The sequence below is a fragment of the Opisthocomus hoazin genome, chromosome 8 (assembly GCF_030867145.1).
Source record: "Opisthocomus hoazin isolate bOpiHoa1 chromosome 8, bOpiHoa1.hap1, whole genome shotgun sequence".
In the NCBI taxonomy this organism is placed as follows: Eukaryota; Metazoa; Chordata; class Aves; order Opisthocomiformes; family Opisthocomidae; genus Opisthocomus; species Opisthocomus hoazin.
In genome coordinates this window covers 10,992,207-11,136,385 of record NC_134421.1, presented here as the reverse complement: position 1 = coordinate 11,136,385, position 144,179 = coordinate 10,992,207, and the positions used below count along the sequence as shown (strand labels likewise).

General features: G+C 38.0%; 4 protein-coding genes across 11 annotated transcripts; 3 read left to right on the top strand and 1 right to left on the bottom strand.

Annotated features, from left to right (window-relative positions):
* The first annotated feature begins 24,451 nt into the window (after window positions 1–24,451).
* PMCH (pro-melanin concentrating hormone) lies at window positions 24,452–26,034 on the top strand. The gene is made up of 3 exons (XM_075429227.1): window positions 24,452–24,700; window positions 25,219–25,420; window positions 25,681–26,034. Exons 1-3 carry the CDS (start codon window positions 24,452–24,454, stop codon window positions 25,728–25,730), a joined length of 501 nt encoding a protein of 166 aa, XP_075285342.1. The 3' UTR covers window positions 25,731–26,034.
* A 50-nt stretch (window positions 26,035–26,084) lies between these two features.
* PARPBP (PARP1 binding protein) lies at window positions 26,085–88,112 on the bottom strand. Its single transcript, XM_075428298.1, has 11 exons — window positions 88,058–88,112; window positions 86,663–86,815; window positions 74,320–74,550; window positions 72,508–72,618; window positions 70,834–71,004; window positions 68,333–68,487; window positions 50,611–50,794; window positions 45,142–45,320; window positions 39,057–39,138; window positions 27,072–27,222; window positions 26,085–26,419 (listed from the first exon to the last, which is right to left on the bottom strand). The coding sequence occupies exons 2-11, from the start codon at window positions 86,810–86,812 to the stop codon at window positions 26,085–26,087; spliced, it is 1,749 nt and encodes a 582-aa protein (XP_075284413.1). The 5' UTR covers window positions 86,813–86,815; window positions 88,058–88,112.
* A 94-nt stretch (window positions 88,113–88,206) lies between these two features.
* On the top strand, window positions 88,207–115,255 carry NUP37 (nucleoporin 37). 4 transcript variants are annotated; one of them, XM_075428386.1, is made up of 10 exons: window positions 88,207–88,248; window positions 89,928–90,147; window positions 92,365–92,489; window positions 93,497–93,569; window positions 99,639–99,733; window positions 110,292–110,382; window positions 112,891–113,072; window positions 113,580–113,630; window positions 114,005–114,098; window positions 114,903–115,255. In XM_075428386.1, exons 2-10 carry the CDS (start codon window positions 89,992–89,994, stop codon window positions 115,014–115,016), a joined length of 981 nt encoding a protein of 326 aa, XP_075284501.1. In that variant the 5' UTR covers window positions 88,207–88,248; window positions 89,928–89,991; the 3' UTR covers window positions 115,017–115,255. The 4 variants fall into 4 exon arrangements, with proteins under 4 accessions (XP_075284501.1, XP_075284504.1, XP_075284502.1 ...); XM_075428389.1 differs by having other exon boundaries at window positions 88,223–88,271; XM_075428387.1 differs by having other exon boundaries at window positions 88,247–88,282.
* Window positions 115,256–122,359: 7,104 nt separating this feature from the next.
* On the top strand, window positions 122,360–138,765 carry WASHC3 (WASH complex subunit 3). 5 transcript variants are annotated; one of them, XR_012764814.1, is made up of 8 exons: window positions 122,360–122,497; window positions 123,977–124,075; window positions 126,411–126,476; window positions 127,915–128,043; window positions 129,555–129,665; window positions 133,680–133,744; window positions 135,763–135,847; window positions 137,107–137,195. XR_012764814.1 is itself a non-coding variant. In XM_075428662.1 (7 exons), the coding sequence occupies exons 1-7, from the start codon at window positions 122,447–122,449 to the stop codon at window positions 137,189–137,191; spliced, it is 603 nt and encodes a 200-aa protein (XP_075284777.1). In that variant the 5' UTR covers window positions 122,360–122,446; the 3' UTR covers window positions 137,192–138,765. The 5 variants fall into 5 exon arrangements, 4 of the variants coding, with proteins under 4 accessions (XP_075284777.1, XP_075284776.1, XP_075284779.1 ...); XM_075428662.1 differs by lacking the exon at window positions 135,763–135,847 and having other exon boundaries at window positions 129,558–129,665; window positions 137,107–138,765; XM_075428661.1 differs by lacking the exon at window positions 135,763–135,847 and having other exon boundaries at window positions 137,107–138,765.
* Window positions 138,766–144,179: the final 5,414 nt, after the last annotated feature.

The window sequence follows — 144,179 nt, the reverse complement described above, 5'->3', positions numbered from 1 at the left end:
AAAAGGAAAAAAAATTCCAGGTAAAAGCAAAGTATCACCAGCTAATAATTAGTCAACACCTCATTTTTCCACCAGAGAAGAAAAAGTATTCTTACACAAGGGATCGTTGGCCTGGATTAGAAACATAATTTGACATGGTGCAGAATGAACTCCTACTAACCTTTTAGGAGATACAGGATGCTGAGCCATCTTAGGAAAAGTAATTGGATCTTGTGGACAAATTTTATGCATATGGAAATACTGACAATTATAGCAACACTTAACTTTTTTTTTTTTGTAAAGGATTAGTTACACTGAACTAAACTCCTTTGTAGAGTCTCTCAAAATTCATCACATTCATACAATGAAGATAAACATGCAGACAGTGATTACTATTGCTGCTTTATGTGACAGTTCTCTGAAAAAAATCTATAACTTATAAACTGGGAATGATGAAATGTTTCCAAACATAGATCTTAGATCCTGTACAAAGAAAAATGAAGTTTCAGAAGCGAATCAGTGAGTAGATAAACATTTTTATCGAAAAGAAGTTCACATTCCTTGGCGAGAGCATTACACAGTTTGGATCTCCTCTGTTTGAATAGTCAAGGGCTATTAACTACACTAGAGAACAACGCACTTTATCACAAAAAGGGAGGGTAAAAAGTAGGGAAAAATGAACGCTTATTTAAGACAAACTCAAATCACCAAGAACAAAATCATGTCACAAAAAAACATGTAAAGAATCCATCACCTAGCCTCTTAGAACTCTTACATAAACTACAATTACAATTCTTAATTTCTGAACATGTATTTAACCCATTTGATACTATTTGAAACTGATGGGATGAGCTGCACGAACGAGCAATATCATCACTAAGTCCAACCTTTTTAAGGAGAATCAAGCAGATAAAAAGGGAAGAGCAACAATTTCTGTCAAAAAAAGCAGTTTTGAGATTACTGACAAACCTGAAAACAGAGTCTTTAAAGCTTATTAAATCCAAGGTGCAATTCTTCTTAGTAGTTGAGTGCCAAACCAATAAAAGAAGCATTTAACCTTATTCTCACTGAACTATCTCACTGCTGGGGCAGTTTCAGTCCCTTAACACTTCATTCATTGACTCTGACAATGGGTAAAGATGTCAGAGCCCCTTTGGGCTGAGAGAGAGGCACGAACTGTACTATCTAACTCTGAGACAAATATCACCTCTCTGTGCTGTCTGTGCCTGGGTTTGGATAGGTGATATTATATGAGCCTCTCCTAGTTTTGGTGGGTCTGCAGGTATCTTTCCACTATCACCAAGGCCAAAGCTGCTGCCAGGCTTTGTACAAATCTTGACAGAGGCAAGTAGAAGCTGAAACTTGATCTAAGGTCTTACAACTTCCACCTCTTAGTTATAAGGACTGTCTTTGGCCATCATATTGCACTACAGACTCTTTGATAGGGCTCACTTGACCTTATGTTTCTCTTTTCCTGACAAACCTTTTTCCATCTGCTGATGGTGTAAGAGACACAATAAAATTTAAGTGAAAATAAGTAATTTTGCTTCACTCAGCAAAACTCCATTTTGGTATCTACACATACCACCAGCTAAAGAATTTCAAAGCACAAGCTTCATCTTGTTCACTTCCCTCTTCACAGGTTGGCTACTTCCTAAACTATATGAGTAAAATAGCTGATTAAAAAATGAACCCTGATTTTTGAACCCTTTACCTGTTTTCTGTTATTTAACTAACTTTTCCATGAGATTCTTTCTCAAATGTAGTCTGAATGCAGAGTCTGCCCTCCACCTGGGGACCTAAGTCCCCATCCTGTCAGCCAAAACCAGACCATGCAGCAAAGCTAAGTGACTCTCAACAGCAATAAAGAAAAGAACTACCTAGGATACTGACAAAGTTCTACACAGTAACTCTAGAAGAAAAACTGTCAAAGATAGCTTTTCCCTTATGACGATCTACTTTAAATTGCTTTAAAATATTTCCTCAAAGCAGAAGTTTCTTACTACATTTTCACAGAAGTTGAGATTTCCATCAAACAATAACAAATCTTCTTATATATACATATAATTCACTCTCATCATGTCTAGAATTCTTTACTACTTTAGCTGATTCTCACACTTTCAGTGATTAGGAAATTTGCTTAGTAAAACTTATTATGGGCAAACAAGAGAGACAGACCTCTAATGTATGTAATCTAAAATTAAAGAAAGAAGAACATAATGAGTCAGAATGTTGAAATAATGCAAGAAACTAAATCTAGTAGTTGGATACACATTCTAACAAGAGTTACTTTATTTTTGGCACAAAATATAACTAAATATATAATCTATTAATGAATTGTCATAACAATGCATTCATCAAAACAAGAGACAGCAATGTCTCTGGCACAAAAAAATTTAAAATCTAAGACAATCCTGGGATTAGAAATTTACTTCATTAAAGAAAAGACAACCAAAAATAAAAGGCACTGATGAAAGTAGCCATGACTGGCTTAGAGACGAAATTGGAGAGACATGGATTTGATGGATGGACCACTCAGTGGATATGGAATTGGCTGGATGGTCACACGTGACGACCATTGAGCAGTCGTTGCATGTCAACAGCTCAACGTCCAAGTGGAGGCCGGTGACAAGTGGTACTCCTTAGGGGCCAGTACTGGGACCGGTGCTGTTTAATATCTTTGTCAGTGACATGGACAGTGGGATTGAGTGCACCCTCAGCAAGTTTGTTGACAACAACAAGCTGTGTGGTGCGGTCAATACAATGGAGGTAAGTGATGCCATCCAGATGGACCTGGACAAGCTCGAGAGGTGGGCCCATGCAAATCTTGTGAAATTTGCAACAAGGGCTAGTATAGGGTCCTGCACATGGGTCAGGGTAATCCCAAGCACAAATATGGGCTGGATGGAGAACAGATTGAGAGCAGCCCTGCCAAGGAGGACTTGGCGGTGCTGGTTGATGAGAAGCTCAGTATGACTCGCCAATGTGCGCTTGCAGACCAGAAAGCAAACTGTACCCTGGGCTGCATAAAAAGAAATGTGGCCAGCAGATCGAGGGGATTCTGCCCCTCTTCTTCGCTCTGGTGAGACCACATCTGAAGTCCTGCATCCAGCTCTGGAGCCCTCAGAACAGGAAAGACATGGATCTGTTGGAGCGGGTCCAGAGGAGGCCACAGAAATGATCAGAGGGCTTGAACATCTCTCCTGTGAGGAAAGGCTGAGAGAGTTGGGGTTGTTCACCCAGAGTAGAGAAGGCTGCAGGGAGATCTTATAGCAGCCTCCCAGTACCTGAAGGTGGCCTACAGAAAAGCTGGAGAGGGACTTTTTACAAGGGCATGTAGTGATAGGACATGGGGGAACAGCTTTACACTAAAAGAGGGCAGATTTAGATTAGATATCAGAAAGAAATTCTTTACTATGAAGGTGGTGAGGCACTGGAACAGGTTGCCCAGATGCAACCCAGTCGCGGATGCCCTTGCCCTGGAAGCTTTCAAGGCCAGGTTGGATGGGGGTCTGAGCAACCTGGTCTAGTGGAAGGTATCCTTACCCATGGAAGGGTTTTGGAACCAGATGATCTTTCAGGTCCCTTCCAACCCAAACCATTCTGTCATTGCTAGTGATAGTGATTCTACAACCTTCCCCTGCAATCTTTTTCAGTATCTTTGCATCACACTGGAATCCACAAAATTCCAAGAAAACAAATAGGTTATTCTGCCAATTACAACACAGGCAGACACAGTGAACATGGTTTTCTGATTATCTGTTTGGTGTTAAGCAGAAACAAATTAAGATCCCACAAAAAACTTGGGGGAGGGGGAAAGAAATCTCTCTTAATTACCAGATTAAAAAAAAAGCTCATTTTTGTTGCTATCCGAATGTTATCGCCACATAAAGCAAACTTAAATGACAAGAAAAAAAAAATCCACGAAGATTAGTTCCAACACTTGGATCATATAGACTCACAGTCACGCAAGCCTTACACAGAACTTTCAAAGAAAAGCTGGTGGGGATTTTCCATTTAGGCATCTGAAACTACAGCTGAGTTGTTCTGGGTAATATAAGTACCCATTTTCCCTGCTTAGACTTCTAGTAGCTTTCTAGATTGGTTACAGTCATCCAGATTTATTAGTAAATAGCAGCAAGCTGCTACAGAGAAGTAAATATCCTTTCTTGTGAAAGCAATGTATTTAAAAGTCATAGTAACTTCGGTAGCAGTAAGTATTTGTGCTTCCAAGTGCTATGAATTTAAGCAAGTTCCAAAGACATATTTTTGGACTATAATTATGCACTTTTAAAAAAGAGATTTGGAGCCCAATTTAGATCCAGTTTAAATTTATATTTAAACAGCTCTGGCCTTCCCAGTGTACACTGATCCAGACTGATTTAGTAAAGGTTGGATTGGTGGGGAGGTTACAGTTCTGTTTAGTTTTGGTGTTTTAACCAATTAGAAAATATTTTTCAAATAAACCAGTATAAGAACATGTTGTAGGAGATGTTAGAATAGTATAAATTCTTTTAAGTGTTTTAAGTGTTTATGCTAAGAATAGTTTTTCCAGGTGTTAGGACCTTGCACAAGTATACAAAGCTATCTTGTGTCCTTTAGGCAGCTAGATCAGCTAGTCCTACGAGTTCTCTGTCAGACTGAAGAATCCCACAAGAATAACTGTGGAAATACCTATGCTAAGGAACAAGCTTGTGCCAAGCTTTATGCTCTACTACAATTTGCCTTGACCGAAAAAGAAGTTGCTCTGTGGTGTGTTAATTACAAATAAGAAAAACATCCCAGTCTGCAAAAAGCATGTTAACATCTTGTATTGCATTTTAAAAATCCTTTAATAGAATCTAATTCAGAACTCTTCTAACATTTTTTGGTAAAAGGATACACAAAAGACTCCAATAATAAGCATGAAATTTAGTTTGTGATAATTTTTATAAAACACAAAGGAACAAATCCTATAAAAGACTGGTTTCCTCATTAACATACTTCTATGCTGGTTTCATAGAAAAATAAATCTTGTGTGACCACAATACATGTAGCAGTGCATCTATCTCTTTTAACAACTGTGAACTGTCTGCACATTTCAAGAAATTTGGTAAGGTGTAGAGGTGTCTAAGACAGTAACTTTCTAAAAGTTTTATGTAATAATAATTGGTAGAAGAATGGAATCCTCTTAATGCTCCCACAGAAAGAAGGGCTATCGTCTGAACCATAAAGAGGAAAATTTTTATAGAGCAATTTTTGGTTTTCTTTTTTTCCTGTGTAGTCTACAGCATTGATGAGTCATCATGATAATGCTGTTAAAATACAAAGTAAGCATCAGTATCTTATTCTGTTCCAAACTGCTCAATTTAAGTTTTAAAAGTTCTCTCTTTTAATAGCTACATGCTTTCCCAGCATTACAGCATTTTTCTTTAAAATAATTTAAGATCGGGTTTTAAGCTGGAGGTACTGCTACTATTCTATATCCGAATGTTACAAGTTTCCGTGTATTCTCCAGACGTGCATTTTCTGGAAAAAAAAAAATAAAGCTATCCAATGAACATTCTCCCTCCATTAAATGCTTATGAAAGTGCGTATGCTTATGAAAACTTAGTCATGAAACATTACTTGGGAATTGTTGTAAAATATGAAGTAACATTATTAGAAGCAGTATCACCCTTTCCCAGCATTACAGCATTTTTCTTTAAAATAATTTAAGATCAGGTTTTAAGCTGGAAGTACTGCTACTATTCTATATCTGAATGTTACAAGTTTCTGTGTGTTCTCCACACGTAATTTTGTCTAGATTGAAGATCCCATACTGTTTGCTGCTAAAACAGGTTCACATCTATTTATACTGAAAATTCCCCATGTAGATGAAACTTCCACTGCTCGGAACTGTTGTCTCACTTTTAGTGTTGGATAATCACTCAGCCAGAAGAATTTCTTTTATTGGTATTTGGCCAAAATACTGTAATTCAGTCAATTAACTGGAACTGTATTTACTTGGGATAGACCCTAAATTAATTACTTGCCCCCCACAAATGAAATCATAGTCTCTTCCACTTCCTCAGTTCCAAATTAGCACTTACTCTGTTCCTTTCAAATATTCTTCCATGGAAAACTACATACCTAATGAATTCTGAAGAAAGATCTCTGTATACCAGCAAGCATTAGAGGTTACAGTTGTTCTATTCCCTGTTAAGGCTGCCTAATAAGCAAGAAGCAGGTCAGAAACTGAGCTATGCCCAGTCTCCTTAAAGTGTTATCTTGCCTCTTAAAGGAACTAAGAGTTAAACGATGACTACTTTTTTCATCACTTGCTTATATTGCTATTGTCATCGCACCAGTGCATTTGACATAGTCAGTAGCCCCTAACAGACACGAGAAAAGTGACCTCTGGCACAGCAGTAGTAAAGGCACCAAACATCAACTTTGTGTGTTCTGTTGACACTGGGAACACGTCACAATTTTGACACGCAACCCAGCAGCTTTCCATCACTGCTCTAAAGTCATATTTAAGGTACACAGCTGAATCATGTGGAGAAGATCACAATTCTGCTATCTGCGCTACATCTGTCCACAGACACAAATTGCTGGTGCCTGTGCTGTGTCTGTTCAAGGACACAGAGGAATCTTTTCAAAACTCAGAGTCAGTAGCTTTTACCAGCACTAAATTCATATTTTGAAAAACAAGATACAAAAAGGCAATTCAAATCTGTGATCATACTGTACTAAATCAGATGCTGCACTCTGGGAAAACTATATTTTTTCTCCTTCAGGCTGTAATTCTTTATGTCACTAAGCTTTTAGTGACTCACACCACCATATTGTACCAACAATGCTTGCAAAATGCAGATTGCTAATGACTTCTTTTAGCCCAATATAAATCTGGGAAATAAGTGCAATTTGATGCAGCATTTCCAGGGGTACCATAAACATCTTTCCACGTAAGTCTAAAATAAAGACAAAGTTTTATTTCCTGCCTACAGCTTTTGTCATATTGAAAAGATATGATGTAATATTCAGAGAACAGCGGCATTCTTGCATACGGTACACTACACAGAGTTAACATACCTTTTAAGTATTTGAATGGATACCAACAGAACATAAAAAATGCTTTCTTATTTTGTAATACATTATCTATTATTTTTATTACTGTACTGTTTTATAGTATTTGCCTTATTGTGAGCAACAGCAAAAATCATATTTGAATTTTCAGCTTCAAAGTTTCAGGTATATTAAACCTATGCATGCTATTAAACCAAAATAACAAGATAGCAATGAATTATGCAATGTTTATGAATTCTTGAAATTCATAACCTTAATACATATTTCAGTGCAAGGTTTTGAAGTTTAAGCTTCACTGCTTAGAGCAAAGAAAGTTCAATTGCCCTTTTGCAGGCTATATTATGACAATAAGCTATGTAATTTATGCACTTAATATTTTACATTAGACACTGAACTGCAGATACCCAACCTATGTAGGCTAACAAAGGTTAATAGCTGACTTCAGTGTTTTCCAGTATAGGAAGATTAAGGTTTCATTAACAAATATTTTTTTTCCTGACTAGCTAGCCAGCTGTCATGGGTTGACCCTGGCTCAAGGTCAGGTGCCCACCAAAGCTGCTCTATCACTCCCCTCCTCAGCTGGACAGCAGAGAGAAAATACAATGAAAGGCTCACGGGTCGAGATAAGGACAGCGAGAGATCACTCAGCAATTACCGTCACAGGCAAAACAGACCCGACTTTGGGAAAGTTAATTTAATCTATTACTAGTCAAATCAGAGTAGGATAATGAGAAAATAAAAACTAAATCTTAACACACCTTATTCCCACCCCTCCCTTCTTCCCAGGCTTAACTTTACTCACTATTTTCTCTATCTCCTCCCCCCAAGTGGTGCAGAGGAACAGGGAATGGGGGCTGTGGTCAGTTCATCTCACATTCTCTCTGTCGCTCCTTCCTCCTCAGGGGGAGGACTCCTCACACTCTTCCCCTGCTCCAGCGTGGGGTCCTTCCCACGGGAGACAGTCCTCCATGAACTTCTCCTATGTAAGCCTATGTATGTACTTGCCACGAGGTGCAGTCCTTCAGAAACAGACTGCTCCAGCGTGGGTCCCCCATGAGGTCACAAGTCCTGCTAGCAAACCTGCTCCATCAGGGGCTCCTCTCTTCACGGGCCCACTGGTCCCTGCCAGGATCCTGCTCCAGTGTGGGCTCCCCACAGCGTCACAGCTTCCTTTGGGCATCTACCTGTTTGGGCATGGGGTCCTCCATGGGCTGCAGGTCGTTATCTGCTCCACCATGGACCTCGTGGGCAGCAGGGGGACAGCCTGCCTCACCATGGTCTTCATTACGGGCTGCAGGGGAATCTCCACTCTGATGCCTGGAGCACCTCCTTCTTCACTGACCTTGGCTGCTGCAGAGTTGTTTCTCTCACATGTTCTCACTCCTCTCTCCCACTGCAGTTGCCACTGTGTAGTTTTCTCCCCTTAAACTATGTTACCACAGAGGTGCTACCACTGTCTCTAATGGGCTTGGTCTTGGCCAGCGGTGGGTCCATCTTGAAGCCAGCTGACATTGGCTCTGCCAGACATAGGGGAAGCTTCTAGGAGCTTCCCACAGATGACATCCCTGCAGCCCCCCCACTGTCAAAACCTTGCCACGCAAACCAAATACATCAACAAAGAAATTGAAACTAATGATCCTTAATTTGCTAACTATGGGCTGCTGTTGAATGGGGCAGAGGCCCTGGTGACACAGGACATGGAAAAGGCAGAGGTACCAAATGCCTTCTTTCCCTCAGTCCTTACTAGCAAGATTAGCCTTCCAGAATCCCAGGCTGTGGAGACCAGGGCCAAAGTCTGGAGCAAGAAAAATTTATGCTTGGTAGAAGAGGATCAGGTTAGGGAATACTTATGCAAGCAGGACATACATAAGTCCTTGGGCCCTCATGGGATGTACCCCAGTGTTGAGGGAGCTGGCTGATGTCATTTTGAGGCCACTCAACAATCTCTGAATGATCACGGTAATTGGGAGAAGTGGCTAAGACTGTAGGATATCAAATGTCATTCCTGTTTTAAAAAAGGGCAGGAAGCAGGACCCAGGGAGCTACAGGCTGGTCAACCTTACCTCCAACCCTGGGAAGGTGATGAAATAACTAATGCTGGAAAGCATTTCCTGGCACATGAAGGACAAATCATCAGGAACACTAAGCATGGATTCACGAAAGAGAAAGCATGCTTGACCAACCTGATAACATTGTATGATGAAATGACTGGCTTGGTAGATGAGGGGAGAGCTTTGGATATTGTCTGCCTAGACTTCACTAAGGCTTTCATCACTGTCTCCTATAAGATCCTCATAGAGGAGCCGATGAAATATGGGCCGTATGAACAGACAGTAAGGTGGATTGAAAGCTGGATGAATGGCCACACCCAGAGGGTAGTGATCAGTGGTACAAAGTCCAGTCCACCCATGAACCCCAGGGTGTCAACCAGGTTCAGTACTAGCTGCAATCCTGTTCAATGTCTTCATTAATGATCTGGATGATGGGGAAGAGCATATCCTCAGCAAGTTTGCTCATGATACAAAATTGGGAGGAGTGACTTCATACACCAGAGGGTTGTGCTACCATTGAAAGGGACCATGGATAGGCTGGAGAAATGGGCCGACCAGAACCTAATGGAGTTCAACAAAGGAAAGTATAAAGTCCTGCACCCAAGGAAGAATACACCTCATGCTGGGGGTAAACTGTCTGCAAAGCAGCTTGACAGAAAAGAACCTAGGGGTCCTGGTGGACACCAAGCTCAACATGAGCCAGCAATGTGCGCTTGCTGCACAAGGAGGCTAACAGTCTTCTGGGCTGCAGCATACTTAAAAGGAAGAAAAATTAACAAACAAAAAAGGGTCAGGAAAAGTAACTGTCCAGTGTTGTAGAATAAATCATTGGGACAGCTTGGATTAAATTTCTGCCTCATGCTCATTTTTCTAAATGGTGCTGCATCAACTGGTACTCAATTTCAACCTAAACACACACCTCCATGAGTATTGGAACTAATGAAGTTTAATTGGCTTCAAACTTCTGTCATTATTATGAGCTCCAGTTGAAGCCTTTCCTGTAGTTGGAACTCTCATCTACATTCATTCCCTAGAGGCTAAGAGAGCATGAACTGAGGCACAAGCTCGTCTTTCAGTTGGGAAACTTACTGGGTCTCTCTTCTAGCCACTCACCTGAATGAAACAAAAAGTTATTTATGTGCCAGATCCCTACTTCTCCTCCACCTCTCCAAATTTATTTGAAATGGGCAGAGAATTAGAAGCTGACGCTCTTACAAAATCTACACTTAGTATGACTGCATAAGTCTTATTTCCTTAAGCAGTCAGGCTAAAAATCATCACATATGTCAAATTTCAACATTCCTTTTCAGGTTACAGAACATCAAATTGCTTGTGGAACATCCTTCTCACACTCAATCAGCCCCAAGTTTGTTGTGGTTTGTTTGTTCATCTCACTATTATATACAGTGATCTTAAACGGAGAATAGGAAAGAATGTTCCCAGGAGCCACGATCTGCTGTACTATTTTCACTCAGTGAGAAATAAAAGATATTCCATCAAACACAAACAGTATATAAATTGCCTGACCATTGGGCCATGGGGTAGAAGAAGAGCATTTTGTGAATTTTGTCCCCTATTTACAGATAAGAAAATGCTAGGTAACAAATTCAGCTTCTATTTAGATGCAATGTTAAACCACAAGTAGATTTCTCAGTGAATAATCTACAGGTGAATAAATTACCTAGGTTTAGTGAGGCACATGTAAAATATGCAGTGCAAATGCTCTTACTTTCCATCAGTTTCTGAAGCCAGCCAGACATAAAACTAAGAACTGAATGAGGAGGTGTATGTCAGAGAGAAGTACTTGTTCCCCAGCATTCTGCTAAAGAATAGGGTTTTTTTTTTCCAGCTCATTGTAGGGTTGAATTACAGTTCAACTACACTAATGTACTGTTCTCATTTGAGGGTAAAATTAAATGCCAGTGATGAGAACTAATATTCCCCATTATCGTACTAAATTTCCCTGATTACACATGAAATCACTAAACTGGAACTCGGAAATAGCTGTTACGTTACTGGCAATCCTACTGTAGTACAGTACCTGCTCCAGTTATGCAGCAGAAGTTGATCAACAGATATACAGTGATGTTAAAAACCATTTCAGGAACCTCGATGGCAATAGAACAGTGTAATCACTGTAACACAGGACAGTAGCACAGACACAGCTCTGCAAAATGCAAAAGTTACGTGAGTTAATCACTGGCTATACTGTCAACATTAAGTTAGAAATTGGGTTAAGTGCTTTGTTGATACAAATCCACTTTACTTTTTATTCTCTAAACAGTATGAAGCAAATGTGATTATTTATCAAGTCCCATTTGCAGCAGTTCTTTGTCACCCCTTCCATGAATAGTATTTCTGCTACCAGTAGTCTCTCACTTTCAGAAGCACTTAGCACAAATATACTTCCACATAATAAATTCTTAATGAAAAGTACTTTTACAGCTGTATATATATGTATTTTGCAGGAAAGGTCACACTTTAACAAATGTTCTAGTTAAAGTGTGATAATTGTGTACCTGTGAATGCTTCAGATGGGCCTTATTTTGACTCTATTATTAACTGCTTAACTAACACATTTCACTTCTGGAAGGGACAAATGAACTGCATGAACAAATTATACAAAATCTAGTTATGTCATTTACCTCACCCAGATCCCAAATCACCATACACATCAGGAAAGTTATGATTAAAAGGATGAAGTTATAGGATTTAGCTCAAAGCTTGTCTTGTTAGCTAACTACAGCTCCAGCTCCTCTTTTAAACTTTTCCATTTATATATTAAATTCCTACAGCTGGATTACTACTCACTGCCTTATTATTTTAGAAGGCCAAATTCTCCATAGTCTTGTAAACTAAGAATATTTTCAAGAACTGCAAATACATTATGTGGTAAGCAAATGAATTAACAAAGAATAAATGTGTTCTATAATTTCATAACATTTTGTTGTCAAAATTATCTTCCTGAATCTCTTTATCTTAATTTATCCTTTTAAAATTGTTATTGTTTGCAGTGTCTGTGTTTCTCTACTAGCCTACAGCTAAAACAATCTAACCTATATTTTGAGATTTTTGAAAGTGAATTTGACAAATCCTAGCTAAATGGTAAGTTACTAGAGCAGATACAGAAATTACTTACAGGATTCTACAAGCTTTATTACACACAAAAAACCCCACAAGAAATTATTAAGAAATCTTAAAACTACAATGCTTCTTATGAAAAATGCAAAGATAATTGGAGAGAGCACCCCAATATTGTGCATAATTATACAGAAACAGCGGAGCATGTTACACTACGGAGGAATGACAATAAATAAAAAGAAAGATTAAGCTGCAGAAGTTAATGAATGACTCATAATGCTCTAAAGCATACTTATGCACATTGTATGTCAGAAAAATATACGCAAAATCAAATACAATACCTCTTGCATACCTACCTCTGGCAGATGGACAACATTAAAAGTAGAGTTCTGGTTGTTACTGTTATAGTTCAAAAACATAGCTTCTATTCTTTTCACTCCAAAGATTTTTGCTTATGTAAAAGATCAAATACTGGGCTCCAGCCACACTCTCAATATGTGTGCATAAACCTAATCACCTATGCAGGTATTTCTTTTGTTATAAGGATACATTTTTCAATGGTTGAATATACAATCAATCATGCTTAAACTTGATTGTTCGGCAACTAATGTGCAGTTGCAGTTTCTTGCTCTTAGCATAGCCTTTCAGACAGCTCACATAGGACTCCAAAGACTGAAGAGGGACCATCTCTCATTAGTTTTGTGACTATCAAGCACCATATGAAAAACTGTATATAGCATACTTTAGGCTGATCCAAACTTTATATTGCAAAGCAGAGAAAAAAAAAATTCTGCCTGTACTTTTATTTTAGGCATTATAGTTGATTCATTATTTACCATTTAAATCTCCTTCCTAATTTGAAAACTTCAAGGAACAGAAAGTTCATAGTTTACCATAGGTGCTTACGTGAACCTCTGATAAAACTGAGACATATCTATCTAAGAAAGAACTGATAACTTACATATTCCCAAAAACACAGAGCCATCTTCCATGAACTTTCAGAGTTATTTTGCATTTTCAACTCCATGCCAATTCAAAAAGTGCATTCCTTTCATAGGTTCTGCAAACAGAATATCATTAAACAAGATACAGTTCCATTGATACTGGAGCTAACAAACGTGCTTGATTTTAATTTACAGACTAACCATGCATCTTAGGAAAGAACACACAATTTAAAAACAAGCTATGTTTATAAGAAAAGATTTCTGGAAAATGAATTAAGATGATAATTTCTGTGAAGGTGGAGAAAAGAGGAGTCATGGTCCTCTTTTTAGCCGCAAAAAGGATGTTAGATATGCAGGTAAAAGGTACTATCGGTAAGTAGAGAGAACTTCTGTTTGTTCAGCATGCAGAGGTCACATCAAGAAAGGACTTATAGACACAAATTAACACAAAAATTTAGCAGTAATGAAAGGAACCACTCTTACTCAAATAAGCAAAAACATATAAGCACTCTTCTCCAAATAGAGCACAGCATATGATCACCTTGAAAGGGAAAAAGCTACATTTATTTTACAGCATAACCTTTCCTCATCATCAAGACCCACAAACATCCCTAAATCACAAACCAGTTTTACAGCCTATTGACTTGATGCTTTCCATCTTCACCAACTGGCAGTAATGATCTTCTAGGCTTTCCATTTAAGTCCCCAAAGATGTATGTTCTTCTGCCCAGAGTAGCAGAAGTATCCCTTTCCTCTTTCGCAAACTAGAGTGCTCACAGTTAGAATTAATATTTAATTATTATTTAATATATGACACTCTTACCCTTCTTTTACAAAAGTAGCCAGCTGTCCCCAAGATCCAGTATTGACAGACGTAATATTAAAGGTGACGTAATATTACAAAATTTATTACTGACCTTTGACTCCATTACCAGCCTTCTGTCACCTTTTGCCAAGACCAAGATGCCTAGCATTTGGGGATTCCAATGAGCCAATAACTGATACTATTAACTGCTGTTACAAATATAAATAACGACAGAGAAACATTTACACTTCAAGTAAATTTCACCCCCAAATAACAAATACTCTAACTCCAGGCTAAGTTCTATTCAGTCCTATGCCAACAACGTTTTTTTAAAGCTTGTGACATTTTAACATGTAAGATCAGATACTTCATTGTCTGGCTAAACTAGAAATGTGAAGTCAATGCAAATATCTCAGTGAGACACACTTCCTAGTGCCAGAATACTCAAAGATAACTAACTTTACTATGCTTTTGTTTATGTATACATTTACACAGACACTTTTACTTTAATAAAACGGTATTGTTGGTTAATACCAGAAGTGTTTTGCATTTATATTCATTCTGCTCTACCTATGAGCTCTTTTGGACTAACAGGAACTAAGTATTCTGGTTGGTTTTGACCAAGGAATGCAAGAAAGTGACATTCAGACTTCTTAATTCTTAAAACACTTGTTTCCATAGCAGATGGTTTTTACAGAATGTATTCAATGACACTACTTACATACGTCATGGATTTGACGTTTGTGAGAGTGTAAGACCTCAACCTTCCACACACGAAATTTCTGTGTGACAGAGACTCACTATGTTTTCAAACTATAGTAAATTTAGGCATATACATACAGGTGGCAAAACACTGCCTTTTCATTTGCAGGCCTAATTCAACATATTTCATACTTATCAAAATAAAAAATGCAATACATCATCAACATAAATTTATTATCTTTAAATATAAAGCTATTATTAACAATTATATTTGATATAAAATCAACCTGATTTCTATTTCACAGCATTTTCACTATTCTAGCTCATTATCTGATGGCCAAATTCTTCTGTTTTCTAAAACAGGTATATGTCTAAGACTAATTATAAGTTTAACTTCAGTGACTCTTTTTGGTTGATAAAATGCTTACTGATTTACAAAGCTTCAGCTCTAAACTATTACAAGAAGCAACAATTAGTGTTTAAAATAGTAAGAAAATGTTATATAAGCTTCTTTTGATAATTAAAACAAAGTTCTCATTAAGCACTACCGCTCTCAAAAATATGTAAAGCTAATGACAACACCTAGCAAAATGTAGAACTTGCTTATTTCTAATGAAAAAAATATTTAAAGGACTGCAATCAAATACATCATAGAAAGCATGATTTTGCACAATCATCATATGGCAAATACTGCAGGGACAATCTTGTTCACTATAATCAATGACATGTGTAACAGTTTAGCTTTTGTACCCATTTTAGTATGCTGACAATAAACAATTTCCTGACCATTCTAGAAATGTTTGCTTGTTTATGAAAGAACATTCAGCAACAGGAAAAAATCCAGATGATTGCAATTGATACATTTCTCTAACATCAAAACACTGTTGGTTTTTAAGATTATTTACAACAATCTACAAAAATATTCAAAAGATTATGTAATCAGAAATGATGGTGCAAGGAGAGTGTCAAATAAGGACCAATACGTAAGTGCTCTTAAGCACCCATTTACTATAAAAATACCACAATAATAGCAAGAAGCATTTTTTTTTTTCTCTTTCAGCCTATGTATGTGAGGAGGAGGCAAATGGGCCACCTTGGCATCTATCCTGGACATCTTCATATCTTACCACTAAGCTCTTCATGTATTACTCCATCATTTTGATAACATATATATTCAGTTTAGAGTCAATATTACACTTTATGCATAAATCAGAAATTAAGTCAGATTCAGAAGTCAACTAGGTCATATTCTTTGTACAAAACTATCAAGAAGTGTGGAACTATACCACATGAGTTGACTTTGTATTTTCTCTGACTTCTTCTATTCATGCTTAACAACTTCAGGAATAGAACTATGGAATAGTTCTAATAACTAATAACAACTATGGAATAGAATAAATATGCACTTGTTGCCCATTCAATAAATCTCAAAAAAAAAAATGGCTCTCCACCACTTTCCACCAATGACTATATGGCTATATATGTAGGTCTCCATCATTTGCTACCAATAAATATACCGTTTCCATATTCAAAAGTCTTGTGTTACATTTTCTGGAATGTCCTATGTCTTTATTAAACATATTAACGTAAAATACGTTAATCACATTTTAAAATTAAAAGTCATGATAAACATGTTTGAAGTAGAAGTCACAAATAGAAATGATGAGAAAAGTTGTTAATGATTAAAATTGTTCTTGCAAAAAGCAGTGATACTGCAAGACAGACGCTTTTGACTTGCAAGACAGAAGTAACAAGTTCATAACTTCAGGTTAAAAATACTTTTGCTAAACGTTACTCAGACATTTATTCATTAAGTAAACGAACAAGAATAATTTTCACTACAAAAGATCAGAAAGAAAACCAGTTCACTCTGACCACTTACACATCATGTTATTATTAAACTTGTTTCCACTCCCTTTTACACCCTGAACAAAGCATTTTTGTTGAATATTCCAGATTCTAATAAATAAGGTAGACAATGTAGGTTATATATACATCTGCTGAAGCAGGAGATATAAATTAAAAGAATGCTAAGCTAATGATGTACTAAGGTTTAGGAAAATGTAAATTTAGCAAATGAGATTCCACTGACATGTAAAAGTGAATTCAGAACTACAAATCACAGAATGGTTGAGGTTGGAATGGACCTCATGATTTTCTAGTCCTACCCGCTGCTCAAAGCAGGGACATCCCCCTTCTGTACGTCCATTGTGTTTAAGTGTCCCATAACCTGATCCTCCTTTACCAAGGGAAAGTCCTTGTTACTCCATATGCTCCCTCTGGACTCAGGGATGTGGGATTCTTGAAGGCAGATTCTATCAGTAGAGACTGAAGCAAAACCAGCATTGAGTACCCTAGCCTTTTTATGTCCTTTAGTGCCCAGTCCCCGGCTCCATTCAGCAGCAGACCTGCATTTTCTAGATTATTCTTTTGTCTGCTGATAAAGCTGCAGAACTCCTTTTTGCCCTTTGCACCCCTCACCAGATTCAACTCCATCTGGTCTTTGGTTTTTCTAAGCCAGTCCCCACACACTCGGACAGTGTCACCCTACAACCTCCAAGGTTACCTGTCCCGACTTGTACATCTCTTATGATTATGCTTTTGTCAGAAGCTTTTTGTTGATCAATGGAGGCCTCCTGCCACCTTCCCGTGACTTTCAGATGGACAAATCTTGAGTTTAGAGGAGGTGACCCAGCAATCTCAGACCCCTCTTCTCTCCACGATTTCATCCCACGGGTTTTGCCCAAGCTGAATGCTAAACAGAGCAAAGTTTGTTATTCTGAAATTCAAAGCTGTGATCCTATTTGCCTTATTCCTATGTAATATCAATTAAGACACTGCTGGGGATTTTTTTTTTTTTTTTCAATAGGCCCATTATTTTGAAGGGCAAGCTGGTTTGAAGTGTGATACAGTAAACAAGGGTTCAGTAGATGGTGAGGAACAAAATCTACTGCTGATTTCAGATCCTAAGTAGAACACTGGCAAATCACTACATATCCAAAAAGAATCACTATCCACGCACAATAGCAATGAGCCATCCAGTGGCAGCCGTAAACTATATTGGTTTTATTCTTTGTGTATATGTACCACTTCCATTCAAAAAAATGAACATTTAATATATAAATATCATGTGTACTCAGTTGCCGCGTACCCACATGTATAGCATAAAGGGCAGGGAACCCTTGCTCCCTTAAAAGTCACTTACAACTCAATGTCCACCGCAGGCAGAGCCAGCAAAAATGAAAACAGAGTATGTTATGAGACGCATGCTGATAAGATCTCAGAAAATCAGACACACTGTCAACAAGTAATTATTCTTTGAATGTGAATCAATGTGGATATAAATATGAATTCCAGACAGCATCCCCCAAAATGGTGGGACAGAGTAATTTCAGATGCAAACAGTACTTTTATCCAAAACTTGGCATTTAAATGAATGACCAAGCTGAAGTCATAATGTTTGGCAGAAGTCATTGCAGTAGAACATTTCCCAAAGAAGTTAGCTGATGTTGCTTGCCTTTGGGCAAAATGACCCTTAATATTCAAAATATGAGGTATGCCAAACAAGTGCTAAACACAGGGATATTCTAGGCTAAGCATTTTAATTTTTTGTTGGGAAAGTAACTGAGTCTTACAAGATACAACTCTGGAAAAGGCAAGTCTTTCATGATTCTATATTGATGCAAATAATTATTGAAATTTCACTGACAACAATGCTATCTTCCATGAAAGACACCCCTGATTAAAGCACCATTAGTTCGTACCTAGAATGAGATCATTTACAAACAGGCTAGTTTTGCTTCTAACTACAATTTGGTGCAATTCTTTATCTTGTGGCATTAATCTTTGTAGATCTTGATGCTTATCTGTCCAGTGGACTGCTGCCACAGTTAACAACCACAGCACCAGTGTTTATAGACTTGCTCAAAGCTTGCTGTAAGCACTGGATAACAACAATCCAACCATCTGCATTGTCAACACTGAAGAGGCAGACATCTGTCAGAGTAATTTGGCTGACTCCAACAGGCCCTCATTTATGGGAATTACAAGGCATGCCAGCATAGAGGTACATAATATGGCCAGAAACTTGTGCGATTTCTCCTGGACAGCTTCCATTGGTATCTCCACTGTGACTGCCATTCTGTGCAGTAATTCTTGAAAACTTCTGTAAGGATCCGGCTGTACTTTCGAGAATCAGTGGTAGCACAGTCTCATCTGCAGACAAAGGTAATACAGTGTAGAAATCGACAGCCTGCAACTCCTCTTCCTCAGAGTGTGAGACAGAGGTTTCAATGATACACAAAGTTCAGGTGCTTGGGATGAATAAGACCTGACTGTAATTAATATAACAGAAGCAGGTACAATTTGGCTAGATTGCTGGCATAGATAATAGTCAAAAAAAATTATTGCAAGGATACATGCATAATCTCACTCCTAGATCTTGGATAACAATCATAAGCATTGCAACAATGACCTACTGCTGTAATTAAGAGATCACAAATACTGTAAGGTTGTGTACACCACAGTGCTAATACCATATGAATGTGAGGGGTAAAGAGTAGAATAGTCAGTATCAAGGACTGGTGAGGCAAACAAAAGAATACCAGGTGGGTCCTTTGTAGGTTTTGAATTTCACTTCACAATAGCAGAATGAAAAGACATCTGGTTTCTCATACTAGGACCCAGGTGAAGAAACACAAGCCCACACCTTATGTATGAAACTCAGGTTATCATGTAAAAAGTATACTAAAGCATTTCTGTTGTCTCTTTAGGCATCATAGCTTCTTGTAAACACCTCTGGTCTTTGTGTTCATTTCAAGAATTACTTCCAAAATAGCATATCTCAAGAACACACCTCACATCCAAAGCAGTGTAAAAACACTTTGTGGACTCATAATGCATTGTTGTTGCTTCACAAGAAACAATACTTTCAAAACTCTGAGGCTTATACTCTGTCATAAGAACAAAACATTAGTAGAAACAACTCAGATGAAAATGCCATTCTTTTAAAACTGGAATGCAACATAAAAAAGAACTAAATAAAGATGAACGTTATTGATAAAAAAAATCAGGTAACAAACAACCAAGTGTTTGGGTTTTTACAAACTGCTGATTTCTGGTATGCCTGGTCTGTGAAAAGGAATTGTTGTAGAGTTGGATTCATTCATCTTATAGCCCCATGTGAGCAGCATGTCAACTCTCATCATGCAAACAGACTCATAGGAGTCAGCTCACTAAAAGAATCTGTACTGACATGCGTGGAACACAAATACACCTTTGGTAAAATTTATGGATAGGACCTGCGACCATATTGGTAATAACATTCCTTCACCTTACCCAGACTTCTGTCATATCAAGTTGCAAATAGCAGAACTGCTGCTCCTCTCAAATGCAAGACATGGTCAGTCCTATAGTTGCTCTGTATCAGCAATAGTATTCACTGCCCTTTAAACAGAAGACAACTTTAAGTTCTCCAAATATTTAGAGCTGTGCTCCTGCACAAGTCCAGAGCTGGCCCCATTATAAGCAGCACAGTGCCTACTTCATGCTAAGCCAACTTGTTGATTCTAGGTGACCACCAGTTCAGTGTGGTCACAATGAATTGGTGCTAGGCAAGAGTCTTAATTTCCTCTAGTCCATAATGAAGTGCACTAATTACCTCTGTTATGTCCCGTGAACTGCTGATTAGAAGTTCTTTCCATTAATAGCACAGGGAATCTCCATTTTAAAACTTGCTTGTTGGATTAAGGATGGGAGGTGTTTGGAACTAAAACACTTAGGCATTTAAGATAGAAAATCTATATAATGAGGTGCTAAGGTCACAAAGAAAGAGCATGAACCTACAAGAGAAAGTTCCACATCCTGAGTCCAAAATGAGCAAATATACAGGCAAATGTGATACAGCTAATATCCCAGAAGGGGTCAGGGTTTCAGATAGAACTCATAACCTCATTACTTCCTACTGACTGGCCATAGCCAGCTTCTTGTCAAATGTTCTTGCTAAATTCTATTTTCATTCTGGCTTGAAGCAAAACAACTGGCTAGCCCAAAACCAGTACAGAAAATCTAGGATTCCTCTTCAAGCCATAAGAAGAAACTGCAGCTCCCAAGTAAATAAATCTTTTCTGGAAATTTTTTACCTCCATTTGTATCAGTGTTAAACAAAATGCACAAATCAGCAATTAATACCGTCAGTCTATTCTTTTTACTCTGTCCAAGATCACAAGAAAAAGGATCAGGAAAAAAAAAATCCATGCCTGAGAAATTAAAACAGATTCACCTAAATCTTTGACACAATGTACAATGTATATTGTTAATTCTATTGCCAAAATTATCTCTTACTAAATGCCACAAATTTCTTTATCCTAATATAAAAAAACTAATATATTCAGTTATTTATCAAGGTAAGAAAATGCTTTGTTGTTACTCAAAATCACTCAAATGTCTTAAGTGCCCTGGAAATACATCTCATGCACATAACTTCATGCTTTTACTTTCTGTAGGGAGAAGAAAGACAGTCTGCATTGCGTTCTTTGCTATTAGAGTATCAAACAAATGAACAAGTACATTATGAAGAGTTTGGGTTTGGTTTTAAATCAGTCTTCCAAAGTCTCGGTATGTGTGGCTCTTCACTCAAATGACAAATCTCTTCTAACTGCACTCAAAAAGGACTGAAATACAGCAGTTTATATAAAAACTACAAAATCTAACACTAAAAAACAAACAACCACCACCTTTTAAAAATCAGAAGTAGTATGCTACCGGGCAAATTAGCATTGACCAAGTATTTTTGTGCTATTTGAGGATTCAGTAAAATGATTTGCTACGTCTCCTTAAATACTCTCTCTTGCATTGCAAAGGTTTTCAATTCTGATGAGTAAAAAAACATATTTGTCATTATAAGATAGACCCGTTTTATTTATTGTTTGGTCAATACTAGGCTCAAACACTTGTACATGGCATTTACAGTAGTTACAAGACCAAATAAAACTATTACAATTGTTTTGTAAGCCATTCCTAGAAGAATTCAAAATGAGCATGAGACGAATTTCAGGCACATTATGACCTAGATTTTATTTCCTCACATATACCACATCAGATTTCAGATGTTAAGAGTTCATCTTCATTGTAACAAGTTGCAATGTAGAAGGTAAGAAGAATTTCTCAAAATAATTGTTACTGCTCTGTAAGCAACACTGAGTTATTTACTACAAAAATGAAAAGTCAGATTGGTAAACAATGATAAAAAGCTGTTACATTATTTTCCATTTTTACTAAAATTTGTAGTTTCAAGATTAAAAGAAAAAATGCAAATATCAGTGCTAGGATTCCCAAAGGCATTACGAAGAGATGTACACAGTGCATTGCAAATCTGCAGGTGTACAAATGTTATCTACTGCTCTGAACAGGCAGAGAAGTCACTAAATTTGCGGACATATGCCTTTGATTTCTTCTCAGTCTAATTAGGAGGTTCTTCTAATTATCATCTTCAATAATCCTTAAAAATTGGTAAAGAGTTTAAGAAGCACTAGAGGATACTGGGAGGTGGGAGCAGTACCATAAGTTTGTCTTGATCTTATATTCTTCTATAGTCATCAGCTTAAAGACATAGTACACAAATAGACACTGTAGATGGACTTTCCAATTGGTCCAGGTCAATTACTATTTTAACTGTGCTTTGTATTAAATGAAAAAGAAGTATTTGAAAGTAAGCCATGTGTGATATATGCTACACACCTATGGGTACTATAGCTTCAGATAAGCAGAAGGTCTAGCCACATACACAATTATTTCATGTATAGCTTGTTCCCCAACTCTTAATTCATATACCAACATATAAAGAGAAAGGTTTGCTGCCAATGGAGGCTCCAAAGCACTCCTCCTATTCTACCTGGGCTGAACTAAATAAAAAGTACCATTACAGAGCATACGCGGCTTTTGCTTTGTTAATTGAACAAAACTGTACAAATACTGAATGTGAGGGAAGAATACAAATTAGCAAAGGTAAGTGGGATGAGAAGTATAAAAACATATACAGTTGACTTTCAAATATGTCTCCTCTGTAGCCAGGCAATTAAAGTCAAAGAAAAGAAACCACTTCAGATACCCAGAGGCAAGTACAGGCTTTACAGCAAGGAAATGAAAAGAATGAGAAGCACTAATTCTATTCGTCAGAGCTGCTCTGCCCAGAGAGCACTAAATGCACTTTCCTCATTTGGGGAAAAGTGGGTATACCCAAAACATCTCTTAGTGACAATCTGCTTAGTCCAGCAGGAAATATTTTCCCATTAAACTTTTTACCAAGAAGTTACTTTGGCAAGGCAGACTACTTTTCCAGGAAGTTTAGCAGTGAACAGTGATTAAAAATACCACTGTTCTAACAACGCTGGTCAGTTGTTCTACATAACATCCTCAGGCTGTGGATTAGCGTTCTATTATTGCCTGTTTTCAGCAGGAATCTTTATTATTCTTTCCATACTTCCCTAAGACTAGGCAACATCTCTCAGCAGCACTCGTATTTCCTCCTTGGACTCCCTGTAACAAGTATAAAGACAAATTCTATACTTGCTATCTGTGACTACCACTGATGTGTTGTAGACTTGTCTACGCTATTAAATATCAACCTTACTTTCTCCTTCACACCACATCAGTGGTGAGTACTAGGCAAAGCCCACCAGAAATCCGTACCAAAAAAAAAAAAAGGAGAAAAAAGAACCACCATTAGAAATCACTAATAAAATTATACACTTTGTTCCTAGTGTGTGACAGTGCAGAGAAAAAGCAGAAAAAGCAAAATGGAGAGCGAGAGAGGAAAACAAGGGGGAAGCAGTACTCTTTCTGCTTAGTCCATTTCTTGCTCAATTTCCTAGTGGTTTGCCTTGCCTAGCAGGATGTTTGGTCCCCTGCACTCCCCTAAAGGTTAAACATGAATTTAAGAGATAGGAACCAGCTATGAGGCACACAGTCACTGAATTAGGTGGTTCATATCACTGACATTAAAAGATTAGCTAAATTTGAGCAGGTCCCATATGCTTTCCATATAAGCTGAAAAAAAAAAAATGCAATGCAGAAACTCTTAGCTACATTTCCTTCCACAGGGTAACAGATAGACTTCAAAGACTTTTTAAATGAAAAACTGAAGTTTACTTTTCTTTCTACATTCTTAGCAAGCATATCTGACTATATTATAATTGTATCTGGAAAAGGTCCATTTTCAGATAGAGAATGCAGACAAATATAATTACTTAGGTATTAATAAAGATTTCTAGACATAAGGTCTGAATAATTTAACATGACATAATGGACAAAGTATAATGATTTCAGCTCTAACACAGCAGCAGTATAAACTCTTGTTAAATTTCAAGCTTAACTCTTTACTGAATCAGTTTTAATCAAAAACTGGTAGATCACACGATTACAACAGTCCTGTGCTTACTTATGTAGATTAGTTCCTTTTCTTAAGTCACCTTCACTGGAGGTAAGGCTTTATAAACAACACAAATAGACATCACTTTTTCTGTGAACTTTGATATACTGATCCATCAAAAGGAACTAATCTGTTCTGTTCTAAAAACACACAAAGAAACAAACTACCCACGCTAAAGAAAGGTTTAAGTAGTTCTAAACAACAGATGGGATTAGAAGGATTATAGAAAAGATTAGTCCTTAATATGAGTCATTTTAGAAGACTGAACTCATCAGCTATTGAAGTAGCTTCCATTCAATCTGTAAAATATATAAAGTGGACACAGATGAAGAACATATCAATTTACAACTGGAAAAGCTTTCTTAAAATTTGAAAACTGCTTAACTTCTATGCAGGCATTAAGTAACTAAGAATGTGTATGTCATCATACATGTTAATTCTCTCTCTCTCTCTTTTTTCTCAAGGTTTTCTACTCTCCATTTCAAAATCTCTGCAAAAGGTAGAAGATGAAGATATGCTGCTAACCACATTAAAGCTAGGAAAAAATCTTCGAAATGGAGATAGAACTGCAAACAGAAGAGCTATACCTTTGCTGAAGCATTATAAGACTGAAGACAGCAGTATTTTGGATGAAGAGGATGACAGAAAAATGAATTTTTGGGTGAGTTTTCAGTTCCACATTTTCACTTAATTGTAAAATACAAGTTCTCTGTATAGCCGTTTAGAAAACAAGTACAATAATTTAAAGCAATAACCTGGTGAATGTACAAAAATACCATATATCATATATCATTTAGCATATTACAGTCAAGAATAAATTTTCAACTTATCTAATTCCAAGATTTTAAATGCGTAACTTGGAAAGCTGAATAAAAGAAACCTGATTTTTACAGGACTATATGTAGCCAAAACTTCTGGGGGAAAAAAGCCTATATTTATGTTTGATTAAGCATGTCCCTATGCGCAGCAACAGGTTTTTAACTTCACCAAATAAGATTCCTTGTTTTACCATGTTCTCTACCAGAAAACCATTTCAACCAAAGATATTATGCAGGTCACTACTTTCAAAATATCATCTTGAAAGATAACATACTTGCACTGCTAAGTATAAAGTATAAAAAGTGAACACAATTGACTTTAAATGAAGATGAACTCTACTCTTGTTTTCCCTTAAAACAGGACACAGGTTCCAGACATGATTTCTTAAATCATGTTATGCCAATCAACTTAGGTAGAAAGCAACTACCTTATCTTGCACTGAAGGAAGCCATGGCTTTTCCAGTTGACGCTGAAATTCAAAATACTGAATCAATACAGGAAAGAGAGACTGCAGATGAAGAAAATTCAGCTAAATTCCCTATAGGAAGAAGGGATTTTGACAGTAAGTATATTTCATTTTTACACAAAAATTCTTTCATTCTGGTAAAGTATAAGGCAATATCTACATAGCAATTTGATACAGGTTCATTTAGAAAATCCACATCACGTTTGGGATTTCCTAGGGCTGATGAAATCTTGCATTTCCAGTTCGCATCTATTTTGATTTGGTGCACAGGGGAGGAAGCATTTGTTAATGTCCAGAGGCCATAAAGAATTCTAGTGCTTTGATGATTTAAACTTTCAGATTTCTTTTTCCTGTAGTGCTCAGGTGTATGCTGGGAAGAGTCTACCGACCTTGTTGGCAAGTCTGAAAACTAATGATCTACACCACCTTCTTTGAAGATTAAATATTTTATTATGCATTTAATGTAATTTGAAGTTACTGTGTTTTAGTGTGGCTATACACGTGTCCAAAAATACTTTCCCATTGCATTGTAAGGGGAAACATAATTCATTACCAAACAAAGAACACAGCTGTAATTAGGAATGATGCATTGTTATGAAAAAATAAAAGACCTCTGCATAATCCAGACTTGAGATTTTGTCTAATATTACATACAAACTACTTCCACTACTTTGAGTATGAAAGGAAGGAATTTATGAATTTCAACCTTTCTCACAAATTTTACAACTGCTGAACATACTATGTATGTCAAAACAAAAACTTATAGTTTAAAAAAGTGAGTTAATTTTGCCTGACCAGCAATCAACTTTTTCTTGCTTGCAGTTTTGCTGTGTTTTCTTTTTCCATCGATTTTGCTGTCCAATTCCTTCTGAGGGTTGTTTGAAGTCTTAGGTCTTTTGGCATTTTTTTGCAAAGATGGTTCACTTTCCTTATCACAGATTACTTTGTCATTATTCAAATCCATCTGTTCATTCTCGGAGTTCTTGTTTCTTGGCTGACAACTCAGCTCTCCCATTTCTGTATAACTTCTAGTGTGGTGAACATTTTCAGAAATAGTTCCAAGCACTGGTACATCAAGACATGAATTCATGCCTTCTGTCATGTAAGAATATCAAAAAAACATATGTGAAGCAATAAAAAGTTACCTGGGATTATTCATCCTTTTTCTATCAGAGGACTGTCATGTGAATTTTTTAATCAAAATTAGTGCTTTATCAGTAAAACAAAACTATGCTGGTCATTGCAGTTACATTTGCTATGTGTTTATAAGTGTACTGCCAATTTAAAATGACATGGCTCAAAACCATGTAATAGCAACTAACTCAGGAAAGTGGTTTTATAACTTTAAGATACTGGAAAAGGTGCTTAAATAGCCTAGAAATTACATATATGATATGGTTCATAGTAGAGTAAAATAAATTTTTCTTTTTTTTGAATGGCAAAAATACAAAGTTCACTTAGCTTGCCTTTGTAAAATAAGAAGAATCATTACATAATGTATGTAAAATGCATTAATTTATTTTACCTCAAGATAGCATCAATACATATTTTTCAAACAGATTGATATTTTCAAAGTATTAGCATTACAATTCTAATGCAAATTTAACTGATCATAGCATGCACAGCACAACGAGGCAGCCTTTTTTTCTTGAAAGCAAATTTATGCTTGAGTTTTACTAAAGCCTTGTTTGGTAACATTTGAAATATCAGTTATCACATTTACTTACTCAATCCTACTACAGCTTACCTGTGAGATATCTATCTTTTAGACATTGCTTTGGTGCAGGATGTAGGCAGGTTGGAATTTGGTTACTGCTGAGGAAATGCTGACTTTTTATTTCACTCAAATCATTTTTATATGTACACGCAAACTGAGATTTGATTGAAGATTGCTTCACCTGCAAACAGCAATCTGGCATTAGCTTTAATTATTTACAAAAGTAAAAGACAACACCTGCAAGACTACTAAAATAATAAGTTCCCCCATTCTTCTGTCTTGAAAGCCTTTAGAGCACATAAAATACAAAAAAAATGAGTACACTCCCATAAAAAATATTTATGAAGTATTCATTTACAAAGTGTAAAGGTGTTCAAGAATACTAATAAATTATTCTATTAAAGTCCTAAAAAAATATAAAAAAATCTTTTTTTATCTCATTCGGGAAGTTACACATTAACTTATAAGGCTCCAGCCTAAGATTTTCTGTCAAAGTTAGCCCCCTCTTTTGATAGAGTGCAGACTCTACCATTTTGAGTAGTTGTCATGGCTACTATAGTCAATCACCATACTTCTACAGGTCCTCATCTCCGAGACATCAGTTCATAAATGCCAAGTATAGGATGAGTCTCCCCACTTCACCAATTTATAGATAGAGGAAACCATAATAGTAACACCGAAAAGGAGTGATAGATAATATAAAATAAGCTTCAATATACTCACACCTAAATCTGGAATAGAAAGCATTTCAGATCTTTCTTTGGCAAATGTCAGATTTCCATTTACTCACAAAATAAAGCCATTTCCTTGTTGCACCAATGTCCAACTCCACATTTGTCAACACATACCCATACAGCATAAGTTGCCAGAAATCTACAGTACTGAAGAACACTACTGCACTTGATTCTGCATGTTCAACTCCACCTCCTAGTCTTGGAAGCATGGAACCTAGTCTCATAGCAAAGGTATATCGAAATTGAGTGCTCCCTCAACAAGTCTGCAGATGACAGCAAGTTGGGTGGGAATGTTTATCTGCTTGAGGGTAGGAGGGCTCTGCAGAGAGATCTGGACAAACTGGATTGATGGGCCGAGGCCGACTGTATGTGGCTCAACAAGGCCAAATGCCGGGTCGCGCACTTGGGTCACAACCACCCCATGCAGCGCTACAGGCTTGGGGAGGAGTGGCAGGAAAGCTGCCTGACAGAAGAGGACCTTGGGGTGCTGGCTGACAGCCGGCTGAACATGAGCCAGCAGTGTGCCCAAGTGGCCAAGAAGGCCAACGGCATCCTGGCTTGTATCAGGCACAGTGTGGCCAGCAGGAGTAGGGAGGTAATCGTCCTCCTGTACTTGGCACTGGTGAGGTTGCACCTGGAGTGCTGTGTTCAGTTTTGGGCCCCTCACTATAAGACAGACATTGAGTTGCTGGAGCTTGTCCAGAGAAGGGCAATGAAGCTGGTGAAGGGTCTGGAGAACAAGTCTTACGAGGAGCAGCTGAGGGAACTGTGGCTGTTTAGTCTGGAGGAGGCTGAGGGGCAACCTTACTGCTCTCTACCACTATCTGAAAGGAGGTTGTAGTGAGGCAGGTGTCAATCTCTTCTCCCAAGTAACTAGCAATAGGGTGAGAGGAAATGGCCTCAAGTTGCATCAGGGGAGGTTTAGACTGGATATCAGGACAAATTTTTTTTACCGAAAGGGTTGTTGGGTATTGGAATAGGCTGCCCAGGGGAGTGGTGGAGTCATCCCTGGAGGTGTTCAAAAAACATGCAGATATGGCACTTCAGGACATGGTTTAGCAGGCATGGTGGCGTTGGGTTGACAGTTAAACCTTATGATCTTAGAGGTTTATTCCAACCTTAATGATTCTATGACATCCACATTCAATGGAATCACTGGTTACAGGTCAAATTTCAGTTCTTTCCTCAGTTCCATTGGAAAGTCTACCAGATTATATCAAAGATGTTGAAAAGTATTGCACAGAGCAGATAATTACAATATATTAGGATTTTTACAACAGTACAGTTGAATTCAAATAAATTTGAGCTCAACAGGCACTACAGCACAAAAATCAGGAGAAAAAAAAGCAAGAAACATCACAAAATAAATGTTGCTATATATATAGATAAGAGGAACGATTTGTCGAATAAGAGGTTTACAGCCACTTTGTTCATTAAGTTTGCATTGTGCATCTTAACACAAGCCTGTTTAAATCTTACAGTTCAGGTTTGACCCGGATAGTTGTATTTTTCTTCCAACTAAAAATCTCAGATTTAGACAGAGAGAAAGAATACGTTCCCAGAAACCTCCTTTCACATGGCCCTTCATCCACAAAATTCAGTCACAATTTATGCCACTTTCATCAGATACCGTTTTCATCCATACAAGCTAAGAGACTCTAGCTTTTTATTGTTGAGATGCAACTTAAGTACCTCTTCATGATATTGCAGTTGGCCAGGTGAACACACCTACAGTCTTTTTGGAAAAAAATACTCTATTTACAGAAATATAGTTTTTCTTGCTGACTTAATATGTATGTACATATATAGTTTTACTTTAAATTCAGTATTCCCTTCCAGAGTGACAAATACCCAATTTTCCCAGTTGTCCCTCACTCCCAAACTGCAATTTCTCTGTGCCAGGTAACAGCCTGAAAAAGAAAGGCAGATAAAGATTGAGGCCAGGTTGAATGGGGCTTTGAGCAACCTCGTCTACTGGAAGGTGTCCCTGCCCATGGCAGGGGTGTTGGAACTAGATGGTCTATAAGGTCCATTCCAACTCAAACCATTCTATGCTTACACAATTTAACAGCAAGAACTAGCCAGCCTGACTGTCAAGAATTGTAATCTTTAAGTGTTAATCTGCTCTGTACTTGAAACATTTACTGCAAGGTAAGACTATATACATAGACATTTACAAGGCTTTGTGTGCTTCAGGATTATGCCTTAGGTCACCGAGCCATTAAGTGTATGTCATTAACTTTACATTGTTTAAAGAAAATGTTTTGAAGGATAGAGAAGCTATACTCAAAACAAGATTAAGAATTTGAAATAATTAAAAATGCAACTCTAATCTAGTTTAAACTTACTCAACATCCTACTGTGCAATTACAATATTTAGAATATAAGGGGCTTACATTTTCTTTAAGCATAAGGTTACTATAATATAAATGAAAAATACTTTCCTTTATTTGCTATGTTTCTTAAACACTTGATCTTAATCCTTTAAAATTCTGTCAATTCTTAATTATTGTTTAGAAAATGACACACATCAAAAATTATGCAACAATAACTTGCAGAGAGTTCTATCACATATTCATATTGTAAGAGGCAAACACACTAGAATTTGTGCTGAGTTGATGAAGATACAATAAGCACAGCATGAACAACAAACTTGAGCACGAAAGCCTGATAGTTACCATTCTATAACGAACAATAAATCCAGTTATTTTTTGGGACATCAGGGTTTCTTTTTACCCCCCCCCATTCAACACTTCACTAATTCCATTTGCAGGGATTAGAATATGTAGAGTCAAAGGACAGAAGTCAAGCTCAAATACTGAAAAACTTACAGCACAAACCCATCCATCTGTTTCAACTTCACTGAAGCTTGAAATATGCCTCACTTTCACTCTGTGTTGCATCACATACCATTTAGTCATTTGCAAACAATATACAAAGCTCTATAACTTTTGTCTTTTTCAGCTGATGCTAGTACTAATCTAGAGGATATATATAAATCAAGAGTGCAAGACTAAATTTGTTGAAGCAGTCAAACTTCCCAACTAGCCTAGGAATGTATATTCACTAGTAAAAACAATTGTATTACACTGAGTGAGGTAGCAACAAGTAAATTTTAATAGCCTGAAGGTGGAACAAAAGAGCACAAGTCTAGTGCCGAATAAAAAAGTAGAGCTTTACTGGAATCTTTTTTTTTTTTAAAGAGAGCAACTTATAACTTGATTGAAGCCCACATAGTGCAGCCTGTCAACAGCTTAAAATAGCTCCTAGAAATTAGAGTTCTTTTACATTAAATTCCCTGAAATCCACTGCTTTGAGGGCACCATTCTAATGACCCACAGCTCTGGGAGAGCAAAAAAGATGTTGGGAGCTCAATTTGCCAATCGAGTAGTTGCACACAAATGGTATGCAATGAACTCAGACTTACTGTCCTCTCTGCTCTTCACAGGCAAGTGGAACCTTGCTGTTATCCCTATACAAAGGAAGAAATTCTACTGCGTTTCACAAAAAGGGGTTCACTGTTACCTCTGTGCAGCTCGAAGAAAGAACGCTAGAATTTAAGAGAGTGTTTCAGCATCCGTAGGTCAATTAGTACTCCTAATGAGTAGATAAAGCAAGACATTCTCCCACCTTGACTTCTAATCTGGAGAAGTTTTTCAGTTGTTCGAGATGCCAATATAAAATGTTCACTTTTACATGAAATATTGATGGTGCATGCTCTATTTATTTCTAAAAGTTAGCTGATAATCTGTTCCAGATCTCCCTCCAGCATCTGCATACAGACAGTACTGCCAATATTTAGTCAGTAAGAATGTTGAGATTTGGTCTTTATACACTGGAATGGCATAATAGAATTTGAAAACCTACATCAGTAACAACAAACACATGTTTTTATTTTCTAGCCAAACAATTAGAGTACCATTTGAAAGAAAAAAAGAGATAAAAAGAAAATGTCTTTACTCCACCCTTTCCCTTGTCCTTTTAGGAAAAAAAAAAAATGTTAAAGGTAAGTTGAAAGAGAAAGTTGAAAAAGGAAAGGGAGAGCAAAGGAAAGAGTAACAAAACAATAAATGGTAAGTATCACTGCCAAACCAAGGCATCATGTTCTTCAAACATGAAAAATGTCCTGAATAGCTCAGGTAATAGCAAGCTTTTTTGTACTGAAACTATAAAATTTTTTTAGCATGAATCTTGTACCAGATTTTTGCATTCCCAAATTAACCCACTACTGTTTTGAGAACATTTATTCTCAAATCACCTTATTATTGGGTTTCAAAAGGACTCAAAGCTCACAGCTACGGATCCTAGGAAAGTAGTTTAGGGGTCTTGTAGAAACAAAAATGGTCTTTTCTACATGTAGTTTATCAACTGAAACTAATAATAAAGTCTTTCTTGAGATTTTGTGGTGAACATAACCTTTTTCTCCCCTCCCCCTCTCTTCCAGATACTAATTTTTAACATAGTCCATACACTACTAATCAGTTTGGTGTTCTCCATAATCATATCCCACTTACAAATAAATATTTTTTTCTACAATAGATGAGACTACTACCAGAGGAAGATTGTTTTCTCTGTTACTATGAATTTCTTGCTCACAATTATAGTAGACATACAGAAAACTCTTGATAACTTCCTGTCAATAGTCTTCCAAGTCACAGTTTATTTGTACTGGAATCGCAAATAGGCAAAACAATTCTCTCAAGTAACAGCATTTAGAGTACTAAGCAATGAAAAATAACAGCAGTGCATGAAGCTAGATATTAAGTCATTTTATATAGGCTTGAACTAGTCATATGAGAAAGGCAGACTGTGATTTTTTGCTTTGTGGAGCTTTTTCCTTGGAAGGATTTCTATACACAGTAAAATTACAATGAACTTCAAGCATGCCAAGATTTGTTAGAGTTCTTAAGCCACAAATTCTTCTTAAAACTAAAACTACAGTTATTTTCCCAACTGGAGAGAAATAATGCCTCATATAGGAAAGGTTGTCTCCGGTTACATTAAGAAAAAAACATGCCAAACTACTGAAATTCCTTGCAGCTGTTTCAGGGTATGTGTGTTAAAAATGCATCAGGATTTCTAAAACAATGTATCAAAAGGCCAAAACAATCCTAATTTTACAAAAAAAGATCTGTCACTCTCTCATATGTTGCATGCTCACAGACCAGTAGCTTTTGTTCCTTTTTAACTCCTAAAGTTCTCAGTTTCACCCAGTTGCATTCATTCAGAAACAGTATTTTGCCTACAACTTGAAAGTTTCATTAATCTTTTCTGGTGCAGAACAATGATGAAAATCTTATTATGCAACAATTTTGTTGCCTTAAGATGGTCTTTAACCTAAACAAAGCAGGTGATTGGAATAGTTCTTCCATTCCCCTCTCACCAATAAGCAGGGCTTATAACCCCATTGAAATCAACAAAATAAGTAGTCAGACAACAGGGTATCTACTCATTTCACATAAATGTAAGTATGACTTAAAGAAGCAAAGAAGGCTGGATGAACCCTTTTTACATAAAATACCTCTCTCTGTCCAATTAAACTTTCTACATATTTTTACAAAGCAGAAAGGAGCGATAAGGACAACTGACAACATGAGACATAACACAATAGATGTTCTGCAGACTTCTCTGAATTAAAGACTGCTTGCACAAAATACCCTTCACTAGAAGACATTTCACTTAAACAATAGACAAACAACATAAAACTCTAATTTGTCTCTCAAAGGAAGATGGAATTTCTTATTACTCTTACCTGCTTCTGCTGGAGGGAATGAAAAAATGCAACACGCTAGTTCCCCAGACTCTTTCTCCTCAAGGGATAAGAGCAACAGCTTTGCCTCCTAACAAATGCCATTATAGTTAGGTGATCTTTCTGCATCTCCTCCAGTACTTAATGAGGATTGAAAGACAAAAATATTTCTTCGTCTTTCACTGTTGCCAGGAATTTCTTTTGGCACAACAGAAATACCCGCAGATTTATTTTATTTTTAAACACCAATTCCAGTTCATAGCCAGCCATTTACTTTATCCACCCTCCATATTTTCAGATACTAAACACATATACATGGTGTTGTGCCCTAGGTCTAAATGTTATCAGTCTGCACTCCTCCGCATAACTCTGCGGAAATTGAGATCAGCTCCTCTGAAGGAAGGAGAGAACAATGATTTTTTTCTTCTTTTTTATTTTTTCTTTTTAATTTAGAGAATTGTTCTCCTTCCACTTCCTACATTTTCCTTCACTTCTTTATTCAACACACATCTTGATGGGACTCCAGCACACAATCAAAGTAATCATCACTACTGTGTTTTCCTTCCCCTCTCAAATATCATGGAAAAAGACTTTTATGGGATAAGTTCTAATGAGAGATCATGCATTTGTACTATAGAGTAACCATCTAACCACCTGTCAGAGGCAGCACAGTAAAATGTCCTTCAGACAATTTTATGACACTAATGCTACCATCACACCTACTGCATAAGAAACTTCTCAGAAGAATCACTGAGATTGACATTGAAAAGAAACATGATGTTGCTATTGTCTTATTCAAAAAAACATATGTATGCTATCTCTTCTGAGTAGACTGCTAAAACAAGTGCATTATGCATAACAATGTACAGCTGTGAATTTTATAAGCAACCTGTACACATTTCACAATGGTTGTATGAAATAATAGTGAAGACTGATATTCAGTGTAAGAAGGTGATAAAAGTTTCTACAGCAGTTGAGATCTATGGTCACAGACAAGGAATTCATTGTGCTATGTGCTGCACAGAAAAGAGAACAAAATTTATTTCTACCAAGAGACATTACAATCCAAGACAAGTAATATATGGATTCATACAGAAAGGAACTGAAATTAGTCATTGTAACGGGCATCCATCTCAACATAAAGCACTGCTAAGTTTTGGGGAGAGGTTGATATAAAGGTACTGAAAAAGGTTTTAAAGAAGGATAATGAGTTCTGCAGACACCTATGGGAAACCTCTTCAGCCATAAGAAACAGTATAAAACAGACAGGTAATAGAGTTAGTCTGAAAATTAACACACAAACAATGAAGACTGGTATTGCAGGTTGAATGTAAGCAAGAATAGACATCTCCAAGCAGCAAACCAGGAATAATCAATGGGCTGGGATAGGTTAAAACAAGCAGGTTATAGCTACTACAGTTTAAAGGAGTAGACTGAGACACAAACAGAAGAAAGGCATCTAGCATCTAACCACTTTAATAACAACTTTTTGTACAGCAATCTCAGTTAATAGGTCAAAGCTGCAACTATCAAGTCCTAGCAAAATACATGGCAGCACATGAAAAAGCAAAATGAATCTTTAAAAAATTTATAGTTTATTGGACATACAGAGAGAGAAGAATATATTCCAGAAGTGCTATGGACTTAAAAAGTAACACGTAGTATACTGTCCTCAATGTTAAATATACCAGGAAAGACAGACATACACCCCAAGATCAACAGTGGGTGTTCACAGGATGGTGTAGAGGTAATGAAAGATGTCAGTTTTGACATAAGGGACATTTATGTCAGATATAGCTCTGTGAACTGTTCATATAAAGATGACAGCCGAACTTCTTTTGTAAATTTATTCATCTACAAAGAAGTTACAGAAAGAAGAGAAAGACAGGGCCCTATAAAGTCTTCATAGGAGGAAGAAAAGGGAGGAGTAGAAATATGCAAAAGAAACTATGTAGAAATTGTTAGAAAGGTAGAAAGAAAACCAGAAAAAGACAAAATGAAAGAGGAATGTTTCAAGAAAGAAAGCGGGATATTATGTGAGAGGATGGAGATCAAAGATGAATGGCAGAGAACTATCTGAGTTCTAGTTACAAAAGCCATTAGCTGTTTGTCAACAGCAATTTTGTTGACTGGAAGAAGCAAGGCTGAAGCGAACACAAGAATGCTACAAGAATAATTCCAGACTTCATAGGAATATAGTGTAGTTTATATAGCAATGTTTGGCTGACACACAGAAAACAGAATTGCAGACAATGTGAAACACTCAGATGTCTTATCTTGAGTAAGAAGACTATGCTGACACATAATTGAAGAACATTTATGCTCTGAACAGCATGATTTCTATTTTCAATTTTTAAGTAGAAAAACACCTTGAGATATTTGACCTCAGTTCCATTCTGTACTTTGTCTCTCTCTTACAACAGGATACACTGGAAGAAAGCCATAAAGAAGACTGACTGTGATTACTGAGGCAGTTTAGCAGCCTCAGTGTTGCTCTAAGATACAAGTCGTATAGCTCCAAGCAGCCATTCAGTTTAACATGTTAATCACATTAACCATCCACATTGCTGAAGCAGGGGAAGAGAGCCCACCAGATGTAATGTGCAAAAGATAACACTATAAGCAAGCTTTACAGTCTAAGATGCTGAAGAAAGTTTCAAAATGTGAACCACAGACTTTAGACCTGTTGCTTGTTCTCTTGGAATATTGATTTTCATAAGACAAAAGGTAATTTAGACTTCAATATACTGATCTTCTATTATATTAGGCACTTGGTGGGCATCAAAATCAGTTCTAGAAGTTGACTGAAAGATCTCAAAAATTATTGGTTAACAACATTAAATGTTTCATTCTATTTTGCTACAGGTACGTTCTATTTCGTCAGTCTCACCTCTGTGCCTGGCAAGATCATGGAGCAGATGTTCCTGGAAATTATGCTAAGGCACATGGAAAATAAGGAGATGACTGGTGACAGCCAAAATGGCTTCACTAAGGGCAAATCATGCCTGACAAATTTGGTGGCCTTCAACAGGGTTACTGCATTGGTGGATAACAACCCCTACTATTCTGTGATTCTGAGATTCTGTGATAAGGGAAGAGCAACTGATGTCATTTACCTGGACTTGAGCAAAGCATTTGACACTGTCCCACATGACATCCTTGTCTCTAAATTGGAGAGACATAGATTTGATGGACGGACCACTCAGAGGATAAGGAATTGGCTGGACGGTCACACTCCAAGAGCTGCAGTTAATGGCTTGATGTCAAAGTGGAGACCAGTAACGAGTGGTGTTCCTCAGGGTTCAGTACTAGGACCATTGCTGTTCAACATCATTGTCAGTGACATGGTTTGTCGACAACTAGCTGTGTGGTGCGGTCAATACAATGGAGGGAAGCGATGCCTGAGAGACCCTGACAGGCTTGTGAGTTGGGCCTGTGCGAACCGCATGAAGTTTAACAAAGCCAAGTGCAGGGTCCTGCACATATGTCAGGGCAATCCCAAACACAAATACAGGCTGGCCAGAGAAAGGATTGAGAGTAGCCCTGCCAAGGACTTGGGGGTGTTGATCAGTGAAAAGCTCAACATGATCCAGCAAGGTGCACTCGGGGGAATGACTTTAAACTGTAAGAGGGTAAGCTTAGATTAGATGCAAGGAAGAAATTTTTTACAGTGAGGGTGGTGAGACACTGGCACAGGTTGCCCAGAGAAGCTGTGGCTGTCCCCTCCCTGGAAGTGTTCAAGGCCAGGTTGGATGCAGCTCTGAGCAACCTGCTCTAGTGGAAGGTGCCCCCGCCCTTGGCAGGGGGGTTGGAACTAGATGATCTTTAAGGTCCCTTCCAACCCAACCCACTCTATGATTCTACGAATCATGTTGAAGCAAGGCTAGGACAAGAGTACTATGGAAAAATCTTCTTGTAACATATTAAAAAGGATCAAAGGAGTCACAGAACGCTTCTTAGTGTCAGGCACTACAAAAGCAGCACAGAAGAGTGTCATGGTGAACCTTTGCATGCAATTCCTGCTCCTGAATTAGAACTCACTCAATTATTCACAGACTTCTGAATGAACTGCTAATTGCACAGAAATTATGGTAGCCAATCTGGTAATTTTGATTACCAAAAAAGTATTTCCAAGTAAAAGCAAAAATAGTTTCATAATATGAATCAGCCTCAATACTCATATTTTTGATAGTTCGTGTCAAACACGTTGCAAGTTTCAAGAAAAGTTCTCAGATGTGACAGGTAATTAACTGTAAATAATATTTTTTTGTACTTTGATACTGAACACAGCTGTTCATGAATCAATTATAAAACCTCCATTTAGATAAGAAAACTATCTATTTCAATATATTATGCAAAGAGCCTACCACATTTTTGCTATCTGATGAGTAAAGCTGCAATTTAAATAGGCTGTTTATCATAAAATACAATGAAAATCTTTTATCAGTTTCAACATTTAATTTGCCTATGTGTTTTAAACTAAATTTCACAATAATTAGTGCATGTATCCAAAACACCCAACATCCACACCACCCCGATTCCAAAAAAAGCACTCCGAATAAAGTTGTAGTGTATTTAAGACACATACTGGAAATATTGACAATGCTTTTCATTTTACTTCCTTTTAACACCTCTCTACTTCTTAAACATGTAATATGTTAAAATTCCCCCCTTGTCCACAGGCATAAAGATATTTTCCATTATGCTGCTTTCAAACTAATTCTGATGGCTTAAAACATCTCTGTTTTCTTCCTTATATATTAAATACATTTGTGGTTTGATCTGCTGTCAGGGCTAAGTTTGTTTAAAATATTAAGCCTCTACTTTTATTCAGCTCCCTGTTGAAATGCTGTGGAAGATACAAGCTCTGTGTCTTTCCATAATCCCAACACTCAGGTTTGACAATTTTGAAGAACAAAGACTATGTAAAATGCAGTACACTGGAAGACTTCAATTTTCAGAAAGATGGAAATTGTTCTTTTGAATAGTACCACTCAACACCAACATACTCTTGCAATGTTCCATTTCATCTACAAAATAGCAAACATTAGCATCTTTATTGTATTGTTCACAAAGCAATGTTACAGAAATGTCCTCAGAATGTTACAAATAAACATCCCCCTCAAATACAATGAAATTGTCATTATTACACTTTTAGAATGCCTACATTATCAGAACTGAAATTAGGCACCTGTGCTCAGTTTTATCTCTGTTTTCACATAGCCTCAGTTTTATTTCTATAGTCCTGAAATACACAGATGTTAAATGAAGAGATATAGATTAACTCAGTATATCTCCACTGAGCGATCTTCATTAGAAAGTACTTTTAAGTTTAAAGCCTTTCTGTTCTGGAGTTTTAGATATTTCCATTTCTATTACAATACTGTTTGAGCTGGGCCAATTACCACAAGTGAACCACAATTACATTTCTTTAGCTAAATAGCCAAGTATTTGAGAATTTCAACACTTATTTTCATTTTAGCATTATTATTTCAGTGCATCTATAGTGGCATAGCAATTGATACACAGTACCTTCATTTTCTTCTCATCCATAGATTTCTGAATACGTTGTCTAAGAGGTTTTGGAGAAGATCCATTGGATTGTGCTGGAGATCTACATTAAAAAGAGATAAGGTGTGTTTAGCACAGGTAAAAGAAATTATTTAAGAAAAACAGTTACCTTACTAAGTTCCTCAGAAAGAGGAAGGCAAGTATCTTCACTCTCCAAGCCTTATCTTTTTTTTCTCCCTTCCTAAGTAACCACATGTACTGTGACAACTGAAGACACCGTAATAAAACCAAACCTCCAGTTCCAATTTCTGGTATCATTTTGCAGTATATTTACAATATTGTAGTTCTGCAGCCACAGTTTTATTATTTGTAATGCTGGTGATAAATTACCAAATCTACTTCTACTTACCCCTCCTTGAATAGCATCTGGTTGACATCAAGAACAATTTTCCTCATATTTACAGACTTATCAATAGAAGAACTCACACAAACAAAATGCTTCCACTCTCCTGTATTTCAGTATGTGAATATTCATGTACATTAACAAACAATTTTGACAAAGCTATATAAAAAAATGCACATAAGAGGGAGTTTTTTGGTCTTGAAGTAAGAAGAACTAATCTGTGCATCTCTAAATAATGACTTCTCTGTCTATGCTTATGACAGGCCAGTATGCATATAAGGACTTTTTTTCAAAAATAAATCATTCTTTATTTTATTTATTTAGCTCATTCTTTGTTTTATTGATTTCTATTTGTCTGTGGCGCAAAATTACTGCAGGACCTTGCAATGCTTTTGCTTTTTAAATTGCCAAAACATGTAGCTTCAGCACGCTCCTGTCTACTCTGTTGTTCAGATTCATTAGTCTTCTATGTAACCTGTAATGACAAAATTCTCAGAATCCCACTTTTCCAACAACTGATGATTCCTCAGGATAAGCAACTGATTAAATCATCCCTGCTTCTCTAGTGCATGGATAGGTTAGTTTCCTTTTCAGTGCCTACAGAAATGGATTTTCAAGAGATGCTTTGTTTTGTACACCAGATCAACATGGGTATGCCTTAAATAGAAGGAAATTTTTAAAAGCAAGAAAAGAATTGAGCATGAAGTAATGAGTGGCTTTAACATTAACAGGATAGGAATATGATGGGAATAATATAAAAACCAGCAGCAAACAAAAGGTTGCCCCAAACCCTGAATACCTGTTGAACCTGCAAAACCAGAAAAAGAGAACCACTACTGCAACAATTTATGAAAATACTTAATCCATGGTCATGCAAAAACTTTACTGAAAACATAAATAATATCATTAATTTTATCAGAATCACCTTATTACGATATCAAACTCATCACTATATTTTTATGTTTGCTTAAAAAATTTATACTAGTGGAAAAAAGCATGCTTCTGTCTTGCATGCAGCTTTGAAATACAAAAAAATAGCAAGTGAATTTTATTTAAACTTCTGTAGAGCATATCTGAAAAGACTTTGAGTTGCTGGAGCATGTCCAAAGAAGGGCAATGAGGCTGGTGACGGGTCTAGAGAAAAAGTCTTATGAGGAGCGACTGAAGGAACTGGGGCTGTTTAGTCTGGAGAAGGGGAGGCTGAGGGGCGACCTTATTGCTCTCTACAACTACCTGAAAGGAGGTTGTAGTGAGGTGGGTGTTGGTCTCTTCTCCCAGGTAACTAGTGTTAGGTTGAGAGGCAATGGCCTCAAGTTGCATCAGGGGAGTTTCATATCAGATATTATGAAAATTTTCTTTACTGAAGGAGTGGTCAGGCATTGGAACAGGCTGCCTAGGGAGGTGGTGGAGTCACCATACTTGGAAGTGTTTAAAAAAACGTGTAGATGTGGCACTTCGGGATATGGTTTAGCAGGCATGGTGTTGTTGGGCGGACGGTTGGACTCTATCTTAGAGGTCTTTTCCAACCTATGATTCTATGACTATTTTCCAGAACGTTGAAATGAGGTACTTATAGATAGAAAATATTTGATGGAATACTAAAGGACAGTTTAAATGAGAAAAACTTCAGCTTGGTTACAATGTTCTAAAACACTGAGGATGTATTGACAGTGCTTACATTTTCAGTTCCCAAACATGCACGCATTTCACAAATTACAATGAAAATATTTGTAAACCAACAAAAAGTTAAACACCACAACAGTCACTTCTCAGCAGTAGTTTTTTGCAGGATTTCAGTGCAGAGGGATAAATCTACCCAACTTACTAAATTACTTATTATTGGCAACTTATTAAGAGTAAAACAAGGCAACAAAAATTCCTGAAATGCTGAAGTTTTGAAAAATAGGTGCTCTCATTTAACCCCAGTCTTCACCCAGAAATGAACCGTGCTCTCTCAAACTGACCAGAATCACAGAAGCAGAATCACAGAATGGTAGGGGTTGGAAGGGACCTCTGTGGGTCATCTAGTCCAACCCCCCTGCCAAAGCAGGGTCACCTACAGCAGGCTGCACAGGACCACATCCAGGCAGGTCTGGAATATCTCCAGAGAAGGAGACTCCACAACCTCCCTGGGCAGCCTGTTCCAGGGCTCCATCACCCTCAGAGGGAAGAAGTTCTTCCTCATGTTCAGCTGGAACGTCCTGTGCTTCAGTTTGTGCCCATTGTCCTTTGTCCTGTTGCTGGGCACCAGTGAAAAGAGTCTGGCCCCATCCTCCTGACACCCACCCTGCAGATATTTATAAGCATTTATTAGGTCCCCTCTCAGCCTTCTCTTCTTCACGCTGAACAAGCCCAGCTCCCTCAGACTCTCCTCATAGGAGAGATGCTCCAGCCCCCTCATCATCTTTGTAGCCCTCTGTTGGACTTTCTCCAATAGCTCCTCACCTTTCTTGAACTGGGGAGCCCAGAACTGGACACAGTACTCCAGATGGGGCCTCACTAGGGCAGTGTAGACGGGAAGGAGAACCTCCCTCGACCTGCTGGCCACAGTCCTCCTAATGCATCTCAGGATCCCATTAGCTTTCTTGACAGCCAGGGTACACTGCTGGCTCATGGTTAACCTGTTGTCCACCAGCACACCCAGGTCCCTCTCCACAGAGCTGCTCTCCAGCAGGTCCGCCCCAAGCCTGTACTGATGCATGGGGTTGTTCCTCCCCAGGTGCAGGACCCTGCATTTGCTCTTGTTGAACCTCATCAGGTTACTCTCTGCACAACTATCCAGCCTGTCCAGGTCTTGCTGAATGGCAGCACAGCCTTCCGGTGTATCTACCACTCCTCCCAGCTTTGTGTCATCAGCAAACTTGCTGAGGGTACGTTCTAACTCTTCATCCAGGTCGTTGATGAAGAAGTTGGACAAGACTGGGCCCAGTACTGACCCCCGGGGGACACCACTAGTTACTGGCCTCCAACTAGACTCAGCGCCGCTGATGACAACCCTCTGAGTTCTGCCATTCAGCCAGTTCTCAATCCACCTCACTGACCACTCATCCAGCCCACACTTCCTGAGCTTCCCTAGGAGGATGTTATGGAAGACTGTGTTGAAAGCCTTGCTGAAGTCTAGGTAGACAACATCCATGGCTCTCCCCTCATCTACCCAACCAGTCATGCCATCGTAAAAAGCTATCAGATTGGTCAGGCATGATTTCCCCTTGGTGAATCCATGCTGATTACTCCTGATAACCTTCCTTTCCTCCCCTAACCAGAGCTCAGACAAAACTATTCACAAACTTTAAATGTATTTTGGGAATTCTTCAGTAGTGAAATCTATAGAAGTAACAAAAAGCATTGTGAAAAACTCAAAACAGTAACTACCACGTGATCAAAAACTATACAACAATAACTGTCATATGAGGTGACCAACTATCTGATACATAGAATCAGATTAGCAAAAAGAATCTGAAAACTGCAATGACATTCATTGCTAAAGGTGCTGTCATCTGTCCTGTAAACTGTTCCAGATTTATTAACAACAACAGATTGGCAAAGAGACCGCAAACACTCCAGATCAAGTATTTGAGACATAAGCATTAACAAAAAACTGTTTACTATAGAGGTGCCTGTACATTGACATAAATCAGAGTGACACATCAGCTACTATCTTGTGCAGTGTTACGGTGTTCAGTTTTCATAAAGCAATTGGAGTCTTACAGTTAAGATTCTAGAGAAACGCAGAACACAAAGATTTGATAAAAACTGAGAGGCATTGCTTGCAAGTTTCATTTCAGTTTTTGCAGTTTTTTTATTCCTAAAACAGTAATTTAGGGTCATAAATTCAATACTTTGAAATCAAACTTTTAAACTGAAGTACACAGATAATATAAAAAAATTGTATCCTAGAAAATAAAATCTAAACCGAACTGACCCCTAAGAATTACTAAGGAAAACACAAGAATTGTCTAGATTACAATATAAATTCCCAGACAGCAGTACCTGCTTATACCAACACCAAGAAGATTTTAAGTCAAACAAATGTCTTATCCTTTTGGGAATACTCAGTGGCCACTCTTATTCAGAAATAAGTGGTTTAAAACCCATTTTAAAATTAAAGAGTTATTTAAAAAAAAAGAATCTCTAAAGCTCTGAATAATGGCAATGTAACTCAGAAGAATTCAGGCAGGCCTCAATTCCATTCACACAGAATTAATCTAGATCTAATTAAGCTCCTTTTCATTCTGCTAAAAATATAACCACAGTGAGCTTTATTAAATTAATGAAATAATTTTAAAAGTACTGTGGGTCTATTTTCCTGAATCTGAAGTAATGGAAAAATAAGAGACTGAAATGAGGGTTATTTTAAACTTGTCACATAATGAAATAGGAATGTATAGCTATCCACAGATATTTGAGAGGTGAAAGAATATTCCACAATATACTGTTACAAGATGCCTTTTATATTAAAATTATGGGTTTATTTAGAATTCTTATTAATGAAACTAATGTTTAAGTTTTGTTAGAATGTGCTTGTTGCTTTTGTTTCATAGAAGAGGTCAAATGATAAATCTAGTGGATCCCTTAAATTCTTCAACATTTAGGATCCTCCATCTTCCAATTTACAACCTATCACTTTTTCTTTCCTTGTTGTTATTCTCACAGCCTTGCAACTGCACACTCTGATAGTGTTGCTATGGGGGGCTCTCATTGGAAATGACTGCCACCAGCACAAGAAACACCCTCCTCTTCCCCACTTTTCCTACCCTTTTCATTGTAGCTCTTCTATTATGTTAGGGAACCCAAAAATGTGCAATGCACAGAGCTTAATAAGCAACTGGCCACGCAGCCATTGTCCTGACGAACAGATGCTCCAATCACCACAAGCAGTACCAAAAGCAGGGACAACAAATAAGGGGTTTGAGCAAGTCCTTATGAAGACAAGATAGTTCTGTTGGGGAAACGACCACTGTACTATTGGGGATGCTTGTCTGGGAACCCTGGGTGCTTTACTTTCCAGCTGACCGCCAGGGAGAGTTTTTTCCTTCTCCTCCCCCTCCTCTGATTTTATTCTTCTCCAAAAGCAACTTTCACCATTAGAGCCAATGGACACCATCAGCTACAGATCCTACTAATAAATCTTCATCCGTGGGAATTTGTTTCAACATCCTTAGTACAACACTACTCTGACTGGTGGATCATGATTTGAAAAAATATTTAACTATTTCAGATTGTCTCCACAAAATAATTACTATGTAGGAAGAAAATAGGACATAATCCAAAAATCTCTTGTGTCACAGCTAGATAAAGGGGGCATCTTCAAATTGAACAGTAACCTAATTAGCTACTGAACAGACAGTATATGCACTTGGGAGTTCAAACTCATCTGAAGAGGTGAGTACTCAGAAGGTTTTCTGAAATCTTCATAGGTTTTGTGCAGCCCAGAAATGTACTAGCTTGAACAGCCCCTATTACAAAAGCATCCTGATGATACAGAAAATTTGAATGATGAGGTAGAATACTTTTGAAAATTTGAGACTGTTCTAAGAATGCTTTCCCTTTACACTTAACCTCACAACAGACTGCACTTTGGTCATTTGCTTTGTGTAAGTAATATCAATGCTTTGTTAGCCACTCAGTATAACAGCTGTAAAAAAAACCAAAACACGAAACAACAAACCCAACACAAATACAAAAAAACCTTCTAGTACTCACCTGAAGAGAGTCATAACAGAGGTGATTCCAAACAAATTTAAGCTTTCATCGTCATATAATAGTTCTGCTTTGTTCTGAGTAGGAGGATTGACAGCTTCGTCATCCAGAAGAACTAGTAAGACCTTTACAGTATCTCTGCCACAATACGCGGTGCCACGATTTATGGAATGCAATTTTGGCTGAAAGTAAATACAATTTAAAAGAACATATAACAGAAAGGGTCAGCAAGCCATACCAATAGCTCATCTCCAAAAGCAAACCATACCAGCACAAGGTGTGAGCATCCCCTTCATCCCTTTCCCAGTAAGGATTTATGGGGAACCCACCCATGGTAAAGCTTCTTCCTCATCCCAAACCATTAGTAGCATTTAGATCGCTGCCAGCTGGAGGTATACACTGATGAGCAAGTCACACAAATATACAAATCTGTGTTGAAACCACACAGCAGAAATTAACATTATTTTCTCACAACCAATTTGAGTGCTTTGGGGTACACAAATACATTCTGGTGAAATCCAACTCCTCTGACTAACTGAATCTGCTAAAGCAGTTGATTAAAAGTGAGATTTCCATCAAGATTTGACAAAAGGGGCACTTGGCACAGTCTCCTGGTGTTTGGAACAGGATGAACTCAACACGATTTTCCACAAGAATAAAGAATTCCTTAAAGAAAATAATAATGCACATCTGGAAGTGCTCAGTGCTACAGTCAGCAGTACAAATGCAGAACTCCATAGCCACTAAGGGACTGCAAGAATTGCAAGTTTGCTGTATTTCTCTTTAAAATTACTAGGAGATCCACAGAGAAATTTAGTGCTTAATACACAGTAGTAGATGTTCAAAACTATAGGCTTTCTTATTTACCAATACACAGAAACACTGACTAGCCTGACTTTGTTCAGAATGACAGGACATACAATGAACTGCATTTATCTAATCAGTTAACTGCTTTTAAACACAGTCTTGAAATGATAAAGTTCTATTTCTCTCTCTATTTGATTACATTAATTAGTGTATGTAGCTTTCAAGAAACCATAGCAACACGTGTCAGTCAGCTACTATAAGTTATAATCAATAGCTAGAAATAGCAATTACAGAAATGGTTATTACTTGGCTTTACAGAATTGGCCTATTTCAGTACCATTTAATTTCCTCAAATTTTATTCTGAACCTCTTCAGTCACTACATCACCACATAACAGATTTTTATTAAATGTCATGTATGTCACGGTAAATTTGTCTTACTGAGAAAAGTACAAATTTGGCATCATCTTGACTGATCATAAACAAAGGAAAAAAAAAAAATCTTTAGAATACAACATGCCCTCCTAACAGCTAAAAGATCACCTTCAGAAATCTCATGTGGCACAACAGCAGCAACTTTGTGTACTAACCATGAACTAAAATCTTATTGTTCAAGGCACAATAAGAACTTTTGGCAATACAATAATCCCTGCCACAAAAATCTTGTTCATTAGTAAACTTAAAATCATTATTCACATTACTTTTTCAAGAAAACAGTTGATCAGTCATTCCATTCAAGGGTTGTGACTACTCCAGACTATTCTGGTTAGTTCCAGAAACACCAGCCAGATTCCATTTACAGTAGTAATTTTCTCAGGAAGAAATTAATCATAATTCCTATTAGTCACTCATGCAGGCTTCAACACAAAGTAGTGCTTCCTGCTGCATAAAGTAATAACTTTTCCTGGAGCTCTAAATTCTTATAAAACAGGTATTTGCAGGAAAACTGTGCAATGATGGAAGAAAACTGCCACTGCCAGGAGAAAAGCAAATTTTTCTAACAATGTAACTCTTTTCAGGTACATTTTATGAGTAAGCAGCCTTCCCAGGAGCTAGTGCAGGCATCATTTTCAGCTCTATTGCTAAGATGGTATTTTAAATTTGCACTCAAAGAAGTGATTCAATGTCTTACACACTAAAAAATACAACATACTATCAAACCAGAAGTTATTCTGAACATAGAATTTTTCTGAAAAATTATTTGCATCAAGGTTTGGGGGTTTCTTCATAAAGTAAAAACCAAAACAGAATAAAAAACCCAAGCTATACAAGAAACTCAGCCCAGAGAATTAATCTTTGCTGTCTTGAGATCTTAATAGGACAATCTGATGCTCCATTTTTTTTCCCAGCTCAAATTCATTTGGAAAACTAGTAGGGTTTTTTTGGGGGGTTGTTTTATTTTTTAATTACCAGTGGTAACCTATCTCTCTATAGGCTTAGCAAAATGTTCTTCCTTGTCAAGCTCCACTAAAATATGCAATTAGGTATCAGTCTCTTACCATTTGTCTAAGCTCCCTTTACTACCTTCTCAACTCTGTGAATCACATATTTAGGAATTATCGTTAAAATACACATTGACCCACCAATCTTCACAAGCTTCATTTACATCAAAAAGAATTCCCCATACCAAAATAGTATCGTCACAACACTAACAAAGGCAGACAATTTACACACACTCCACACCTTGTCCCTTCACTATAATTACAAAACCAAAAATTCTCCCCACTTATTCCACTCTCTAGCAATGTTCAGTCCACATTTTGCCCCTTACCTCTCTCAACTACTGTCCTTCTCTCTAATTCCTCAGGCCTCACAAAGGAATGCGGTGGGTCAATCTTGGCTATCTGCCAGGTGCCCACTGAGCTGTTCTATCACTCTGCCTCCTCAACAGGACATGGTGAGAAAATATCATGAAAAGCTCGTGGGGTTGAGAAGAGGGCAGGGAATTCACTTATTGATTGCCCTCATGGGCAAAACAGACTTGACTTCAGGAAATTAATGTAATTCATTCCCAATTAATCAGAATAGAATCACTCCCTTCTACCCAGACCCAACTTCACTCCCAACTCTTCTATCGCCTTCCTCCGAGTGGCACAGAGGGATGGGGAATGAGTGTTATGGTCCGTTCCTAACACTTCATCTCTGCTGCTCCTTCTTTCTCATCTCCTCCTCTGATCCTGTGTGGGGTGCCTCCCACGGGATACAGTCCTTTGCAAACTGCTCCAGCGTGGGTCCCTCCCACAGGCTGTAGTTCTTCAAGAACTGCTCCAGCATGGGTCCTTTCCACAGGGCGCAGTCCTTCAAGAACAGACTGCTCAGACTGCTCCAGCGTGGGTCCCCCATGAGGTCACAGATCCCGCCAGCAAACCACCTTCTGCGTGGGCTCTTCTCCATGGGCTACAGTTTCTGCCAGGAACCTGCTCCAGTGTGGGCTCTCCACAGGGTCACAGCTTCCTTCAGTGCACATCCACCTGCTACAGTGTGGGGTCCCCCACAGGCTGCAGGGTGGATATCTGCTCCACTGTGGAATTCCACGGGCTGCAGAGGGACAACCTGCCATCACCATGGTCTTCATCAGAAGCTGCAGGGGAATCTCTGCTCTGGTGGCCGCAGCACCTCCTCCCCCTCCTTCTCACTGAGCTTGGTGTCCGCAGAGTTCTCTCTCACATATCCTCATTCTTCTCTTCCAGCTGCTGCTGTGCAGCAGCTTTTACCCTTTCTTAAATGTTATCACAGAGGCACTATGACCACTGCCTATTGGCTCAGCTTTGGCCAGCGGCAGGTCTGTTTTGGACCCAGGTGCAACTGGCTCTGACACAGGGGCAGCTTCTGGTGTCTCTTCACATAAGCCACCCCTGCAGTCCTCCCTGATACCAAAACCTTGCCACATTAACCAAATACAGCACTAGATTTGTCAAGCCAAGTGGCACATCAGTCACATCCAGACCACAGTCATCTCCGATGGCTCTCAGTTACATCCATACTGTGGTGAGTATGGTGAAAAGGATTAGCTTAAAGGCCATCGTCCTCTGCTACATACTGAAGTTTCCTCACTGACAAAAAACTGTAGTAGAATCTGCCTGTCCATGAGTAAATGGGATATTCCAGGAATCAATTAACTTTAACTCAAGAATTGGCAAAAACTTCAACATAGAACCACAGACTCACAGTAATATATTTGAGTTCATAAGCTGCCCTCAGGTGTCCATTTCGAGGAAAATATTAACTTCACACTGCTCTCAATGGGATTAAGTGTTTGACCACACTACCTAACAACCTCAGGATACAGCCATCTTTACTATCTTCTGCCTTAACAAGGATACTGGTAAACATTTCTACACAGTCATGAGACTATGAACTTGACCTATACAGAACAATAAGAAACACAAACCATTTTGGAAAAGCAATTTTTTTTGTGAATTTCTCTCAGTAACGAAGTTTTATTAAAATAGTTTTACCTGGCTTATAATGATCTAAATTTAAAAAAAATTATCAGTAATACAAGTAGCTAAACAAAGACAGAACTGATAACAGTGATCTATTTTTTCAGATGGGGAAGAGACAAAAATAGGAGGATACGAAAGGGAAACAGGGAAATACAATGATGAAAGATTCAGGGGAAACAGGAAAATGAAGATGAAATATATTCCAGTTTCTCAGTGGAAACACACATTTAAACCAATTTAATTAGCCACTAGGGTCTGTCTGGTTTTAAGTCTTAGAAAAGAAAAAGTATATTGGAAGTCTGATTAAAATTTGTTAGAAATCTTATGTTACCATGGGGTACCTCCAGCAATTTCACAAAACAAAGCATTTTAACAATGTATACACGTTCAAACAGTCTAAGTTTTAAAACGTTTTCTAGACAAAAATACATGACATTAGACATTTTATATATCAATGTAAAAATCAAATAATTAAAGCTGGTTGATGTTTTCATCACTAAAAAGATCACAATCGAAACCTGAGTAGATTCAAAGCACAGAAACCACAAATAGAGAGCCTGCTCTCCACACCTGACTTACAGAACTTGAAATAATCTGATTCCATCCATGAAACTAAAATCATTAATAGATTCATTAGTGTCTTGAAACACTAAAAGAGAAAAACTTAGATGTTGATCGGGGTTATATTTTTATTGCCCCCCTCCACATTTTACCATGCTTTGGACTTTATTCCATTATTCTGAATGCTTTACCCTTAGAAATACTTGACACTAAGCTAATTAAAACCTGTGTATTTTGATCAAAATTACTTATACATGTTCTCAAATTTTAGTTCCACTTTCATGAGTTTCTTTATTTGGAAATTTTTTATAGCTCTACTACCTTGAAATGAATGGGAAACCTCACACTTACAAGTATCCACATCTTTAACAACTGGACAAACAAATTAAGTTTTGAAGAGTATTTTCTTTACAATTTTGAGATAAGCAGTTTATTTTAAGTAAATCAGCTTTTTGAAATCCACACCATAATCCTCAAGAGTAAGTCTTTAAACAAGTTTAAAACCACATTGTAGAGGAAATGACACTGCTCTGTACTGTTAGGAAAAGATAATACTCTACATAAAGTCCTTTAAAAAATAAAAAAGAAAGAAAACAAGCAAGAGACATTTACTTTCTTGTAAAGCTAAATAGTAAAAAGAACAAAAGAAGTCCCATTACCCGTGCTGGACTCACTCCAGTAGTGCTGTCAGTCAAGACTTCATGTTGTGAATCGACAATATTTTTAATCTTCAAATCCAAATCTTGTACAACTTCCTCTACTGCCTGACAGAAAGGATCCCCATTGCTTCGGCCTTTTATCAAATGCATCTTCACTGTTGACATAATTCGCCCCCCTGCAATTCTGAAAATAGGCACAGGGTCATCTCCACATTAATCTTGGCAGCACTTTAGTACACCTATTAGTGTTGAACATAGCCAGTCTCCACAGTTAATCAAAACTCTTCAGAGAACAGCTTTGATCTTTTAAATCAAACAGCAGTGTAGAAGTATTGTCCAACATAATAGTTTGCTTAAAAAAAATTATAAGGTAATGAATTCAGCATTTAGTAATACTCTGAGCTGCAACACAAAACTAACTTCTCCATAAAAGTTCAAAGAAAAGTACTTTCTTTAAACCTACAGTTACTGTTTCACTCATAAGCCGTTAAGTCTACACAAAACGTTTCACTGGAACACGCATTCCAATTTAACAGCCTATTAGATTTGAGTCATTTGTGCTTTGTGAAAGTGCTTCAGAATATCAATCTGCTTTCAATTTTATTTAAATAGATAGTGATGTTCATCTAGTCTAATTACTGTTTGCCATAAAGGCACACACTATTAATCTTTTTTCATCAGCTAGAAAAAATGCCTACAGAAAAGAATTTAGTAGCCTAATTATGAAATGTCCATGCAGTTTGACATAATATAAATAGTCTAATCCAACTGATATAGGGGCTTTACAGAAGGATAAGACAGCATTTTGCAAGTGCACCTAAACCATATTTAGGCTTTATTTCATTTTGTGGTTCTGTACCTTGAACCATCTACACTGCATGTATGATAAACTGCATTTGGGATCACTTTTTGATTAGAACTACCAGGTCTCCCCCCAGTGAAACTCTTGTGATTAGCAGTTATAGTTGTACTGATGATGCTCCAATAGCCAGTATTGGGAGAACTACACCACGTCTTGCTCCCTCAGCTATGCAAGATCCACATATTCTATAAAAATTGAAATATAACAGGCTGCCAGGTAGACTGCATTATCCTGAGTATGTAAAAATCAGTTCTTGAAAAATCACAAGAAAACCCAAAGATCTTGCATCCAAAAAAGGCTACAGGGACCGAGGCTCTTGTGACAGTGCGCCTTGATTTACCCAGACCTGGTGAATGAGAAGAAACAGTTACAAATCTGTGATTCTGTGAATTCCATGAATTCCACTGGCCATTTATAAGTGCATCTTTCCACTCAGGGGTTGCAAGCAGTGCCCTGAACACTGCTGTTCAAAATTAGTAAAATCAAATGACTTAAAGCTTATAACAAGAGTATAGTCTCATAGCAAGAATGGAAAGATGCAAGTGTTAGGAGTGCACTGCTCATTTTGCAAATGTAATGCGTGGTGAGTAGAGGCAAAAGCTATACGGAGGTACAAAGATAGGAATCGCTAGTCATGAGGCACTATGAACTATGACTATTAACCAGGTTAAACAAATTAGCTAGGGGATGACAGATCTTATCTCAGACATGACAAAAAAACCCCTGCATTGAGACAGAAAGTGTCTTGACTACTGTAATGGAGATTTAGTGAGAGATGAAATAAACCCCTTGAGTTTAAACATTAATAATTTTGCCCAGCACCTACACAAAGCATTAAGTGAAAGACTGTTTTACCATTGCTGAGTTTGGGCAAATAAAAAAACCCATGACATTACAAGAACCACTCAGCTCTCCTACATCATAATGCATCTCTTCCCAAAAGCTTTTTGAAGGTGCATGCTGTTTGGAAACCTTATAATCAATTCTCTAGCCTTCTCAGAACATGAGCCTACCATCCAGACCAACTAAGTTGATCATAATCAAGATTCACCTCACCAAGCAATCATTTATCTTCTGTTTAACATCACATATATACAAGGACTTCATTATTACCCATTATCTTTGGTCTTCAGTTTCATTCTCTTTCTGTTTATTTTCTTCAGCCTCTTCAGTGTGGTAGTCTATTTTATTTCTAGCTTAAATTTATAGTGTTTTTTTAACTGATTCCCTCCCCTCTTACTTGTCCACACACAGTTATTTTCGCCTTTGAACACCAGTTGATAACACATAGAAGAATAATGGAAGAAATAAAATCATAACAAAAGGCACAAGGACACATTCTTTAAAAAAGTTTCCCAGGAAAAACAGGTAGAACTCTGTATTCAGAAAATACCTTGAACTGAAATTAGAGATTGAGACAGCACTCAGGAGATATATCAAACATTTTCTCTGTTCTTACAAGGCATGTATTTATTGCCAGTGTTGGAGGTAAGATCCTGTGCTTATGGACCCTTCTTTTGAAGTTGTACAATCACTTTTCATCTCTTTAAAGTAACATAGATTCTCTGTGGTGACAGTAGCAACTCAAAAAATTAAATGAAAACAAGGAAAAACCCCCCAGCCTTCTAGTCACATCAATTTTTGATAAAAAATTTCCTATGAAGCTAGACATGCTCGTGATGCTAAGCTTAGTTATGAGACTGATTTCCTGCCAGATTTTTAAGTTTTACAAAGCCCAAGTATAATGTCAGGTAAAAGCAGTAAAAGAAACAAAATCAATTATGTTCATTCTGATGTCCTGGTCTAAAAATTTTTTCTTTGCAGTCTATCTGCTTCATGATCTATTGCAATGATCCATCTTCCCTCTCCCATTAAACTACAGCTTCTTTTCCCAGACTTTAAGATACACTAGCCACTCTCCTGCAACATCTAATAACTGGATAGCCTGTTAAATCTTGCCTTTAACAGCAGAATTACTGAAGTTTTACTTATCTTTTTTCCTAGGAGTTCGGTTTGTAGCCCAGATTAGAGCAGAAATGCAGCATGTTGAGTGCTAACATCAGTCTATCTAGCTTAGACACCAATAGTTCTGATTTAACTATACCATGAACTGCACAAAATGACCCCATATTTATTCACACACCCTGAACTCTTGAACTGCTATTGACACCTACAGTACAAGTTTTAGATATAACTATGATGTTGCAAATCACAGCTCTACCAAAAAAACAAACCGCCCAAAGCAATGACAACGTCTTTATTACTGAAGGTGACACATCCAAGAGTGAGAAGATGACTTCAACTTCCTCCATATCCCTGCCTACCTACCCTGAAAGGACACCTTGCAAATTGAAAGAAAGGTATGTTTTGTACACATTAAATTCTGAAGATGAATTTTAGAATTCTAGCTGGGAGAAACTCCATCAAATGAAACTCCATCTGTCTACATTCGTACAAAATATAAAATAAGTGGGCAAAGCTAAGTAAAAATAGGAACCGAGTCAGAGGAAAACTAGTTTGTTTATATTCTTTTTTGTGAAAATACACAGAGGGAATGGAGCCAGAGACCTTGCTGTTTTGGCTTATTCTGGCTGAACAACACTCCCGTAAATAACTTTGAGAACCTGAAGTTAACTTGAAGCTTTTTTTGGGCTTTTTTTCCAGGTCAAAACCAAATAATTCCACAAAATGCTCAGCTTTAACTTTTACAGATTAAAGATTATTCAATTCACATCAGATTTGCAGGCTTGATTAAACAAAAACTTGTGCTTTACAGAAATTTAAGCACAACATATGCGCTTAGCCAAAAGAAAAGTCACCACGTGAAGTCTCTCTGCACAGAAGTCATGAACCATTCAGATCTTGGAAAGCATAGTTTAAAAAAAAAAAGGGGGGGGGGGAGGGGTAGAAATATGCTGGTGTACCTCTGCTCTAAAACCCACAATTCAGTCTAACCACAAGAGAATGAAAAGTTCAAGGGGAAAAAGAAATCATCCAGTGCAAGTTGTCAAGAGGTAAGAAGAGAGCACTGCTGAAGAAAAGTTCTGTCTCAGAGATGCATATAGGAACTGTAGCCAAGTCTCCTGATGTTTCTTGCCAAACTGCTTTATTTCCCTCAACCCTAGACTGTCATTTTCCAAAATAATACCCTCAAATGAGAAAAGCATTGTATTAAATGAGTAGTATCTATTCCATAAACACTGGGCTGAACCTAGAACTCCATGACAAACAAGCAGGTGAATCAATTGACTGAAGTTGTCTTTGAAAGTCAGGTTCAGTCCTTTCTGCCTACTGATATCTTGAGCTTATCTACATCGTTATACTTTTCACACATTTAACATACATACACATGTATGTATGATGGAAGAAAAAGTATTATTATACATATAGTACTGGGCATCAGTTAATTAAGATAATGATACTCTTAATTTAAATGCTATGCTCTGTATATGACTCCATTACCTTGTAGTTTTCACTGAGAAAATAAAAAAATCTGTGATAAAAACATTTTCTGTGTTTGCTTTTTTGTCTCTACTACCCAATGCCAACTAAAGATATTTGCTATTAGAAGTAAAGTTCATTTAATCTCTTTTACTCCCCGTATTCCTTCTTTTCCAGGGAAGAGTTCCAGTCACCCATCAGATATACACAGTACTAACTGGAAGAAAGAAAAGGAAAAGTTTGTTCACACTTCAGCTAGAATTTGTATAAACAGGCCAAGACATAAAATGTTGATCTAATGTGTGTGGATTAGTACTGAAACACTGTGCCATATCTTACACCATTTTACACCAGTATATAACAAAGTTAGTTATGTTTTGAGGGGTTTATTAGACTTGAATGTACTTATAAAATGTTGAATCCACCTCATTTGTGCTATTTCATGAATATTTCAAAGCTTACTACAAGAAAGCCCTAATAACCACGTCTAGCAGTTTCAAAAAGTACAGTCAAGCGGGTCTCAGTAGGAGAGGCATTCTTTGGATCTCTTTATGTATGCCATCTAGAGCACAGAGATGGACAGGGCTTTGTCCATGTTTATAGAGGCCTTTCTGTGGTGCAAAGAGTACCACCCTCTTCCCAGAAACGGCAACTCCCTGGATCAAAAAATATCTTAAGAAATAACCATCTTGAAGATGAAACTATATATTAATTCAACAATAAATATACTAGTTCTATTTAAAGCAATCAAATAAGTTACCTGGGTAACTTCAGACCCACTAGTAGAACTTCATTATTAGTGAGGTTTAAAAAGATTAACTAAAAGCACAGAGATAAATGGAAAATGTAGTAAAAATGTATCTTGGTATTTGGGGGAATTTTTGTTCGTGGGGTTTTTTTTGTTTGGTTTTGTTCGTGGTTTTTTTGTTTTGTTTTTTTCAACAAAAAGGACACCCTACACCATATTGCTCTGATATTATTCTTTTATAGGTTTATATCGCGTAAAAAATTAGTTGAACTTAAGCTTTATAATATCTGGTACTAGAGAAAAAAAATGTTTACACGAACAAGATTGAAAACTGTTCTCCACATAGCAGTTCCTAACAGCTAGAAGGGCAGCAAATGTTTGTTCTGAATACAGAATAACATGTACAAAGTTATCTACCTTCAGATAATTTTCAGAGCAGCAAAAGATAAGAATTTCAGTTGTTCTTAATTCTGAAAGAGCAGCAAGAAACCTAACTGAATTCAAGAACGAACTTGATACATTAAACAAAGATGTGCCATTTGTCTAAGGCAATAGAGAACTGAAGAGACCTTGTCCCTTTCCAGTCAGGGTGCCTGCTAACAATCTTTCTCTTATGTTTCATTCAGATCATGAGCTGCTGACATGAAATATTCTAAGACAAAGTGCTTCAGTGCCACATCCAAGGTCTTTTAAATCATCCTGAAGGAGGACTCTTATCAAATCCGGTTAGCAGTAAACACCTGCCAATTACCACTATGACAGATGTTGTAAAATAGCATTTTTTTAAATGCTAATATGATTTTCTGTTTAGTCATGTGCAACAATATTTGTTTAAAAGGTACAAACTGAAAGAAAACTCCACTAGAAAACCCACTTCTCTCTTTATCTGCAATAGAAATAACCAAAGAAAATCCATCAGAGTAATTATAAACTCTAAAACCCCCAACCCTTTAGAAAACCATTTTCACTGTCCAGCAGAGAATGTTCAGATACAAAAGCCTGGATCCAGCAGTGCAGTGGTAATCTTCCACCGAGTGGACTCAGCAAAGTCCATGTGTGACCATCAGCATGTCTGCCCAGTATTGCATAGTAAGTCCATCGGAGAAGAGACCTAGAACCAAGCACCCATTTGTTTCTCTGATGGCCTGCGCTATTCTTCATTGGCTTCAGCCACTGGAAAGGGTCCAACAAACACTACCATCTTCCATTAAACAGTCTCAATTTATACCCTTATTTCCTCTCCACAAAAGCCAGGACTGCCAGGTGGGTGAGGGCAAAACATGTGATCGCACAATTAAAGACTATGCTAACACATGCATCTCAGGTGACTGAACTAAGACTTCACCAGCAGTCTTTAAGTGTTTAGTTTTACAGACAGTGTTCAATTAACTTTTTTAAATTAGCAGGTTCCCAGACATTTTAGATCAACTGACAGAACGAACATCCTACCATCTTCAGTATGAACTAGCACTAGAAGAGTATACAGTTCAGGTGGGATTTATCCCACCTGTCTTGCAGTCAGAGAAAAACAGATACCTACCCGAAGATAAAATGAATCACATGCTAAAAATGCCTTATTTGCATCAGTGCTTCTAAAGGGAGTTTAAAAAAAAAAAAAAGTAAAATGTAAAACTCTACTTGTTATCTAGGCATTCTATATATCCTATCTTCTGCTACTGGTTGTTTCTACTAAAAATATTCTCAGATCTTGTGTCCGCTTGAACCCTTTTGCTTTGCATCATCTGTGTCCAAGTCCTATCTATTTCTACCTCACTTTCCTTATCAAACCATCTTTTCTTATGTTAGCTAATTTCTAAGAAACTAATTGCGTGCCTTGTCTGTTTTGTTCCTACTGAGATTATCACATAAGCAAACTCCTCTGCTTACTTAAAATCTAAATGACATTGGCAAGAGCTCTTCTTACAGAACTGGGGCCTTAGTGTGCGAAGTTAATATGATGCAGAAGCGCTTTATTTTCTGGAAATACATCTTTTGTGGAAAAGACTAAAGTAGTATACCGGGTGTGGGAAGAAGAGTTAAGGATATGGACAATATTCAAAACCTGATAAAAAGCAGAGTAGAACAGACTCCTGAAGGCTACTCCAAGAACAGAAAAGAATATATCAAAATTCTATTATACTAAGGTTAACATTTGTATTCATTCATTTCAATTTCTCCAACAGAGGTAAAAACTAGATGACAAATATGTAGCTATCCGACTTGCACTGTGGAAACAAGTGTCTTAAAACAGATTGCAAACAGTTATCATGGGTTGGGAGGGGATTGCAGCCTTCTTTGTTATGGATTTAGGAAGCTGTTATAGAACTTGATAAGAACTGAACAGCTATCCATTTTTTAAATTTAGAACTATATGAAGAAAGTAGCAATCTAATTCTATTCTGAAATGCAAAGAAGCAGGATGTCAACTAGAGCTTCAGCTACTTGGGTAGAAGATTGGGACAAAATTTATCTGAGAAACAATACTAAATACAAATACTCTAAACAGAGCAGTAACTGTTCCTTTAAAGCAAACCCAATTATGTTATATGTGTAAATTTAAAAAAATTAGTAGTTCATGTTAATATAGATTTCAAAATTTCAACAATAAAATTGTATCAGCGAACTTGTCTAGACTTTACATAAGTCTGTAAAAGAAAAAAGTAACTATATAAAAACATTCATAGTACCCAAAAATTCCACCTCAAACAATGGACGCATGCATTATTACTCCAATTTTAACCCATACAGAAACAAATATTAGGTGAAGATCCTACCTTAGACCCTTTGGAGTTTTGCAGTTTATTAGATCCACAATAAAAGCACAACAAAAAAGAATCCTGTTGCTAAGTATTTTTCTATGTTGCTGCTACCACTTTTGCTGTATTGCCAAATATTTCTATCTTTTAGCTTGGTAGAAGAAACCAGAGTAACTCTTCCTCAGGAAGCGCTACCATCTAAAAAATCTGGCACCTTCCCAAGAACTTACTGCAAAAAACAAAGTTGGCGTTCATTATCTGCTCTCACCAAGATCAATTCTGGACATTCTCCATACCAAGCAATGCTCAAGTCTGGTGATGAAGCTACTATAAAATTATACACATATTCTTCTCAGAATAAGATTCTTCAAGAGTAGCCACAGGCATTCTATGCTATAGTTCCATTGTTCCACCATAACATACCTAACTTAATAGTTCCCTCTAGATGTAATCACTTTCCTGTAATTTACTGAAAAGTATCAGGATTGGAATTATGATCAGGCAATTGCCAGACTGCTTCTCCAGCCTGGATTAAAGGGAGGCCAGGAAACAGATGAACTAGTAGTTTGATATCTGTATGATGGCATAAAGGTAGGGTTTTTCAATCCAGCACTAATACAAAAGTGCCATAGTATCACAGCCTTCATGTCTTCCTTTTAATTAAAGGATTACACCCAAATTTCAATACCTAGGACATTATGGTCAGTGTATTCTCCAGCACCAGCCTAAATTATCAAGTTAAGGAAAGGGACAGCAAATTACAAAAATCACAATTTAATTAAATGCAGTATTGTACAACTGGACCATTCAAGGTACCACGTCTCAGCTGTGATGTCTTAAGTCAAACTTCTCAAAAAGATCAGCTTTTTCAACCAAAGTTTTCTATTTTCTTGCAAATCCAATTTGAGCCACAATTAAGTTTCTTTTTAAAAATTATTTACTTCTAAATATATTTTAAAACATTCTCAACATTAAATGAAGACAAAATTTAGATTAAAGTATATCAGTATTTCCATTACAAAGTTAAATGTGTAGGTAAAGCAGATCATTTACTTCAAAATTATGTTAAAGTATATTAGTCTTCAGAGGCAAGGATTTTCAGGGGAAATTATAAGACCCTGGTTTAAACCTATTTTTTTTTCCTTATAAAATAGCTAGTTTCTTAGACAAGCCTTTCCGATATTATATTATTTCTTCAAAACACAAGAACATTTTTAATTAAGTCACAAGCACAATGTTTATTAACATGGCAGATAGTGATATAGTCTTAATTTGTTTCATTCTATATAATCAGTAATTTTCATTGTAAATATTTAACACCAAATTATTCTACATTTCAGTGATGCTAAGAGTTATCTTAGAGTGTCTAAGTTCTTAGTATTTTACTGAAAAACAGTACACTGCAAATACTCTAAACCAGTGTAAAGAGATTTATCCAGTAAAACACAATAAAACAAGATAAAAGCAATATACGCTTCTTGGGGTTACAGAAATATAACTTCATTGGAATAACCAAGACATGGTGGGACAGCCTGACCAGAGCTGGAGTGCTGCAAAGAATGAATACAGTAAGCTCTTCTGGACAGACAAGGTGGAGTAGTGCTTTCTATATGCAGGAGCAGCTCAGAGGTATGGAGAAGCTGCTCTACTAGACAAGACAAGAGGCTCATTGAGAGCTTGTGAATCAGGGTCAGAGTTTGTTATAGGCAACCCAACACACATGAGGAAACGGGCTAAATATTCTTAAAGCAACTCTCAGCAGGCTCTGTATCACAGACTCTGGTTCCTACAGGGCACTTTGACACCACCAACCCCAACATCTGCTGGAAGAACATCACAATAAGATGCAAGCAGTCAAGATTTCTACAGAGTGTCAGGGATAGTGGATGAGCAACACAAGGGGTTAGACACAGCTAGGTCTGCTATTCACCAACAAGAAAGAATTGGTCAAGGATGTGGAGAGAAAAAAAAACACAAATAAAAATAAAATGAATGGCAGCGTTAGCTGTAGCAATCATGAAGTAATGAAGTTCAAGATCCTAGGGGAGCAAGGAAAGCAGGTAGCAGAGTATAGACTGTGACTTTAGGAGTGAAGATTTCAGCTTGTTCAGTGAACTGGTACATGGAATTCCATGCAAGAAAGTTCTAAAAGGCAAAGGAGCTCAGGAAAGCTGACATGTTATTAATGACAACACATTACAAGCACAAGAAGAATGCATCACAATACTCAGGAAAATATGTAGAAATATCAGTAGACCAGCTTGGCTAAAACGTGAACTGATGACAGAGCTTCAATGCAAAAAGGCTTTACACAGGATGGGGAAGAAGGGACCGATTACAAAGAAATAGTCTAGAAACATTGCCCAGCAGCCTTTAGGGAAAAAAAGTGTTGTCAGGAAAGTCAAAGCTCAGCTAGAGTTGAGACTTGTAAGGAACATTGAAAGTAGCTTCACCTGCTGCTTTTGTATTAAAAGGCTGAACAAAGACAACAAGGGACCTTCGCTGAAACAGATTTTGCAACAGTGGACATAGATAAAACTGAGATAGTCGATGCCTTCTTTGTCTCAAGTCTTCACCAACACGGTCTTCCAGACCTCTGATTAGAGAAACTTTTCAGACAACTACCAGCAGTGGATAAGGATCAAGTCAGGGTTTACTTGATAGAACTGAGCCCATAGAAATCCTCAGAACCAAACAGGCTGCATCCAAAAGCACTAACAGAACTGGCTGATGTCTTATAAGGCCACTCCATACCATCTTTGAAAGGTCATGGGGATCAGGCAAGGTCCCTGACAAATGGAAAAAACCAAATGTTTGCAAAAGACAAAAAGGACAGTTTGGGGAACCACAGGTTTATCAGCCTCGTTACGTTCCCTGAGAATATAATTTAAGAAGTCCTCAGGGAAAATGTTTCTGGGCATGTGAAGGATTAGGTGGTGGCTGATAACTGTAAGCATGGATTTATCAAGTGTAAGTTATGACCAATCTGTTTGCCTCCTATAACAAAATGACGAGCTTTACAGACCAGGGCAAAATGGTGGATGCCATTTACTTTAACTGTAGCAAGGCTTTCAACGCTGTCAGAAAATATTCTCAACATACAAGCTGGATGTTACAGTCTGGATGGATGGTCAACTAGATGAGTTAAAAACTGGTTGGATGATCAGGCTCAGAAGGTGGTAAACATGTTGTACTGTATCTGGAGGCCAGCAACAAATTGAGTACCATAGGGGCCTATCTTGGAAACATTTTTTTCTTTTAAATATCTTTGGCAGTGATTCCGTGATAAAAACACATGCTCATCAAGTTTGTGGATGACACCAAATTGGATGGAACAGTCAATATGCTTGAGGACAGAGCTGCTATGCAGAGACACCTAAACATATAGGAGGAATGGGCTGACAGGAACCATACAAAACAGGTCATGCAAAGTCTTGGAAAGGGATGACCTCTTGCAATGATAAAGGCTGAGGGAGCAGCTCTATGTAAAAGAACCTGAGAGTCTTGGTGTACGTTCAGCAAGCTAACTCTGAGCCAAGAGTGTGCCTTGGCAGCAAAGAAGGCCAACAGTATCCTTGGCTGTATCAACAGTAGCATAGCCAGTAGTCTGAGGAATGTGATTATCCCTCTCCAATCAGCACTTGTTGGACCAAATTTAGACTACTGCATCCCATTTTGGGCTCCCTGGTTCAGGAAAGACACTGGTAAACTGGAGCAAGTTCAGCAGAGGGCTGCCAAGATGGTCAGGGAGACAATCCCTGTGAGAAGCAGCTAAAAGAACAGCTTTAGTCTGGAGAACAGAAGGCTTCATGGGGATCTACTAGCAGCTTTCCAATACCTACAAGAAGGCAACCAAGAAGATGCAGCCAAGCTCCTGATGTTAGCAGTTAGTGCGAGCAAGAGACAGACGTAAATTGAAATAAGAGAGGTCCCAACTTGATATAAGAAAAAGACACTTCTTACCATGAGCACACTCCAGCAGTGAAACAGGTTGCCAAGAGAGAGACTGTGCAGTCTCCATCCTTGGAGTCTTTCAAAGCTTGACTGCATAAAGCCTTGATTAACCTCAGCTGACCCCATAATTGCTTTGAGCAGGGTGTTGAACCAAAAACTTCCCGATGTTCCTTCCAATCTGAATTATTCTATGAACCTAAGTTTAAGGAGTCCTGTAGACAATGTTTTGCACATGCTTGCACAACTTTCCAACAAGTTCAGAACACAAAGCTCCAGGGCTGCATGAACACTATCCAATTAACTCAAAGATTAAGCACAAGACCAGATAAAATCTCATATGCATTCTCCCCCCAAATATGACTGCATCTCCATATGCAATCACAGCTTCACAAAAGCAACACATAAGAAATAGCATTTTCCTTGTCAAGGGAAAGCTCCACACACTCATCCATGTGCATGATCAAATCAAGCTGTATAACTTCTACGATTGGCTGTAGAAGACTGCTCACAGACCTGAAGACCCACTCCAAAGCATCACACTTGCTCAAATGTGCTGAATATAACTATGCAGCCAACTTTAGATTTAAACTGTTACTAATGTGAGCTGTGCAATAGTGTCACCTAGTGATCAGTGCTTACAGCAAAGTCTGGGTCCAATTCAAGAAGAAAATTTACTGCCCACCCACCAACTTTGCTACTCTACAAAATCAGTTGGGACTTTTAAATATATATCTGTAGATACAGACACATATATGCCTATATGAACCAGAAAGTGCAGTAACCAATAAGACATACACCTTTCCATCATTCAGTATTAAGTCACACACATCTTTTACGAACTTGAAAAAAGTAATTCCAGAAATAGAATAAGTTCTTTCCAGATGCAAGAAGGTCTGGCCTAAGGGAAAAGGATTTCCAGAATGATGGATTAGTTTTGCACTTTGTCATTTATACCAACAGAAAAGAGTTTCCAGATCCTCAGAAGTATAATAATCACCCACTTCACTGACAAATACAACGTTTCTTGTCAAGAAACGGGCACAAAAAGTAGAACATCCTGGCTCTCCATATACCGCATAAACATTGTTCAGGTCTCATATGTACAGAATCTGTAAATAGTTTTAGGCTTACAAGTTTTACAGCAACCCCAAACTTCAAGGAATCTTCATGCTACTGACTCTTGAAATATTAGTGATTTCTTCTAATCTTCGACATCTGGAGAATGAGGAAAGGTAAACGAACTATTTCAAAATTCCAGAGATTCGTAAGAAAGTTCATTCTGCTCAGTGAATACTCCTTAAAACTAATAAGTTCATTGTACCTTTCCATTTCTCCTGCTATCAGCTCTGCTTACACTTTGTGCCATATTTGAAATTACATCATCAGTTTCATTAATTTTCCACTCTGTTCGACAGCTTTCCTTTCCCTCACCTCATCTACTGTCCACTTTCTTCGCTGAATGACTTGGGGATGAGAAACACGTTTGTTATTCTACATAGGTTAGAGTGCAACCAAGTATCTGCTGTCTCCTACTATGTTCAAAATATTCTTAACCACATCCCATCACTGTCCAACACCTTCAATTTGATATCTAGGTTTCCAAAGCAAAAGGAACTTGACTCGGGCAGATGAAGTAAGCATCTTTTCAACCTAAGTTCCACAACAACTCAGCATTTATTTGGCCACTTTGTACTTTATGCAAGTTCAAGTTTCATAAGATCTCCACTGTAACAAGATGAAACTGAAATAACAGATTTCTAATCATTAACAACCAAAAATACTGCTTTTATCTTGTGGCATAACAAATACTGAGACCTGTTGTTTGTAGCTTGGCTAATCTCTACATAAGAGAAACAGCAATACCACAGATAGGTTGTCCAGTTTGCTCTTAGATTTCTCAGCAGGCTTCTAAAGACTAAGCAACTGAAACTTTTACTGCATTGTTGCTTTTTTTCCTCTGTTCTTTAGACTGCAGTAGTAACAGAACTAGAGAAACTTCTTGTGTAAAACTGCATCTTCTGGAATTCATAACAACTGTCACACCACAGGCAGGGCATACAGTCTTGCTCAAATGGCTTGTCAAACACTTAAGAAAAATATCTTTTTGTTTACCAATGTTGTGACCCTTACAGTTTCTAAGCTGTATACTAGTCCTATAATATTTGGAAACTTCAGCACACTAATCAAGATTCTTTTAAAGACAGACAACTGATTGGTGTATTTCTATAAGCACCAAATACTGTATAGATACATATATAAAAGCATGTCATGGTTTAACCCCAGCTAGCAACTGAACACTAGACAGCCACTCACTCACCCCTCCCTTTTCCCCTCAGCCGGGTAGAGAAGAGAAATGGACAAAACAGAAAACTTGGGGGTTGAGATAAAAACAGTTTAATAGGAGTAACAAAATACTACTAATACACAAAATAAAACTGAATTCCTCACCAATTCCTCTGCCCATGTTGAGCAGCCAGTCCCGGGAAGAGAGCACTCTGGTCCAGAACAGCTGATCCCATGCAGAAAGCAGCGAGACAAGAAAGGCAGGAAGGCCCAAAAGCCAACTGCGAAATGGCAGAATAGCAGACGGCCGAACTAATAAAACTAACCAAACTGAACTGAACGAGAACAGTCTTCCCAAAAAGGACTGTTCTGACGAGCCAGAAAAGCCAAATACAATTATATACAAATAATGACACATGGAATACTCTCATTGATCAACCTGGATGTCAGTCAAGGTCTCTACATCTACACACCCCCACCCCCACCCCCCCCCACCCCCCCCGTTCCTAGCTGCCCCACACCTGGAACACAGGAAGCCTAGGAAGGTCTTGGTTTCCCTAACAGCTAAGATATTTGTAAGTTCTTATATTCCTTCTCATACTAAACTCCAAAAACAACCATGCTAGTTATGAGAAAGTTTCTAACTGCATGAAGACAGTTAACTATTTCATTCAAAACACCACATTACCATAGCAGTATTTTAAATCGTGAAGTTATAAAGCCCATATAAAGTACAAGACTTACGAGAAACACCATGATAGAGCTAGCTTCCATTCTTGGTCAGTGGTACAACCAACAGCACCTATGTGTATACATATGTCCTGGTTTCAGCTGGGATAGAGTTAATTTTCCTCTCAGTAGCTGCTGTATTTTGGATTTAGTATGAGAATGTTGATATAATGTTGACTTGATTTAGTATGAGAAGAATGTTGATAACACTGATGTTTTCAGTTGCTGCTATGAAATCAAAGACTTTTTCCAGTTTCTCATTCAGCTAATGCGCAGGTGTGCAGGAGTGGGGAGAGCACAGCCAGACAAATAGCCCAAGATGGACAATGGAAATATTCCATACCACAGATGCCATGCTTAGTTTATGAGTGGGTTTGGTTCTGGGGGCAGGAAGCTATCTGCTCTTCTCATTTCAATAAGTTCAAATCCTCTCTTGTCCAGGAGTTCAAGCTTTTTCAGGAATTTTCTGAAATTCTTGATTTTGGTGTTCCACGATCGCTGCTCAGGGACTGGCTGTGAATTGGTTGTCAGGTGGTGAGAAAACTTCTATTGTATGTAGTTCGTGTTGCATATTCATTATAATCATTATTAGCAGTAGTATGATTAGTAGTATTTACTTTGTTGTTTTATAAACTGTTTATCTCAACCCACAAGCTTCCCCTTCTGTCCATTTCTACTCCTCACCCCGCTGAGGAAGAAAGGGAGGGGTGAGCAAGCAGCTGCCTAGTGCTTACCAGGTTAAACCATGACAACATGCAACATAATGGACACACCAGAATGAACACACCAGAATCTGATGTTAACAAGCTTTATATCCCAAAGCAAGATAGACTGTCATACTACGTATGTAGAATTACAATAGGAATAGAACACTGAGGAAAAGGACAGCAGCTACAGCAACAGGAAGACAGAAAGCAACAGAACAAATAGCTGACTGCTAAAAAGAATTTACAAGCTCTAAAGGATTCTCCCAATTAGAAACTGGTAATTCCCAGCAGCTATTCCACTCTGATTCTTCTCATGTGCCTTAAACAAAATGGTAATTAACAAGATGCAGCATTTTATGCTACTTTGTTGAACTGTACATACCTGAAAAAGTGGTCTTTCCACCCTAAAAAGTAAGCTCATGCACATAAATGATTTTTTTTTCCTCTTCTTAACCAGTGTACAGTGCCAGATATGACTTCAATAAAGAACAAAGTATACATTAGACGTTGAGTCAAAAGTTTTCTTTAATCACCAGCAGAGACAGCATGTCTCTGGCATCCAGGACGTTGAAATGAAAGAAGTAGAATTAAAAAGTAAAAAAAAAAATACTGCAAGACAATTTCACAAATACTTCCCACTTCCAGCTTCAATGACAACTGAACAGTAATTTAAATAATGCTTATGGTTTGCTTATAACATTTTGTTTTCAACTGTGTGGATTAGACTCAATTCAGCCTAAAAAAAGACTCTTTATTATTAAGGACAGAACTACTACAGCTGATTTCCTAAAGTTTTTAATAGAAAAATTACTGATTATAAATGAAGAAAAATTACTAACTTCTGTAACTTCTAACTTCCTGCACCTGGGTCAGGGCAACCCCCAGTATCAATACAGACTGGGGATGAAGGGAGATTCCGAGAAGGACGTGGGTGTACTGGTCAATGAAAAGCTGGATATGAGCCACCAATGTGCACTCACAGAACAGAAGGCCAACTGTATCCTGGCCTGCATCAAAAGCAGCATGGCCAGCAGGTCGAGGGAGGGGATTCTGCCCCTCTGCTCTGCTCAGACCCCACCTGGAGTCCTGCGTCCAGCTCTGGAGCCCTCAGCACAAGAAAGACATGGAGCTGCTGGAGCAGGTCCAGAGGAGGGCCACAAAAATGTCCAGAGGGCTCGAACACCTCTCCTACGAGGAAAGGCTGAGAGAGTTGGGGCTGTTCAGCCTGAAGAACAGAAGGCTCTGGGGAGACCTTATTGCAGCCTTTCAGTACTTGAAGGGGGCCTACAGGAAAGAATGGGAAAACCTTTTTAGCAAGGCCTGATGTGATAGGACAAGGGGTAATGGTTTTAAACTAAGGGAGGGTAGATCTAGACTGGATATAAGGAAGAAATTTTTTACAGTGAGGGTGGTGAAACACTGGAACAGGTTGCCCAGAGAAATAGTGGAGGCCCCATCCCTGGAAACATTCAAGGCCAGGTTGGACAGGGCTCTGAGCAGCCTGCTCTAGTTGAAGATGTCCCTGCTCAGTGCAGGGGGGTTGGGCTAGATGACCTCTAAATGTCCCTTCCAACCTAAAGCATTCTATGATAATGCTTAAGAAAACTGCTCTTCTCTGTACTAATGCCAGCACTTACCAATTCAAATTCTTGTGTTACACTTATACTTCTGTCTAATCTCACATTTATAAGCCTGCCCAAAAGACTAACTTCAGGTCTTCAAAAACATTCAAAATCAGTGACTTCACCAGAGCCTTCCTAATAATTCTTATGCTTCACTTACATAGTTAAAAAGAAGAGAAAAGAAAGGCTAAATAACCAATGTCATCATTGTCAGCAGCAATAAAAAGACTCCTTTATATAAGGGTATATACAATGAAATGACAAAATGGAAGTAATTAACAAGCAAGAATTAAAGCACATATCAGCCTATGTACTTACCAGACCCATGAGACTGAAATTTTTTGAAACTGATTTACAACTCGGGAACTGACCAAATAGCCACCCATACATTGATTTGGTACAAATTTAATACAAAGAATAACATCAAAAAATCTGTAATCTTACCCTAATTATCTTTCAGTTCTTTATATCTTCTAATAAGGTTTAAGTTGTAAACATTTACTCTGAAATATTAAGCAAATTATTAGCTTTTCTTCTCTTCTCCCTCCAAGACACAAGCGTAAGAAATTAAACAAAAAAAGGTGCTCAACAAGACAAAAATAAAACAGAAATTCTATTACCTTGGATTTAAGATTTCACCAACAATTTCTTGCAGTTTGTCAACAAAATTTACAAAGTCCGAAAGCCCCTTTACATGGATTCTTAAAGGATCGAATAAGGAAGATGCACAGCCTCTTCCTCCAAGTTCTACAGTTCGGATAAAAGATGTTGCCATCTATTAGGAGAAATATTCAGAAATATGAAACTAGACATACACAAAATGTACGCATCTTGAAGTGAGCCTCTCCTACAGATTTGCAAACAGCATATAACACCTAGCTGATAGCAAAAATAATCTAGCTGAAATCAATAGCATACCTCTTAATGGCAAGCTTTGTACCATAAATATTTGCAACATCAATACTGGAATAGTGCAGCAGTATAAAAAACCAAAACACGAGCCAAAGTGAAAATGACCCAGCTAATTTGATATTTACGTTGGCCTTTTGACAGCTGAGAAAACACTTTATTACCCCAGGGTATAGAATTTTTCTGTTGTTACTGCTGTTTAAGTGTTTATGCTGACCTCACAAAAACTACTCTTGTATTCAGAGGGCTGTCTAGGACCCAAGAACAATTTTAATGTAAGCACGTAAGAGTTGATTTCAATAGTATCTTTATTTTCAGAGGTGTAAAATAAAAATAATGTATAATCAAAGCTTTTGAAAAATCGTAACAGTGAAGGCTTTTACCATCATAGGTACCCAATTCTGAAAGTTTCCATATATTTCTATATGCTATGAAGATACTGAAAACAAGGTATGTTCCAAAAGCAGTACACCTTAGAGGACAACCCCTCAAATTTTAAGGCAACAGTCAGAATAAAAACCCTTAGCAGTTCTTCCACATTTCTGGAGTAAAGATAACAATCCAATATGCTTGACACAGATGTAGTAATATTAATTCTACATATAAATTTTAATTTAATACTATACAGTTAAATCATAAAGCTTTTGGGACTGGAAAGAGTACAACTGGAATTACTCTAGCAAATAAAGTAAACCTGCCAGTATTTCTGCCTTTGTGCTAAAGATTTCCTGTGGATCAAGTACAGTTCATAAGACCTTGCCTTCCCAATGGAAAATATTCTGGCTTTGTAGAAATCCTGTGAGACATAGATGCCAGAAAAGAAGAGGTCTTTACACGATAGAGAAGTTTCCCCTCTGGCAACTGTGAGGAAGAGGTAATAAATCCAGTCCAAACACATACTTTTTTTTTTTAATACAATGTTAACAGAGCATTAGGACCAAAGTAATTAATCCTGGAACCGAGATTTCACAAATTTTGCATATTTATTCAACCATAAAAATCTCAGAATGCAGCTGCTTCAGTGACTGTTACATACCCATACTGTTTTTCCTCTGGTCTGCTGTTGTCTGCAAAATTTGATTATTTTGAATATGAGGGACTACAGCAGTTCTCTGGAGAAAGAATTCTTGCTCATCTTATTCCAACTATTTTTCGAGATGGCTCTGTACTGACTGTAACTACTGTAAGTATAAAAGCACCTCAGATACCAAACTAGATTCTTTAGCAACAAGCCTCTGAGCACTGTACATTGATACTGTAGCTTTTTCTACTCGTACACAGGGGCATAGAGGAAAGTATATACCACTGTCTTGAGGCTTTTTTTCAACTCTGTGCCTTTGTGAATAAAATGAGCAGCAATGTCCCATATCAATCACTTCTTGGAGAGTATTTCAAGACTGATCAAGCTGCATATGACTAGAAACCATGACCCTCTGCAAATTCTAAGTCAAAGCTGAAAAAAATGCAATACTGCTCTTTCAAATTTTGGTCTCTGTTCTAATGTATATGTCAAAGGCAGGACATTGTCACCAGGTTGCTTTAAGAAAAGGATTTTGTACATAGAAATACTTTCGGTTCCAGATATCTGAAGTTTAACAGATGCACATAAAAATGCTGTTCTACTATTTAACCAAAATACTTAAGGCACATTAAAACTGAAATGCATTGTAATGAATTGTTAGTGGCGCAGTTTTGTTACTGTTAATACTGCTCTGTGATATTTATTTAATCCAACCTCATTGCTTTTAGAGGTATTTGGTAAGCAGTAACACCTAGTCTAATGCCAGCTTTTCTTCCTTTGTCTTTTTTCTTTGATATGTATACTCATGACCTCACTTCACAGTATCTGCCAAGATTTCAAAATTTTAAAAGTAATAATAAAAAGCCTATCTTAGATTCATGTTCAAGACAGTAAACTTTTTCAGGATTCCAGCCACTGTTTGCGATGAACAGTCTCAATGCCCATTTTTACAATATCACACTTCAGAGCTCTAGAGGTACACCCACACAAGTAATTTTCCTCACTACCAAGCAAGTATCCATTTCTTCACATAGAATCTGTTGTGTCTTCTTAACCTAGAAATCATGTTTATGTGGTATTTGACTTGGATTGCAAATGTCAGTCTTGCATACAAGATTAAAGCAATATTTTATGTTTATAAGTCTATTTCATAGCCTCTCATCTACAGCGAGTTTCATTTGACACACATACCAGGAATGTGGACATTTTTCTCTTCTGTGACGCATGTTTTAGGTTAGTGAAGGCTTCTCTACCAAGTCCTCTGTCAGGAACATTTAGAATATGAGCCAATGCCAGATCATCCTTAGAATTCACCAACAGGCTTAAGTAGGAACAAACACACTTCTTTGCCAGGATTTTCACCTGTGTAAGAAAGCATCAAACTGGTCATCCTGCTGCTAAATTATGTTCCTTTTTTTAAAGCTAATTAGATATGTACTGATATGATTTTTGAAAGAGTAAGAATTTCACCTTCCATGACTTCAAAATGCTACTTTTTGTATGGGAATTCTGGAAGCACTGACAAAAGCAAACATTATTAATATGTTTACATATACTGTACTTCAATATTCACAAAATATTTGAGGGCTGGATCTCTAGCTATTAAAATTGTCTATCAGTTTTTACTTGGCAACTTGTTCACAGATATTCCTTTTCTATCCCAAGGAAAAATACTAGCACTGTTAAACCACAGAAGGATTTGTCATCAACTTCAGATAAGCTAAGATTTTAAACAACTCGCCAGCTCCACACCAGATTCAGTAATCCTTTGGGTCTCAGGGGATTTCAATCACAGAAAATCCACTGATTGAGTTTGGACATAAATTGTGACCCAGCTCCAGCCATATAACCAAAACTTAACATTGTAATTGATTATATTGCAGCACTGTTCTGGACCCTGCAAGAACAACAGATTCAGAACTGGAAAATTTACAGTTTTGTCACAAACAAAGAAAACAGAGCAAAAAAGGCCATTAACAAATGAAAGATAATGAGAAAACCTACATTTGCTGTGGAACAACTTCTTAAACAACAGGATATATACAACAAAAATGTAGGCAGTGAAAAAAACCCACACACATGCGTGACGTTCTGAAAAGACAGATTTAAGAGAAAGAGCAAGGAATATTTTTATTATGTAAATCAGAGCAGCAAGAACGCCATTATGTTAGTGGTAGAAGTACTATCCAGAGGAGAATAATAGTCCAGAAAATATTTTCTTGTTTAGAAACATTGAGTTGTACCCAAATATTGAACTGAAATTGCCACTTACCATGAGAAAAGCCAGTCTGGAAATGACCCAGGCTCCAGCACTTCAGGCATGGTTATATAGTATTCCGAGATTCATGTTTTGGGGGTTTAAAGGGTAAAAGAAAAAAATCCAATATTCCCAGAACGTCTTTAAGTCCTCTACTGAGGCCGGCAAACTTTGTTTGCTTTGCTACAGCTACCACTACAGTGGCTATACAGATTTCTTCTGTATGTAAAGGAGTACAAGCTAATAAAACAAATTTAAAGAGGTTTACTTCACCTAACATTTCACTTTGCAGCATGGGGCAAACCATTTAACTCTCAGGCAAGACAATGTTTGAGTGATGGTGTACTTGTAGAAAAATTGATTCCCTGGTGTTTCAAGCCAGACAAAGCCTACATCAAGTGTCTGCCATAAGAGGACTGTCTTCCAGAGTATAGGTTTCTGTCCTTCACCCCATACACACACAATATACTCGAGTGATACAGAGTTCAAATATACATGTTCTGGTTTTTTAAACCAGCAACATGCTAATACCAATAATTGGAAAAAGAAACTATGTTATCTTTTTAATATATACAGAACATTATGAAACAGACAGAAAAAATTTTTACCTTCACATTCTCCTGGCCCTGCCTCTTGACTGGGGTAGAAGGAGTAGAAAGAACAGAACCATTATTTGCTTGTACATTCATTATGTCAGAAAAAAATTCCAATAGTTGAACCTTTAACAAAAAGATTAGAATAAACTTAAACACAAAGATGACTAGAAATTAAAAAGTAGTATTAAAACCTGCTGAAACTATGTCCGCCAGTTTGCTAGCATTCTTAGAACAGCACTTACAACTCAATTTTGGTTTTAGTCTTTAAAAGTAGAACTGTTTTATTAGAGAATTGAGGTGTAAGATTCGAACTAACTTAGAAAATATATCATGAACAGCTATGTAATACACTTGCACTACAAGCAGCTACTTCCATTTGAAGAACATTTAATATGTTATACCGTGTTTAAGAAGAGCTCATTAACCCACTCAAGTTCTCTATATCCTCATGAAAACAGGAAGGAAAAAGAATTTTTTTTTTAAAAACAGTTTCCATGCTCTTTCTGAACTTCAGTTCTCCTTATAATATCTTTTGTGCCTAATAATTACATGAGTGTTTAAGTGCAGGTTCTCCGAATCTTTAAGGAAGTAGGCAAGCTGGTTACAAGCATACATGCTTGTCATAGAATCATATCATAATTTAGGTTAAAAGGGACCTATAGAGATCTAGTACAAACTCATGCTTGAAGCAGGACCAGTTTGCCCAGGTTGCTCAGTGACATGCTGAGCCAAGTTTTTAATATCTGCAAAGATGAGATTCCATATCTTTTCTGGGCAACCTGTTCAATATTTGACCACTTTATGTAGAAAGTTTTTTGTTCTTACTAGAGCTGGAAGGTAAACAGTTTTAATCATGCTGTAACTCATAATTCATGGTATGTTCATAATATATCTCAGCTCAATTAACATTCACTTACTGATAGATCTTCCCGTATATTAAAATGACATCTAATTAAACATACTTCATATTCAGAAGGTGAAATAAACAGTAACTTGTTTAAGTCTGCAGTGCTGAGACAGGGGGCAGTAAAAGCAGACAACTAACTCCTCTCTAATTTTCATTAGAAGCATGCACATCTAAATCCAACATTCATTAATTTTTTTTGTTATTAATATCCTTTGTCTTCTGACCTTTCCATGCTCTGAAAAGCACAGAATCAAATCAAATCGAGTGGAATCCTTGTGTTTAAAATCTTAATTGCTACTTACACATATTTTTACCCAATAACATAGAGATCAAATTCATTTTTCATACACTTTCACAGTCTAAGAGTGGGTAACACACTAGAACTTCTCTAGCCTAGAACATGGCCTCAGATGCAGTGCCATAGTAACATCTGAGCTGCAATAGTCAGCAGCTCTGATGTAGTTTGAGTGGCTGAATTGGAACCTCTCCTGGTTTCTGCAAAAATGTAATATGGGACTACATATATGCTTTTAAGAGAGTGGTATTTTTAAAATAACCATTAAAAATATTTTGACTGCATATCAACATACAACCAAAACTCCATGACACATGTTAATCACTAAACTTTGCTCCAGTGCTATCAAATCTCTACAGTTCATTTTCCAGTTCCACTTCTGGCAAAGAGTGATATACACATAGAAGAGCTGTGGGGCCCACTCAGCCAGCAGGACTACAGAAAAAATAATTTTTAAGTGAATTTAAAAGTAATTTAAACTCCTCTGCTTCCCCAGCTGAAGATCAAAGTAACTTGTGAATACTTCAGAGCTCCTGTGTATATTTAGAAGTGTCATAAATCCACAACTGGAATCAAAAATATGTCAAAACAATCTCAGAGATCCAACAAACAAAATACTTACAGGGGCTATGCTTTCATCTTCAGATACAAGTCCAAGATCATAGCACTTCTGACATATGTCTATTAGATCTAACATATTGCTTCTTGCTAAGAAGGCATGATAGGCTTTTTTTATGTCAGGATAATTTTCAGGTTCTTTCATGTTTTCATATGACAATCCCAGTTTGTCATGTAACAAATATTTCCAAGCTTCCAACACATCACTAAGCGACACTGTGAAATCTCCATATTGCTAATAGAACAGAAAAACACAAAAATATTATGTTTTGTATGCAGCATAGCTTTAAAAATAACTTTAAAACAAGCTGCATATATCTCTACATGGGAGAACAGGAAAGACTAAGAATAAGAGAGACTGTATGTAGTCCAATAACACTACATGTAATCTCATTTACAGAATCATAGAATGTTTAAGGTTGGAAGGGACCTTTAGAGCAGAAGTAACTAAAGAACCAAAATTGCTAGCAAACCTGGCATTGTTGGAGGTTACAAGTACGGCAGCAGGGCACAAATGGCAAACAAAATGGTGAAAGTGTCAGACAGGAACAGTGAAGCCAGAATTCACAGAAATTTAAAAACAAGATGAGTAAGTGACAAAGCCCTGTTATTTGAGTCACAAACCAAGTGATGTGTTACTGATGGAAGTAGGATGCAAGCCAGCAACCATCCAGTTGTATCAGTAAGAAGCTAGATGACAGTAGTTATTGCTGCATTCTAAGAAAGAAATAATTTGTTTCATTCCTGGCATTATGTTTTTTTGCTTTCAATAAAATACTGTTTTTTAAAACCAAGTGATTCACAGTTGTGAGCAGGGGGAGGAAATCAGCTCAGTGAGCATCAGATATTTTAATTAAATTTTCCAGTTCAGTGTGAGGGTACAAGGAACTGCAAAAAGTCTGAGCCTGTCTCTTGTGGTTGCCAGTAAAGGAGATGAGTGTATTGTCAATGGTTAAAGACTACAATAGGAAGCCAGAAAATCAGTTTCAATCCCTGTAAACCACACTATGCACAAGAAGAAAGAATTGCATTAAGGTGCTGCTTACATAAGGGAAAGCAGATAGGAGAGAATTCTGCTACTAATCAGATTGAGCTAAAGGTAACAGACAAAACACAGGCTTTGGGCTGCAGGATTACATATATTTCTGGCCTCTACCTCAGAATTTGGTCCTTTATTCACTAGTTACTTGTTCACCTGTTTTTCATGTCTTGACCACTGACCCTGGACTTTCATTCCTTTGCTGTTCTCTGCCTTTCCAAAATTCTAACTAGAAGTTGCTAATCTCCCTACACACCCATAACTCATTATATTATATATCCAATGTCCATCACAATTTCTGTTTTCTCATAGCCATGTTTATTGCAGACCTTTCATACTATCCTACTCTACACCCTTCCGATGCCAACTTTGCCACCACCATTTCCTTTCCCCTGAAATCTGTGACTTCCTCACTACTTGCTCTCATCCTGTCCTCTTTAACAACTAGACTCCTCATTTTCATCCACACCCCGCTCTTTGATCTACATACCAGTCCTCACTTCATGTAGTTTAACTTTTTCAGATGAGGTCCTTCTATTTGAATTAGACCTCAGAATACACACAAATAGTAATGTTGCAACTGTAGCGAATTTTACAGTTTTCACCAAAGAAACAGAGTTCATACTACTGGTATCTAAAGCATTCCCAGCATACTGCAGCAACAAACCCCAATATTATATGGTCATGTAATTCATTATGTAACATGATATAAGTGCCCCACGACTGAATGACAAACCTTGCTTTGTTATGTCAATAAAGGCAGATAACGCCTGTCTAGTGCAAAGGTTTTATTAAATTTCATGACATTTTCATGAAAGCAACTGTAATCTAAATAAAACAATTACCTACAAAATCTTAGAGAAATGTCAGTATACCTTGCATGGGTAATTGTTTGGGACTAAACACCTTCTTTTCTAGGGGGTGGAGGGGTGTTGTTAGAGATTGATTATAGAATAGAATAAAATCATAGAACTAGAATGTAGATTCAGCTGTGTAAACAGCTGTGTTAAGAAACCATACAACATGTATGTGTGCAATTGGGATAGAAATTAATTGTATGGATTGTATCAAACAGAATTCACAAAAGAAGCCGAGACGACCCTGAAACCAAGCAAGCCCTGAAACCAGCGAGCGAGAATTCTATGAAGACAGAAGAATAGAAAGCACTTAATAAATGATGTACTTAAAGGAACGGAATGGTTGCTTAGAAACTTATGAAGATTCTAGACTTGGTGTAATCGGTTTAATTAATGTATATAAACTGGTCTAGCGAGTTAAGCTTTGCCACTCACTGAGGTGATGGCCCAACTCTGAGTTGTGAATAAAACAATACCTAGTGTAACCCACTCGTGGGAGGATAAAATCTTTAACAGAATTTGGTGACCCAGATGGGGCACTGGGACACAGTAGATGTATACTCTAGATCTTTTCTGTGAACACCCAAGACCAACGCTTGAAGTGCCAGCACAAAACAACAGGACTAGGTGAGTCGAGAGCTTTTGGTCTCGAGTGTGTTCAGAGTGATTGTTGAGATATTCTCTTGTGTTTAAATTTTGCTTGAAGTATTTGATATGGGAACTACACCCAGCGTTGAAAGGGGGACGCCCCTTGCTGAGATTTTAGAGAATTGGAGTAGGATACCTTTGTCTCAGACTTTGAAGAAAAAGAAATTTATATTATGTCAGGAGGAATGGCCATTTCTCACTAGAACTAGAGGAGGGGGACCTATGGATGTGTAGCCCCCTAAGGGAACTTTTAAGATACATAAGTTAAAATTTTTGCAAATAATTCTAGAAGATGCAGGAACTCAAGACATTGATTATTGGTATTTTTGGTATAATTGGGCCCAACAAAGAAGGAAACCTGCAGGTAACCATAATAACGGAGGTCGATTATCACCCTCTGCTCCCTTTGCTCCCTCTGCTCTGGAGGCAGACGATGATAAATCTACCTCAAAAGGGATTGGAATGTATCTCATGAAATTGGATTACATTCCAAACCCTAGGGCTAGACCAGGAGCCCCACCAGAGGTCCCTACAATCCAAGCCATGGTAAGACATGAACCTTGGAAACAAGGAGATTTAGTAGCTTGGCAAGCAAAAATGTCGAGACTACGAGATGATGCAGAAAAATGTGCTCAATTATTATCTGTCATCACAACTGATTATTTTCCTAATTGGAATGATGTAAGAACTCTCCTTCAAGAATTACTCCAATCAGGCAAAAGAGAAAATTTTACAAAAAGATAGGGAAATTGCTCAGAGGGGAAATGGACTTAATCCACAGCCTGAGCAAAATCCAGGCTGCGATGTAACTACTACAGAAGGTCTTCAAACATATCAAACTGCTGTTCAACAATTAGTTGAAGCAGTTTGTCTAACTGGAGAACGAGTCACAAATTGGACCAAAGTAATTCAATGTAGGCAAAAGCCTGATGAACATCCCAGTGATTATTGGGGAAGACTAAAAGCTACACTTCTAAAATATGGGGGAATGACTCGTGAAAATTTTCAGGAACCATTGGCCATAAGTGTGTTTGTGGACCAATTTCCTCCTGATAATAATAAATATTTCTGAAAAACACATGCCAGGCTGGCAAGGTGAAACTTTGACTAAAATCCTGAGCATAACAACTTTTGTTTTTGATGGAAGGAACGAAGAACAACAGAAGCAAGAAGAGGCGAAACTGAAGGCAGAAAGGAAGAGAGAACGTAAAGAAAAAGAAAGATAAATTGGCCTGCTCACTGCAGCAATTGTTCAGAATTATAACTAAAGAGGAAGAGGCTGGGGATTTCCCTGAAGAGGAATCGGAGGAAGAGGCCAAAGAGGAAGAGGTCTTCCTCCCCCTGTTTCCCCATATTTTAACACTCCTGAATGTTTTTATTGGGGTAATTTAGGTCATATACAGCTTGCATGCCCCTTGAGACCAGTGACTTCGGCAGTCGAAGTTAGAAACTACAAAGAACGACCTCCCAGACCTCACTCACAGTAACTGACGGAAGCGGTTTGAGTTAAGGTAGATCATAACCGTCACGTCACAGCAAAGGTAAATGGTACTTTTGTCAATTTTCTAGTAGATACAGGAGTAACTATAACATTATTAAGCTTTTCTGTTCCGCAATTATCAGGAGAAAAAATAAAGGTAGATAGAGCGGTGGGAGGTAAGAAATTGCCCCTTTCACTTCCCCTTCCAGTAGTATTGGGAGGAAAAATAGCTCGGGGAAAGTTTGTTGTCTCCCCCGAAACACCTGTGTCTTTGCTGGGACAGCATTTGTTGCAAGAATTTGGCACTTGTATCTCTTCAACTCCAATTGGTATACAATTAATAGTAATTGGCATGTCTTTAATCAAAATACCAGAAAATAAAAAGGAGGGAAAAAAGATACCCGAGGAACTCTCTGATACTCCTCATGAATTATGGAGCACTTCTGGAGATGAAGTAGGGCTGTTAAAATCAGCTGAACCTGTGGTAATCCAAACAAAAGGAGGGACACCTCCTTCTATTCAACAATACCCAATAGTTTCAGAAGCAATTTCTAGTATTGGTAAACAAATTGATAAATTCTTAAAAGAGAGAATTCTAAAAGAATGTAGGAGCCCTTATAATACCCCAATTTTACCTGTAAGTAAAAACAGGTTGGACAATGACAGAGACCCTGAATATAGGTTTGTTCAAGATTTACGAGCAGTTAATGAGCATGTCATTGCACCCCATCCAGTTATTCCAGACCCGACTTTAAACTCAAATACCTCCCTGGGGCCAGTATTATACTGTGCTTGATTTAACAGGAGCCTTTTTTAGTATACCAATAGCAGAATAAAGTCAACATATTTTTGCCTTTACCTGGCAAGGGAAACAGTTAACCTGGACACGATTGCCTCAAGGTTTTACTAGTTCACCCACTATTTTCTCTCAGATTTTGAGAAATGACTTACAAGATTTAAATTTTCCCCGTTTGTCTGTTTTGATACAATATGTGGATGATCTTTTACTTGTGATTAAGCCAAAAGAAAATTGTATACGTGATACTAAATATTTGTGTTGTCAATTGGTGCAGAAGGGTCATCGAGTTTCTCCATCCAAACTGCAGTTTTGCCAGACTAAGGTAAAGTACCTGGGATTTCTATTAAGTCCGGGAAAAATAGAAATTGATGCTGAAAGAGTTAAAATAATACAGGAACTGCTAAGACCTACCACTAAGAAGCAGTTAAGGGGATTTTTAGGGCAAGTTGGATTTTGTAGATCTTGGATCTCTGGATTTAGTGAAATAGCAAAACCATTGCGTGAAGCAACTAGGAATGAGGAAGTGGAACCTATAGCATGGGGATCTGAAAGAGAAAAAGCTTTTCGGACACTAAAGAATGCCTTATTGAATGCCCCAGCATTAGGACTCCCTGATTATACCAAACCCTTTAAACTTTATTGTGATGAGATAAAGGGAACAGCCAGAGGACTTTTAGTCCTAACTTTAGGGCCTCATGAAAGACCAGTAGCTTATTTTTCAGCTGCGTTAGATCCTATAGTAAAAGGAACTCCGTTTTGTATCCGAGCAATTGCAGATGCAGCTGGGATGGTAGAAAAATCTAGGTCAATTGTTTTAGGACATACACTAACCATATGCATACCCCATGAGGTGGAAATTTTGTTAAAACAATATGCTGAAAAGTCTCTTTCACCCCAAAGAGCACATCGTTATGAATTGGTATTGTTGTTAGCTGACAATTTGAAATTGGAGAGGTGCAACATGCTTAACCCTGCCACACTGTTACCTTTGCCAGCTGATGGTGAAAGATACTCATGACTGTACGCAAATTTTAACATTTACTAGCAAGTCTCAAGACGACGTAACAGATCAACCACTTGATAACCTGGAGATGAGTCTTCACAGATGGATCATCATATTATGATAAAGGACGACAGGTTGTGGGTTTTGCAGTGACAGCAGAAACAATGGTATTAATTGCTGGACCTCTACCTTTGTCTCTGGGAGCGCAAGGTGCAGAAGTTGTTGCATTGACAGAAGCAGACAGGTATGCAAAAGGGAAAAAAGTGAACATTTATACTAACTCAAAATATGCTTTTGGAGTGTGTCATGCAACAGGTGCCCTCTGGAAAGAGGATTTCTAACTTCAGTAGGAAAAACGATTGCTCATGGAAAGCAGATAAATTTACTGGAAGCGATTCAATTGCCGACAGCTTTAGCGGTAATACATATATTAAAGCTCACACAGGAAAACAAGATGCCATCTCAAGAGGTAACCACTTGGCTGATCAAGCAGTCCGAGCAGCTGCTAGGCATTGCAACCTTCTTATGGCTGCACTGCAAACAAAGGAAGAATGGACAAGCCCACCGGACATGTGCCAACTCTATGAATCCTTAACTGAAGATGAACGATCCTTATGGGAACAACTAGGAGCTCAAAGGCAAGGAGAGCAACGGATTTTGCACAACAAACCTCTGTTGCCAAAAAGGTATTTATTACCCTTAACCCGTTGGTTCCGTGAGAAAACTCATGGAGGACCGGAGAGCATAGCCTCCCGAATCCAAAGACTGCGGGCAACACCAGGAATTTACGCTGCAGCACGAAGAGTTTGAGAATTGTAAACTCTGCAAGCAATATGCTACATTGCAAATTAACCCGCCACAAGGTAAAAGGCCTCCGGCCACCTCTCCTTTTCAAAAGCTCCAAATTGATTATGCTGAGATGCCTAAAACTCTGGGTTATGCATACTTGTTAGTGATTGTAAATCAGTTATCCGGATGGGTAGAAGCTTTCCCAACAAGAAAGAATGATTCAAAACCAGTAGTTCAGATTTTGTTAAAAGAATTAATTCCACAATAAGGTGTTCCAGAAATACTTGACTCAGATAGGGGAGCACACTTTATGGCAACTATTTTGGTTCATATATATCATGCTTTAGGAATTAGACAACAATTACACACCCCTTATCATCCGGAGTCCTCTGGACAAGCAGAAAGGATGAATAGAACTATTACAGAGAAGTTAGTTAAGGTTTGTAAACAAATTGGATTAAAGTGGCCAGAAGCTTTGAACTTAGTTTTATGGGATATCAGAAACTCTCCAAGACAACCTGTAGGAGTGTCCCCTGCAAAAATTCTTTTTGGTAGAATTCTTGCCGTTCCAGGAACTTACGTTCCAGCAAAAACTAGCCTTTTGGATGGAGATGAGCAAATCACTCAATACTTGTTGCACCTCCAGAATTCTTTTTCTTGGGTGAGAAATCACGCTTATTGGTATCAAGGTATATCTCCTGAAATCCAGGTATTCTTTGTTGTAATAATCGTTGTTTGTCTGTTTGTGATATTTCAGTGTATCCTAACTTGTTTAATGTCAATCATTAAGAAGTGTCAAAAAGAAATTTGGAAATACAGTAATTAGTAATTGCAGGGATGCAATAAAAACAAAAGGAGGGCATGTCAGAGATTGATTATAAGATTGATTATAGAATAGAATAAAATCATAGAACTAGAATGTAGATTCAGCTGTGTAAACACAGCTGTGCTAAGAAACCATACAATGTGTATGTGTGCAATTGGGATAGAAATTAATTGTATGGATTGTATCAAACAGAATTCACAAAAGAAGTCGAGACGACCCTGAAACCAAGCAAGCCCTGAAACCAGCGAGGGAGAATTCTACAAAGACAGAAAAATAGAAAGAACTTAAGTGATGTGCTTAAAGGAACGGAACGGTTGCTTAGAAATTTATGAAGATTCTAGACTTGGTGTAATCGGTTTAATGAATGTATATAAACTGGTCTAGCGAGTTAAGCTTTGCCACTCACTGAGGTGATGGCCCAACTCTGAGTTGTGAATAAAGCAATACCTAGTGTAACCCACTCGTGTGAGGATAAAATCTTTAACAGGTGTCAAGGGGAAAGTAGCAGGGTCAAAGAGAGTAGAGTTATGCTCTGTTTAAGGAGGACTATGGGTACGTATGGGTCAGAAGAACAGCTAGTAGCTGCAACAATAGGATACTGAAACAGGCAAAGTAAAAATTGAACTCATCCAAGCAACAAACTTACTATCTCAAGTCAACACGATCAATTATAGTGGTAATAAAAACAAGATAGAAAATTTAGCACACTCTTGGCTAAAAAAAAAAACAACAACACAAAAACCAAACACACACACAAAACCAAAACACCACCACACCAAAAAAAACCTCACACTACATTCTTGCTTACTCTTCCACCCCTCAAAACAGAAACCTGAAATACTATAGAGAAGGGGTGTGGGAGGTAGGGGAAGATAACATCCTATTGATCAGCTAGGGATTTAAGTAGCAAGTGTTTTAACACAGTTAAAACAACTCCAGCTGCTAAGCAACACAAAAATAAAAGAAACAATAACTTAAGTACTTATTATTTGGTTAAACAGGGTATGGAAAAGACACTAGAACAGACTCAGTACATCATTTGTTTTTAAAAAAATCCAATTAACTATTCATTGTTTCAACATTTTTCTACAAAACTTGAACCTTTCTTCTAAAAAAAAAGAGCCTATCCCTTATAGAAAAGGCTAGTCAGCACTGGTGAGACCACACCTGAGTAACATGTCCAGTTCTAGGCTCCTCAGTACAAGGGAGACACACTGACACACTGGAGAGAGTCCAAAGCCCAGTGAATCATCCACAAAGATGATTAAGGGGCAGGAGCATCTCACATACGAGGAAAGGCTGAGAGCACTGGCTGTTTAGGCTGGAGAACAGAATGCTCAGGGAGGATCTCATAAACGTATATAAATAGCTGAAGGGAGGATGCAGCCAGGCTCTTTTTTAAGGTGCCTAGTGGCAGGACGAGAGGCAATGGGCACAAACTGAAAGAAACACAGCAGGTTCCCTCTGAACATCAGGAAACACTTTTTTACTGTGATGTTGATGAGCACTGGCACAGGTTGCCCACAGAGGTTATGGAGTCTCAATCCTTGGGGACATTTGGAAGACATTTGGACATGGTCCTGGGCAACTGGCCCGAGGCTGCCCTGCTTGAGGAGAGGTGTTGGACAAGATGACCTCCAGAGGTCACTTCCAACCTCAACCATTTTGTGATTCTGTGAAAAATGAATCATACTGAAGCACAGCCAAGACAATCTCTCTTGGTAGCATCCTTACAAGATGTTACAAGCAACATAACATATAAAATTGCTAAAAAGTTGGTAGGAGTCTCTCTTTACCAAAAGAAATACAGAAAAAACAGTTTAAGGGAGTAATGGTGTAAAACAACACTGCCTTTTTTCTTTATTCGTCAACATGGAAACAAGATGATTTGGGAAAACATTTCAAGAAATACAGGATACTGAACAGAACGTAATATTCTTCAGAGAGTGCACAAAATGCATTCATGGAAGCATTAGGACAGAACTCAACCACACACCAGAATTAATTTTATCCAGAATCAGAAAGACACAAGCACAAACTTCTAAAGCGAAAATACATTTCCAAAGTCTACAATCAAGCACTTTTTCCTTCAGTCTCACAGTTCTAGTGCTAGAAGAGATATACAAAACTTTTAAGACAGGTCTGAACTTAAATTCATAGACTCAGGAAAATTAATTGTTTTATGATTATCTCAGTTTCCCTCACTACTAGCTAAAACAGCCATGGTCTGAAAATGACAAGTCATTATTTGTTCTAATAACTTATCTTCTACCCCTCCTAATCCACAGGTGCAAATATAGGCAACTTCAAGCAATTATCCTCAACCGAACTTCAACTTCGGAATTGTTCTATTTCAAACCTTAAGAAAGATTCTTCTTCCTGCAAGTTTTCCTAGAGTTTAGCTCTATACTAATTAGTCTAGGTAAAAGGTATTAACTTTCACCACAGATCATATGTCACTTGTCTTTATGCCATATGGATACAACTGTGCTACAACACAAAGTATTTTCAGAGGAGTTCAAAGTGTAGATTTTTTTTCCTTTCAACCCTGCTATTTCATCAATGTTTAGCACACTGCTTGCTACACTTGGTGAAATTTAAGACTAATAAGTTATAAGACTTCTAAACTTTTCTGGAGTTCACCAAAAAGCTTTTTTATTTTTTTTCTTTCTACTGCAGATACAGGTAACTTAAAACAGCAAATGCATTAAAATCATCCAGGCTCCTAAAGAAACAGAATAGGTTTGTGTTGTTTGTGGTAGGGGTGTTTGTTTTTTTTTTTTTTCAATCCAGCCAGTCAACAGACTATTAGTGCAGTTATTTTTCTTGCAGTAATTGTCTTTATCATAATAGACTTCTATTCTACAAGTGTTAGGTTAACAATATGAAATTATTGGATTTAAATCAGAGACCTAACAAGGATGGGACTACAACTGTAACACTCCGCATCTACATTTGAAGTTTCAGTGCTGAACAAAAAAAAAAAACAGTCATATTTTACACCAACACTATATACATAAAAATGGATATCCAACCAAAGAAATCAAACCTCAGATGCAGCATATGCAAATGATAAAATAGTTTTAATCCACATAGTCAAGACAAGGTTTATACATACTGCTAATTTGTCTTATTAAACCAACTAGTATAATCAGAAAAACAAATTAGGTTTTGAGCACTTGGTCTGTCTTCAGATTCAAAGTAAAAGGAGCATATTTCAAAGTTAAATGAGTTGAAAATAATTGCTTTAATTTTTGTTAGGTCATCTCCCAAAGAAAAGATGCTTCTAGAGGACAGAAATCTTTGCTGAAGGAGGAAAAAAGGAGAAAGTGGAATAAACTAGTTACCTCTAGGAGAAGCAAAAAGCTTATTGTAAGCCATTACGAAAGTAGCAATGAACCACAAAAAAGATCATCTTTATGATGTCTGTAATTATTGGCATCTAGCAGAATAACACATTTTAGTTCCCAGAGCTGGCTTTAGAAAAATGTTGTTAGTTCTGCCTCGGGAATCACAACAAACATAACAGACAGTGATTGCCTCCACAGGTAGTTATTGTCCTTTATCAGTTCTCCAAGAGTTCATTTTGATGCACAAGAATTTTCAGTTTTACCTACATGAATATTGTGAGGACACTGGGATGCTGGCTGGAATATATTACATTCTATGAAGTACAAATGTAGAATCCTGGAATTCTAATATTTCTGCTGTAATGTTTATTACAGCAGGGATGAATTGACCAGCTCTGTATTTATTGTTTAGACAAGAGATATATCCATTCTGCACATTTTAGACCACAAACTTTTTTCTGGTGACGTATTCAGTTAGGTTAAAGAGTGGTTCTGGAAATATTTCTTCCAAGACATAAGTTTCTTCTAGTACAAGTGGTAATTTTTTTGAAGAGTACGTTGCAACCAGGAGGGCACAAACTGAAGCTGGCTTTCTGTTTGGGGCTTTGTGTTGGTTTGGAGGTTTGGTTTTGTTGTTTGTGACGTGCTTGCTTGTTTTAATTTTTTAAAAACTAAAGATTCATACTATATGTTTAATTTACTGTGCAATATTTGGGTAAGTCTTCCAACAACAGTAATTTGTTTTCATCAATAATTAAGCTTATTGACCTAAAAAGATATCTTTAGACTATCAAAGCGACTATTGTTATTGTTCTCATTAGATGAGCAAGACACATGCAAAGGCCTGACTGTATGTTGCAACAGTTTTTGGGATGTTTCAGATGATTGCTAATGCCCAGCCTTCCAGCTGTGACAAGCCACAGTGCTTCTTATGGAGGCACTCAACAGTTACATCTCCTATTCAGCATTTGATGGACACATCTTATACACATGCAAAGGCCGTATGTTTCCTACTTGTACTGAGTGCACACTCAGAACTTGCACGCGTAGGTCTTCGTCTGAGGAGCCTCAGAAAAAACAGCAGCCAAGAATGGACTGCTACGATTGCAACTCACACAGCCTATACCAAATCAGTTTCATACTCATATTTTTCTAATCTCATTCCAAAGCATTTTCAGAGCAGCCAGAAAAAAATATGTATCCCAAATGCCACAGTTCTCCCACCCTAATGTACAGCACAGAGGAAACATTTGGTGGAAATAAACAGAAACTACATTATCAGGAGAAATACAATAGTATTTAACATTAAAGTTTAGAACTCAGATACACAAAACAGTTCCTCTCATCTGTCTTGTGGTTCTTTTTCCAAGCCCTGAATCAATAATGTGTTTAGCAATCATACTAATTTTAGTGCCTTGCTGCATCTGACCCTTGGTTAAAACAACAACGAAATTAACAAAGCAGCCGTCTCACATAGGTGCCTAAGCAAAAAGTCCAGTAAGTGAATCAAGTCTGAAATGTACTAAGTAACAAGAACACATTGAAAGACTGCTAACCTGTTTATTGACTTCAGCCATTGACAACTGTAATGCCATCAGCATGCAGTCTGCTCCACATACAGTAGTCCTCTCAGAGTTTGAAAACAAAGGCCATTGTCTTCTGAAACTCTTGATCAAGTTTAACAGTTTTTGCCGGAAAGCAATCATTGTCTAGAGTAGAAGATATAAATAATGAAAAGAAATAAAAAATGAATACAACTATGCAAGAGGCCTACGTGCATCTTCACCTTCCAATAAGCTGTGCGAATCCTGTTGTATCTTCTCGTAGATGAAGTTCCAGGAATAAACTCTTCCTACTAAACTGAAAGTCTTATGAGATTTGCCTCACTACAACAGAGTAAGTAGTTAGAAGTGTTTATGTATGACAAGTCTTCATGAAGACCCCTTACTTTCCTTGCACATTATGCCAATATAAGAGAATAAACATTATCACAAATATGACAGTCTTTTGTTTCTGCAAACAGCCAGTCTGAAAGCCCCAGTCTTTGGTACTATCCGCATTCACTATACATTCAGACCCATCAGTGTTTTAAACGTGGAAACAAGAAATTTAGTATTTCTAGGCTATACTAACAAAGACCTCTGTAAATGCTTTCGTTGCCTATATAGTTTTTTTTTCCTCATTCCATAAGTCCTTATCTCCCATACTTCCCTTGGCAACGAGTTTCAGTAACAGTTTTGAACGTGACCACTTTGCTTTGGCCTTTTCCACCTTCTTGCATTTACCAAGACACAGGTACACAAGACTCTTCAAAAAGTTCGCCTTCTTTAAGCCTGTTCTTTCCTGAAACACCGTTCCCTAACACTGCAGACAGTACGGGAGCGACACTCCTACCATCTGCTTTCAGAACACCAAACCAACCTTTCCCTTTCTTTCACCAAGCGAAGGCCCAGCCCACAGCAGTTTTTCTGGTGACTGACACGACCAGGAAAAACGACGAAGCACAGGAGAGGGGCAGGGAAAGCATGAGCCATCAGCTGACAAACAAGACTGTAACAGTTACTGCAATTACTTACTCTCCAAAGCGTTTGAAGGGGACAACCTACTTTATTGTTTTACGTTGACATGAACGAAACACACAAGCCACAGAGCAAAAAATTGCTAGGCAGGTGCAGGACAGCGCGAGGCAGACAAAAATCCCTCCGGACACATTCCTCTCTGGCTCTGAGAGGTTTCCAGGGGACACCACCTGCCACTCGGAGCGAGCGAAAACCTCTAAAACCAGCCCCAAATCCTCAACCCCCCAGAGCCGACACCACCACCACCGCCGCCCCCTTCCCGCTCCCCCGGCTGCGGTGCCTCAGGGCCGGCCGCCTCCTCCCCCCCCCCCCCGAGCAGGACCGCAGCCCTCACACCCGCCCGCAGCGCTCCTGCTCTTCCCGCGGAGCTACCTGCGTGAACAGAGGGTGCAGCAGCTCGTACGCCGAGTCCGTCCGAACGCGGCACCGCCCTCACCGGCGGTTTAAATTCAAACCGCCCGCAGCCGCCCAATTAGCGAGTGGGAGCCGCTGACCCGGAAGCAGAGGGTGGCTGCTGCTGGGGTGGGAGGTGCTGGTCGCTGTTGGCGGGAGGAGCGGTGCCGGTGGGTGAACCGGGGCGGCGGAGGTGCGCGTGAGGTGGGGGTGTCCCCTCCCGTCCCGGGGTGGGGGGGACTCGGAGCCGGCCCGGCCTAGCCGCTGTGCGGGCGCGCGCGGGCCCTGGCCCTCGCCTGAGGAGCGGTGGCGCCGCGGGACCCGCGCGGTTCCTGGCAGCCTCGCTCAGGAGTCGCAGCTGGGCCCTGAGGGAAGAAGGAGGGAACAGGAGGCGACAGGAGGGGGGGAGGGCAAGGTGACGGGCACCCACGGGGCTCGGTTCCCCGAATTGTGTTTCCTAAAGGGATGGAGCTGATGGTGTTACACAGAATCACAGAACGTGAGGGGTTGGAAGGGACCTCTGTGGGTCATCTAGTCCAACCCCCCTGCCGAAGCAGGGTCACCTACAGCAGGCTGCACAGGACCTTGTCTAGGCGGGGCTTGAATATCTCCAGAGAAGGAGACTCCACAACCTCCCTGGGCAGCCTGTTCCAGTGCTCCGTCACCCTCAGAGGGAAGAAGTTCTTCCTCATGTTCAGACAGAACTTCCTTTGCTTCAGTTTGTGCCCATTGCCCCTTGTCCTGTCGCTGGGCACCACTGAAAAGAGTCTGGCCCCATCCTCCTGACACCCACCCTTCAGATATTTATAAGCATTTATAAGGTCCCCTCTCAGCCTTCTCTTCTTCAGGCCAGAGTGTTCTTGGTGTTTTCACTCAAAGCTAGTCTGGTGGCCTGTGGTCTTGGGGAGCCTGAAAGGAAAAAAGGGTTAAAATATGTTTGCATGGGGTTAAAATTTGTGTTTGGTCTTAGGAGGGTCACTATGGAAGTGACATGGCTAAAGTATTTATGTTCATGTGGTGGTTTGTTGTGTTAATTAATAAACATTGCAACTATAGAGAGCCTCTTCGCGTCTCGTTGATGCCTGTGTCAGACCTGGGTGGCTCCCAAGGAAAATATTCGGTCTTGGATGCTGAGACCTTCAGCCTGTTAACACAGGAAAATCTGCCTAAGGTCTGAGATTTAAAGTTGTTTTTCCACGTGGTGTATCACTAAGGGTCTGATTTCCCAAAAAGGCTTAAACTAGTGTCAGATCTGTACTGGAACTAAAAAGAGTGATTCTGAAATCAGTTGTGTATCTTGGCCTCTTGTGTTCTAGCACAGGAACCTGATTTTCTTGAAAAGTGGTTGAATACAGTGAAGTGCAAGTTGTTTGGTATACAGAGATATAGGTGCTCTGTCCGCAGATGGGGTGGCTTAAATCACAAAATTTTGTTTAAATATTATGCATGACAGTATTCTTATTTACAGTTTTGCAGCCTTGATTAACTCTGCTTTTAGTTAGACACATACAGTCTTTAAAGAGAATGTATAATCTCTTGTCATTTGGTTGAAAATTTTAAAATTCTGTATGTGACTTTTCTGGTGTGTATATTAACTAATTTCTTGTCTTGGTGTTGGGTTGCCAACAGTTATTGCTGAAGTCTGTAGAGACAGTTTTGAATGCAAGTTAGGTTAATCTTTTCAGTGATGAAACTACATGCTACATCTAAAAATAACAAGCTTAAATGCAGGGGTTTTGTTCTTAAATACCATGTTACAGGAAATTTTGATTTGTTGTGCCACAAATACCTTTTACATTTTTAATTCATGGAAATGTGTAATGCATGTTTTTTAAAACTTTGTGTGTAGGAATGTAGATTTTCATCTTGGAGAAGACATCACTTTCGTGACAACTTCACTTAGTCCACTGAAAATGAAGCAAGATTCTACTAGAAACACTGCTTACACTGTGGATTGTGAAGACTATGTGCATGTGGTAAAATTCAATCCATTTGATACTGGAGATGCATGTTCCCTCATTGCATATGGTGGCAATAATTACGTAGTTGTTGGGACATGCAGATTTCAGGTTAGTTTGCATTATTGTTGATTTTTATTAGTTGCTTCCTGACACACTTTGCCAGCATCTCTACTGCACAAAGACCCTGGTCACTTTCCCATTTCCTCCCCTCCCCATGTAATCAGGGGAAGGTTTTGTTTATTACGTTAACATGTCTGTGATGTTTGTTCTTCAAGAAAACATATAAATACAACTATACATATAAAATACACATGGGTATAAATTACCATCCTGCTGGTATAAAGTTCCTTTTGAACAGAATCATAGAATGGGTTGGGTTGGAAGAGACCTTAAAGATCATCCAGTTCCAACCCTGCCCCACCCCGCCATGGGTAGGGACATCTTCCACCAGACTAGGTTGCTCAAAGCCCCGTCCAGCCTGGCCTTGAACGCTTCCGGGGAAGGGGCACCCACAGCTTCTCTGGGCAACCTGTGCCAGTGCCTCACCACCCTCATAGTAAAGAATTTCATTTTTATATATAACCTAAATCTACCCTCTTTCAGTTTAAAACTGTTACTGCTTGTCTTATCACTGCAATCCCTGAACAGACTGCAAAGAAAACGGGAGTGCTCTACTGGAAGAGTAATCCCATTTTAGTATCACTGGCTAATGTTGGTGACTGCTGTCTGAGAACTTAAGCAAGCAACTTTGGAAACGTGTGACTTAGTATTTGCTGTATATTGTTATTTATCGTTACAGGGTGATTGGCTCCTTTTTTGCACCATTATATTATGTTCTATGTACATTTGCTATTTAGATTAAATTAGCTTCTAAAGCTGTCAGCTGGCCTGCGAAACAGCAAAAATTACAGCTATTTTGAACTTTACAACTAGAGTGTCGGTGTTAATTTTATAGATATTTCTTTCAAGGAAGGACTGTAGAAAGAATTACCTAATGTTATTTTTTTGCTTTAATTTTTTTTATAGGATCTTTTCTCATAGAAACAGTAAAATATGTTTTCTTATCTTGAAATTATTTAGAGTCATCATATTATGTAAAATATTGTGTACTGTACAAAATTTTTCACTAGGGTTTTCTTTGCCAAGATGCTTGAAAATCAATAGGAGACAACTGTTATCTTTGGAATCTTTTAAATCTTTTTTTCTTCAACTCTCTTCTCTATTATACAATATTATTTTTGTACTTTATCTAGTATGAATAACAGCATAACTGGTCTTTTTATTATTAATATTCCCCAAAGTCTTAATGTTGGAAGTTTCCTGAAAAGCACCTTGTGCCAACCATAAAAACCCATTGTCATCTGTATTGCTGTCTTGTTTCTGGTGTAGGCCTTGAAAAGAAACTAATTAAAATTTTGGCAACCACTGGTGCAAGGTAGTTTTTCTATAATTTTCATATCCTCCCTTCCCTTCAACATGTGGAGTCACTGAGTATTTCAAAGTTGTGGAAGAAAATGCTATTCTTGCTCCTTGCTTCAAGAAGCATTGAAAAACTGGATAATTTCATGCTTCGTTAGCTAGATTCTTCCTAGCTTTTACGTTGTGCAGAGGGCATACAGAGAGGTTCTTTACCTTAAAGCAGAATCGTGACATAGAGAAAATTTTGTAGAAGTATCCTTTGAGGTGATTCATTAGATGTTTTGAAAACTTTTTAAAGATTTTTAGAGATCAGTTGATAGATGGAGTCCACAACCCCAACACTTGTTTCATCCTTCCCACCACCCAGTGTGCTCACCAGTGGGAAGAATAGACAAGTTAGTAATTTTGGTCATGTTAGATAACAGAAGATACCTATCTAGCTCCTGCTGTTTGAAGAATGTTGTTCTGGAAGTGCCAGCATTTTTCCATAGTGTAAAAACAACTTGGAGAGAAGACAGCTTAAATGGTATGCTTGCTTTTGTTCCCATTGTTTCTTCTCATTGCAGTATGTACTTACTTACCATGCTGTTATAAGTGGCTTTAGTTGTATCTGTGGAGATATTACTTGTGCAAAGAATGGGCTCAGCATCTTTGTAGCTCAGTTCTGGTTTTTGTGCTCTGCATTGGCCTCTGGCTTGAGGCTGCAATCATTTCATGTATTTTTAGGTACTTACATATTTCAAGGTAATACTTTCTTTTCTGTTCCGGGTTCTTACTTTGGGGGTGTTACATCTAAAAAGATCCCAGATACATGTAATTGTGAAAGCCTTTCAATTTCATATCAATCTAAATTGTTAGAAGTCATCAAGAGTTGTTCTGGATTACCTAACTACAATATTTCTGTAGGAGGAGGATTCAGAAGTGGAAGGCATGCAATATAAGACACTAAGAACGTTTCATCATGGAATCCGAGTTGATGCCATAGCATGGAGTCCAGAAACTAGACTTGATGCTTTACCTCCCCAGATAAGGTACCTATAATAAATGAGTACAATCAATCCTTGCTATTACCTGTTTTCCCTAATTCCTTAATATTGGACTAATTTTAAAGCTTATAGGTGAAATCAGACTCTTCAGAAGTCTCTGAACACTTCAGTAGAACAATATTTTCACGTTTTCATTCTTAGAGTCATTTTTTTGTTGGTTTTTTTTTTTGTTCTACTTCTTGTGCCCCTTGCCCCTCCCCCAAGTGACTAGCATTAATTAATATTACTAGCAATAAATAATTTTTTTTCTGTGTTCATTATTTTAATGGACCTAAAGTGTAACTAGTTCTTTCTTGGTACATCTGTGAAGAAGGAATTCTTTTAAGAACTTTACTAAGGATGAGACTATTGTAATGGCATGCTTTATAAAGCTATTTGTAATGGTCTGCATAGTATGGTCTGTGTTTAGGAGTAGGTCAGATGCTATTTGTGACACCTGTTGAGGTGTAAATCTAGAAAGATAGTTAATATTAAATATGCACTTAAGAATTAAAATGTTCTCAGTAGCTTGTAAGCATCTTCAAAATGATGATGGTTGCTTACTGCTGCATTTTTGTGCAGTCTTTTGTTTAGAATATGTTAGAAATTGGTTTATGAATTTATGTTTTGGTATTTTAAAACACTAATAATGAGGGTTCTTTTTTGTGCTTTGCCACTTAGCTTCTTCCAGAGGAAGTTTCAGTGGCAGTTATGAGATGTATTTCAGGTAATTGATAGTAGATTCAGATTTAGCTTTGTAAAATGTTTTGCATTTCTTTCCATGAAAGAGTCTTCTTGGCACTTGAGACACACTATTGTATAGAGAAGTTCTAATTATAACTCTGCTTGTTGCCAGAGCAGAAAAGTTAAGTTAGAAGCTTTTGGGGTTTTTTTCCAAATCTGAATTTTCCTTTCCATCTCACTTTGTATGTTTAAACTGAAGGGAAACTGATAAAACTCAACTATTGCAGTGTGAATTGACTAAGGGGCTTTTCTTTGTCTGTTGAGTGTAGGTTTTGTACTGCGGCTTCTGATAGGAAGTTAAGGCTATTTACTTCAGACCTGCAGGACAAGAATGAATTTAAGGTAAGGGCAGCTAAGATGATTTTTTAAAAAAATTATGTAGTCTTCAGTGAAGTCTAATCTTTAACTGCCTTTCTGCCCCATTTTGCTTAACGTACTGTATGTGACAGATCCTATATCCATCATCTCTAGGGGAAATCTTTGTACCGTTTATGCCTTTCCGTCTTTCAAGTGGGAATAACTGTAATTATCAGCTACATGATCTTTTGATTTAGAAGTATTTATGTAACGATTTAACCAAATTGAAGAAAAGCAAGTAGAGGCTTAATGATCATCTAAAATATATTCAGAATGTTTTAAAGGTGAATTTCAAGTAACATGAAGGTGATTTCAAATACCGTGTTGGATAAGGTTCCTTTATATGGAGACCTATAAAATTTTATGTGGTATTGGTTGTTGGACTCCTCTACAAAAAAAAATCAAATTTAGAAATTTCTCTTTCATGGGGAACTGGAAGTTGCATTTGAACTCTACCAAACAGTAAAAAATTTAAAGAATACTGAATTATTATACAACTGCAAACAGGTACACTAAACATGCCCATAGCCTGCCACTTGTTTATTTCTAAGGTAGAAACAAAGTGTCTACTGCAAATACAATTTCACTTCCCCTTCTTGTCCTAGTGTGCTTAAACCAGTGGTATGAAAGAAGCCAGGTCTAAATACGCTCTTCACTTCATAAGCTGAAGATTGGTTTTCTGGAGATTTCTTTTGTTAACAAGACATGTCAACTCCTATGTCACTTGGATGTGTACATATTCTTCAAAATTCTGCCTTTGAAACAATGTCCCAGTCCAAGTACTAATATTAATTAGTTGTTTGTGGTAACCAGTTTGGATTTGTTTTGTTGAGGTCTCAGCCAAGAATAAGCAAGGCTAATTAATACTAAAAAAACAGGGGAGACGGCTCCTTCTTTTTCAGTGCTTTGGAATATGATAATGTCTCGTTTGGTGAGAGTTGTGTATTGAGCATAAAGGAGAAAATAATAGACTTTCATTTGTGGTTTGGTAATTTCTATTAGTAAAACAATTATATTTGTCATACAGAAGCTAAGTGAATTGCAAATGTCGCTTATGTCGCCAGACTGATAATGGAATGAGTAAAGGCATGACATAAGAAGTAAAAATGGATGTTACTAAAAAACAGAATGTCTTTTCTGTAGAGAAAATACTTTTTATGTTGCTTCATACAGGCACATACCCTTAATTTCCTTCTTTTATGTTTGGTCATCTTATATGGCTTTGTCACGCAGGCAGTGGGATAACTGACATAGTTACAATCAACTTGGGTGGCACTTCTGGCAAAATATTTCTAAAAGTTCTAAAATGCTGTTTGCTTATGAGTTGATGTCTGTAATTCCTTAGTAAAGTTATCTATTTATATAATATTTGTCAGTTTTATGATATTGCAGACAACAGGCTTTAATGTTAAGTTGTGAATTAAATCCTTTAAATTTTTAGCAGAAGTAAAGTTACTTATTCATTATGTATGTCTGTTTCAATTTGAGAAATTTATAGAACTGTTCATAAGCATGCAGAATGAGAATGGATGAAATCATTAACAACAGTGTGGATGATGGAAGGTTAATAAGTGGAAATAATCAAACATATGGATGAACCTGGTACTACAGGCTCTGTTTAGCTTAATTCAGCATCTAAATTCTAATTTTTTTATTTATTTTGGATTAACAAGAGACCTGATGGACTGTCTTCTAAAGTCAATGAGAAGTCTCTTGACTTCGGCGGACACTGGTTCAAGCCATGGATGAGTGTTTTTTTCCACATGTTTAATAAATATGAAAGCTGTTAATTGAGGATTAATTAATGATCAACAATTTTATGGTTTTTTTGCCAAAAATTGAATGTGACAGCTGTGATAGTTCATAACTTTCATACCTCTTCCTGTACCTGCATTATCTGGTCCTTTGCAAAAGGTACTGTTCTATACCTTCCAGAGTAGACTTCATGTCTACACCAGCTTTCAGACTCTCCGCATTGATATGGGATATAGCCCAGACTTAACACTGGGAATTACCAGTGGGATCTGCCATTTTGTTCATTAGGAACTAATTGCTTCCAGAGAAATAATCAGTATTATAACTTCACACAAACAAACTTTTGATAATTCATGAGCTTAAACTTCTAACATACAAGTTCAAATAAGCAAGTTTTTTCTAATGAAGAATTCTAGTAAGCTGTTTATTACTGAATTAGAATGAGATTACAAACAACACACCTTTAACAATAATTTTTAATATACCCATGAGATGGTTCTTTTCTAGCTTATTATCAATGCATGATCTCTATTACAACCAGAGAAGCAAAGCGGGCAACTCAGTAGCACAGTCTGCTGAATGATGTTTTCTTCGGAACAGAATTTCTGTGATGGGTTATTGTTTTCTCAGTTCTGACAAGACTTTTTTTCTGGTATCTGACCAACACAAATGACACTTTAAAACATGCGCTTCTAATTTAGGGGAATTTATTACACAGTAGCTTTGACTGGATGCCTAGAAATAAATTTGAAATGGCACATTTACATTTCTATTAAGATAGCAATCATTTTTCATACAAAAAGGTTCATTGGAGAACTGATTCATCTACCCTTAGGACTTCTTTCTACACAAAATGCTCTGACCTGCAGTTATAAACTTCTACTGCAAAAGTACGTTCACTGCATAACACATCAGAATATTTTTTTATGATAGGTAGTGAGCATAGAGACCACAGAGCATTAATACAACAGGTGTTGGACACTAGAATGTGCTATTTAGGCTGAACAGTCACAGCTGTAAGAACTAGAAGTACAGAAGTTATTTTGCCCCAGAAGGAAACAAGGAATTACAATATCTTAATTATTCAACACCAGTTGATAGGAATAAGTTCCTTCAGTGTCTGATGTAGACAGAAGGATCATAGAATTTGATTTTTGTCAGCTGAAGAGATCATGGATGCTTCTTCATTTTTGACACTACAGAACACTAAAGGTCGTTTGGTGCTTATGCAGTGCACCTGAGAAGTGTTGGCTTGAATTTAACTGTAAAGCTATTAGCTTTGTTTATGCCAGCTCCATCACTGGAATTAACAGTCGAAGAACTTCATTAAGGATGTATTGAGACTGAGGAAAAAGTGAAAATCCATATTGTTACTTGGTCAGGCTTGGTCTAATGTTAAAAATAATCAGAAAACAGCTAAAAATACGTATTTTCACTTCAAAATGAGGAATTCATTAGTGAAAAGGAAGAAGGTGGGCTAGTGTGCTTATATTGGCAAAAATGTTGTCTTTCGGACTGTCTTCTGAGTTTTTTTGACAAAAAGATCGGAAAATACTTTCTCTGGGTAATCATCTTAATTTCTTATACCTGGATGGTCATTGTTCTGTATCCTTGTCAAGAAAAAAGTAACACCTAACTCTGATTTAAAGTTTTTGCAAAATCTCAAATGTTCACAAATACCTGGTGAGCTATGCTGAGCTGGCTTTCAGTAAAGTTTGATACAGTGGTTTTTTAGTAATAGTCAACTGATACCTCCAGAAAAGCTACTTCATAAACCTAAGTTTGGACTCACAAAGAATACATGGAGGACTTTGATCCATTATATGGTGCACACTTTACACATGGGGTTTTCAGGAGAGGTACAAAATGTGCAAACAAAGCTGAAGGAAGTATGTGATCACAATGTAATTTCTGAACATTTTGTCTTTTATATTAAATAATTAGTACAAGTTGCTTCTGGAGGGATAGATGGAGTAATCTTACTCTGTTTTCCCAGTGGAAAAACTGTTGATGTAATTATCAACAAGGAACTTGAAGCATACTGAGTTTTCCACTACTTTGTCAACATGACTAATCCAAAATTTATGGGTTGGATCAAGCCCAGAACAACAAACAAAAGGTAAAACATGACTGATGGATCTTTGTGCAATCTTTTTCTTCTTTTGAGGTTTTCATTTGGAAATGAATTGCGGCTTCCTTCTCCTGCTTCAAATTTTGTTTAATGAAAAGCATACTTCATCAGAACCGTGGAAGTAAAATGAGGCAGGATATTTTAATTCAGAATGCTGAAAATTTTCAAAAGACTTGGCATTTCTGTCTAAATAGTTTAGCATCATCTTAGGATGTATTACTTCTAATATAATCCACTAGGTTTTAATAAAATTATGAGCTATTGGAAAAAATTAAGTTGGCTGCTTGAAAATGTTTCTGTATTGAATTGATGAGGCATTCATAAAATTTTTAGAGAGGGGGATTTAGTTATTGTGCATGCTTGAGAGATTAGGGTTTTTTTGATCAGTTCTGCATTTGTTCCTCAGAATAGCTACGCTTAGAGAGCAGATAGTTTGTTTTCCTTTCAGAAAACTGCAACTGGTTGTTTTCATTCAACCTTGTTTTCCTCTGCATCTCTCCATGTCATGCTATTATACAGAGGAGATTTTCATCTCCTTTTTATGATACCTTGCTGGTCAAAACAAGAACAGCTATGCCTTGAGACTTAATCAGTGGGACTGAAGAGGTTGGAACAAGTAACAAATAAAACATCTACACATGGACATTTGCCTGACTTAAAATTTTAAGTGAGATTTCTGTCAAAAAGACCATAGATGTAGTTAATGAGAGAAAATACGTGTAAATCATCAGATGGAGCAAACTGATATCTTAACTAGCTACAGATTTTCTAATGAGACCAGACATGATTTATTCATACCTAGCTCCCATGTGAAGGAATTTGAATGTATTTTGAACTTTGACTGGACACTAAATGACATGAGGTTTGTATGCTTGCTTAATGCTAAATACGTGTAGGAATTTCTTTCATTTAGGTTTTTGAGGATACTGTAAACTGTAAAAGATTATTGACATCTCTGGATAAGTACAAAACACTTACTAGAATTGAGGAAAAAAGTTATCTTGATATTACAGCCAAGATACCTAAAAAGCCTTCAAAATATTGTCTAACTTTTAATTTTTACTAAAACTGGGCTTTTGCTTTAATTCAGAAAAGCTATGCTGCTAAGTTGTTTTTTGTTACAGATAAATTATTCTCAGTAGTTTGAAATAAAAATGTCATTATTAAGAAGCTCCAGGTGAGAGCAATTACACAGTAACAAGGTTCCCTTTGAAATGACTTCATGCCTTCTGATACAACTGTAAATGTTTGCTTTTGAGTGACAGTTCACAGGTACATTCACACCATGAGTGCTTTTATCCTGTTGTTTGAGAATGGATGATCTATTAATTGACAGTAAAAGAAGACTGTGCACTATACTCCATTTTCTTTCCTCTTCAGCACAACGGCATAAAAGCAAAAAGCACACACTGTGTCTGTTCTTCTCAAATGTTTAACAAAAATTGTGCTTCATTCCTAAGGTGTTGTGTGGCTGGCTTGATTTTACTTGTACTGTTGTTCCTTGTTTTTGGTTTCCTTAAGTCTTCAGCATGCATTGTCTTCTGTTTCATCTTCTTTCACTGAGGTTTTTTGCATGATTTTTTCTAATGGTAGTCTTTTGATCTGCCATCTTTAGTGGACATACCCTCTTAGGCAATTTGTGTGCTGACTGCTTGGAAAAGGGCATATACTGGACAAGTTATTGGTTTGTCACTCCTTCAGGAAAAAACTCTCTTGCTGCTTGCAGGAACCCCTAGTAAAAACTATTATTCAGAGATAAGAGTTACTTACCAGTAATCAGAGCCCTTTAAGATATGTAAATTCACTTCCTGCTCCTTCTCTTTCTTCTTGATATTTACTGTCTTCTACCTTCAAAATTCAGTGGTTGACAGGAAGATAAAAAATTCTGGTGCAATTCACTGATCTCTGTCAAGCAAGAGCATCAAGCTAACCTCTGTGGCGACTGCAAAGAATGGGGGGGGGTCTTTTCACCTACAGTATGAATCTACACATGAATTAGATTTTTTTAAAGAACTCCCATTACTGATACTTTTTTTTACCTTCCGTGTAAAATGATAGTGTTACCTTAACGCTCATACATCTTTCCTTTAGTGGGTCTATTAAATACATTGTAGACTGATGGAACAGTCATCTCTAAGGTAAAAGTATTTCTTTTTGCTGGTTGACAGACATTTGACGGCCACTCAGATTACATTAATGATCTGGTGTTTGCTCCCAAAGAAGGTCAAGAAGTTGCAAGTGTAAGTGATGATCACACCTGCAGGTATGCATTTGCTCAAAATGTTATTGAAATAGTAGTTTGGATTTTTCTGTGCATGTGTGCTTTATATGCTTGCTTAAATAAATAAGCATTTATTTATTTTTAGTGGGCCTTCATAGCCTACTAACAACACTAGTCCACTAACAAGACAACAAGTGGACTAGTCTTGTTAACTAGGTTGTGGACTGGCTTTTTGTTGTGACTTGTGGGTTGTTTTTATTTCAAAGCAACATTTTGAACTAGCTAGATACATCGTGAAGAAAGGAGTTCTGTCTTGGAAATACGTACTAGAATTTCCCGTGCTGGGACAGGAATAAAAGGCATGAGAACAGCAGAGAGATGACATGCATAGCTCAGCACAGAACTGTACAGACCCTCTTTATCCATTCCGTCATCATATGAGTCAAGTTTAAAACCAGTTTATGTATGTGAACTTGTCTGCTTACACCAATTTATTAGCCTTACTAGGAGATAGGATTACCTAAGGACAGTACCATACTAATACAGTGGTACTGGCAGCTCATAATACTATAATTATAGCTGCTTCAGACCTGTGTATTCAGTTATTTGTAACTGGAAATAAAAGGGGTACATGGCTAAATACTTGGAAAAATGCTAGTTAAGGTTTTATGGCACAGGAGTTTTTCCTTGTGGAAAGGTCACCTATCCACCTCTTCTAGTAGTGCACATGAACCTATAAAGCTGCTATTCTTATCTCTCCAGTGCAGCCAGCTCACAGTTGGAGAGATCGGGAGGGCAGCCATGCAGGCTTTGCAAGTCCTTGTAGTAGTAGCAAGAGACTTGAGAAAGCATCATTTTTGAGTTTTCTTTGTAATAGCTGTGATAATTCAAAACTTGTCGCAGTTAAGGAACTGTATTAGTTTTTCCTCTGATTCTGTGAATTATATATTTGCTCTTTGAAGTTACCACCATAACAATTCCTATATAAATGATCAGGTAGTACTCGGGGCGGGGGGGAAATAATTTTTCACTTAAGCCATCTTCTACCTGCTAAGAAAGAAGGGAATAGCTCTTAGAATGATTACTCTGTGTATGAGATTTTGTAAAGGGTAGATCATCAACTGGTATAAATCACAGTTTAGTAGCTTCAATTGAGCTACTTTGTCCTACATAAACTGAAAATCTAAAACGCCTGTGATTTTAACATCCCTAGGGAACTCGGAAAATTTACTTTGACCAGTAGGCAGATTTTCCATAGACATCCTGTCCATATTCCCAAGAAAATCATTAGGAATGGATAGTAGAAATGTATGACTTATTCATAGCTTGTTCTGATTTATTTCCTATCCTTGACTTCTTCATTAAATCTAAACTAATATTGGGCTTATTTGGCAAAGAGCTATTTGGATGTGCAACCTTTTTTTGTCTATTTTTTATTTTATTAAATGCTCAGTGTTTCTGGGATGAGAGCGAGCTGTTTCAAAAACAGTATTCTAATTCATACTAAATTAAAAGGAAATAAAAATGATATAATTAATGTATACTATCAAGACTTCAACTTAGTAGCTCTGAAAGACATTTTATGCAGTAAACCAAAAAGTCTTTGGTTAAAAGCCATGGGAAATAAGTAGAATTTTTTTGGCTACTTGAGTTCTTATTTTTTCCATTCATGCATGTGGAGAATGAAGGCACTTTTTTATTGAACTTAAAGGTTACACTTTCAAAACTAATGGAAAATGCATTCCCTGGGACTTACCAAAATCATTCCTTACTTACTGTGTAATTTGCTTCAGCAGTAATGTAAGAAGAGGAATAATTCTTCTGTCTGTACTGAGTTTCTATTCTGAAATTCTTCTCAGGATACGTCATCTGTTAATATCTTTGGAAGAACAATTAGTACAAGAACATGAAGTTTTTTGAGTATTTGGGTATTGTTCTGTTAGAGTTCCACTTTTAAATCTTAATAGAATCATAGAATCATAGGTTGGAAAAGACCTCTAAGATCATCGAGTCCAACCATCCGTCCAACAACACCATGCCTGCTAAACCATATCCCGAAGTGCCACATCTACACATTATTTAAACACCTCCAGGGATGGGGACTCCACCGCCTCCCTGAGCAGTCTGTTCCAATGCCTGACCACTCTTTCAGTAAAGAAATTTTTCCTGGTATCTAATCTAAACCTCCTCTGATGCAACTTGAGGCCATTGACTCTCCTCCTGTCGCTAGTTACTTGGGAGAAGAGACCAACACCCGCCTCACTACAACCTACTTTTAGGTAGTTGTAGAGAGCAATAAGGTCCCCCCTCAGCCTCCCCTTCTCCAGACTAAACAGCCCCAGTTCCTTCAGTCGCCCCTCATAAGACTTGTTCTCTAGACCCCTCGCCAGCCTCGTTGCCCTTTTGACACAGAATCACAGAATCACAGAATAATAGGGGTTGGAAGGGACCTCTGTGGGTCATCTAGTCCAACCCCCCTGCCGAAGCAGGGTCACCTACAGTAGGCTGCACAGGATCTTGTCCAGGTGGGTCTTCAATATCTCCAGAGAAGGAGACTCCACAACCTCCCTGGGCAGCCTGTTCCAGTGCTCCGTCACCCTCAGAGGGAAGAAGTTCTTCCTCATGTTCAGACGGAACTTCCTGTGCCTCAGTTTGTGCCCATTGGCCCTTGTCCTGTCACTGGGCACCACTGAAAAGAGCTTGGCCCCATCCTCCTGACACCCACCCTTCAGATATTTGTAGGCATTTATAAGGTCCCCTCGCAGCCTTCTCTTCTTCAGGCTGAACAAGCCCAGTTCCCTCAACCTCTCCTCGTAGGGGAGATGCTCCAGTCCCCTCACCATCCTCGTAGCCCTCCGCTGGACTCTCTCCAGTAGCTCTTCATCTTTCTTGAAGTGGGGAGCCCAGAACTGGACAGAGTACTCCAGATGAGGCCTCACCAGGGCAGTGTAGAGGGGAAGGAGAACCTCCCTCGACCTGCTGGCCACACTCTTCTTGATGCACCCCAGGATCCCATTGGCTTTCTTGGCAGCCAGGGCACACTGCTGGCTCATGGTTAACCTGTCGTCCACCAGGACACCCAGGTCCCTCTCCGCAGAGCTGCTCTCCAGCAGGTCCACCCCAAGCCTGTACTGGTGCATGAGGTTGTTCCTCCCCAGGTGCAGGACCCTGCACGCTCCAGCACCTCAGTGTCCTTCTTGTAGTGAGGGGCCCAAAACTGAACACAGCACTCCAGGTGTGGCCTCACCAGTGCTGAGTACAGGGGCACGATCACCTCCCTACTCCTGCTGGCCACACTATTCCTGACACAAGCCAGGATGCCATTGGCCTTCTTGGCCACCTGGGCACACTGCTGGCTCATGTTCATCTGGCTGTCAGCCAGCACCCCAAGGTCCTTTTCTGCTGGGCAGCTTTCCAGCCGCTCCTCCCCAAGCCTATAGCACTGCGTGGGGTTGTTGTGACTGAAGTGCAGGACCTGACATTTGGCCTTGTAAAGTCTAAGGTCTTCATACAATGTCTCAGTATATACAGAATATATGCAAACATGTTTAGATCTTCCCTGGTTTTCACTCAGTAGTAAGTTTAGAAGAGATCTATGAGGAACCCAAGTTTTCAGTTTTCATGCACTAAACAATCTTGCCACAAGCTGCTGCAACAGTGATATCTTAGAGCTGGGTTCAATCATTTTGGCTGGAAGACAGACAGTGCAAGTCAGATACTGATTGAAGAGGCTGTGGCGATATATTCAATGTTCTTACCTTTAAATCACTGCTATGTCATTCAGGAATTCTTGTTTCTTACACAAAGTCTTTGTTGGCCTTGTTGGTCTCACAACACAAGACTATTTCCCAGCTGTTAAAAATTAAAAATACTCTTGCATAAAAATAATTGCAGTACCCACCTATGTTGCATAATTGTGAATAAAAGTATTATGTGCATTCATAGACAAGTGCAGAGATGTTGGTATGTAAATGTACTGTACGCTTTAATAATCTCATGTTTCTCTGCACTGAGAATCTCAAAACTAATATAACCTTATAAAGAATCGCTTTGCCGAAGGAGGACACCTTTGGAAGACTCTTAAATCCCACCATGCTGCAGTTACTCACAACTGTATTTAAATTAAAGATCAAAATTCCTGTAGCTAAAATAATATCTGCAAAGCTGACTGAAAAATTCAAATACTGGGGCCTAAATATCATATATTACTTCCATCATTTTGTCCTAAGGATGTCTATGTTACAAGATGGATGAACTGTTCACAAGCGTATAGTTAATTTATATCTTTGGCAGGATATTGCAATTTTCAAATTTTGCTTATTTTATACTATAGTATATAGTAAATTAATATTGAGGAACTCATAGGATAATTTCCTTTATTTCACGTTTTTACGTGTTTCATAATTGCTTCACTCTTTCTTAAAAAAGAGAAAATGAAATTATTTTTAAAGTTTGCATAATTTAAAGAAAATGGTAAAAGACTGGCAGAGGAGATAGCTAAAATAACTGATGTTATATTAAAAAATTGAATCAATTTTATAAGTTGTATGTGTTAACATATTGAGTACAATTGAAGTAAAAATAAATAAAAGTAAATATCATGTGTATGCATTAAAAAAATCAGATTTAGGGTATTTATACATTTCAGCTGCAAGCCAAACTTGGGCATGGCAGAAAAGTAAATTACCTCTTGGATTTAACCTAGTTACTTTCCTTCAGATCTAGTTGTTTTTTCTTCATGATCTACCTTTCATATGTCAGTTTCAAAATTCTCTAAAATATTTATGTATAGCTAATTTGCTCATCTATTTCTTTGTACCATAAGAGGGTGTTTAATGAAAAAGAAAAAAGCTTTTATGATAGGTTTAAGGAATATTTCATTTAATTCCTTAAAGTTATAAAGCATTATATGCTTCTTCGAACATTTGCATTATGTGTAGAAATGCATGCATCCCACTTTGCTGATGAGAACTGCGTATGCAACTCCCTGTGCACCACTCTTAAAAAAAAAATATATATATATATGTATATTGCTGGCTTTTTTGTTACGATTTGGAAACACGGTAGAGGAGGCTGCAGGGATTCAGATGTACAAATCATTTTGTTTCGATACTTAATGAAGCCTGTGCAAAAAGAACATAGGAAATGTTTGGAAAACAGCACGAGCTTAACAGACACCCCTCCGCTGTCGGTGGTTTTTAACACTGTCTGATGTTCCTTGAAGTATTTCATGAAATACCATCCTGGTAGAACCTACCAGTCTCCCATGGATGCTAAAAATTAACCTCTGACTGTTAAAAGGTTAATTCAATCTAATTCATAACCACCTCATGCTCCATCCTCATATTGAACTGAAGGATTACTGACAGTGTCAGGCCCTTAATAATGGCAGCATGGCAATTTTTTATGGTCATCAAGTGCTGGATTGGCTTGTATTTTAAAAAGATGAAAAGGACTCATCCCTCCCTCTCTCTTTTCTTTTATTATTCCTTAAACTGCATCATCTTTGTCTCTTTTTGTGTGTTTAACAGAAAAGAGCGTACAGTTGGCTTATCTTCCACTTTATCTGTGAATGTGTTTGCCCTGTGATTCCTTTCTGAGTTCTTTTCAGTGACTTATGCCGTGGCTCATGTTGCTTCCTAGAGAAAGACTTTGTGAATTTATTTGTCAGTCACTGTCAAGTTCAGCCTTCTCTGTTGCACATACTACAAATGCCAGTCCATCAGACGGTTAGTTTTGCTCCTTGGACAGAGATTTGTAGGGGAAGGTTTGATGTCATTGGAAACTAAATTAACTAGAGTCTCAGAATTTATTGTGATGTTTTATCTGTTTTTAGGGGTTTTTAATATGTAGTGTACTTATTTACATGGTACTCAGTTATTTTGTGTAGGTCTTTCTCTAGACAATATGAAGGAAAGACAATGGTAACTCTTGTTTGGTTTTTTTTGTCTTGTGTTCTTTTATGTGTTGCTAGCACTTGTTGCACTTGAGTCTTACCTTGTTAACTCAGTAAATATTTCAGTCTTCGGCTATATTGAAAAGTTGCCATTCTCACTTATCCCTGCCTCCAAAATTATACTTTATTTGTATCTTCTCATTCTTAGTGCACTCAATTATGTATTTTTGCTGAAATTTTTAAAAAAGGTATCTTATTTCATGTTGTTCTATATTCATCTGCTTGTTGTGATAGAATTCCCCAGTGTCTCTTCATATAAGAAATGCGATACAAAAATCTTTGCAGCATTTAGTTTTATGTCTGCATTGGAAACAACAAACAGATAACTCCTAACAGTTAGTTTCTCTTTGGTTGAAAGGATGCAACTGAAGCTTCACACTTTTGCAAACATACCTCTTAGTCTCTGGCTTTGCTTTAGATAACTTTAAGGGTATTTCAGCAGTAGTAGTAGTGCATATTTATTGGACTTCTTTGTGAGCGTGCATGTTCTGAAGTGCATGTTAGCAAAGAACAGTCAGTTGAGACACTTGAGATGGTACACGTGCAGCTCCCCTGCCTCTTGTACCAACGTTGCAGAGGACAATCAGAATTACATTCCACAGTTACCAGTGAAAAATAGATCAGTGCTTGCATATCCAAGTAGATATTACAAGAAACTAGAGGTAACATGGATTTTAATGCCAAAATCAGAAAGATTTTAATTACTAATTCTTTAATAATGCTGATATTTGCTTTGACTACCAAAAGAAAATGGTGATGTGGGTCAGCTTTCTGAAAGAGTATTTACACATCTACTCTATGAAAAGGCTTTTATTTCATGGATCAAAAATAACTGAGGAAATGCTCTACAGGCACAAATTTAGGAACCTGCATGCTGAGTCAGGTGATAGTTCAAGATAGCTGTATCTGGTGGACTAGTGCTAGGCAGCACAGATGAATTTCTCCTTTCTCCCCATGCAACCATTTTTGTTGCTTGTTTCGCACAGTGCGCTGAATAGGGAGTTCTGCTACCTAATTCTGCTACAGATTATGCAGCAGTGAACTGTTAGTTGGGCAGTGCACTACCTGATTTATAAAAACTTAAATTCTTTATTTTGTCAGTGAGATAAAATAAATTACTAGAAATTATCTTTAATATTACACCTTTCTCTTCTTCTAAACAGCTAGAGGGGATTTCTACAGTTCTACTTCAGGCTTCTGTTCTTTCATGTCCTACCTAGTATCCTCTTTGGATCTTTGAAAACAACAGCCATATGGAGTTGGAAGAAGACCTGAGACAAGGCTAGTGTTGGTTGTGTTCTCCACAGTGTTAACTAATCTCTGCACTTCCATTTTCCTCTTCTGAGATCTTCCTCTCCTCACTCCTTGTGCTCAGTGGAGAACAACTTCGCTCTTTACCTTTGTTGTGCGATCTCTGTAACAGGAATCTTTCCCTTCTCCATACTCCTCTAGGCTTTTCAGGGGTGATAGGATTTTCCTTACACGTGGAGTGTGTCTGATGGAGATATAAAGAAGCATCCGCAAGGGGATAAGTTCCATATTATTTAAAAAACAAAACACCAAAAACATGTTCAGCATTTTTAAGAGTAGGTCAGACAGTAATCTGGGAGTAATGGTTCAGATACAGTGGATCATGCTTTGTGGTTGGGAATGGTATCAGATGTCAAGGTTTGTTCTAGCCCCCATCCCACTCACTACCACTCACTAAAATTATTGGAAATCTTATGCTGAAAGAACTCTCTTTTTTATTTCCATCTTCTGGGAATTTGAGAAATGCCTGAAGGTTGCAATATAGTTTTGTTCTTTTACTATTATTTTTACTATTGGTTTTTATTCACTTAGGATTTGGTTTTGCTCTTTAGTTAGAATTATTCAGAAAGTTAAAATATAAACTAAGAATCATCTCCATTGCCACAAGACAGGTTTTCAGATGTTTTAATGAATACTTAACCTTATTAAAGTCCATTGTGTGATAAAATTACTGCACATATGCAGCATGTCATTATCCATATTCATGCATACGACATACAACATAGTTGTTCCAGTGTAGTTTGAATATCTTCGTGCTTTGAGATAACTGCATTTGTCATTTGTTTGTTTAATCATAGGATGTGAGTGACAAGAGAAATGTACTAATATCTCAAGAATTTTTTTTAATGGCACTTACAACTGTCTGGGTTAGTTTAAATTTTGTGAGCACTGCAGCATGTAATTTCTCAGTCCTTAGTTACTGAAAAAATAGTGAATTTACTGAGCAGATTACATATTATTTTCAAAGCTTTCAATTATTGAAACTTTGGCCCTATTTTCAACTGTGGTTATTCGAACTGTTCTCCTTTAAATTTATTGTGGAAGCTTTTTTAAATATCAAAAAAATACCACAAGCCCAATAACAAGTCTATACAACAATGGTTGGTGGCAGGAGGAGGAGAAGTAAGAGGGTGACACATTGCAAGGTTACAAAAAATAAGGATGTTTGGAGAAAAGTAGACACTAGTTTGCTTTGACATAAAACCATGATAGTAAAGTTGCAAGGGCTTTGAATGGGAGACAAAATGCTCTGTCTTTTTGGATTGATTTCCATTATAGGAATGTGGACAAAACTAGAGGGTTTTTTTAGCATCTGTAGCTGGTTTGGTTGTGATTACGAAGCAATTGAGTAACTGAAATTCAGTTTGGCCAAATTTTTGGTCTTTGCACATTTTTTTACTTGGGTTACTCACAAAGAAATATTGAAAAGAGTTAATTGAACACATATGTAATTGTAAACTTCCATACCAGCATGGACTTGATGCATTAAGACGAGAATCTATTTTGATATGTATTGCCTCGTTTTGGTTTTTTTTTCAAAACTAAGTGATACCATCTTTGTTATCAATAAAGCAATAATAAAATATAAGAGGGGCATTTATCCTTTTTTCCCCCTCCTATACTGTTTGTTACTAACAATCTTACCATTCTTACAAAGTAAGAGATACAAGTTTGGCATTTTATAAATAACAGAGTTAGGGAGGTAGAAAGCATAAATTTCTGTCTCAACACCTAATAACTTCACTCACTTCAGGGAAGGAAACATGATGGCATGCTCCTTTGGCCAGAATGATTCACTGTCTTCTGTTATATCATAATTTTCTCCCTGCACAGTAAATACACATGGAAAGTGTTGATTTGACTTGGACAAATCTACAAGGCAAAATTTTTGGCATTGGAAGAAAGTATTGTATGTTTCTAAATTACCTAATCAAGTAGATATTTCATTTTTTAAACGGTTGTCAGGTTTTTGTTTTGACTTTTTTTAATAAGGACACTGATCCTTCAAGATTAGAGACCCTGTGTTTTCTACAGGGAAAACAAATATTTGATCTGTTGTGGTTTGGCATAAGAAAACAACATTGTTCATTAAATATATTTACTTTATTCCCATATATTTTGTCTAGACTTATGATGTATTATTTAAGAGGTTTTTGAAATTTCTTAAATATAAGGCTCTAAGCACCCTGGTGAGATATAAACGGAAAAAGTCTGGAGGAAGTCAGCAAAAATCCTCTAAAATAAACAATAATCGTACATAGCCACTCATCTAACTGAAAAGACCAGGCAGAACACTACTTAAAGAACTGGCTATTTCTAAGGTTTTGCATGTCAGGGAGGAAGGATATATGTATATGTTTCAGTGTGAAAATGCATATAAATAGTATGCAGCCTTGTGGTTCAGACTGATGTTCACAACTGTGATGTCTTTGTCTTGCAACTAATCTACTGATTTTGTAGGAAAATAGGCAGCTGAACAGTGGGTGTGAGGTAAAATAGTCTCAGTTTTAGTTTTGTTGCATTTTATACATGAAGTAGCTGTATGGCTCATTAACACTTACATCGAATGCATCCAAAGGAAACTCACTTATCAACTAACCTAGTTTTGGTGTTTCAGCATACACTTCCCTGTCAATCAATATTGACCAAATATTGTTGATATTTTAACTGCTTTATATGTACTGTAGGTGTTTCTAAAGGAAATGATTACACTGGCACACGTGATTTATTTGTTGAAAGCTTGCCAAGGCCCTTTGTGGGCTAGTGTTACTTCTGCTGTAGATCCTTTTGTTTGCCTTAGCTTCATTTTCAGTTTCTCTCATTTCCATTACTCAATCTTGTCTTACCAGGAAAAAAAAAAAAAAGCAAATTCACATAATAGACAAGCAAAATACTTTAGTGCACGGCCTTATCCTTTACGTTGTAATGTGGATGATTTAAGTTGCTTGGTGTTTCACTCTAGATTGCTTGTATCAGCTAGACCAACACTGACCTTCCTGCTTTGTATTGTTTCACTGTTATTTATAGTATAGTACAAAGGCTGTAGTGTTGACTTATGAATAAAGTGAGGAACAGCATCATCTACGTTTCACGTCTAGACAACTAAACTTGTCTATTTGGATACCGCCCTTTTAAACAGAGGCTCTGCCTAGTTCATCGATGTTAAAATACAGTCTGCTTTTAGTGACTTCTTGAAGTGATAAAGCACAAACACTGTTTCATTTGGTCACTTCCTCTGTGAATGTACCGAGGCACTGAAAGTTAATGTATTTGCAGTCAAATGGCAATAAATAGTTTAATACTTTGCTGTTTTTTTTCCCTTCCTTCCTTTAGGGTCTGGGATTTGGAAGGAAATGAGAAGGCCCATTTTGTTTTACGTTCTCCTGGAATGAGTGTTTGCTGGCATCCTGAGGAGGCATATAAGGTTGTGTTTTCCATCTTTTCACCTTCACCACCCTTAAAATAACAGGAGGGTGAACTTCTCTAAACTATGAATATTTGATGGTATAGTAAAGTAAGATTTATGTTTAGGGAGCCTAGTGTATATTGTAACTGGATATTGGTTGGATCTGCTAATGTGAAGTCACTGTAAATGAATTCTCATTCTTGTCATTCTACCCTCAGTCTCTCACTCCTCCCATCAGAAATATTCCTTCTTGATTACATACATCAGTTGTTGTTGATACCTAGTCTGGTGATTGCATATTAACTTACAGTTACCAGAGAAAAGTTCAGGTTTTTCTCAGGCATGGTAACACGGTTCACCAATAACACAGACTCTTACAAAGCATGCCAAGTTTTGAAAAGGATCTGTTTGAAGTTAGCAAGGGATTTTGTTGTTGTTGTTCGCACGTGAAGTGTAGGAAATATGTGCTGAAAAATCAAAACAAATCAATAAACTGTGATTGCAAACAAAACCTGTCTATTATACTGAGGAGGATTAATCAGCTGATATATACCAAAATATTCAGATTCATTACTGATCTAGTTCTTGTGATCTTGGATTTATTATTCCTGTTGTGCCAATCAATAACTGCCTTAAGCAGCTACAAATAGTTGTTCAGATTACCATAAAAACACACACTTAAACCAGAGAAAAGCAGTCAAGGTATCAAAATATTTACATAGCAATAGGGATGAAGGATCTCTATTCTCACCACACTTTCCACCAATGTCAATATCCAGTCCTTACTATGAAAACTAGGAAAACTGTTGATTCAGGTGGTATCACAACTGAATGTGTTTGCTACCCTTTGCTACTGGGCAACTTTGTTAGCACAACAAAAATACTAGATTGGCCCAAAAATATTGCAGTATTACACCAATCTTACATACTAGCTTGTCTTTTCTTTGACCCTTATCAAAGACTAGGGACAGGTTTGGGTTTTTTTTCCAAAGAAAAACCCCTTCAAAAAGCTAGCAAAACTTGACAGACTGATGGTTGCTGAAAAGCTTATTGCAGGTCAAAATGCTTACTGCACCATGTCCTTTAGTTTTTAGAAGAGCATGCTTTGGTGATAGCTCTCTTTCCAAACAAACTTGGATGTTACTGGAGTATTGGTTTTAATGCTTCTTTGCCTTCCGTAATTATTGTTCATGACTATCGTCCCCTCATGGAGAAAAGCTCTTTGATCATTTAGTCAGAAAGCTCTTTCTACAATACTTACTAAACAGCTACTTGAATATATTAGTTTAATACAAAAAGTTTAGATAAAATCTGTTGCAAACTGTTACAGGATGAAACAAGAAATGGTATATAAATTCAGTAAGTGTGAATCCAGATTCTGCAGTTACACTGATCAATACTGTTGTTTCCTTGTACGGCACTATGGCTGTCAGTCAGTTCTTTGTAGTCAAAACAGGAACTTTTTAATTTTAAAAGAATAACTTTTTGCTTTAAAATTCTAAAAGCACAGTGCATCTGTGGTTAAGAACTGGTGCTTCTAAGCACCGAAATTATATACACAGATATCTAAAGAAATATATATAGATAAAATCATGTAATTACTATGTATAACAATGTGACAGTAGTATAGATTAAACTGCTTTTTATTTATTGGTGGAAGAGTGCTCAGGAGAATGTTTTCTGGTACAAAGTGAAAAATTGTACCTATTTTAATATTATTAATATTTACTTGAAAGTATGCTAGGTTTGCTATAGAGTAGAATCATACAGTCATAGGAGGGTTTGGCTTGGAAGGGACCTTTAAAGGCCATCTAGTCCAACCCCCCTGCAGTGAGCCCCCTTTAAGTATTGAAAGGCTGCTGTAAGGTCTCTCTGGAGCCTTCTGTTCTCCAGGCTGAACAGCCCCAACTCTCTCAGCCTTTCCTCACAGCAGAGGTGCTCCAGCCCGCTGGTCATATTTGTGGCCCTCCTCTGGACCTGCTCCAGCAGCTCCATGTCTTTCCTGTGCTGAGGGCTCCAGAGCTGGACTCAGGATTCCAGGTGGGGACTCCAGAGTGGAGCAGGGGGGCAGAATCCCTTCCCTTGACCTGCTGGCCACGCTGCTTTTGATGCAGGCCAGGATACAGTTGGCCTTCTGTTCTGTGAGTGCACATTGGTGGCTCATATCCAGCTTTTCATCCACCAGTACCCCAAAGTCCTTCTCGGCAGGGCTGCTCTCAATCCCTTCATCCCCCAGCCTGTATTGATACTGGGGGTTGCCCTGACCCAGGGGCAGGACCCTGCACTTGGCCTCATTGAACCTCATGAGGTTCTGACTTCTTGAGCTTGTCCAGGTCCCTCTGGATGGCATCCTGTCCTTCAGGCATGTCAACTGCACCACTCAGCTTGGTGTCAGCTGAAAACTTGCTGAGGGTGCACTCGATCCCACTGTCCATGTCATTGATGAAGATATTAAAAAGTACTGATAAAAATACTAATTTTCATTGCATGCCAAGTTTATAATGTTCTATTACTTTCTCTTAACAGCTGATGGTAGCGGAGAAGAATGGAACAATACGATTCTATGATCTAATTACACAGCAGGCCATTGTCTCCCTGGAGTGTGAACAGACACCGTTGATGTCAGCAGACTGGTGTTTAAAAAATACACTTAAAATTGGAGCAGTTGCTGGAAGTGATTGGCTGATCTGGGATATCACTCGTTCCAGGTATTTTTAGACACAAGACAGGTTTCTCTATTCTCTTCTTAAGCAGTACATGAAGAGATGTGGCTACTTTGCTAATATAGCACTTAAATGCACTATGTATTATATCACCTATTCAGTAAATAAATGAACATTCGTCAGGAATTATGAAAGCAATAGAGATCATTCCCTGGTATTCTATGTTTCATCTTTATCAATACTTAGCTATTAAAAATAACTTGTCTGTCTTTTTGTCCGTTTGAGACAGCACCTCGTTACTGTTTACCTCCCACTGTAAGTTCTAGGTGTTTGTCAGAATTTCATTCTGTCATAAATAATATTGAACCATAATAAACTGGGTAACTACTTCAGTTTTCCTACTCCAATTTGAGATGTAAACTGCAGGAATGCTCTCACAGAGAGTAGACAATGTGTCCCCTTCACTGTTTAAATGATACATGCTTTTGGTGCTTACAGTATGAGCTGTAGTTGTTTGCAGAACAGTTTTTTTACCCTGAATGTCTGTTTTAGTTATCCACAGGATAAGAGACCCGTCCATGTTGATCGAGCCAGATTATTCAGGTATGAGTGTTGTCTCTATTCTGTGGGTTTTGTATATATAAATCTATGTATATGCAAGCAGTTTTGAGTTTAGAGACCTGGTTGTGTCTCAAATAATTTTTAGGGGGACCTGGTCTATAAACTTTGTGAAATTTGTGATGACCACCTACATCGAGTATGTATGTGTAAAATTCCCATGATTTTATTCTGTTTTACAATGATATACGTGCAGGTGGTGAATCATTTACAAGCCATTTCTCTGAATTTATTTCTCTGGTGTTAGTGGAATATCTGACAGCTTCACACAGTTAACCGCAAGGGTGAGAACTCCACTTTGTGTGCACTTGTGATAGTCTGGCAGGGATATTTGAAAAGTACGTTCGTTTTATTTGTAGGTGGTCCCGAGTGAATGAAAATCTGTTTGCAACCACTGGGTATCCAGGAAAGACAAATACTCAACTGCTTGTTCATCATTTAGGACATCCCCAGGTAAATTTTTGAGTTCAGCTTTCGACTGGAATTGCATCTGTTCTGTTCAAATCAGGCTCATAAATAGTTAAAAGCTACAATTGAAAACTAGCCCAAACCATCCAGAAATGCTGCTTGCTCTACCTATTTTATTTTGGTTTGTGTCATCCTTGCTAAGGAAAAAACCACATCACACCACACTTAACCTGCTATTTTAGAAGCTGCTTGATCTGTGTTTTATTTTGCTGTGCCGTATCGGTTCTAAGGGGAAGAAAAACACATTTAACCTGTTATTAAATAAATTTTTCACTATTTCTAATTCTAAAGAGGCTAAAAAATAGCTGGTTGTGTATTTTACAGGTTTGAACTAACTATATTTTAAATAATGAATGAAAATTTATCCAGAGACAATGAACACAAAACATAGGAAATATGTTGGTTTTGATGGAGTTAGTATACATTTGTAATGCTTACAGTAAAAATACTGCCTTCAGACACACTAGTTGTGAGTACGCTTAAATAACTGGAAGAAATTTCATTTAAAAAGGTTTCTAAGTTTGAAAGTATGTCTTTACAATAATAATGTTAATAATAACGAAAATAGTTGAAAGAATTTGTTATCATGGAATATTTTGCTGTATCTTACTGAAATGTAGTAAGTAGCTACTGGAACTAAGTAGCAGATAATCAGATTTTTCAGTTGGATTTCTGCTATATTTTAACTGTACTTGTTAAGGAGTACTAAATCTATGGTGTTTATTTGTCTATGTGACTTGGTATATATGGTAAGTTGTATTGATATTTCTCTCTTTTTTTTTTTTAAAGCCCATTCTTACTGGCACTGCAGCTGTAGGATCTGGTTTGACTTGGCATAGAACTCTTCCATTATGTGCAGTCGGAGGCGATCATAAAATTTTCTTCTGGGTAACTGAAATGTAAAATAAGCATTTGCCTTCAATATGAAACTTTACAGCATAATATCTCTTTTCCAGTAAAACAAAGGAATTTACTCTTTGTATTGGTATTTATTCCCTTGGATAACATAAGAAAGGAACAAGTAAAATACGAAACATTTGTGTTTGATTCTCAGCTTGCAAATATAAGAGCTTTTGTAAAATTGGTTATCATACATCAGATACTTGGGTACTTCCCTTAAAATAAAATGTACAGTTTTTTAACATGGTATTTGGTGTGGAATTAATTTTTTAAAGTGTTTGTTTACTTTTTTAATGAGGTTTTGTATCCAGCAATCTCAGTCTGGCTATCTCGCTCAGTTAACACAGTTCAAATACTTTGAAATTGTCCAGAGTACCTACAGAAAGAACACCTGTCTCTGTATTAACTTTCCCAACCATGACCAGGTTATAAGAAAGCAATGCAATAATATACTGTCATAAAATGTTGTCTGTGAATGTATTTGCTGAATCAACTAGTTAGCACTAACAGTGACGAAGCTAATAGTATAATCGGAATTACAATTTTAAGAAGTATTATTTCTCTTAAGATGACAGAGGGATTTACTTCAAGTATGCCAAACAGTGTGTGGGTTTTTTCTGTTTACAGCCTTTTACTTCCAGCCTTTTACAGGAAAATGAAAGACATTCTGCTTTCTAGAAGCATATTTTTCTTGCCCTTCCCATACAACACCCAGAAATTAAGTAATAGAGGAAAAAGTAAAGGATGGAGACAACTCTTGTCTTCAGTATTCTTTTTGCGTGCTTTTGCAAGTGAAATGATACCAAGATGTTCATCTAGTGTAACAGCTCCTTACAGCATCGTAGCCATCCTTATCAACAGTAGTTAGATTTTAGAATATTCTTTTGTTTGTCCCTATTTATGCTGAACGCATAACAACCAATTCAGAATTAGGACAGCAAAAAGTGAGATTACAGTCACCTTTTAAAAATGAAGACCATATTTTATTTCTTATAATTTCTTATGCTTGAGAAATTTTGCTTTCCAACTGCCACCAAAATTTACCTGAAAGATGAATATAAAGTTGCTCATAGATTAATCTATTTTCAGTAAAAAGGAAGGTCTTTTAACCTCTTAGGATTGTCATATGTACTTTAAATTGAATTTGTTTGCCCTCTTCTAAACAAGAAAGACTTTTGTGTGTTATTACCAGTTTCTTCCATGTTAACATTCTCGCGATTCTTCTTTAATATTGCCATAAAACAAGTAAACAAACAAAAAATCCATAATTAGCATAGATCATGAGTCTGAATTTGTGTAGCTGATCACATCCCTGTCTCCATAAACTGTGATATAATTGGACAGTTCCAAACTATTTGGAAGACCTTTTCTACTCTCTCTGGCTTGGGTTACCATCTGCTGCAGCTTGATCTCCAGGTATCCTTACTAAGGAAACAAAACCTGAAATTATCATAGAATTTATTTCTGCTAATTTGGTAGGAAAGTCATTCCAAAGCCCAAATTAAAACAAGTTCTATAGATAGAAATTGGAGGAGACCAAAATACTGAAATCTGAAGAACTGCTCCCTTTTCTAGGCTTTCGATGAAAGAGGTAATTATTAAAGTGATATTTGAGATCCTTGTACAGAAAGCAAAGAAATTATTAAATCCAACAGCTGGATGCCACAAAGACAGGGGAAGTAGAGTTGGTGTAAGGGTATCCAGCAGATTTAAATGAGGATAAATATTTTGATATTATAGTAGTGTCCAGTCAGAATCAATTGCATGCCACCTTTTGACCCCCTTCTTTTTTTTCCAAATCATTCACCCACCCACATACAGCGCAACCAAAATAGATTTAATAATAAAAAGAAGATAACCTTATAAACCCCTTTTGGGTATCTCAGCTGGTATAAGAAAACATCAAAAGTGCAGAACAAGCAAAGTAGCACAGAAAAGTTGATAAAAGTGCAAATGGGTCTCAAAAGTTAGTAACTATTTAGCATGCAACCAAGAATTGCATAGCAGCATTCTCGCTGTCTTTGCTGTGGCGTTTTCTGTGGATGGTCTTTGGTCAAACAGAATCACACTGACCGGTTTCGATTTGACTATGCCACGTCACTGAGAATCTCATTGCTTGTCTTAATGTTGGAGTTGTCCAGTGCCTTTTGGCTTTATCCTGGAATAGTTTGTGAGGGACTGTACTTAAAAGCAGTGGTCCTGGAGCAAGAGCTAGGAGCTGCATCTTCCCAGATAGCATCATCATGCCTTTGGTATCATCTTCTTGATTCACCTTCGATCATGTTTGAACATATCCTCCTATCTCTGTCCAGTTGGTCATTAATTTTGAGCCAAAATGCCACATTGCAGTTCATCTGAGCTTTTCCCTTACCTGTGTATGTCTTTTCCCTCAGACTCCTGGGGAGGTGTCTTCCTCCCTCAGAACTGGAAGGACTTCTAAAGTGAAAGAAACAACGTGGGGGTTTTTTGATTGCATGCTAAAACCATCTCAAAATACTACATTCTAAAGTGGAAGTAGTGGTAATCTCAGCAAAACTCTTATTTCAATATTTTTAAATAACTTCAAGACAGAATGCCTCGGTCTGATACCTGCAGAGAATTTCAGCCTGCTTCTTCCTATGATACTGATGGAGTTTCAACTACATTCAGCTTTCAGTTAACAGGTATGAATTAACCAGGCCCCACCTTCTTCTAGCTGAAGGGCAGTAGCTCGTGCAACAGAAGATTCCTTTCCTGGGAGGCCTCCAGCTGCTGATTGCTGTTTGAACTCACCCTATGTTCTGTGGAAATCTCCGTATTCATTACAGGTGAGTGTGATGAATACAGACAGATTACTTCTTGGTGAAAAAGTATTATTTGTGCTTTACATTATTACTTCCCTCCAGAAGGCTGGCTCTTTGATGCAGAACCCACAGAAACGATGCACCAGCGTACAAGGTGAAATTTTCACAGCACGGATAGGCACCCATGGCGTAGGGACCTTCGCTACTCTTCCCGTTTCAATGCAGCCAGTGGACTTACTGTGTCTATTCTGCGCTGAGCAGCGGTCCAACTCATCCCCTCCCGCCACCATCCTGGGGACTGTTTCCAGGCAGGTGCAAATAACTGGTTTTACTATAAGACTGGGGTTCTTGGAGTCCATATAATGTAGAACTCTTGTAAGTTCTGTTTGCCATATACACATGAAGTGTTTGCCATGTGGACTTGGCTGAGTAAGAGACATAAAATGTTTTCCCTTTTTTGGCTTGGGCAGTAGAGAGTTGAAAGCAACTGGCTGAATATGTGCAACCAAAAGGAAATCCCAGTGTGTAGGAAACAGGGAAATGCTGGGCTAGAACTTCCAGAACTTGTTAACTTTTAAGATGGATTTGGAAGACACTTCAGCCTCGACTGATGTGTGCTTAAAGTGCAAAATAAGCAGACCAGAGGATGTTTCAAGATACAGCACTCTGTTCATCTTGTATTGATAGTTTGACCAGAGAGTACAGGCCTTAACGGGAGGTTTAATTGGCTCATAGACACAACTGAAAATCTGTGGGTCTGAGAGGAAGTACTGGACTGGGGCACTGCTATCCTGGATGGGGAGTGAAACTGAAAGGGGGGGAAGGGATTCTGTCCGCTGTTAGATGAAAGCTTTGCATAGCACCTAGTGATGCAGAGTATGGTACACTCTACTCGGCACCCATACTGACAGAGGCAACTTGTGTTTGGTGTGTGCAGGTGCTTCTTCGCTCAGACTTTTTTTATTCAGAATTGCTCAAAACCCAGGGGGGCAGAGGGCAGAAATTCTTCTGTTCAGTAGTTAATTCAGAAGCCAGAATGCTTGTTTTTAATGCACTGATTTTAAGGACTACTTAAAACTATTTACCGAGGATTGGAATGATTGCCAAGTTCAAGAGTCTTCTTATGCCTTCTTTCCAGTATGATGAAATGGGTATTTAGGGGGGAAAAAAAAAAAAAGAGCAGCTGATATCTTTAGCATGTTCCCCATGTTCTTCCCTACAGAATAAAATAATTAGTTAATCTTCTGATGTTGCCTTAGTACACTACTTGGAAAACTGAAACTCAAAGAGCCATTTTCAGAGAACTGAACACCGTTTATCATTTAATTTGCTTTTTTTTTTTAAATGTACCTGCATAACACCTGACATTTGTATTTCTCAGTCTGTTTAACTGTCAAGGGTTGGTAGTTTGCTGAACCTTCCGTTTGCTAAATTTGTACATATTCTGACATACCTAAATTATTGAGATAGACTTTTTTTTTATTTAGTTGAGGGAAAAACCTTTGAGGCAATATCAGTTTCATATAGAAGGCTTTGCCAGAATACCCTTTGAAAGCCTGGATTTAGAAGACTCCGTGGGAAATAAAAAAAATGTTAATCCACACTCTGACCTTTTCAGCTGTTCATTGGACCACCTTAGTAAAAACAGCTATTGCCCCTACGGAGGATCAGGTGACACCATGTCTGGAAACTTTTTTGCATCAGCGTTTTGTTTCTGTTTAACTTGCCTCTCAATTGTGTAGCTATTTGAGTTCTGTGCTGATTCTAACAGAATATTGTGCCTTGGGACCTGTAACAGTATATAAGCATACAAAATGCATACGAACATTGTAAGTTACAGTAGCACTTGCCAGTTTTTTCAGCTTGTGCAGTTTTGTTTTGCAGTTGACAAGAGGCTCTGATTTTGTGCAACAGAAAAATATATGTAGCAGATCAGTTTCAGGGCTTTGAAACCCATGCTGTTGCCTTTACTTTTTAGCATATGCTAATCACAAGACAAAATATTTTTTATTGACGATGAAGACAAAGCTTTGTTCAGTTTTCTGTACACACAGCTTTGGCACTCCAAGGTAGCATCAGCATCTCTAAGGTTAACATCTTCAAAATACTAATGTTCAGATGAACTGCATTTCAGTAACTGTTAAACAGTCTTTAATCTTTCCTTCACTGGAAGGTGGAGCTACATGACTGTGTCTTTAAATGCCTGCATGTATATGTGCACATACATAGGGTATAAACTGCCAGCAGTTACATACTGTACAGTATTTATTCCTTAATTTGACATTTATCATCCAGTATGGGTGCTGGTAGAAAATACATCTGCAAATAGTACTCACTGTAAATCTGGATATTATCACTTAATTTATAAATCCTCCCACTGGGGGTTCGGTCATTAATAGTTCCAGTTTAACAAACCAGTTCAATTAAAACATTTTTTAAGAGGTTTTGGGAAAATTTGGATCATTTTCCTCTACTCTCTGTTTTTCACTTTTCATACCCTGGACTTCCTAATTCCAGCTGGGACAAAAAGTGCTGTGTTGCACTTTTCTATGCAGTATTTTTTGCCAAATTAAAAGCAGGAAGTACCAGAAAGTTCACAGAAGAGGATATTCTTGTGAGGTTTCTTGTCCAGCTTTACAGACCAAGAGATTCAGATAAGATTTGACTAAGCATTTACATTATTAAGTTTCTGTGGCATTGCCTGGAAAACTTATATTATGGACATTTTATGGTAAATGAGATTAATTCTTCTTGAATAGAACTCAGGGGGGTTTTTTTAGGTAATTAATGTGGCAAAATAATTCGGTTAGATAATTTAAACAAACAGCTCCTTTACCCAACAAAAATTTGCAGAATTCCTACAAGCTAGATTAAACGTGTTGAACTTTGTAGGCTGACCCCGTCCTTCCTTTGTGAGATGTAAGAAATTGCTCCAAAACATAGTATGAAACACAAATTGTTCAATAATTCAAACAGTATGAGCAAAAAGACTTTGTTATCGTATTTTACTAAGAGAGTAATAAGGATGTACAGATGGCAACAGGTTAGTAATAAATATATTATGAAATTAATAAATATAAAATCAAAGAAAAGCTGCCTCAGTACATAAAGTGATAATTTTATGTAAACTTGAGTAACAGATCTGAGCGCTATGTGTATAGCTGCCATGGATTCTGTATATGGGTTTGTAAAATGCTTAGCACACTGAAATAATTTGGAAGTAAATTGGGAATTTTGTTAAATTCTAAACCAAAATTAGCATAACACATTTGAGTTCTAATCTTCAAGGTATTAAAGTAATTAGTGCGTTTTTATTCATCTCATCACATGAGAAGCTTCCTACTGATAGCCTGAGACTATGGTAGATTCTTAACTGCTCTAAATTTAAGATACTTTTTTTTTTATTAAATGTAGCAGAGTTTAAATGTAGCCATGAAGAACATTCATCAAATATTTTCTCCATTACACTCTGTTTGGATTCACTGCTCTAAACAAGGACCCTCAGTCACCCTGATGTGCCGTCCCTTCCAGTACTATACAACCGTAGAATTTAAATGAAAGTTTTACTGAACAGGTTGAGCTGTTGGTCATGTTTTGTACCAGTGTTACGACAAACATGGCACGCATCATCGTTCTAGGCTTTTTCATTGGGTAGCCTGGATTCTTCAAAACATAGCCCAGACATCAGGGCTGGGAATTCAGTGTTGTTTGACATCCCATCCCTTTTCCAAAGGATAGATTCTTTTCTGAATTGATTATTACTGGCTAACATGAGAATAAATTCTGAGAGTCAACGATAGTTTTCATGGAATAACCCAAGAGAAGCAATTTCCATATACTGTTTGAGTTGGGGTTTACTAACAAATGCAATTGTGCATAATGCTCCGGTCTGGAGCCATGTTTTTGGAGATCCAAAGGTCATTTCTCATCTTTCATTCATCGTTAATCAGCCTGGAGGTTAGATGCGTCATCTATATGCAGTTGCCATTCCTGACTCTCCATAGAGGCAAAGTGTCCTGAAATGTTTAATGACTTGGTTTTTAATGGCATTGATCCCAAGCAGTTGTCCGGACATCCCAGAGAACAGACATCTTAGTGCACGGAAGGCAGGCTGACGATGCAGAAATGAGATTATTTAATATTATACAGGCTGGGGTCAAATATACTTTCAGCTCATGATCCCTTGTACGTAACTGTAGATATTGCATTCAAAATTTCATTAGACAGATGGTAGAGAGATTGGCAGTACCGGGAGATCGGGTCCCCTTCCTCAGCTTGCACGGTGCCTGTCGGTTTCAGCCGGCAGAGCTCAGTTGAGCACGACAGGAGGTCGGATGTGTATCCAACAAGGCGGTATTTCTGTTGCTGTTCTCCTGAAATGTCACGGGGGAAGTCAGCAGAGTTATTTGTATTTCTGCTACCAAAGCCAGAAAGCTCTTACTCTGTAACCCTGCCCGGACTACGCGTCCCATGAGGCCTTGCGCTGGAGGAGGAGACCGCGCATGCGCGGCGGGCACGGCCCCGCCCCTCGGAGCGGAGGTTTCGCTTCCGGGCCGAGGTCGAGCGGCGGTGCACGCAGTGCCGGCGGCTTCCGGGGTGCAGTGGTGGCGGCTGCGGGGCTGCCCCGGCCCGGGCCCCGGCCCTGCGGGGATGGACGAGGACGGGTTGCCCATCGTGGGCTCCGGCATTGACCTCGCCAAGGTACCGGAGCTGCCTCCCCCGGCGGCGGCGGCTGCGCTGGCCCTGGTGCTGGGCGAGCCCCCCCCCCCGTCGGGCCCTGACACGGCCTCGCCGGCCCCCGGCGGCCCAGTTGCCGCAGCGAGGCCGCCGGCGGCCGGGCTGGCCCGACGCTGGGCCTCCCGGGGTGCGCTGGTGAAGGCGTTTGGCTGCGGGCCCTGCGGCAGCGCTCTGTCGCGGGGCGAGGCCATCCCAGGCTTAGAGCTGGGAGGCAGATCCTGCGCAGGGCTGCGCGTCCAGGCCTGCCAGTGACGCCAAGCCCTTTTCCGAGCTGTGTTTCTCAGGTGCGGAGCGTAAAGACCGGACAGGTCCCGTTGTCCCAGTGGTCCTTCCACGCTCTGCGCCGCCCCGTGATTCCCGGTGGGGTCGTTGGCAGATTTGGAACTACAGAATGAGAACTTTAGCAACCCCTGCCATGCAGGCGCACAGGCTGAGAACTTGAGATAGCGGCGACAAAAGTCTTGCGAAAAATTGGGACATCTTAAGACTGGCAAAGTGTAGCGAGGGGCCGCACTGACAAATGGAAGACCAAAGAAGAGGTGAAGACCAGAGACTCCCCCCCCAAGTTCACAAACTGTTATTCAGTGCCGCTGAATCTTGGCTGCAATGAATTTGCCTTGCAGATCCTTCACTTTAACCAATTACGATTCCATAGAGTAATTTCCTGTGTGAAGTTTCAGACTGAAACAATTGTCCAAGGCAATTAACCCTGAGGCACTGTAATTTTACACATGGATGTTTGTCTGAATGTTCCTGATTCCAGTCTTGTGTAATGGTTTAAGTAAAAGAGCCAACTGCCTGTTACATTATGAGCACCAGACTTTTTTTTTGACAAACATAACATTCTGCCTTTTAGTCTGCAAAGCATGCGTGCATCGGATCTGACCTGGAGGAGTCACTCTAAAGTGTAATTTTAGGATAGTCTGGGCTTGCAAATAAGAAGTGTAGGTAGCCGCTAAAGACCGAGAAGAAATTTCACTACTCTTTTTTTTTTTTTTTGTTATTATTATTATTATGGTGTTGGATTTGTATGGATGACCAAGTTTGCTTCTCCTTCTTAAGCTTCAGAAGGAATAGATTCTGATTTCCTCTCTGTTTTTTTAAAAATTTAACGCTGATTTTCAGGAATGTTCACAGCTTCATCTCAGAGTGTTTTCTTAAATAAGATAACAGTCATTCCTTGATGTGGGTCTTGTTGCTTAGTCTGTGTATCCTGCAACGTTTCAACTGCCAGTAGATTGATAGTGCAGTAGGATTTGTATATGTGTATACGTATATATATTAAAAAATTGTTTATATATATACATTCATAGCAAGCGCACTTAAGGCGGATTTCTAAAATAATTTCTTCTAAAACATTTGCATTTTTTAACAAGTCTTTGAATCCAAATGTGGGAATTTACATCTATCTATAATCTAGTTTTCTTATATCATTTAATGCAGGTTCCTGCTCTTCAGCAGAAGAGAACTGTAGCATTTCTAAACCAGTTTGTGGTTCACACAGTGCAGTTTCTCAACCGCTTTTCTACTGTTTGTGAAGAGGTATGTTTATTATTTTCCCAGCTGTCAGTTTATGCAACAAAAAAAAATTCTAGAAATGAGAACCATTCACTTCAATATTTTTGATGGTAGATACCGGTAGCTTAAACCAAAAAATTTAGTCTGCTTTCTGTTCAAGGCTTCACTTGAGTAAGTGCTTAAGACAGATCTTTTTCCCCGAGATATCCACATGAACTGCTGATTATACCACACTTAATCCTGTTTCCGTAAACTTTTGTATTTGGCACAGTCTTTGAACTTTTTGATACATGAGATTTGTTCTGAGCAGCTCCATCTGTGGATGTCATTGTGTTTTGGAAGGATGCCGTACTCCTATGGTACCGAATCCCTTTTGACAGTCGGTATCCCTCTCACCTGTTTTTCTAGGATATTGAATCAAAACTTGCTTTCAGATTTTAGCACCTTTAATTTAAAAGGGTGGTACACTAAGCTCTGAATGTAAATAATTTTGATGCGGGGAAAAAAGACATTTTTAGCAAGTGATGAGTATGGAATAGGAAGCAGTTAATTTTAGTGTCTTCTAAAAAGGAGAAAACTAAAAATATTTAGTGTTAAGAAATTTTTGTGGTGACTTCAGCTTCAATGGAAATATACCAGACGGACAGAACTAGAGTTGTCGACTGAACAGGACAAGAGTGCTTCTTCCCTTGTAGAAAGGGTGTTTTCTAATGTGGCTTTGAGCTTAGCCTTTTTGTTGTTAGTGGTTTTTTTGTAACTGTTCGCTAGTTTATTCAACAAAGACTACTATACAGCCCTAGCCAGCAGGGCTAGGGCATCAGTCAAATCCAATTAGACTAAACCATGTAATCTGAGAAATTCTGTTATTTGTTTGCAAAGTTTAGAGCCAGACCCGTGACAACTATAAAATTTGGCTACCACATCAGCATGTGGAGCTTCAGAGGAGAAAAAGTAAATTTTTTTGTAGATTTTTAAACTTGTTGTAACTTGATACATGGGACAGTGTAACTGCCTGGTGATGCTGTTGTGAGTTGTCCAAAACTCAGCTGTCACATGATCTCACTATTAGCTCTTACATAGGCACTATGGAAATCAGAACACACTTATTTAAAGCCATCTTAAGCACACAGCAACACTGTGAAATCTAGTTAATAAAACAGTTATTAGTTAACCTGAATGTGTTGTTACCTAAGAGACTCAATAGTTGCTTTATAAACTCCTTGAAAACTTTTTTGTTTTTATGAAATCCAGAAGTATTTTTAATGTGAAAGGTCCCAGTGTAAATCAATAGAAGCCAAGAAATCCAGGATTAGGGTTGACACCATCCTTAATTCTAAATTTCTTGGCTCTTGTCTGGTCAAACTGACCCATAAAGTTATATAACTGTCTTTTGTACATCTTTTCTCCCCTTTCCCCAGCTACATGTAGGGCACATAGTTTCTTTCAATAGGAGCTAACTCTTCTTCATGAACCAAGAACCATCTGTCTTTCAATAGGAGCTAACTCTTCTTCATGAACCAAAACCATCTGTAAACAAGTCAGCGCACTATCCAAAAAGACTAACTCCTGTCAGTCTCATTTTACTTCCAGCATATTGGCAGAGCTGCCATTTTCTTAGGGTGTTAAAGTTCTGCTTCAGAGCCAGACAGAATCTTGCCAACGTGCCAGAAAGCTGTCAGAGGGGTACATAATATGCCAGCCAGCATGCTAGCCAACTTCACTTGGACAGGTCTGGTGGAGTATGGTACTGATTAGTTAAAAGAGCGGCAGTTCTTACAGAGTAATTTTGAAAAACTTAAGTTGTATTTAAAAAAAAAAAAAGTGTCAGAATTTGATTGAGGTGCACCTGGAGCATATAAAGCTTCTGGTTGGTTTTGGTTCACTGTGCATTTTGACTGTATGGGACTTTCAATCTATCAGATTTTTCTGCTTTGTATTTGCTTTGTTACATACACACACATCGCATCTTCTCATCTTCCACATTGGAAAAAGCTTTGAAGAGAGATGTTTTGTTAACTGTGAGAGTACAATATGTCTACCATTATTCTCCAGTTGCCCACAGTAATACTCTATTTGCCTTTGCTTTCTTTTGTACATAGTCTGTCTTCATTTCTGTCGGTCATTATTTGGGAAAACTAACTGCCTAGTAAAATTGCTTAAAATCTGAACCACTGTAGCTACTCTACTGAAAAGGGATGTCATTGCTTCGTTTATTTCATAATATTCAGCTCATTTACACTCTATTGTGCCTTCATCGGGTAGAAGACAAAAGTGATTTTGTTCAGCTAGTTGTGAACTGTTCTATAAGTACAAGTGGCTTAGGGGAATGTTTTCACACCCTCATTGTTTTCTATTCTAGAAATTGTCAGCGCTCTCTCTCCGTATCCAGCAAATTGAAACAACACTCAATATTTTGGATGCAAAGGTTTGTATATGTACAGATTTTATCTTCGAACAGTGACAGCCTCCTTGATTACATGACCTAGCTTCCTTTTCGTAGTTTGAACTGAGCAAATAAGTTTTCATAATGATTTGAAGGAGCTAATACAAATTCTCACATGGCAAATTCTCTCTTTGCATGCCTTGCCACTTACATTGTGTAACATTTGAACATATAGTTGGTAGGGAAGAAAGGAACCAACAGCATATAGTGGAAATGTTGGTTTTGTCTCTGTTAAGGCTATTGAACAGGAAAGGAGCACTTGGATCTTGAAAAGGCAACTGAACTACATGGCAGTTTACTTGTCTCAATTTTATTGCAGTGTTTGGTTTTAGGAAAACCGAGGGAAGTTTTCCAGTACTAAAATAGCAAGTTCTGTTGCAGGGTTCCAGTATGAAATTGCATTTGCCTTGGAAACTTTAATAAGATATTTTTGCCCCCTTTATAAAGCAAAAGTTTCTTTGTAAGTCTTACCAGTCTGTAAAAATTTCAACTGGTATAAGTAGCTAGATAGATGCTTTGTGAACCTATTGGTATTGAAATGTGACCTGAATTGGATCTAAGCTAACACAGATGTGTCTGATGTATCTTCTATAGCTAAAAGGACAAAAGGATATAATCTGTAGTCGTGTATTATCATTTAATTTGCTAAAAGAAAAAAAAAACAGAAAACCACCCACTGTACAGTTTTAACCAATCCTTCTTTCAATAATAATGGAAGCAATTTTGGTTGGCTTTTCTGGGAGCAGGGGTAGGACATTTTGAAACCATTCATTAAGAACTTTGTGAAAAAAATACGCTAGTAGTACAAACAGTGCTTACTAACTCTTACTGATTTCAAAATATTTAGAAATGATCAGTATTGATAATTTTTGCAGAATTCCTCATAATCATGTTAAATAGTATTTCCTTCACATAAATATTTGGTGGTATTTAATATCCATTCTCAGCATTTCCGTAAAAGAGTGCAAGATGTAGAAAACTGCAAAATCTGTAACCAGTTGCCCATCTGTTAGGTAACAGTGCTGTTCTTGTCATGATTTGTTTCACTGTAGAGGAAGTAGCAGGGAAGATGGCACGGCCTTTGTGTGGTTCATAAGTGCAGTAGTGAAGTGCTGGGAAGGGGCTGAAGCCTTTCCTGCACTGCAGCCCTGGATTAACAGTGAAAGCTCCAGTGGGATGTTTTGGGGTTTTGTGGTAGAAGTCACCTGAATAGAATTTTTTTGTTTGTTTTTTTCCAATCAAAATAAAAGTTGGGGTTTTCTTGCCAATCAAAATTAAAAATTACAATTTTACTAATGTGAAACCTATGTGGCAAATAAGTGGTGAGCAGCATACTGCAGATTTTATTGTACGCATAGACTTATGATACATTCATTTCTTATTTAAACATTGCTTATTTGATGATGTTTTGTACATTCAGTTATCCTCTATTCCTGGCCTAGAAGATGTCAAATTTGAAGTGTCCAGTGCAGATATGAATAGTGTTACGAATGGTCCGGTGGCACAAGCTACTACGGATCAACAGACAGCTGTATCGCCTCAATCTGCAGTAAGTAATGAAGCATAATTAATACATTGAAGGAATATACCTCTCTGTGTCAAGTTTCTAGTCTCTTTCGAAATAGATGGAAGAAGCAAGTCTGTTGGAAGAGCAATCAAATGTAAACATCTAAAACTACGTTTTTGACTAATGAATGTGTTTTAATGAGTGACTTAAAACAAAAAAGAGTATACCCTTTCTTGAATCTGTGGCTTAAATAATTAGAACTAACTCAAATCTGATGGTAAATGCCTCCTTTTCTTCAATCACACTAAAATACGAACATGACTTACATCAAGGGACTGGGAAGGTTGTGAATGAAAACAACAGTTTGAATCACATAATTCCAACTCTTTTCTCTTGCCTTTAGAATGAGCTTTCAGCTCAAATTGGAGTTTCTAACATACTGTCTTTTCAAAGGTTATAACAGTGGGTGTTTTCTATAATCATTTATGTACAGAAAGTGCTTATTATAAGTGATCAACATTAAGATCCTATCCCTGCAGTGAAATTTTGGAGGGGTTTTTTTGTGTGTGTGGTTGGTTGGTTTTTTAACCCAGACTTAAATCCTGTGATTACCACTTCCCTAGGTGAGGCTTTTTGGCTCATTTGTAGATGGAGTTCTTTCCCCAGTTTCCTATTACAGTTTCTTTTCTTGAAATCTCCAATTCCAGTCTCCATTACTCTTACTTGGGGGAAGTTGCTGTGGAGCAGCAATAGCTGGAGTACTCTGCTGCCTTTCCCTTCCTGTTAAAGATTGTAACTCTAATTTGCAGCCAGCAGCATGGGAGACAGAATGGACAGTTATGGACATTGTATGTTTCAGTCATGTTAGAGAATGACTCCCCGTTCTTTTGTTTTCTTTGAAATGTTCCTCCTCTTTGATATTACAGTAGGGACAGTTATTTCTGAAAGAAGGTTTCCAATGATGCTTTCAAATAGTCAGTTAAAGAGCAAATACTTTAACTAGTACTATAGTTTCTTGACATTTTTCATTTTTTTAATTAATTACTCTCAAGGATTCTTTGATTTCATGACGTTATTCTTTAGGTTAATGGTTTGTACTAAAAATACAGTTTAAAAGTATGATCTGTATGAAACATTTGTCAGGGCGTCAAATATTTTGAGGAAAAAAGGCATTGGACTACTAGGGGAGATATATAGATATAATCCTTAAAATATTTTTTATAAGGTGAACTTTTAAATTTAGTGCTGTTTTATCCATTAAATACAACAAACTTAACAGGGCTGTTATAGGCCTTTTTTTCACATATTGCGCAATAGCTTAAAATTGTGACTAAAAGTAGAAAGTCACACTTGTAACAGTCAATGACGAAAGATCTGTTTTTTGTGTATTCGTATATCTTGGAAATCCGTAATACTATGAGTGTAGATCAGAATAATCTTGATATAAGAAGAATTGCCCTTTACCCTAAAATTACAAATTTTATGGATTGAAATCTCTCCAAACTCCTGGTCTGCATACCTGACCATTAAAGTGTTATCTTCTCTGTCTGTAGCAGAACAATATACATGAAGAAGGGTTACAGAAAACAGAGGTGGTAACAGAAAATGTCAGAACTGTGGCCAAGGATCCAAGATACGCCAGATATCTCAAAATGGTACAAGTGGTAAGTCAGTTCTCTTACCATTCTTTGGGTACTCCATGATTTTTAGTGGAATGTCACACACAGCTGTAAGTGATCATTAAATGTCTGAAGACATATATTGCATGAGTAATCTTTAACATAGGATAACATCACAATATTTCTAGCACATCTTCTCTAATAAATGAGTTGATTTAATACATTCCCTCAGACAGCTTCAGGCAAGGTCTTTGTACAAAATTCTGCCGATACACTTGTGAACAGAAGGTGTGAAGATGTGTAAATGCAGAGTGGTGCTAGCTGGAGTCACTGAAGATGCCACTGAAACTGTAGTTATTCTGGCAGAATTGGTGTCATTCCCTACACGTGGACATTGTTACAGTTTGGTTGTGCTGTAGGGTACAAAATGCAGCTTTGCTAGTATAGTCCAGAGCAGGAGTATTTGATATTTCTGTAGAGTTCAGAACAGAGATACAAGAATTGCTTCACTACTTGGTTCCGCTTCAATTTCCTGTTATTCAGGATGCAGGTTTGCTTTTCCTCTTTGTCTGTGGGCTGTTCTACAGATAAATAGGAAATAAATGAACGTAATATCAATATTCACATGAGTGAAAACAAATGAAGGGGTGAAAAGGTGAATGGGAGGCTCTTGGTGATGTTTTTTAAGAGCTCTTTTTTTCACATCCACAAAATTAAAAATGAGATTGGAAACAAAGAAAAGAATCTGGTTTTATTTTCAAGCTGTCAGTGGAAATTTTCCTCTGAAATACATGTTACAATTCTGGAAAACATGACTATGTCATAGTATTAGTAAAATGTTGCTTATGTTAAAACTAACTTCATGGTTTCATTCCCTCTTCAGACCAATTATTACAATTGCTCTGCTTGGTACTTTGGATGATGTTCCAGACCTTATTTTTCATTTGAATCACAAATTGGCACTTCATGGGTAGCTTATTACAAACCATTTGGAAAACCTAGCAGTGGGGTAGTAGCAGAGAGTAGAAACACTGTGTTAGTGTATTGATTTAATGCCAGACTTCAAAGTGGATGTTAAAGTGCTGGATGGTCTAATTACTTTGACTTTTTTTTGGTGACTGCTGGAGGAGTGAGGTCTCACTTTCCACATTTATCCTTTGTCCTGGCAGTTCCTGGTGACTCCTCTGCCAGTTGTAAACAGTGTGGTAGGAAAGTCGAACTAACATACTACAAATGAATGTGTGTTTTTGTATTTGCCAATCTTGTCTTCAAGTATTTCAGTTAGTGTCATTTATTTCCCCAAATGAAGTTTCTAGCTGAAGATTTGTTTGAACTGATCATATATTTGTTGCTCACAATATTTGTAGTATGTAAGAATTAGCACTATGAAAAGAATTTCTCTTACACTAAAGGTAGCTGTTCTGTGAAATAGTAACAAACTCATTTTGATGGAGTGCAGTTGAGCATACTAAAATAATATTTTTTAAAATACAAAACAATAATATTTAAGCAAACTGTACAAAAGCATTATCATATTTGCTACAATAAATGTTCAGAACATTTAGTGACAGTGTGAGAGGAGCAGTCTAAATATGAAGTTTATCTGAAATCGTAAAGTACAAATACTCTTACTTGATTCTAAACACCAAACATGACTGCATAGACACCAAGATACTGACTGGCCTGATGTAGATTGATCCTTGCTTTGAAGGACTGAAATAAAAACCAAACATGGAGAGTGCACTGATCTGCAGGAATTGCCAGCACGGTTGGTATGTGACCTCTTTCTTCACTATGGAGAACCAAAACCTGTGCTGCAACAAGATCGCTACTTGCACTGTGGCTTCTCCAGGACCTGCACACTTCCCGAGCTGCAGGACCAGGCTGGGAGTAGGGCTGGGTACACTCTGTTGAGTGTGTAGTGATTTGGATTATTTCAGATCTTAACTGGGCAGAGACAAATGCGATGGAAATCTAGTCTTGGCTCCTATGTTAGAAAAGTACACCTATGTCATTTCAGTGGACCTGTATGCTCAGCGTAGTTACTGTTTAGATTGAAAATAGTGGTCTGTTTTATTTTAGTAAGATTTAGGATCACAGCAGTATTAGGGTCTGATTTTCCAGGTTAAAACTCAGGAAAGTATGAAAGATAAAGTAATTGTAATGCCCTAATTGTATTATAAACAGATATAGATTCAACGTTAATTGCTTTCCTTCAGAAAAAAAAAGTGCACTGTTAAAGGGCATTTTGATTAAACTTAAGATTAGTTTTGTAAATCTATGGTATATCAGGGTACTGAGAGGTTTTTTTCTTACATTTTTTGATGGATACAATTTTGGAATAAAACGCTTCTCCAAGTGTGAACATAAATAAATACATGAACTGTTTCCAGTGCATTCTTACAAGTTCATATACCAAGCTCCCTTTGATTGAGAGCAAATACCAATTCTGCTTCACCTGATCTGACTCAGTCTGGTTTTCACGTGGTTTGAATTGATGCATAAACACTTCACTAGTGACTTCTGAGCTGGGGACAGGAACCCTAAGAGCAGCCAAGCAAGGGGAAAAACATTAGATAGTACGAGGTGGTGTACAGACACACACAATCCCTAGTGTCCAAATCTGTACTAGAATAAGTGAATATTTTAAGCTGTCATGAAATACTCAAATGCTTTCCCTTTGTGATGTACATTAGTGGTGAATTACTGAGAAATTCTTTATTACAAGCTAATACCTCGCAACTATTTGAGTCACATTTTTGCCAAGATGCCTAATAAATTGCTAAAACTATGTACTTGTCTGTGTGCTATTCCAGAGTCTTCATGCACAAGTCTTGATTGTGATCCTTACTGTGAAACTACACAAGGAAAACACAGTAAGACAGCTAGCTTAGCTCTCACTTTGCCAGGTTAGCTACTGCAGCTGTCACTAGTATGACATGCTTCTCTGGAACTTTGGTCATGGCTGCCTTTTATTTTGTCACTATTTTACTTACTTGGGACAAAAGATACTTGTCCTGTGCCAGAAGAATCCTACACTAATTTTCAGTTAGGTTGTGAGGCTCTTCTGACTTTCCTAGCCTAGACCACCAGCAGCTTTGTCCCTTGGAAATCAGAAATTGAGAAATTGTATCCTCTTTTTTTTCTTGGTTTTTTTTTTTTCCTTTGCTCCTCCTGTCTTGGCTTGCAGTGATCCAGGTGGTGTTTCTGATGGTTTGCAGTAGGGGATGGCAACGCAAGAAGTTCTCTTTGAGCAGCTCTAGTGGAAACATAGGAGCAGTTTGTTGGAATGTGTCTCGTAAGAAGAAGTGGGTCAAAGTGTTCTTGGGTATGTGATCCAAGATGAGGGGATGTTTAGGTGTTGCTGAATAAAATAAAGTGGAGAAGCTGTGGAAGGACTTGCAGTGAAAGGAAGGAATTTTTTTGAACATATACATAGTTGGCTAAAATCTGTCCAGAAGTCAGAGAAGAGTGAAGCCTGACTGTACAAGCACTTGTATTCAGAGGAATCACTTTGAAATTGTGCTTCTGTTGTTATGTCCCGTTTGCCTTTTTCTGTATGCTTTTTAAAGGCTTTTCCAATTTTTTGCACTGCTTGAAGATATCTTTCTGGAGCTGTACCAGATGCACTTTCCTGGTTTTGCTCCCTCTTTGGCTATACCTTCAGCATGTCCGAGTCTTCTTCATCTTTCTAGCACAACTGTTCTCTGCTGTCTTTGTGCTACTTTGTGCTTTCCTCACATTCTCATCCATACACATAACTTCGCTTTCCTGGTTTTATCTGCATGAATTGCAAATATATCTGTCCGTTCCTGATGATCTCCCTGAAACTTTCTCTAGATGTTTTGCCATAAATATAAGAAGGATTAAAAGGGCCTTTGATCTCAGTCATTTCTCGCTTCTAGGATCATACTGATGGCAACTGAGATTATCGTTCCATGCTCTTGTTCAGCAAGTGGCATTCATAAATTTGTATGAAGGTGTAGCCTAAAAGAACCTGTGGAATTTATTTCATCTGTTTGTGTCCAGTAGTTTTATATTCTTCCTCCTTCTACACAGGGTGTTCCTGTAATGGCAATACGAAACAAAATGATTTCTGAAGGGCTAAATCCAGAACTTCTTGAGTAAGTAATTTGTAACTTTCAGCAGGGCTGGAATTCAAACATGTGTTTAAAAAACTTGGAAAAAAGTATGCTTAGAAAAGCTTGGTTATGGTATTGTGAATCTAAATTTTCAGCATTAAAACAGGTTTTGAAGTCTTCCGTGAAGGGCGTTTTTAGCAGTTAATAGGTCTGAAGAGGGCCATCAGTACCAAAGGAGGAGAGAGATGCAATCTAAAGTATCAGCTGTCTTTTCCGCGTTGACTAGTCCAAGGCAAGGGCCAGGAAGTAGAGACTGGAATATAAATGGGGAGGTACTGCACCCTCCCAAGCAGAAAGTTGCAGGACTTTACCATTCAGACTTGGAAGGCAATGGAAGGATTTCTTCCAAGCCAAGCAGAGGTAGTGCCGTTCGAGGAAAAGGACATAGCAATGACAAGGTAACATTTGACAATGTGCATTTAGCGAGGAGGAATCAAATAATACGTCAGTAGCCATTTTCGCTGTACTGTTTAGAGTATGAGGTTTTTCCCAGCTACTTTCTTCCAACACTTCAATAACAAAATGTCATCAGTGTAGAGTAGTAAGAACAAACTCTTATTTTATTTTGCCGGATGCATGAGGGACAACACAGTTGTCTCCAGATTCCCTCAGTAGATCGAGTGTACAGCTTGACTTCAACATTGACAGTGTGAATTGAAGTCAGCAGTTTGAAATTCTGACTGTTGATTGAGCTAACCTGATGTGAAGACTACTCAGAATAGATACTCGTTTTCAAAGCTACTTGTCTGGCCATAAGCATGAATTTTAGGCTTATTTTACATTTGACACATAGTTTAGTTTTACTGTACTATTTCACAGAATTTGTTAAACTGATGAAAACAGTAACATTCTTTCTTACATTATAGCCACTAAACTGTTTGAAGCACTTTTGCATCCTCTTCAGAAACTGTCAGCGTATTAGAAAGTCCACTTCTCCTTTCCAGTGAAGTCTTTTTACATTTTGGAAAGGCTTATTCTGAAACTAGCAACTTGTTTAATAAAATAAATAAAAATATAGCAAAACCGAAGTATCGTCATATGTAGAGTCACTTTATCTCCCAGCTACTTCCTGGTGTCTAAATAAGCCTAAAGTAGTTATTCCTTGTTTGATGTTTTTACTGGTCAAATGAGAAATGAGAAGAAGAACACAAGTTAGAACCGGTGCAAGTCTGAGACAGGGTTATCAAACATGGTTTTACTATATGTGTGTTAAATGCGTTGTATTTCTTGCTCCGCGTTTCTGGTCCGTACCTTTCTGTAGATGCTGCTATTTCTTCCTGTTTGGATGCATTTTTATGGTAGATAAAAATAAGATAATAGGTTAAAATTTCACAAGCTTTTTAAAGAAAGCACCTGCTTTTGGATTGTCTATTTTGGGTTAAGACAGATATATTATTACTGTGGATTGGGGCTCACAGCATATGTCTGGGGTTTGGTCTCAAAGTCCACCTTCAAAGATTCTGTGCAACAGTAATGCTTAAGCAGATTTTCTTTAAAATGTTACTGGTTTGAAAACTGTATAGCAAATCTACCCGGTTAAAGAAAGCTAATTATTTGGCAAGATGAAAGTTCATAATACAAAATATTTTAAGGAGTGACCTTTCTTTTAATTTTCTTGCTTTCTTGTCTCAGTATCATAAGACTTTTTTTTATATGTATCTTGTCATTCACACCTATGTCTTGGGTCTTCATGTTCCTTAGGCCCGCTCACTCAGTCCCAGTGAAAATTAGGAAAATGTACGCATTGCTGTATGCTCAGTCGCTTACTGCAGACTCGCCCAGCTACTCGCCAGTGACTGAGTCTGGTTTTTCTGTGGCTGCAGAGATGCTAATTCTTATGATACGGAGTTGTTTATACTCTCTTCCTTCGGCAGTTCTACTTCTCTTATCGTTCCTTTCTTAACTTTTTACAGAGTTTGAAAACTGCCTATTCTATCAAGCTCATAATTCATCTGTTTTTAACTGTTGTTTCTTATCCTTCCTCTCTTGCCTGTCTACAGTTCCAGGAGAGTTTGTCCTGCCCTCACGAACTGAAGGAATTCATTGCCATCGTCCTCTCCTTACTAGAGGAGAGTTTTTGCACTGGTCTCTCCAGATCACATGTCTTTGCACGGCCTTTCTGTTTTGTCATTACCACAGCAACAAGGAATAATATTGTGAAGTGGTATCTGCATGAGAAAGCAAACTCTCTCTTAATTTATTTTGGAGGTGTGCAGGGGGGAGGGAGAAGGCTCGCTTACAGTTCTTTAATGCACTTCTCATTTTTGCACCCAAAATGTTTAGAAACACTTTAAAGGTACCTCAGCAGTTTCCAGCAGAAATTATAATAAAGAGAACTAAAGTTGGAAAAGAAATTCTGTGGCATGGCACACAGGGATAGCCCCAAGATAAATAACAATGGGACGAATAATACAATTGTTGGCTTAGTTTAAAATGTAATATTTTATCTAAGAGAGCAGTTAACTATCGTACAGGAAGCTAGTTTCTGTGAAGATCATTCTTCCCATTCCCCAAGTACAGTTGCATTTATGTTTTCTACCTTGATTCAGAATTTACCAGGCTCAGTCTTGCTTGTCATGTCAAACTCATTACATACTTAGAAGGGAGATTCCAGGGCAAGCCAGCATCTTCAGTCAGTAGTGTTAGTTAGCCTTTAGATGGCTTGCTTCTCTCTCCTTCATTCCCAGTAGATTCCCTGAGCAAATGTTTTGACACAATCTTAAGATTCCGTCTTAAATATTCTCTTCAAAACTAAATACAAGAGATCTGATCATTTATAGTCAATAAACATCCCATGGCTGCCTTTGCATGTCAAATTTAACCCAGTGTTCTAGCCAAATTCCACTCTGAGTAATTCTTTTTTGCTTCTCTAAATTATCCCTGCAGTTTTAGTTGGACACATTATTGCTCATTTCCTGTCTTATTTTTTTCGTGTACTATTTACACTGCTTAATGGTGTACAGCATGTTCCTTTCAGCCCTAGTACCTCTGAAGATTGAAAAAAAAATCGATTTGATCACTATTGCCTGTTTTCAACTCTTTGAACGAGTGTTTGCCGCTTCTTAGTGGTATGTCATTATTTCTGATAACCTCAAAGGTGTACATTCAAACTGATGTCCACAGAGTTTTGATGACCAGTGAGTTACAGTTTCTAGTGTTTATCTTCTCTCTTAAGTGAAGCAATACCAAGAAGGTGTGAGTTTGTAAAGAGTTAATGTGTTAAACGTTGTGGATATAAAGTGCATGCAGTTGTGGTGAAAGGACATTAGCATTAGATGCTAAGTTGCTTGTGTTCTCGGCCGCCTTCTAGGATTTACAACACAGAATGTTTTGGTTGCCTGCAGGACCCCAGATGCCCCTGTGCCTGCCTGGGGAGATGATGGGAAAGCAGAAGACAGTTCTGATAGCGAATCTTCATTTAGTGACTGAAGAAACTTGATTTCGGCCTTGGGAAACCTCTGTTAAGTGCTAATGTGTGTGGAGCTTTAGCAGACAATGGTTTTGCGTGGGTCGCATGGGTGACGCTGTTTATCTGACAGTATTTTTAAGAACTAAGATCCTCCATGTTCTCTCCCAGAAAGTTTGAACAAGCAGCGTGTCTCAACCTGAACCTTTCCACTGCGAAAATTAGTCGTGAGATCCTTGAAATTTTTGTGCTGCATCGGTTCGGATTCCTTTCTGATTCTTCTGAAATTACTTTGTAATACTCTAAAATTCCACGCCTCTAAACCTCCAGGTCTCTAAGACTTCATTCTGGTCATTGCTGGATTTTCTGTGTAGCACTTTCAACCTAAGTCGCCTTCTTTCTGTCCCATAACCTACAGGTACAGTATCTTTTCAAATTGTAATTGTTTAATTGTAATCTGATGAACTGTATTTTTTGCTAATAGACCGTATTCTGAAGGGACGCAACAAGAATTACACAGAACTCAGCTGTCTTATGGTGATTGCAAATTAGTGGTACTCTGTTTTGAGAGAAACTAAAATACAAGTGAAAAATACATTAAAACCCAATGTGAATCTGGTTTCAAAGTATATACTGCTATTTCATTTCACATTAGAGTCTGTACAAAGTTGTTAATTCAATTCCTGTTCTGCAGAAGAGTTGATTTATCAAATTTAGCTTACAGTGGTGAAGAAAGCTACAAGCATTGCAAGACTGGTTTGAAAATGACACTGTAAAAGAAGCAAGTGACTGGGAGATTATTAATGGAATACCAGATTCTCACTACTTGTTCACTGTCACATGGGTCTGTAGAAACCACGTTCTGACTGCTGTTGGGTTTATTCGAAAGGAGCTGTGGCTGAGCAGTTTGCATAGGATAAGAAATCACCCCCAAATTGCCTTGCCCTTGCTTGGAGCCTGTCTGGCCCTGAAGACTTCCCTCCAAAGTACTTAATCTACTGCATGAGTCAAAAACGACATTTCGTTAAAGAATCTTCTTTAATATAATTTATTCCACTGAAATCCTTCGCAATCCATTTGAATTCCCCAGATTATTGTGATTTTACCAGAATGCCGTGGGCCAGACAGTCATTCACTTTCTGGTATTTCACATTCTTTCTGAGACCAAGAAAAGACGAATTCTAAGTATATAAATTTGTTAGCTTTTACGACTGAGTCATTATCTTCTCTCTTAGTTATTTATGCCACTTCAGTTGGTTAGCTGCTTTTTTTTCTGTAACTTCAGCATGGCTCCCTTTTGAGTCTAGCAGAGGTATTTAAGCTCTTCATAACCTGTAAATCAGAGTAATATCTGAATCCCTATGAAAGCATATATGCACTAGCAAATGTCTAGAGATGGCATTTCAACAATGAGTTAAATATTATTGAACACTTAAAAATATTCAGTAGTTAACACTTGATAAAACTTGGCAAGTATTAACATTGACAACAAGTATCTTAGAAAGCAGATATTAAAACACTGGTGACTTTTTGCAATCTATATTCTAAAACTCGTTGAAGTAATCTGTATAATTAAAGCTATGTTTTGTAAACCAAAGTTGTGCTCCTATTTTAATCCTTTACCTTGTTTTAAACATGATGAAAATTCTTCTGGAGTCTCTGTGACACATGTATCTCCAAAACTTGTTACACTGAAGTCGCATCAATCTGCTAGCTGAAAGGGAGCGTTTTGAAAATAAGGGATTGGAGTTTAACCTAAGCCACGTTAGCACTCTGGCTAGAAGAGAACTGAACATCCCATAACCGCTGTTATAGAAAATTTAAGAAGGACCGAAATTAATGAGAACTGTATGTTCGATACTCTTGAACTGATACTAACCTGTGTAAGGAAGTAGCGTGACTTAAGGAGTTGACTTGAGACGTGGTAGTTAATTATTTTTTAAAGAAATAAACAAGGTTACCAAAACACATTGAAGAAGGTGTGACCTCCATTGCTTATCATTTTGAAGAAGCTTTTTGTGTAAAGTAATTTTGGTCTGAAGGAACTAAAATTGATTGTCTTTTATACCACCACAGATGTATTTTTTTGTGAAATGGAGAGGCTCTAGCCTACTGTCACTTGTTATAAGGAGGGATAATTAATTGATGATTGCATATACATGTGTCACAGAACAACAATTTCATTAGTCCGCATGCTGAATTTAATTGTTTAAGACTTGGGTTTTCTTTCAGAGTAGCTGTTTACTTTGGAATAGTGCGATTGTGGTAGGCTTGCAGAAATGTTAAGAAAAACCTTGCCACTTTATCTCCTCTCCCACTGAAGTGGTGGCACGCTGCACAGTAAAGATCCAAGTGTCTGAACTGTGAGGAGACCAGGGAGAAAAAGGTAAAAACTTCCCCGTTCACCTTCAGTGCATCAGCAGCCATAGTGCTCCCACTGCCTTGGGAACCTCTGACCGCATTCAGCTCCTCCGCTCCTGCCAGTCTCATCTGCTAAACACATCCGTGTGCTCCTCGCCTGTAGCCAAGTTCAAGCTGGGATGTTTCAGCTTAGGACACATGCTGACACAAGGAGCTATTAAGTATGGGGAGGTTGGTTTGAGACTGAATGATGTCAGCTGTGCTGGTCCTCCGTGAGGTACAGCGGTTTTCTAGTGAGATGGTGCTAACCCAGAAAGTTGGAAAGCCCTTAACCGCAAGCTAAATACTGTAAGCGGAGAATATTCCAACTTGCTCATTATTTGCCATCTGGTTTGGAATAGAAGATGGAGGGAGTATTTCAACTTGGCTGCGTAGTAATCAGATATACCTAGTACTTTCAAGGGAAGAAGTCCATTTTTAAGTGACTTTTCTTTTTAAAAAGCTTCCAACAGCAGCGAACTTTCAAAAGATGCAGTGTACGTGAAGAGGTGTCAGTCATACACATCTAACGTACCCCAGTTTTACATGGATTTAAAATCATCATCCAGGGCAATACTGGAATTTGTAGACATGAGAACGACTTCAGCTTGTTGTTGGAATAGCTGTTCCATCCATCTGTTGATACTCATTATGTCCTAATTATGTACTATAGGTAAATTATGTACTCAATTTTTAAACAAACTTTTTTTTTTTGCCACATCACCATCTTCCTCATTTTGCAGGTGAACCAGAGTGCAGAATGTACAAAGGTCAGTTTCTTAAAGATATTACGGGCATTTTAAATGCACGTAGATGCCTTAAGACTAGATGCATATCTGTATTTATGTAAGTGAAACCTCAAACAACTGTCAAAGGCAAAACCAACATCTGGACGTGGTAATAACTTCATACTGACGTCCTCATTTAGCACTCTTCATCATTAATCTGTTCCCTCTCAACTCTCCTGTTCAGCTACATTTGAAAAGAAAATTGATGGTTCTTTTTCCAAGCTGGGTCTCTTCCTCTCTCTTGTTTCTCTTTCCAGTGCGTGTTATTTACACCAGTGATTAAGCGTCTAGTTTGACATTCTGTGAAAAAAAGCCGTGAGAAGCTATAGCCTGTACTTGGAAAAAGAGTATCACTAAGATCAGCACTTTGAGTTGCATGATCTGGTCAATTTTGCTTTCCACAATGTTGCGTAGTGAGAAACTGAAGTTCATGATAGTCTGAAGCTTTCTGGGAATCCGGTTTTACCTCTGAAAATCTGAGAACAAGGTTCCAGCGTTGCAATGGATTTTTCTGCAAAATGGAACATGTGTTTTCCCCTTCTGCAGAAAATTTGGCAGCCTGTTGTCTAGACAACTGCAGGTCAAATGCCTGTGCTGGTGCCCAAGGCGCCATTCTCCTGATAATTCACATGGTAGTGTCTCCATTCCGGCCACTTTACAGGCAAGAGCGGAGCTGCCGCTTCGGCTCAGGCCCATGACTCGCGTAGTCTTGCAGTTCTGTCCCTGGTAAAAATCAGTACTTTAACGGGAGGCGTGAAGAGTACCGCAGTGCTCCGGCCGTCCCTGTTGCTGCCACCAAGACTTTACTGTGAGCAGAGATTGAGGTTCAGTGCTAAATTACAAGTTTGTTAGCGCTTCTGCAAACGTTTGCATCGCTTTGGGAAGCTCTGGATATTCCTGCCGTCTGTTTGACAGTCTAACTTTGCTAGGACAGTATTGGTTTGAGGGAATTCTGTGGGCTAGTTCATTATGAGAGAAAATAAACAGAAAATTAAACTAATATACACCATGCTGTACAGAAAATGAGTGGCAGAAACAAGCTTAGCATAGGATGTGTCTCAGCATACTTCAACTCATTTTGAGGAAAAAAGTTTAAACGGATATAAATTAAAATGCAGGTGGATCAGTGAGGACAGATGTAGCGTGAAACGGTTTTGTTTGATGTTTCTTTAAAAAGTGAGTGTCTCGACCTTAAACAAGTGGATTATTTTCTCACTATGTGTTATGTCCCATTTCCAGGTACACAGGTGAAAAGGAAAATTCTGAGCAAACATTCATTTTGCAGACAGTTCTTTTTTTTTTTTTTTTTTTTGCATCAGACTTCATAACTGGTACCCTCTGCCTGAAGGAATTAAGTTGTAGATAGTAGCATTCTCTGATTTAGGAAATACACCTTTTGCTTATCAAGCTCTTGTATGTTCTAGTATATGAGCTTGTACTTGAAAACTGTCTACTCCGTCTGAGGACCTGCTGTTCCCTGTACACGAGAAATCCCTTTTTGTGCTTCATTATTGCCTTCTGACCTGGTCTGTGGAATCAGAAGTTGTGGTAATGTGGATGCTACGCTTGGGACCAGTCTGTTACTGGAAAGAGCACACATCTGAGTACTGAAAAGGATGGGTCAGCAGGAAGGGATCTGGGAGTAATTTTTTATGTTTATTTGAGCAGTTCTTTTTATAGGTGATTGCCATCAACTGTTTAATAAACCTTTACTTCACGTGTAGTGGTAAGAACTTGAGTGCACTTGAATTACCCTTCTGTGAAGAATTTGACAGTGGAAAAAACTTGAAAGGCCCATTTTAAATGCTGACTCTCCTAAGAACTGTGATTATCCTTCTCGCTCTCAAGCAAATGATTTCTAGCATTCAGCTGACTCCATGCTCCCCACAGATTCCCTGATCCCTGTGTGATTTCTTGTAGCACAGTTTACACCATTTTTCAGGGGCGGGGGGACTCCTTCCCCAGCGAGAGCTAAACTATTCACAGTGAATGTCTTACAGCGTTGATTTCTCTATGCCGCTTCCCAACAGCTCTTTGAACAGGAAGACTTTTGCATGCGGAGATGATCCCTTGACCTTCTGGATCCAATTCACCTGCATTTAAAGTAGAGTAGAAGCAGGCAGGGGGATGAACAGAGAAAAAACATCTCAGTTGTTTCATCATTTGCTTTGTCCTCAGTGCAGTGCTTTTAGGGAACTGCCAGATAATAACGAAGGAGACTTTTTCCAAGAAACCTTGAACAGCATTGTCTTGTTTGCCCAGCATGATGCCTGGCATCATCAAAAGCAAAGGGTGAAATAGGCGGCAGCTGGTATTTTTGTAGTAATGGATTAGGTGAAAAATGGCTCATAATGCTTTACCATGTGTTTGGTGTGGTTTAGGGAACGGATGTCAAAAGCTTGCCTGCCTGCGCAAAAGCATATATTGAGAAGACAGTTTCAAAGCAGCTGAATACAGTTAAAATATCATGGGCAGGGGGTGATTATTAGGTTTTTTTCTTACTGTAACTTCTCTTTGCCTTTGTCTTGGCTTTCATCTCAGCCTCCTCTTCTGTTGTAAATGATAGGCTTTGTTATTGTTCTTCCAGCCTCCTGGCATCCTTGTTCTTCAAACATTGTTGAGTTGACCTGTTACCGTAGTTTAAAACCATGCAAGTCTCTCTTTTGAGCTCTTCCATTTTATAGGATGACTCCATGATAGCTTCTGCATAATATTCTAATTGTAGAAAGTGTCTCAGCCTGATTTACTGTGGGAACACCATCACTTTGTACCAGGCGTCTGTCCTTAGTTTTGCTCAACTTTTGGAACCTATTGGCTCGTTTCAATCACGTTTTGGTAGGGAAGAGAGGATGACATCTCAAAGATCAGCATCCCTATGGGTTTGATGAAAATAAATAACTGGGTAAAAGGGACGGATAACGTAATAGCATTTGAGCAGAAGAAAGGCCGCATCCTTGGCTGAAGCCTTCTCAGACCCCTGCCAGAAAACAGAGTTGTAAAGTACCTGTTTATCCTTCTCCCCTAAGGTTAGGCCCTCTCATCAGCCAGAAGCCTTTAGACCTCTCTAATTACAGCCCTAACTCAATTCTAGGGTTGTCTCCTGGATTTCCGTTGTTCAGGCAATGGGTCAATCAGCAGAACAGCACAACACTGATGCACTGCCAGTGAGATTATAACCAGTGGCAACCGGCCTGCCCAGCAGCTAGAATCTGAGGTTCACTAAGCAGGGTTTCCATTGCCGCCAACAGATTTCTGTGAGCGTAAGGCTGTGGCTGTAGCCCTGCTTTTGGAAATGTATATGTAGAGCTTGCATCTCAGAAATCAAAGCCAGTCAGGCCCGTGATTGAGCTCCCTAGGAAATCAAATACTGTTCATTTCCCTGAACTTCTTGCTGTAAGTATACAGTTACCAGAAAACATTTCAAAATGTGACCAGCTTGGATGAAGAGAGATGCCACGCTTTTGTGGCGACTGGGCGTCCGTCCCTTTGCTCCGTGACATGCTGTTGCCCTCCGCAGGGTTTCCAGGCGTTACAGTGAGCCTCAGCCACCAGCAGCCCAAACATCAGCTACCCGTCGTCGAGCCCCAGCTGGCTGCTGCACGGTGCATTCACGACCTCGCCTCTCCCGTGGCCAGGTGTTTGACGCTGGGTTCTGTCATCAGCTGCCTTCACTAGGGCAGCGTGGCAAGTCGTGGCCGCGCCGTCGGTAGTGAGGTTTGCCAGGCTCGATACAACGGGCCTGTGCTGACCCGATGACTCGACTCCAGGAGCCGTGAGCCCCACCTTCCCCCAAGAGGGCTTCCTTTTTCCTTCTTTAAAAGAT

Bases quoted from the DNA above. Each gene is read 5' to 3' on its own strand.
- NUP37 (XM_075428386.1), top strand. From the start codon at position 89,992: ATGAAGCAAGATTCTACTAGAAACACTGCTTACACTGTGGATTGTGAA. The intron at 110,383-112,890 runs GTTGTGTTTTCC...TTCTCTTAACAG, and splicing joins ATCCTGAGGAGGCATATAAG to CTGATGGTAGCGGAGAAGAA. The intron at 113,073-113,579 runs GTATTTTTAGAC...TGTCTGTTTTAG, and splicing joins TGGGATATCACTCGTTCCAG to TTATCCACAGGATAAGAGAC.
- WASHC3 (XM_075428661.1), top strand. From the start codon at position 122,447: ATGGACGAGGACGGGTTGCCCATCGTGGGCTCCGGCATTGACCTCGCC. The intron at 122,498-123,976 runs GTACCGGAGCTG...CATTTAATGCAG, and splicing joins CCGGCATTGACCTCGCCAAG to GTTCCTGCTCTTCAGCAGAA. The intron at 128,044-129,554 runs GTAAGTAATGAA...CTCTGTCTGTAG, and splicing joins CTGTATCGCCTCAATCTGCA to CAGAACAATATACATGAAGA.
- PARPBP (XM_075428298.1), bottom strand. From the start codon at position 86,812: ATGATTGCTTTCCGGCAAAAACTGTTAAACTTGATCAAGAGTTTCAGA. The intron at 45,321-50,610 runs GTAATGGGACTT...ATTTACTTTCAG, and splicing joins CTGGAGTGAGTCCAGCACGG to CCAAAATTGCATTCCATAAA. The intron at 27,223-39,056 runs GTACTGTGTATC...TGCTGTTTGCAG, and splicing joins TGGATGAGAAGAAAATGAAG to GTGAAGCAATCTTCAATCAA.
- PMCH (XM_075429227.1), top strand. From the start codon at position 24,452: ATGTGTATGTCATCATACATGTTAATTCTCTCTCTCTCTCTTTTTTCT. The intron at 24,701-25,218 runs GTGAGTTTTCAG...CCCTTAAAACAG, and splicing joins ACAGAAAAATGAATTTTTGG to GACACAGGTTCCAGACATGA. The intron at 25,421-25,680 runs GTAAGTATATTT...TTTTTCCTGTAG, and splicing joins AGGAAGAAGGGATTTTGACA to TGCTCAGGTGTATGCTGGGA.